This window comes from Sebastes fasciatus, chromosome 1 (genome assembly GCF_043250625.1).
Source record: "Sebastes fasciatus isolate fSebFas1 chromosome 1, fSebFas1.pri, whole genome shotgun sequence".
NCBI lineage: Eukaryota > Metazoa > Chordata > Actinopteri > Perciformes > Sebastidae > Sebastes > Sebastes fasciatus.
Window position 1 is genome coordinate 29,240,390 of NC_133795.1, and position 115,304 is coordinate 29,355,693.

The 115,304-nt window shown below is 41.9% G+C and overlaps 2 protein-coding genes across 6 annotated transcripts; one reads left to right on the plus strand and one right to left on the minus strand.

The window, feature by feature from the left end:
• Nucleotides 1-8,351: 8,351 nt before the first annotated feature.
• Nucleotides 8,352-51,226, minus strand: cbfa2t2 (CBFA2/RUNX1 partner transcriptional co-repressor 2). 5 transcript variants are annotated; one of them, XM_074641884.1, is made up of 11 exons: nucleotides 50,950-51,226; nucleotides 20,056-20,217; nucleotides 19,663-19,904; nucleotides 19,479-19,568; nucleotides 17,312-17,499; nucleotides 16,963-17,216; nucleotides 14,678-14,763; nucleotides 14,190-14,382; nucleotides 12,271-12,342; nucleotides 11,879-12,069; nucleotides 8,352-10,170 (listed from the first exon to the last, which is right to left on the minus strand). In XM_074641884.1, the coding sequence occupies exons 1-11, from the start codon at nucleotides 50,975-50,977 to the stop codon at nucleotides 9,823-9,825; spliced, it is 1,854 nt and encodes a 617-aa protein (XP_074497985.1). In that variant the 5' UTR covers nucleotides 50,978-51,226; the 3' UTR covers nucleotides 8,352-9,822. The 5 variants fall into 5 exon arrangements, with proteins under 5 accessions (XP_074497985.1, XP_074497994.1, XP_074498002.1 ...); XM_074641893.1 differs by lacking the exon at nucleotides 50,950-51,226 and adding an exon at nucleotides 41,382-41,524; XM_074641901.1 differs by lacking the exon at nucleotides 50,950-51,226 and adding an exon at nucleotides 32,779-33,206.
• Nucleotides 51,227-64,395: 13,169 nt separating this feature from the next.
• snta1 (syntrophin, alpha 1) lies at nucleotides 64,396-106,855 on the plus strand. The gene is made up of 8 exons (XM_074641912.1): nucleotides 64,396-64,808; nucleotides 77,791-77,976; nucleotides 99,721-99,916; nucleotides 100,216-100,405; nucleotides 101,392-101,522; nucleotides 101,945-102,141; nucleotides 103,891-104,078; nucleotides 105,258-106,855. The coding sequence occupies exons 1-8, from the start codon at nucleotides 64,517-64,519 to the stop codon at nucleotides 105,348-105,350; spliced, it is 1,473 nt and encodes a 490-aa protein (XP_074498013.1). The 5' UTR covers nucleotides 64,396-64,516; the 3' UTR covers nucleotides 105,351-106,855.
• The last annotated feature ends 8,449 nt before the right edge of the window (nucleotides 106,856-115,304 follow it).

The window sequence follows — 115,304 nt, forward strand, 5'->3', positions numbered from 1 at the left end:
TAGAGACTCCTCACACTGACTTGGGGTTTGCCACAAACTAAAGATTTATTATCCAAATTTATATTCTTAAAGGGCCAGTGTGTAGCATTTAGGGGGATCTATTGGCAGAAATGGAATATAATATTAATAAGTATGTTTTCTGTAGTGTATAATCACCTCAAAATAAGAATCGTTGTGTTTGTGTTACCTTAGAATGAGCCGTTTATATCTTCATACCAGCCCTGTCTCATAAAAAAAATTTAATTTCATTCAAAATTTTGGTGAGGAAAACCGGGCATGGCCGTTTCCACAGGGAACCTTGACCTCTGACCTCAAGATATGTGAATGAAAATGGGTTCTATGGGTACCCACGAGTCTCCCCTTTACAGACATGCCCACTTTATGATAATCACATGCAGTTTGGGGCAAGTCATAGTCAAGTCAGCACACTGACACACTGACAGCTGTTGTTGCCTGTTGGGCTGCAGTTTGACATGTTATGATTTGAGCATATTTTGTATGCTAAATGCAGTACCTGTGAGGGTTTCTGGACAATATTTGTCACTGTTTTTTTGTTAGTAATTTTATTTCCAATACATTTGCATAAAGCAAGCATATATTTGCCATGTTGATAAGAGTATTAGACACTTGACAAATCTCCCTTTAAGGTACATTTTGAACAGATACAAAATTTTAGATTTATTTGCGATTAACTATGGACAATCAAGCGATTATTCACGATTAAATATTTTAATCGATTGACAGCCCGTTTACACACAAACTGCTTTTGCAAATGTTTCTGAATTGATAGTTTAATAAAATTGTAATGTAAGTGCTGTGCAGAACATACAAAAGCTACATTTCATGCAGTATCTTTGTTTCGATGTAGGTCCAGCACAGTAGCAGTACAAAGACTTTACTGTGTCACTCCTGGCCTTGAAGAACATCAAGTGTTCATAATAGCATTCTGTGAAACACCATATGCAAATTTTAGGGTGTGAGATAGAGAAGGGAAAGACAAAAGTCTGTAAGGAGAGATGTGAAGATGTGAAAAAGACAGATGGGGACAGAGACTTTTATTATCATCAAAATTGATTTTTTTGGTGTAATGTGCTCCAGCATGGGAGTAAGAAACAGCTCCAATGTCCTCTTTGCCTCTCTGTGATGATTAACTGTGACGGATCCTTCAGCGCCATCATGTAATTTAAGCATCAAGCTGAGCAGAGGTGACAGACACACGAGTTTGTTTACTGGATTTAGACTGGTAATGTTGTGAACTTTATATTCTTGCTTTGCTGTTCTCTCATCACTGGGGCTCTGTGATTGTGTTAAGCTTACGATTGAATATTGTTTTATACTGGTGTGGTCATGGTGTTTCTATTTTTGTTAATAGTCTCATCAATATATTAAATTTTTTTTTAGCCATGCGGTGATGCTGTAAGGATGCAATTATCAGCTCGGTGGCACGAAAATGTGTATGAATGACACGATAATGTGCAGGGCATTTAGCATGCAATAAGAATGCTGTTCTTGCTTTAAGCATATCATTTGTATATCATGTAGTCTGTAGCCGACTGCGATGTAAATGCATCCGCATGAATATGCTACACTCAGAGCTAGTGATGTAGAATAAAAAGTGATAAAGTCCACTTATGGTGGATGGTTAGGTGGATGGGTCCAACAAACACAGGACTTTCAACCAAGAGACAGACGTTTTGTTTTGTAAGTTACGTTAGTTACGTGTTTTTTAGTTGTTTTGCGTACACATTTTACTTAGTTTATGTACTTATGTTTTATCCCAACCAAGACGTTTTTCCTAAAACTAACAAAGTGGTTTTATTTGCCTAAACCTAAGTTAGTGTTTTTGTTGCCTAAACCTTACCGCATAACAGTAGTTTTGTTGTGTGGCATACAAATGACATGCAAAAAGCCTAAAATGCATCCTCATGGCACGCAGAATGCCCTTGTAATGTTATTTTTATGCCTTCCCGTGAGATTGGGTTGGAACTATGGTCTTTTGGTTGGTGGGTCAAGTTCACCATTTTAGTCCAGACTAAAATATATCAGAAATTCATTCTCCCCAGATGATGAATTGACATTGTTGGCTTTTAGTGAGATGTCAACTGTCAACAACTATTGGACTTTTTATTACTGTCACCCTCAGGTGTAAATATTAAATTGTCCAGTACTTTGGTTTATGACCAAATACCTACAAAACTAATGACCTTCCCATTCATCCTCAGCTCTACTTTGTGTTGAGTGATAATTCGCAAATGGTAGCATGCTAACATGCTAACTAGGTTGGTGAACGTGGTAAACGTTACCCTATACTTAAAATCTCTTTTTTTTTAACCCTTTTAGATCACATTCCCAGTCATATTGTGCACCTATTATGTGTTCAAATTGATTTCCAGAGCAATAATAAAGCAGCAAACAACTATTTGCTGTGTAAAGATATAGAGACGTAATGTCTACCTGAGCAGAGAATGAAGTCACTCTCCCTTTGTGTGTTGTAATTCGGAAGTGTAGCACCCACCCACCGGTTCCCCCTCAGGTAAACACGGTTGTCTCTGTCAGCACTTGTTGTTTTCACTGTTAGCACTGTTAGTACCGTTAGCTCCGTTGAGAGACAATAGAAATGCTCCCAATTACTTTATATTTTTATATAATCTTTTCTTCCTCTACAACTAAATATGACGTGTCCTAACGTAAGCAAGTGCAAACCAATTTCAACCAATAATATCATGACATCCATACATTAATCTTTTAGCCACAAGGGCAGTCTTCTGTAGCTCTATATCCCGCTACTTTCTAAGCTCAACCACTTTTTTTCAAAAGGATTTGACTTAAATCCTTCTTGTAACTGTACACCGCTCAAATATTCTGTTTCACTGGGGAATACTCACAATACAGACGCTAAAGATGTTCTAACTTCTGTTTCTTGACTGTAGACTCTTAACCTTGTATCTATTGTGTATGTTTCTCATCTTGTCTCCTCATGATGCAGGGAGCTTATCTTGGTTTTATGCTTTTCTGTAAACCTTTTGATCTCTCAGATTTATAGGATGACTGCTATACAGTAGGCCTACCCTACATTAAATGTATTATTAACAAGAAATCCGCTGGGTACTAATACTGTTTTCCATTGCAGCTATCATCTGGTTCTGCACAGTTCCCATCGCTCTGCTGCAACCCAGTTATCTGTATCTCATTAAGTATCTACGACAAATAGCTATTGTTTGATACATATGTATGATGCATATATTTAGATTACTTTGGGAAAAATGGTTTGCATGACCTCCCTTTGGTTGCCAAGCTTTTGTGAGTAACTCAAACTGACGAAGTTGAATATATACATACAGTATATTCATCAATGGCCCTGTAAATATATATATATATATATATATATATATATATATATATATATATATATGTTTCTATCCATCATGCAAGATTAACATATGGACCAGATAGTGTGAAGTACAGCAAGGAGTTGAAAATGTATTTTTGAAAGTTGACATACAATAATTAACCTGCTAAACGTTCAGTGTACTTCTGTTGTTGTGACATAACTGCCACATCTCCAAAGGTCATTGCAGAAAGTGTTAAATGTAGGTCATTGTCTGTGTGGGAGACTGATGATTCATAAAGTAAAAACATTAAAGGTTATCACATAATAAACCACACTGATTAACATGCAAAGTTTGAGATGACAATGTCAGAAAGTAGTTTTCAGTGTTTGTTACAGGAATGATTAATTATTTAGGAGTTGTTATCACAGTTGATGATATAGGAAACTACAGAAGTGAGGAAAGATGAAGGGGAGGGAAGAAAGAGGGAAATATGTTTTCTATATCACTGCTCTGCATACTGTAGCTTGTTTTCCGGGCATCATGAGTGGAGCTTTGAAAACAAAACAAGGACAGAATCTAAAGTGACTTCCATTATTCTGCCTCCAGCAAGAAGTTGGGACATAAACTAGGCACATAATTAAACCAGTCTCTCTCCGCAATCATTACACTATATACCACACACTGTCCCTGATAAACACAGCTAGACAACTCATACACACAAACACAACTGTGTGTGTTTGCTGACAACTTTTTCTCTTCTTTCAGCAGATAGATTTGTGGTCACAAGAGCCACCAACTCATAAAAATGTCAACAAAAATAACTTATTCAATGCAAAACAGAACAAAAGATGAAAGACTATCGCAGAAGGAAAATAACTCCAAATGTAAACAGAAGAAGTCCCCAATTCTCACATAGGCCTATATGTAGGCTACTGTATACCGTATATATATATATATCTTATATACACTGGCCACTTTATCTGCCATCAGCAAAGCACTTTCATCCAGAGAACTGTCGCTCTCTGGATATTTTCTCTTTTTTAAGCATGTATTATGCAAACAGAAGCAAAATTGGCAGTATGTCAAAAATACCAGGATGTTGTACTGATTCGGAAAAAGATCTCCGGTGTGCATCGGACAAGTCTACCTTGCCTACCGTGTCCCACAATGCAAAGCGCTGGAACCATACAGTCTATAGTCACAACAACTGTGGCCAAAATGACAAGTTTTTTTTTGTTTTTTTTTACAATTTCCTTGCGCTATTTCATCACTAAATTCACTTCTGAGAATTTTGAGTTAAGAAATCAGCTCTGTAGATTTGGAATATTGGCACTTTTAAAAATGATATCGAATCAAAAATTTGCTTCTACTTTTTCATTGTTGAGAAGCCCACAAACTGGCGCAACACTTTTTTACAATAGTTTAAACTGACTAAAATGAATACACGCTCTAATAATAATTGTTGGGATATCCTTCCACTGTTTTGTTGCTGTAACTGAGAAAGCAATTTGAGCAAATATTCTTGAGAAATGTTTTATTTAACTCCCCTCGTTGATGATCCTGTTTGTCTTATTTCTCCTTGAACTGTTAGAATAAACCATTGAAGGGGTGGAGGGAGCTAAACGATGCAGTATCTTCAATTAAAATCTAAAAATTCAAAGTTCAAGAAGTTGTATTTTTTGATAATCTTGCAATAGTGTAAAGTGAATGTGTGTTGCCGTGGGCGTGGCTTCTCCACTCACTCTCCGGACTCCCCCCGATCGCTGCCAAGCTGTTTCACCTGCTCCCATCCACACACACACCTGTGATACAATCAACTCATCAACCCTGCAGTATATCAGCCCTGACTTTCCTCCTGCTGGCTGCTTTGCATTTACTGGTTCCTCCCAACCAGCAAATAAACCTTCCTTATCACTTCACCTACCTCTCGTCAGTGTCCTGCTTTGGCTCTACCTAACTACACAGTAAAAGGTGCCTCCTGTGATTCAGTTGATTGGACATGGAAGAAGCACACATCTGTCTACATAAGATCTCACAGTTGACTGCTTATCAGAGCGAAAACCAAGCCATGAGGTTGAAGGAACTGAGCTCAGAGACAATATTGTGTTGAGGCCAAGATCTGTGGAAGGCTACAGAAAACTCCTGCTGTGTTTAAGGTTCCCAAGAGCACAGTGGTCTCCGTAGATCTGAAAATGAAGAAGTTTGGAACAAGCAGAACGCTTCAGCTGGCCACCCAGCCAAACTGAGTAATCGGGGGGCAAGGGCATAGGTTTGAATATGGACAAAAGAGACATGTCCCTAACAATATTTTGGGAGGACATAATTGTCTTTACTAATATTTGAGCAAACTCGTTTGCATTATTTTTGGAGTAAAGTCATAATTCCGATGTGCCCTGCATTATATGAAATGAAACCTACACCCTCGGTAAGAGAGGTGACCAAGGACCTGGTGGTCACTCTGGTGGGGCTCCAGAGATCCTGTGTGGAGATGGGGAGAACATTTGAAGCCTATCCTCAGTGACAGACACATGAAAGCCTGCTTGGAGAAACATGTCCCAAAGCCACTCCTAACTTCAAGTCTGGACTCTCAAGGACATTCAATCGAATATCTCTGGAGAGACCTGAAAGTGTCTGTCCACCGACTGTCCACCGACTGTCCCTATCCAACCTGACAGAGCTTGAGAGGATCTGCAGAGAAGACTGGCAGAAAATCAAGGCTGTATCGCTGCTGAAGGTGATTCAACTAAGTACTGAGTTAAGGGTGTGAATAAATATGTCAATGTGATATTTCATTTTTCTTTTCTTTTTAATAAATTTGCAAAAAAATTAAAATCCTATTTTAGCTTTGTCATTATGGTGTGTTGAGTCTGAACACTTTCTGAATGCACTGTGTGTATAAAACCAGCATATACAGATCCATGTTAATAACTAGATAGAAACCTACAACCTTAATTGTTTTGCTGTGTTCATGTGACATCCGAGCCACAGCATGAACCCACTCAATATCTCATCTTCAGCATAAAGCAGACGTCATGATGCTGCTACTACACCGAAATAAACAACAACACGTGCTGACACACACAACGGATGAATACATGTTTCATTTTTAGATCAGCTAATGATCAGTCAATACACTTTATAATCACGTTTTTATAGATTTGTGCTTAAAAATACAACAACAATGCTTCAATAGCAGATGATTTTTTTAAACTGTATTATCAGCAACTTTGCCTACAGCGGTGGAATGTAACCGAGTACATTTACTGTACTTAAGTACAAATTTTAGGTTATTGTACTTGAGTATTTCCATTTTATGCTGTATGTATATACTTCTACTCCACATTTTGGAGGGAAACATTGTACTTTTTATCCACTACATGTATTTGACGGCTGCAGGGAACTACTTTTCAGATTAAGAATATTCTTACATTTGATGCATTGTTATACATAAAACTACCAAACAGTGTATATATAGTAGGTCAAATTGGCTCCACCTCGACTACAACAGTAAAATGTGACTTAATCCTATAATATAATTGTATAACACTCACAAAGGGGCATTTTTTTGCATTATGTACTTTTACTTTTGATAATTTTAGTACATTTTGCCAATAAAACTTCTATTTTCAGTGCATGCCTTTTACTTGTAAAGGAGTCTTTTTTACAGTGTGCGTGGTACTTACAGCTGGTGTTTGTCCTCTTTATGAGACAAAAAGGATTTTTTTTTTTTTTATATATATATATTTTGTTGAATTTATTATATCATAGATGAGGAATTGTGGACTGTGATCCAAGTTACAATGACCACCTATACTTCTTTTCATCACAGACCTTTGCAACAAGTCACCCACATGGCCTAAAGGATTTTCTATCTTTGAGAAGCAATGACACTTTACTAAAATATATCTTATACTGCCACCTCGTGGTTACATACGATATTACACATTCCCTCTGCCTGTTGGCCTCTTGTTTGAATTCACATTTGGCTTCTTTGATGTAAAACACAATGATGACTAAAGTAACTGTTGAAGTAAGGTTATTTTTTTTCTACAGACCTTCAGTATGAACTGACTTGAATATGAATTACCTTCAGAGATGGAAAACATTATACATTATACATGACTGAATTTCTTCCCACCTCAGAATAACTCAATCTCTATTGAGAGCCTCCTCATTATTTCATACCTGCATCCAAAAATGCCTCTTGCATATTTCATCAGCAGTCACTGAATGATTCACAACATTAGGGAGACAAAGAGGACGCACAAACAAATAGACTTCTGTGGCTTTTGAGAAGAAACGTTGTGCAGGAATAACGAGTTTATTGTAGAAGCAATTGTCTATAATTTGATTTATTATAATACATTTTTTAATGATGTTTAATGATGTTATATAATAAGTAAAATAAATTTTTTTTTAAATTCTGAAGCTCTGTTATTCACTTCTTTTGGAAGGACATTTTCTGGTTCCATATAATGCTGGTTTGTAATGAAAATGACTTTATTATCAAAGTGATATTTATTCAGCTCTGCACTCGATAAATCCAACAAAACCTAAACCTAATATCTAAAATACTAAATGCACTGTGTTCTTTATACTACAGTAATAAAACATGTTGTAGAAATAATATTACCCCAATAAATGCTGTGCTATCTAAACAACCTTAAAGACTAGACTGTATAATTAATTATGTTAAGTTTCAAAAATAAATATGTGGCCTTTTCTATGTATGGAGTTTCTGATACACTGATTATGTCTATAGTGATTGATGATTATATTTCTTATTAATATTGATCAAGTAAAGTTGGTTCTAAGATCTACTGACTATGGCAGTATATAAGACATTATAATTCGATGTCAGAGATGATGATTTGTCACTTTATATGCATGGACAGATGTTTTATTTCATACTTTAACTCCTAATATTTATGATTTGGATTCATAATTGCAGAGTTGACCTTTTATATTTCATCACATATTCCTGATATAAGGTCAATCATGAAAAGACAAAAAAAACAATTTTGAAGTAATTCTATTTCTTTATTTCATACTTCATGTCAAGATATCTTTTTTTCATATGAAGTGATGCCTCATAACAAAAGAATGTGTTAAAGGAACAAAGAAAGTCGTGGCTCACAAAATAAAGGCATTCTCTCATGATATTCTTTACAAAGTCATCTTACAACGAACAAAAAAACAAGAACAATGTCTCAGTTGTAACAGCAGAGTACGATAAATCTTGAACCTAACTGCGACAAAAGAAAAAAAGAACAGAACAATCTGTACATAGAAATACAGTTTAGCTGCCTCCTGAGATTCTCTGTGGGACGGAGTCGCTGCTCTAAACCTGCACCACGGTAACGAGAGCACCGTTCAGGATTAGCTCCCTTTATGATAATTCCAAAGATTTTATCGTCATAAATCTCCTTTTTTGTGGAAAAACTGTTTTTGAAAAGCTGTATTACAAACTACCTGACGCAAATATTGCAGTGGTGGAAGATTTGGAGCAACATCCGACCCCGCCTCACGCAACCGGTGACGCGAACAAGTGCCAAAAAAGAAACCGCAACCAGAATAAAGTCTTTTAACTTCATCTTCCTGCGCTGACTTGATCCAATCACCATCAACTCTCTCTGTTCTTTTGAAGATGTCTGACGATCAGAAATGAAAAATAGCGACCAGAGTTTTATAAAAGTAGATATGATGTAAGGTTAATGTATAATTATCTCTTGTTCACGAGAACATTTACAGGCGACGACTCTCTCATCTTTAGCGACTTTGGTGATGCAGAAACGGCTTGAGATACCTGAACACTTCACTTTTAATATTGCTTCGACAAAAGTTTATCATTATGCTGTACAATATTCACTGACGGCACGACCGTTTGACACACATTCACACGTATGAAAACCTGACGAGAAGTTGGCGAGCAAAATATTTATATGTACAGGAAGGAACTGCAGAGACGACTCTTTTCCTACAGGACGAAGACGGATGCTTTATGGCTGGTACTATTACACTGTTTACATTTTCCACCACCCCCTCCTTATCATCTTAATTCTATACACAACAAAGTGAGAATATTGGTTTGAGAGGGGGAGGCGTCTTCAATCTTCTCTGTCTTTTCTCATATGCCTTCCTTTCATAACTTCCAGAGATAAACTGGCAGTTTTTTTTCCGCCCCTCGCAGATCCAAGATTTTGGGGTTTTTTGGACGAAGACAAACACGTTTCCATCTGTTAGGGAGATCTGTTCATCCAATAGATGCTTTCGAGACGAGTCCTTCTGTTCTTTGCCAAAGCCAAAGTCCCAGTTGACATATCACTCAAACAGTCATCCATAATCTGTCCTTTTTTCCTGCCAAAAAGAGTATGATGAAAAATCTGTTATCCTAACTTAACCCACAAATAGTTCCCTCTTGCTGCTGATTCTTCCCCAGTAAGGAAAAAAAGGATAGACGACACGTTCACCGCTGATGTCCTTCGCCTCCTCAGTGTCCGTTGGTCTCGGGGGCCGAGGCGGGGGTGGAAGGGGTGGAGGAGCGAGAGGCGACCGATGCTTTCTCTCCACCAGGACTGGACGCTGAAGGAATGCTGTCGGGGGCCTTGACCCCAGCCAGACCGACGGGAGACACCCCGGCTGCTGCTGCTGCCGCCGCCGTGGCAGCCGCCCTGCTCGCAGTGATGGCGGAAACTGGTTTGGGTTGAGCCTGAAGTCCTGGGCTGCAGATGAGGTGATGCCTCTCCCAGTCTTTGTGCTGGCAGAAGGAGCCACAGTAGCGAGCGGCGTTGCAGCCGCTGCACGTCTCGCTGGCTTTGCGGCCACAATTCCAGCAACACTGAGGAAGGAAGGAGAGACGACTTTTAGTTTTTTACAGGAATGTCGCACATGCAGGCAGATTTGTGTCTTTATTCAGGCCATTCATAGCTATACCTACGAAAAGTAATGCACTGTAATTTGTATATATATCCCACAAAATCAATTTGTATGTAATCCATATAACCGTGAAACAGGAAGTATAAAGAGTGACAAACGCCATGTACAAAGGAAGAAAAAATGACAGACTTTCACCCAGGAGACCGGTGTTTATATCCCGTGTGAAACCAGAAGTCAATGATGATTTGTCACATAACTTCTGAACTTAACTTACGCCACTTCCATAGTTATTTTAACCCAAACCACAACCTTTTCATAAACTAAGTACTTTTGTTGCCCAAACCAAACCAAGTATTTCAAGCATAGTTGTTTTTTTTAACCCAAACCACAACCTTTTTGTAATCCTAACCTTTGAAGATGGAAGTTTATTTTGAAAAGACTGTATGTATGTAACGAGAGGAAATTGGCAGGTTCATTCGTAGGAAAACCCAAGAAAAATGAGGAATAACTTCTCATAAGATGTCATACGAAATGTTGTACGAGGATACGTTGCTTTATTTGAGTAAGCCTCTTCCAAAATAAAAGCAAAATCTTAACATCGACATATTATCACACTGATAATCGTGTTTCTGGCAAATTTAAGTTGTCGCTCTCCTTTTAACTTCTGTTCTGCTCTCTACCAGTCCCTGAAGGAAATATCTAGCTTTTTAGCTGCTGAATGCAATTTCACTGAAAACCGCTGCCTGCATCACGACAATGATGAGATCAACAAGAGTGAACCAAAACCGCAAAGTTGGCTGAAAACAAAAACAGTGAGCTGAAAGATGCTGTGAAGCTGCATAGCACTGAGTGGAACAGCAGAGTCTGATGATAATTATGTGGATTCAACCTCTGTCACTTTGATTCAGTCATTTGATCCAATTTTAATGTTAGAATAATTTTGATTATAGTAGCTTTAAGTATGACTGTCTACATTTAACTGAAAGTGCTAATTTGAAGTGCTTCTATGAACATAGTCTGTATATAAGCAGTTGACATGAGTCACCGTGACGTCGCCCATTGGTTTGTGGTCGCCGTCTTGTTTTTTTGCAACCAGAAGTGACACGAGAAGATGCAGCTCAGTACAACTGGACACTGAATAAGACATTTTTAGGCGACCAAAAAAGTTCTAATTATCTTTCATGAACTGAAAACACACTGTGAAAGAAAGTTCGAAGACAAAAACACTTCCACAACAACACTGACAACTCCCAACACTGACAACTCCCAAACCGGACAACGCTGTGGTAGCGACCTGTCAATCACAAGGTAGCCACGCCCTAAAGCATCCCCTGCTTTATGGTCTATTTGACTCTAAATGGGACCATAATTTACTAAATGAACATCATGCTGTATTGAAGAAGACTTGAAACTAGCGATTGAGACCATAAACTCATGTTTACAATGTTTACTGAGGTAATAAATCAAGTGAGAAGTAGGGTCATTTTCTTATAGACTTCTATACAATCAGACCAGAAGAGTCGCCCCCTGCTGGCTATTAGAAAGAATGCAAGTTTAAGGCACTTCAGCATTGGCTTCATTTCTCAGACCCCGGAGTTGCCCGCTGATGCAGAATCACTATTTATAATCCAGGACTTCATAGAGTCTCCACAATCTATATCCGTGCTCACCTCGCTGGAATCTTCCTGTTCGTTGATGACCAGGATGGCGTCCTCTTTAGCCTTCTTCTTCGCATCGACCAGAGTCTTCTCCATCTTGGCCCTCTCAGAAGCGATCATTTCAAAAGCCTTCTGTTCGGCCTCCGCCACGGCCTTCTGGACCTCATCCATGGCCTGACGTTTGACCTCATTCACCGCTTCTTCTATACATCAGGGGAGACGAGTGTTTTAAGTTTAAACTCTTGCACAATCGCATCAGTAAAAAAAGAGACCACAGAGTTTCATGTTGTGTATTGTGTAAGCATCATGATTATACCTTTTGTATCAAACTAATTATATTAGCATGTTTTTTTTTTCAATAACACATCAGTAATTTAAATTTCAAAATGCGACGGTGTTCTTACCAGCTTTCCTCCAGATCTCATCTGTAACGTATGCTGAGCCTGGCCGCGGAGCAAAGTCGCGCTGGGAGTCTGCTGGAAAGCAGAGACAGAAGGGATTAGCACCTGCCAAGGCTTATAAAAGATATTAAGATGATTAATTGTTGAAATAATGGCTTGACTTTGTGACTGACGGCTCAATCAAGGTAACAGGTGCTCACAAAGAGAAAGGTCTTTTTTTTATTTAGTCCTCGACGCAAACAAGTCTGCATATCTATCTAGGCCACACGACCAACGTAATTGTTGTTTATCGGAGTCTTGGACTGATCTGAGATCTGACAGCTTTAGAAAGGAATGTGTTTGGCTTGGAGGGAATTGCGGACCAACAAGCTGTGTCAACATTCTGTCTGTTCTCTCAAATCTCTCTCCCTGCTTCTCTATTCATTTCTGTGTCGCTACTGGGCTCTGCCTCTCCGCCGCCGCCACCTGGCTCATCTCCCCCCATCTCTTATATCCTCTATCTCACCATTGCTTTCCTCTCTTTATCTTCATTTACATCCTCTCCCAGCCTGCACGCACACCCTCCCCGCCGCCATTTCCACCCCCACTACAGTCTTCCTCAGCCCGAGCCCAGGCAGGCAGGCTTCCCGGCTGGGGGCCCAGATGGTGCTCAGGCGAGTCAGCCAGCTCTGGGTCTCTGAGCCTGCAGGACGGCAGGACGGCCCTTCTGTGGCCGATATGGCCGAGGCCAGTCCTGGCACCTGTCTGTGACTATGGACCAGCAGGGGGGGAGGCAAGGCTGGCGCTCGGAAAGAACCGTGCCAGTACACAGCAGACTGGGGGGACTAACTCACCAACACTGTGACTTATAGCTGCATTTCTATTAATGACCACTAGACGGCGTAAAGAGTATGAATATAGAGGAAAGGTTGTCCTGGTTTGGTGCTCAGACCTTTCAGTATCATGTCCATTAAGTGCACCTCGGGATGTTCAAATCATTATATCTTATTATTAAGAATACGCTTCGGCGTTTAAGTTCAGGTTTTGTAACAGGCTTGAGACTTAAAGGAAGACACTACAGGTGAATAGAGTAAACAAATTGAACTAATAGATATCACCATGAAACTTCTGCAGTTGTTTACTTACATTAAGGCAATTCATTTTTCGTATCACAAGTTTTCTGAAATATGCAAATTAGGCATTATCTTATCAAATGTGTTAATTTGTTTACATTTCCTGAACAGAAAAAACTAATAGATACCAACATGAAACTTCCCCAGTTGATAACTTATATTAACAAAATTACTTTTTGTATTACAAGTTTTCTGAAATTGTATGTTTAAATATGTAGGCATTATCTAATGCTAACTTTGGGTGAATTTAGGAGAAATCTACAGAAGCAAATAGACAAAGTAGTAAAATAAACACCTAACTGTGTATTTTGGATGTTTTCTTTCCACTAGTCTAAAGAAGACATACATTAAGGGGAGACATTTGGGCCATTTTGCTTCAATAACATGTCTAACATCCAATTGTCAACAGTTACACTTTCCTGCCAGGACTGTTTTTCCAGGATCTGAGACTGATGCTCATCTATGATGCTTATTCACATGCAGCATAAAGGATCAGTTCACCCATGCATCCAAAACTCAGATTATGGAGCACACGTACAAAGTTCTCTTCATTCTCATGTTCCTGTGTGGCAGATGTTCTCAGGTTCAAATAAAACCATCTGCATGGTAGATACCTCTATCTGGCTTTAATTACTTTTTTTTGTAGTTTGGGTGACCTTTTTTAAGCGTAATTAACTAACTGCTTTCCATTGGTTTGGCTTCGTTCATGAAGAATTCTTCTTTTTATGGAGAACAATAGGCACCAATCACAGAAACGACAGCAGAATCATCGGTTTCTGTGGCATACCAACGTAATTGAATTGTACCCACCAGGCTCTGCAGAGTGGGGGCTGTGTGTCTTGGAGAACGGAGCGGAGCCTGAGCCTCCTTTGCGTGGGTCCTCCTGCTCGCTCGAACGCCGTCTCCAGTAGTTGAGCTCTTCGCGATCTGACTCCTGGCATCGCCTGAGCACGCTCACCGACCTCCGTGTCTTTTCCACCATGTCCACAATGCAGTTCAACACCTAGAGGACGAGGATGGACACACAACATTGTACTGACTTGAGATTTGCTTTTAGCTATTTATGAAACCACTACTCTTTAAACATAACATAATTTGAAGCCACTATGTTTTGGGAGAATTCCTCGTGTCAATGCATGACATCCAGATGTGCTGTAGATGTATCATTGCTTTCATGCTGTGAGAAGTTAAAACTCTTTAAGTGTACAGGACCCCAGTAAGACAAATTACATTTTTACATTCTTTCTCTATCGCAAGCCATTAGCAGCAGTAGTAGTGGTGCCTGTGTGCAGACTTACATGGTCCAGATGCCTCCATTCATCAGCCCACTCTCTGTCTGTCAGTCTGTGGTCCACCGGCTCCTCGCGGTAGCCCCCGTTAGTGCCTGATTAAAACACCCAAGACAGACCACAGGCAAATGTGATTAACATAGCTTTTTAATGGAAGAGAAGCCACAAGTGACAGTGAGTGAGTGAAAGGTGTGTGTGTGTGTGTGAATGTCTGTGGCAAATCTGTGCTTGAATATGACAACAACAAAAAAAAACTTGACTTGACTTTAAAATTGAATGAATAATGTTGTGGGTTTATTCCTCATTTCATGGGTTATTTGGGGATTTATATATTATCATTACATACTTGTATATAACAAATAAAAATGAAGCATTCAAATACTGATTTGGAGGTCGAAAACAATGGCAATGGTCGAAGCTTCAAAGCATTCAGGCCAACCCTAATTATGTCACTACAAGATCTCTTGTGATGGTCATAAATTGGAATTAAATATGTTCCTCTCATAGCAAAAGAGAGTAGAGCTGCAACGATTAATCGATTAGTTGGCAACTATTAAATTAATTGTCAACTATTTTGATAATCGATTAATCGGTTTAAGTAATTTTAAGAAAAAAAGAAAATCTAAATTCTCTGATTGCAGCTTTAGAAATGTGAATATTTTCTGGTTTCTTTACTCCTCTGTGACAGTGAACTGAATGTCTTTGAGTTGTGGACAAAACAAGGCATTTGAGGACGTCATATTGGGCTATGGGAAACACCGATTCACATTTTTCATTACTTGCAGCCCTATAGAAGAGACATGAGGCAGCACCTTCTTACACCCAGAATTAAGAGTGACGGCAACGAGGTAAAGTAAAAACAAATAACAAAAAATAAGAAACAAAACATGTAAGATGGACTGAGAAAGTTGAGGGGTGAAAGAGAAAAAAAAGAGAAGCTTGTGATGCAAAACAGACTTCCAGCACCCAGAGCCTGCGCACATCTGGAAGTCAGCTGTCAACCGCACACACACACACACACACATATATAGACACACTGGAGCTCACAGCATTCCAGTAGGGAGACACTCAGGCTGAGTGGAGTGGCTCCACTTCTAAACACAACCAGCCGCTCTGACACTCACTGTGGACCATTACAACCATGAACACATACACACATAACATCCAAACTCATTTACTGAACTATCTGATTCCAATTTCGTTGTTGCACAATACTATAACTTAAGCAATATCTTAATTGTACATTTAACAGTAATGATAATAGTTTGTACACACACACAAGCTCGTGCTCGTACAGAGCCCAGAAACGTCTTGATACATGCTCGTACGCAGAGACGCACACCGACTACAAAGACAAACCACCATCTCTTAAAATTGAGGAACAAACAGCCAACAAGAGGCCACTGCTGAAAAGAATAATGATTCCCTCATGCACACACACACACACACACACACACACACACCGCTCGCTCACTAGCCTTCCCCTCGACCTCTTCTCTACTCCTGGTTCTCATCAGCGTTCATCAGTTCAAAGCCACGAGTGTGTGCACCGGTGTGTTTATGTGTGTGTGTCTATGAGTTAAGTGGCGGCAGGCGGGCGGGAGGCTGTCAGACAAGGGACTAAGGCCTCGTAAACACAGCACCTCTACCATGAACATATCAAGGTATGTTTCTGTACGTGTGTGTGTGTGTGTGTGTGTGTGTGTGTGTGTGAGCTACTGCTGTTTCCACTGCGTGCTGACAAGCCCCAAATGGAGGGTAGATATACACCAGAGTAGATCTAACCCTCCATGCCTGGACAGTACGGCTCTGTTTATACACCCATGTGGATTCCAGAGATATATATACGTTCGGGGGACGGCTACCCAAACACACAGACCACCCGTTATCGGTCTCATAATATATGTCTGTCATCATGCAAATGGGTTCATTTCTAAATTCCACTTGCATTCACTCCACTGTGGAGAACTAGATTAAAGTAAAAGTCTTTGGTATTTGCAGGTTTTTGAATAATTTGAGTTTAGTTGATTGGATAACTGGTTTAATGTCCAGAAGCGTGTACAGTAGCCTCTTAACTATTATTTATTACTGCCACAAAATGAAAAGGAAATAATGTCTGATGCTGTTTGTTTTTCATGAAACTGAACTTTTCCACCACCAGCGTGAGACTGAGAATTAAACTTCTCTTGAGGAATAAATAAAATGTCAGTAGTCATTAACTTTAAAATCTTAAGAAACAAAATGACTCTAAGAAACCGGGGGCCAAAAACATAACTTAATAAAGCATCACGTACCAGGGAGCCTGGGCCTGTCTTTGAGCTCGCGGATCTCCAACATGCGCTGGCTGTGCTCGCGGTGCAGGATGTGCGGCGCTGCGATGTCGTCCAGGGCGTAGTGCTGCAGGGGCGGAGGGGTCGGGTGGAGCTGGGCGCTGAGGGGCAGCGGGTGCGCGGGGCTGTGTCGGGGGGCCGGGCTGATGGTGCAGATTCGTTTGGCGGCGGGCTCCAGGGCCGCGGGTGGACGTTCGTGGAAACCGTTTTCTTTAGCTCTGGAGATTAGAGAAAATCAGTGGGGCGGTTAAAAATATGAGCAGAGGAGATGAAGGCTGTGTACTTCCACTAATACAGTATACTTTTATCTAACCTGTTGGGGCTGTGTCTCTTGGTGGCGACGGACTCCGGAGGCTCCATCAGCAGCTCGGAGGAGTCTGGAGAGGAGGCCATGGTGGTGCTCAGCAGGAGATGCTCATGCTGGGACAAGTACTGGGCTGGGGTCTGTTTGGCTGCCCGTGCGCAGTGGAGGAGCTCCCTCTGCAGAAGGGGAAGGTTTGCCTGGCAAAGAAGAAAAGAAATGGGTGAGGGTTCATTTCTAATTTGCAGAAGAGTTCATTAAATTAAGAAATCTTCCTGTTTTTTTTATATGATTGAGCATTGTTGTACCAGGCCGTCTGTCATACCTCACATACTCATTCAGAGGCAGATAGAGACCAACAGAAAAGAGAAGCACTAGTCAGCTTGTCATTAAAATACGAGATCTGACACAAACAGACCACCAGCACTGTAACAGAGCTAAGCGAGGACGGCGTAGTGGGAGTATAAGAGGGGGTTTTAAGGGGGGGCACTGACTCCTTGAGGTCTGGCTGTAAGACTCAATTTGGGTCTGGGTGTTGTTCTGTGGCTGCCTCCATGGTGGCTGTGGTGGGAGTTTTCTACGCTGCTGCTGAAGTTGGTTACCAAGCACAACACACGGCGGTTGGTCGCAGCATCGATACGCACGATGATACAGGAGGCTTATGAACTTGTACACATTTCATAACAAATGATACACAGACTCCGCTTCTCCTTCTCATTCCTTACCTTCTTTCTCTTTTTAATATTTATCTGTGACCGTCTATCTGTGTCCTATCTTTTCCATCTCGCTTTTTCTTCCTCTGCATTTCCCTAATTAGGAACAGACTCCGGTGTGTTTGCAATTACGCCGCTTCCTCGCTCCCCTCGGTCTCCCTCTTCTTGAGCAACCAACTAAACAACCATGCCGTTCTCATTTCGTGACCTCCCGCTTTTTTAGCCATTACCTAGCAGATTCTGTAAAACCGTTTCTTCTCTAATCTGACCTTTTTACTGTCTCACAGCATCTCTCTCTATATCGGTGCACCTTTCGTCACAAAGATGCTGATACCTCTTGCGTTATCTCTGTACCTCCCCCCCTGTGTTCTCGGTCTCCCATGCTCCTCTGCCTGCCTCCCTTCCTTCCCTGGGGGCCCCCAGCTAGCGGACACATGTGCTGTGTGTCAGTTGAGCAGAGGGCTCTCTGGGGTTCAGCGGGGCGGATGCTGGATCGGCGGCGCCTTGGCAGCTGAATGCTTTTTTAACGGGACAGCGGCTCCATATGGCACGCTGACGCCCATAAAAAGGGAAGGGAACACTTTATAGGCATGTTTCACACTTCCGAGTTTCCCTCTCTCCTCTCTCTCTCTCTCTTTTCCACTTCCTCACCCCCTGACTTTGTCCCATCTGTCTATTTCTCCCCCCCCCCCGTCTCTCTCTCTCTCTCTTTCTTAAGACTCTCAAGGAGTTGGAATCAAGTCGTGGGGACCCCACCCCCCTCGTGATAAATTAGTAGAAGGAGGGGAACAGAGGTTTCTTGTCTCGGCGCTTTCAGGCAGACAGATGGAGGGGCTCCAAAGGTGAGTAAGAGGTAAGTGTGGAAAAAGAGAGCAGATTTTCGGACGCTTGAAAGTTACAGCGGCACAACTGACTGAAGATTTACGGGCCGCTTTACCGAGGGGAGCTCTTAAAAAGTATACTCTCGCTGGTTACAAAGGGGCTCGAGAGGCTGTTTAACACGCACGCTCATCTGTTGCTTGTCAAGTCAACACGCAGATCTCGATAGCTACTTTGAAATGAAGCTGTTTATTCAATTAGAAAACACTGCACAGATGCCTATTTATAGACCACAGCATTGTATGCTGGAGACAACGTGTCACACATCTATTACTCTTCAATCACGACGCACATGTTCTTTATGTGATCGGGCCATAGATTATTCAGATCATCCTGAATGAGGGTGATGTCAAGGACCTTCTCTTTATCACTTTTTATTCTGCGATTAATAATGTGGTTGACAGCCCCAGGAGAAGGGAGGGTGATGCTTTCAGCAGGGATAGATGACTCTGACTGTGGAAGGTTTAAAACTTAAACTGAGAGGGGGAAGAAAAATACTGCTGCAAAGAAAAAAAGGAAGTAGTCCAACGGAATAATGCAAAGCAAATACGGGTAGATGGAGTAGGGGATGTTGGAGATGTGTTTACCTTGAGAAAAGGAATAACAAAGGGCCGTAAGGGGAAGTTGGTGGCCTCCTGAAGCCGTGAATGGAACTCCTCGATGGTAACTGTCGAATTCTGGGGAGACAGGGGGAAAGTGACGTTCAAGAAACCAAGTCAATCTAAGTCATGAAGAGAAGACGAAAAAGCCAGATACAAGAAGTTATCTTACCACGAGGGCCAGGACCAGGCTTCGGACGCTGTCTCCGATCTCGGGAGAGATGTCGTTGCCAAACTGCTGCAGCGTGGTCAGGAAACGCTTCAGCTTGCTCAGCTGGCGAGCCCCACAGGTGGCCGGCAGCTGCTGGTTCGCCAGCGACGAGGAAGAGGAGGAGGACGGCCCGTTGCTGTAGCGCTGCGGCGGAGACGGCACTGCGTTCAGGGTCGGTGGGGAATGGTGATTCCCATTGGTCACTGGGGAGGTAAAGGGGAAAGGGGAGAAATTAAGATGATGCGCTTTAAGGATGCCATTACAAATTCAATTTATGAATACAAATGCAATCTTTGAGGGTGGAAACGACAAGTAAACGTCACAGGCTTTGCTCTGCACAAGAATGATCCTTACATGCTGTGGTGGAGAAGGAGGCCGGGCGAGGGCCGCTGGAGTTGACGGAGGGCAGGGGTGGCATGGTGGAGCTGGCGCTGCTGCTGCTGGGGGCTGATCTGGAATGAGTCTTAGCATCCACAGGAGAACCGGGCATGGCAGGGCTCTTCTTCTCTCTACTGTCTGCAGAGGAAGGAGAGAGGAGAGGAGAGAGAGAGGTCAGCTGTAGGTCAAAAACCAGAACGCTTTTAAAGATGTTGTCACATCGTATCATTCCCTCTATATTAGATGAACAGCACACACACACACCAATGTACAAAATGCGTTTAAAAAGATATTGAAAACCACAAAAAGAAAAATGAAGGACTTTAACTCACTAAAGCATCCACTTGACAAATAAACCAGCAAATAAAAAGACAGCTTTAACCCTCCATAGTTTAAATCAATGCAAAAGCTTCAGGTCTATAGCCACAAAAGAAAACAAAAATGCCCATCACCTCCCCCCCCCCACCACCAACCCACTTCACATCACACAACACATACTGCCAGGGCATCAACCACCCTGCACCCCCTCCATCAAAGAGCCAGATGTCTAAAGTTTAGCCCCTCACTCCCAACTATTCAGATCAATAACAGAAGAAATGCTGAAGAAGCCTATTGTGTGGGAGAAGAATGCCCCCTCATTGAGCTCCCCGGCAAACGGGGGGGGAGACAGGGAGAGAAAGGGACGGGGTTATTTCACGCTTTACTAACAAGATCGGCAGAGCTTTTGAATGTTAAACGCAACTTCTCAATATGCTATTGCCGCTGAATGAGACCACCAGATAAGGGGCGCGGAGAGAGTGAAAACGGGGGGTGTGGCGGCGGGATCAGAAGGCGTCTTTGTCTCCTGGAGATCCGTGAAGGCCGGGGTCCCGTCTCCATTTAGGAGTGGATCAGACTTTTCTAACCGCTCCAAGAATGGACGATTAATAGACAAGCATTGGTCTCGCGGGTCATGGGTCAGCAGAGAGCAGCTTTTTAAATGTGGTTTCATGGTTTTAGGGCTTTGGCTTCAATGGCACCCATTATATCTTTTTCACAGCTATGAACTCTGCGTGGCCTTCAGCCACAGGCTCCCAGTTTATAAAGGCTTTGAGTTGGAGGGGTTTAAGCCGTCAGTAGGTAACTCATGAGAACTCTAAAGGGGGAATTACACCCGTTGAATAAATAAAAAGCATTTTTGTGAAATATGTAAAAACATACAGAAATCAATGTGTTAAGAATTCAGAGAAAATATACAAAAAGTGCATATAAGCATGCACACATAAAAAAGAAACTTTGACAACAGCCCTGCTTTCCTTTCCTTGAGTCAATCCCTCTGCACACTTTCTCAATCTGCCCTATGCAACTCATCTGTCATGCCTGCAACTCATTATACAGCGTTGACTGTTTTTCCTTCTGTTTTGCAGTCCTCTATACACCCACTCTCTTCTTTCTCAGCCCCGTGGCCTGCCTGCCATCGCTCCACCTGTTCACCAACATAGGGGGGCAGGAAGGAGGGATCTACGCAGACATTTGGACTGTCGTGTACCCACCACCGCACACACACACATGCTGCTCTGCCAGTGCACCGCAGGAAGCAGCCTGCAGCACGCACACACACCGGCTCCAAAGCTCTGCACACTCCGTCCGTATGGCCAGGAAATTAGACTGACATCTCAATAACAGAATCGACGGGGCATATGGCCTTAGTGTCAAGACTGTTACCATGTAAACAACTTCATATATACACAAGTGAGCTGAGCATTTGGCTTGTGCTATACAGTAGTGCTGCATGGAGATGTATTCACAAGTTGACAGTGGCAGTGAATGGTATTTGTGTGTCATCCTTGTAAAGCTTCCTCTAGGCCTATTGTGTTTTGACTGACAGGTCCACATGATGCCATGGAACGTAAACATGAATACAAACTAGGGCTGTCAATTGATTCTAATATTGATTTACGATTAATCGCGTGATTGTCCATAGTTAATCAGGATTAATCCCACATTTTGTTATCTGTTCAAAATGTACCTTAAGGGTAGATTTGTCAAGTATTTAATACTCTTATCAACATGGGAGTGGGAAGATTTTGCTTGCTTTATGCAAATGCGTGTATATATTTATTATTGGAAATCAATTACCAACATAAAACAATTACAAATATTGTACAGAAACCCTCACAGGTACTGCATTTAGCATTAAAAATATACTCAAATCATAACATGGCAAACTGCAGCCCAACAGGCAACAACAGCTGTCAGTGTGTCAGTGTGCTGACTTGACTATGACTTGCCCCAAACTGCATGTGATTATCATAAAGTGGGCATGTCTGTAAAGGGGAGACTCGTGGGTACCCGTAGAACCCATTTTCATTCATATATGTTGAGGTCAGAGGTCAAGGGACCCCGTTCAAAATGGCAATGCCAGTTTTTCCTTGCCAAAATGTTGCGTAAGTTTGGAGTGTTATTTAGCCTCCTTTGCGACAAGTTAGTATGACATGGTTGATACCAATGGATTCCTTAGGTTTTATAGTTTAATTTGATACCATCACTCTCGCTTTAAAACTGAGCCCGCTACAAACTAAAAATCGCAAGATGCGTTAATGCGTAAAAGAAATTAGTGGCGTTAAAACAAATTTGCGTTGACACGTCATTATTGCGTTAACTTTGACGGCCCTAGTTCAAACATAATCGTACATGTGTCTCATTGTGCATCCCGTGTCACTATAGAACTGAGAAATTAGGTTGCAGCTGCGCTTGTGCAATCTTAAGATGTGGCCGCGGTGTGTGACGTTAGCCGCAAGCCAGAGGTAATGGGACCAAAAACAGGAGACATCAGGTGTGCGTGCATGTAGTGCTGACAGCCCATAGAGAATTGCCTCTGCTTGTCAATTAGACAGCGTACATAGCTGGATGACTTCATCTGGCTCGGGAGCACCTGAGTCCGTCGTATATAGTCAGGGGAGGCAGCTGTTACGGCCGCCACAAAACACACATACACACATTATAAGTGTACAAAGTGGTCTAATGTTAACTCAGGTGACTGTTGGCTTAGAGGAGGATGTGGGGTGTTTGTCTGGTCTAAATGCCACCTGTCATCTTTGCTCTAATGGAACAAAGGCTCCTCACTGCACATCCACAGGATTACATGGAAACGACGTGATGCACAGACAGCACTTTGTGAGGATACAACACTGTGAGCAGACTAATAATGCAATATAAAGCTGAAAACCAGAAGAGTTCATTCACACTCTTTTTAAAAAAAATAATAATAATTATAATTCTGCTCACCGTTCTGTGCTGCTGTTCTCCTATTGTCTTCTCTCATCTTTTCTCAAACACATGATATACATATATAACGTTGTATAATCTTGTCAGTTACTCAAGCTTATACTTATTCGCTTCCTACAACAGTTGTTATTGCACGGATGGAAAAGCATCTGTGGTGATGGCTGTCGTTGCTAGCCAGGTGTTCCTTGTTTGTTCAGCTTCAGGTGACGCTCGTCTGCATTAAAACATTCAATCGGCTTTAATTGCCTCTGCCTCTGCAGGTGATGATTCAGAATGAGGCTCAGGAAGAGACAGAGAGAGAGAGAAGAGGGCTATTCCCACTGAGCCACTACTGCGACTGAAGGCAATCCATTAAATAATGAAATCAGAAACAACAGCACAAATAAAGTGCCAAGAACATTTGTTACCTCTTCACGTGAAGTGAGGATGGATAACCTACTCTGAGTCACTACAAATCAATTACACCTGATGCGATGTATAAATAAATGTGTTCGGTGTTAGGGTGTATTAAGCTCATGGTTTAACTCTGAAGTTTAAACTCTCTGGCAGCGGCTGTGAGTCACGAGGCGTGTGTGTGTGTGGAAGGGTGTGTGGTGATGTTGGATCGTGTGCCGTGCTGCTATCTCTCTCCTGTCATTGTAGAGGAGGTGAGAGAAGACGTAACACAGGCCTGACTAATTTATCACGGAGCGAAAAGACAATTCAGAGCATGTGCAATGCTACAACTATGTGGGCCGTGAAGATGTGTTAACACCCACAGACACCCACAGCTAACCGAATCAAACCTTAAAACAGCTTGTAAAGGGAATACTAATGAATGATAAAAAAATGCCTTACACCAAATTAAAGCTCTCATAAATACGTGTTGTGTGTTAAATGTATAATAAAAGAAAAGAAAACACAAGGGTTTAGTGAGTTAGCCCTGCACTGTAGCTTTCTAACCAACAACAACAACAACCAGTGGGCAACCTCCGGGTCTGAAAAGTGAAGTCAATGTGGAAGTACCATACACTTGCATTCTTTCTAACAGCCAGCAGGGGGCGACTCCTCTGGTTGCAAAAAGAAGTCTGATTGTATAGAAGTCTATGAGAAAATGAGCCTACTTCTCACTTGATTTATTACCTCAGTAAACATTGTAAACATGAGTTTATGGTCTCAACCGCTAGTTTCAAGTCTTCTTCAATGCAGCGTGATTAATTAGAACTTTTTTGGTTGTCTAAAAATGTCTTATTCAGCGTTAGGTTGTACTTAACTCCACCCTCTCGTGTCACTTCTGGTTGGAAATCAAGGCTTCAAAACGGCAGTCCACAAACCGAGGGATATCTATAATAACAACGCAGCAACTCAGAAGTAATGTCCTCACTGAACAACACCATGGGTGGCTATAGCTTGAGAGCTAACAAGCCTTCACATGCAAATAAGGGAGATTTAGCATTGCTTTAGGATTATCTTTTCATCTTTTTTGGGAGGTGGTTAGCTTTCTCCATCCGATTCTACTCTCTGTGTCAAGCTATAGGCTAAACATGTACCGGACCATCAGTGCACAGGAATTAAACTTAACTTTCTAACTCTCTAAGAAACAGAAAAGCATAAAAAAAATGTTGGTGTATTCCTTGGACGTATAAAAGCATTATCCTGACTACTAACTCCACGATTGCACCAAACAAAAAAATAATCCGAAATTTTGAACAGAGGCCGCCACATTATCATCAATGAGGACAAAATCTCAAATAAAACAGCAGAGCGCAGACCAACAGCAATAGATATGAAAATGAACTATAGGGGGAATAACATTAAAACAAACCCCAGAGTAAACGGAAAAAAATATGGTGAGACATACAAGGAATTGTCTTGAAGCTCAGGGCAAAAAAGGGGACAAGCTAACAGCTCCCTTAGCACCCATGCAACTGATGGGCACTTCTCTCTCTTCTTCCTCCTCCTCCTCCTCCTCCTGTACCATATGGATCTAATCGGCCAAGAGCTGGCCAGCTGGGACCTCCAACAGTCACCTGTGAGGGAGGAGGAGAGGGGGTGCAGAAGGGACTGCTGGAGCCCCCTCCGCTAAGCCAAGGCAGCCCCTCCTCCACGCACGCACATACACACACATTTCTGCTGTCCCTCCAAGGAGTGGAGGAGGAGGACGTGGAGGGGAGGGGTGGGGAGGCACGAGGCGGCTGAATGCAAGCGAGTGGACTTAAATGCCGGGGAGACAAAGGCTGCACCTGGTCCCCGTCCGTCCACGCACACCACCACAATACAGCACACATCTGTTCCTCTATCCTGCTCTCTCCCTCCTGACCTCCACCCACACACACATGCACACACTGCAAAGACAAGGGCACATGCACCAACACTCACACGTCCACTTATAAAAGCAGATAAGTCGACAGTGCGTGGTGCCTCCCAGTGTCAGGTTGTCGTTATAACCTCATAGCAAAACGACAGGTTCAAGGACTTCAGTATTTAGAGGGTTTTTTCCGGTGTGTGTGTGGTGTCAGATGTCTGAAAATCAGGAGACACGTGTCCCCTCTGCTTATTTCAATTAACTTAATTCATACTATTGCTCTCTTGGGACTGACACCCCCTCAACTGTTGCCACGATACAGTTGTCTCACTCCCACGTTAAGCGCTCACCAGATACTTTTTACAACATTCTGGTTTACGACGCGCTACGTTACAAATCTACGCTTATACGGGTCATTTAAAAACTACATCCATACTTGCATTATTTTCAAATTATGTTCCTTATTAAATCCCCTACTGAAGTTAAAAGTTTCCTATCACAGTAACACTTTTACTGACCGCGCGAGAGTGTTAAACAAGCGCTGGCTTTAATAAGAAATTAGTCTGCAAATTAGAGGCGCCAGGGGTGGAGAAGGAGGGATGCACGTAGGGAGAGGAGGAGGAGGATGGGAGGGAGGGAATAACAAGGACAGAAAATACTGTTTTCATTTGGTTTCATCAGAAAGACAAGCCTGGTTGTCAAGACTCAGAGCCGGGCTGTTTTTCTTGGCTCTCATTACCACCTTCCAGCCCCGTAGACTACATATTTGGACAAAACCCAATGTCAACACTCGGCTCCTCGCTCTGCTAGGGAGGGTGGGAGAGATGGGGAGGTAGCAACGTTAGTAAGCGAGGGGGGGGAAGCAAGAAAAAGATGTATACATAGGAGGGATACCTTTGGAGGAATTAAAAAGAGAAATGACTTTCATGCACACGTGTGAAGAGGCACAGATGTGTTCCTGAAGTCACATTTCACCCGTGGCGGCGAGAGAAGCCCTGGAATGACTTTGTCACTCAGTGAGATAAGTACAATAACACTGCTGTAATCCAGCATATGCCACATGGTGAAAAAAAAAGGGACCCGGGGATGGAAATGTACTTAGTGGCACTAGAGCTAAGGAGAAAAACGAAAAAGAGGGGACGGCAAGGCAGACAGACGTCTTCCATAAAAGCTAAGAATGAGCCGTAAAAGAGGCAAAGTTATGTGATGTGATGCTGGAAGCAGAGGAGGTTTGGCAGAGGCCGGACAGCGAGAACGGACAGCGAGTACTGTCAGCGTCCACGTGTACATGAGGTCAGACCGCTGGGAGAATATACTGGATGGGATTTTAAGTTAGTGACTTTACACTCCAAAACATTACAGTAAAAGATATTTCATTTTAGAGTCGGGAACAAACCGTATCAGTAAGAGCAACTGGATTCAAATATATCTGGTTCTTTGATGAAGAACTGTAACCATAAACCTATAGTGTTAAATTATCCCGCTCCCTTGTCCTTATCTTAGACTGTATATAAGAAGTGGACGTAGTCATCGTGACGTCACTCGCTTGTGGACTACGGTTTTTAATAAATTAACGGATTAAAGGAAGAAAACTGATGGCAGTCGACAGCAGTTCTCAACTCTATTACTGTTATTATCACTTCTAGATCCTGTCTATGTCCCAGAATAAAATTACAAGCAGCCAAGAAGGCTCCTATTATGTAGAGTAAATGTAGTAAAATTGTATGTGTTTGACACAGACTCAGTCGCGTAGTCGCATTCGGCCTCTGTTATAAGCTCCTCCGTCACTGGGTCAAATGTGTGTTATTCAGAGTGACACAAACTTTAAACACAGACGCGCACCTGCGTCACACACAGCTGAGCCACGGGGGATAGAGCTGGAAGTGGATGTGTGTCATCATGTGTGTGTGTGTGTGTGTGTGTGTTGGCCCCGTTCACCAGGTGTTGGGTTTGTCATCGGCTTAGTGGAGACTTAAGTAACACACACACACACCTGTGAAATGGCCAGCCTGAGGGCACGTGTACACACACCCACGCAACTGTGACAAAACAAGAACAATTCCAATCTGTCAATCATGACCTGGAAGCGCAAAAGCTGCGACACACGTACGCAGGACATCTCTCACACCAGCTTCCCTTCTCCGAGGGCCAGTAGATTATCTGCCTATCTGGTTACAACCCTTCTCACCTCTCCGTAACTAATTGGTTAGCCTGCCCATCAATCACCGTGAGCCTGGAGAGTCTTTAAAACCCAAGACTGCAAAAAGAGAAAAACAATCAGCTACAGTAAATGGAAGCATGACCGTATTAAAATGAAGTTGTGTTATCTTCTTTTTTTCCCAGGGTGAAACGAAATGATGTGATGTCAGAAAAGACTTTTAGAGCTCCCCGAAGATGTATATCATCATGTGTGTCTGGAGGATTTAAGACTGGGTAGCCACCTATATATATATATAATGTATTATAAACCCAGACAATCAACTTAACCTGCAGACAGGCAAAACACTGTTCTTCCTCAGCTCAGCACTTTGGTAGACATACATAATACGCAGACGCACACTCTGAACTAGTAAGTTACGGTAGTCCATAAAACAAAATACGAGCTCTGGACATGAGAAAACAAAGCACGCATTAAGACCGGCCTGTTTCAGACCAGGTGTCAGAGGCCTCGACAGCCAAATGGCCCGGGCTCAGGTCCAACCAGATGTTGCTATCACCACGGGGCCATGCGGAAGACATTTACACAGCCTGGCCTGACCCAGACTGAGAGCGCTGGTGCAATGACTCAGTAGGTTTCAAGTTTAGGTTCACCTCAAGACCTTTAATTTGACATTTTAGGCATTCCACTGACATTTATCCAGAGAGACTCGCAATGAAGATGTAGGTAGAAGGTCCTTGACAGGAAATATGACGGTTGATGGATGTTGTTCACACGTTGTTTTGGAGATCTTCCCTTTCAAAACAGTATTTTGCCATACACAGCTTGATGTTTTCTGTCATGTCATAAGGTATATCAGGGTGTGCAATGTTGGCATTTCTTGAATTTTGTGAGACACACTTAAAGTGAGGCACACTGAGCTCATACTGTAAGCAAAGCTCATGAAAAAATACAAACAATTCCATACAGTTGACTAATCTGTCCCCCCTCAGGTTTCGGGGATGCAGTGAATCAGAGCTGAGTAGTAGGTATACGGTCCATAGAGTCTGTGTGTAAGCTTTAGCCCAGCTGTATGAAAGAGCCAGCGCTCAGCAACCGCTGAGAGAGACAGATAAGTAAAACAAAGAGGCCAGCTGTGCTCAAAAACAATGAGGAGAATATGGGACAGAGAGAGCTGCAGAGGATGAGTTTGTGAATGTGTGGGCAGAAGAAGAGTGTTATAAGGGTGTGCATATTGTATAGGTTTGAGCGTGCATATGTTTAAGAACACTTTTTTTTTTTGTAGTAGGCCTTGGTAACTAATAATAGTCTTCTTGATAGTGAAGTAGGGATTGTTGTTCCTCCATAAACTTGTCTGCTACAAAGAGTCAATGTGTGTCCTTTTTAAGTTTTTTTTGTCTCAGCCAAGCAAATTATAACAGTTTTCTTTTAAAATAAATACACCCATTTTTGTCCACACTTTCCATGAAGGAGAAAGAGGGAAAGGAAGAGAGAGAAAATAATGACTATGACAGACAAATCATAGAGAGAGGCTGCACCACCCATTTCTTGTCCACCCACGCACCTAACAACATAAGCACATATAATTTTGTTTGCTCTTTTGCACGTCCTCTTGTGTATCAACTCCTTTGCCTTTTGGGTTTTACATTGGAAAAGTAATGCTGTCTTTCCAGGGAAAGTCACACAAGTTTAAACGCATCCTGTTGCGAGGCTCAGAAGACGCCAATTCAATTCTGTTTATCTGCGCCTCCTTGGTTAAATACTGGAAAAATTTGCTTAAAGGCATCCTTACATAATATTTGGGATATTAACATTCAAATGACTAAATGTCAAAGAGTAGCTATTACTGCTGAGCACACAATCTATACCTCTGCGTAAACCCAATTTACATCTGAAATACAAAAGTGTAAGCAGCCATTTTGAGCCAACAAGCTCCGACAAACCAAGTATATATGCTACCAATAATTGAAGAAAGTGGAAGTAGCTCGCAAGCTAAATATGTTTCTCTGGAATCTGTGGACTAAATGACATAGCTGAAATGCTAATATTTGGTAGAAAGACGCAAAAAAAAAACAACCAGTGGGATGCTCATGTTGATCTGTATCTGCTGGATGAGCAAGTAGGCAACTGTTGGCTAACATGTCAGCAGCTGTGTTCTGGTTAGATAGCTTTGGACTATAATATCCGTAACTATGTTTTCTTAGTGTATAATCACCTGAAAATAAGGATTGTTGTGTTTCTGTTAGCTTAGAATGAGCCCTTCATATCTACACAGGGAGCAGGTCCTCTTCACAGAGTCCACCATGTTACTCTGCCATGTTTCTACAGTAGTAGACCAGAATGGACAATCCAAACACTGGCTCTAGAGAGAGGGCCTTTCACGATTTTACGTTACCTGAAGGCCACTGTAGTTCTCTGACACGCTTGTGAAACTGTGGTAACATGAGCCACATAGTGCAAAATCGTTGTACCGCCAGCCGCCGTCTGACTTCCGTTGCTCTAAAAGTAGTGTTATTATGGTAAGGATGGCCTCGAGGCCTCTGAGGGGTTCTCAGTTAGTTGCAATCTGCAACCACACTACTAGATACCACCAAATCCTACACACTGCACCTTTAAACCTTTTAATTTCCCCATCTTTTTTGCACCTACGAAAAGCCCCTCAGTACTTTATCACAGATACCAATTTTTCTGTACCAATGATGTATTATTATTGTATTTACGTAGACTCTTCATTTCAGTTCAGACCTTGAATTGATTCGTTTGAAGAATTCAATTGAGGTCACTTCAGAGACTTTTAAGCATGTGCCGACGCTCTCTCCTCTCAGACCACACCAGCCGACTAAATAGAGCTCTTGTCTTGGGTCACTGAGCGGGTCTCTCACGCCTGCGAAGGGGTCACTAGACCCCTGACTCATACACTTAGCACAAGGAGAAGGGCTCCCATACAATGTCAATGGGGTTGCCAAAAAGCGAGCGCAGGTGGTTAGATGCTCATTGACACAGATACATGTCTGCACACTCGCTAACACACACACACACACACACACACACACACACACACACACAGCGCCATTTATACTGTCAGGAGATGTTCCCCGTGATGAAACAATCTTTCATTGCGCTACTTGTAGTGACTGAGCTGTTTCTGTTGAGTAAATGACCCAACCTTTTCATGTCCACACACACATAAGCGAACGCACACATTCAAACACACAACCTCTCATTGAACCCCCGGGGCCAGATATCACAGTCCTTGCCACTGGAACTAATAGAGCACTTCCTGCATCAAACTCCTTGAAGCAGCTGCTCTATTCTGTGTGTACGTGCATGTGAAAAAAAGGGGGTATTCTGTGTATGAATTCTTCAGATAATAGCATGGCGAGCGAAGGGGTCACGGTGGTCCGTTTCTCCATTTATTACTACACTTTGAGTAGATAAACTCACAGCTGGGAGGGAAGTAAAAAAAAAAGAGTTATAAGACAAGCAACCTTGTACTTCAGCAGACACAATGTCTACGGGACACCTGGTGCACACATGTCATGCACACATATATACACGCTTCCTTATAGACTCAACCTCGTACATATTGAGTATGCGATCAAAACTTTCAAAAGCCACACGAATCTGTGACCAAAACAGTAACTGCTCGACAGGAGTGAGTAGAGGCAAAATGAAATTTTAAAATAATAATTGCTCTTTGTGCAAACACACACAGATGCAGAACAGCGCCTGCTGTCAAGAGGGTGACAGAGTCCAGCAGACCAGACAGGGGTCTCTGGTTTGAGACTGTGCAGCCGACAGTTAGTCGCTCCTATCTCCCTGATGGACTGGTCTGGCCTGGCCTAACACTAGCCAGGTCTCTCTGGCTCTCCTCACTCACATGCACAAACACATTTATCCTGCAAGGTAGGCTACTGTAGATGGGTAAAAAAAAAAAAATTGTAACTCAAGTTACTTATATCCATAGTGCAACAATGTGACATTTTGCACTCTGCTGGGGATCCACATTCCCACTGATGATGTCTGCGTTGTGTAACATGTAGGCACAGCAGTTCCCCTCCTCTTTCCCCATATGTCTGGGACACTGTACAGCAGATGCACCAAGTCTTCTTTACCTATTTTCTTCTGCTCTGCTTGCCATGTGGAAAAACTGATTACTACCGGAGTAAATGACAGCTGAGCTAAGATAAGCCCCCCCTTTTCACACATGGAGCCAATCACACTGCTGGGTTTATTTATCCAGTTTGAGGTAGCAGTTTTTTGATGTTTACACACAAGTATATGGGAGAGTCTGTTATTTCATTATCATTCCAGGTGGATTAGGCTTTTCCTCTGTTTGCCCTCTGTTTGAAAGCAAATGAAGAGGGAGGATTAGGGGCAAGATGAAAAATAAAGAAGCAACAGAAGGCTCAATGTTTTGGCTGCTATAAGCAGGAATGTATCTGATTTTGTGTTCAGACGTCAGATTGCAACAGCATCCTTTTTCAAAAAAATCTGCTACTGCTACAGATGTTACCACATGATGCCAAACACTGAAAGTTGCCAAAAGTGGCTATATGGCTTGAGAGAAATATAAAAAAAAGGAAAGGGAACATTTTTGACTATATATATAGCAATTCCCCTGAGAAATCATTCCTCAAAACTATAAACAACATCTCAAGAAAATTGACCATAATAAACTTCTTATATAAACCTATAAGCAATCAGTATTTTGTCCATATGGCAACAGACGTTCTTTTTTTGTACACTGGCTACAGGCAGACAAATTCATCCCTCCTACCTCAGAAGATAAGGATGAAGAGATAAGAGGAAAAGGATGAGGCACCATCTGTACAGCAGTACAGAGCAGCTCTGGGAATTAGGATGGCACACACACACAAATTCACCATTTGCAAAAGCAGACACTCACAAATACAGATAAATTCACTGAAAACACACAGAAACAAAAAATACAAATTCCATGTTGAAATCCCCCACAATCCTCTCCTACCTCCACTCTAGTAGAGTCCACTCTTCAGTCCTTTTTAGAGAAAGTCAGCTGTGTCGGCCGGGGTTTTTCGCTTTCTTATCCTTTTCCTTTTTGTCTCTTCTTCTGTGACTCCACGCCTTCATATGTCAGGCATGTGTTTGCATTCCCACATATGTGAGCTCCAGTGTGGCGAAGGCCAGAGCCAGACACACAGATGGCACCCAGATGGAGACAGATTACCGAGTAGACCAGCGCAGCGCTGCACTACTACACACAATCTCTCTCTCTCTATCTGACTTTCTTTCTCTGTCTTTGTTGTCTCTCTCATGTGAAGCTCTCTCTATCTCGCTCCCTCAATCTCCCTCCGATGCTGTATGTATTTCTCTTTAACTCTCTTTCTTTCTCTCATTGGATTTGCTTCCTCTCTTGCGCTCTCTCTCTCAAGCTCTGAGCCTCTCACCCCTCTCAGTCTCTCTCTTTCGGCTCTAGCTCCTCCCCTGTTTTCCCACACACTCTGCTCTCCCCCTGTGATGTCACAACTCCCGCCCCCTCTACCCCCTCACCCCCTCCACACCATGGATCCCGGCCAATCATCCACTGCTGACTGGCTCTATTCAACCTGCATTCACCGGCAATGGCCCCTGCAATTAACATAACTAATTGCTTTGGCACCTAAAGGCTAAACAAGGGGCCGTGCCAAGAGAGACAAAAAGTGTGTGAGCTTGCATCTGCATGTGTGTGTGAGGGAGGGGGTCCAACTCCATCCAACCCCCCTCCTCTACCCCTTCAACAGAAGAGGGGATCTCCCTTTAAAATGTTTTTTATACTAACTACCCCCCTCCTTCCAGGCTCTTCCATTGATGCCCTCTTTTGTCTCAGCTCCTTAATGCGGCGCTGCCTCGCCAACCAGCCCATCGGGGTGGTTGGGGGGTGGGGGGACACTTGAGGAGCATGAATGAGTTATTCTTCCCTCCTCTTCTGCTCTCTCTCATCCTCTCTGTCTCTCCATCTTCACTGAGTTAAACTTAAATCACTGTCTGATTTACGCCCTGGCCCTCGCGCACCAAGTGCCGCCGCAGACACAATGCAGGTTAAGATAATGGAGCCTGCATGCTTTATTCACTCCTCCTCCTCCACCACCATGCAGTTTACTTTTAGACAGTGCAGTTGACGGTGGTGCTAAGCCCGGTGGTAAATAAAGCATTAATCTGTTTTTAATTAGACAAGCGACAATTGAGTGAACATGATCAACGTGTGAGAATCCACAGGCACTTGGCTGCGCAAAACAAACAAGCGAATGCTGTCGGATAAACACAAACAGTTCATTAAGGAGAAGGTGCTGCCCCCTTCTCTTTGCCCCTGAATAACTTAATCCTGTTTTGTTCTGCCCTCAAGGAACAACGGTAAAATCCCACACTAATAGTGATATCTAATTATTTCTAAGCAATCACAAAAAAAGGCTTATTGTGGGTTACTATACTTCTACAGGGTTGTCAAAAGCTAGATGAATAATCTCACCCATAATAACCTCTATATCTCCCCTCCTCTCTCCTTGCAGGCCTGCTGTATTCAGGGTGCATCTGGTCAGCCAGCAGGCTCAGAGGAAGGGCCAGGTGGCTGTGAGAGAGGGAGGGAGGGAGGGAGGGAGGGAGGAGGGAGGGAGAGGATAGATGGAGAAATGAGGAAGGCCTTGCATACTGTAACCCACATGCTATTGTAGCACGTGAGCCGCAACTGACACCACTGATGGACAAAGGCTATACTAGCAGATTTAGATTGAAAGCCAGGTGTAATGACAGGCAGGTGGCAGATCAGTGGGCAAGTTAAATTGTGTCTGACTTGACCTTTATCCTTTTCTAAACAAAGTTACAGTATATGGGAACTTTCAGGAAGTATGTGGTTTCTAAACAACATTGGCAATATATATAAAAACGTCATTAAATTTCTTATTCAGTAGCTCACTAGCGTGCTGCAGGAATGAGTCCTAAAACCCAGAAATGAGTTAGCATCAATCCATCAAGCCGAAATCAATGGGTTTTTAAAAAAAAAATGTATAGCTAAAATAAGGTCTGTGGTTTACACAAGCTTCAGAGATTTAAAAGTTTTGTTCTACGATATAAAATACATCAATAAATACCCCACTCGTGAATTTTGAAGCTTTTATATGTCTTAAAAAGACGTTTGATAACAAAATGAGACTACTAAACGTCCGCCTTCACAGCCTCGTTGTATATACTTGCGCTCATGCGACCGTGGTGTAGTTCATTTATAGCCTAACGTTTGCTTTTTACTAGTGGTGATTGCATTTACGCTTCAAAAAATCATAAAAGTGTTGTTTATTTGTGAAGATTAGCTTGCTGAACAAAACGTGCAATTGTCATAAACAATTTTTAGCCACAGAGCTTATCTTCTGCAATAATCCAAAATCCTCTCGAGGAACCAGGGCGATGCTAACTTCCTGGTTGGCCTACAAAAATACATCATGCCTGCAGCACTCTATAAGTTAAGCAATATCATTTTGATAGACGACAGAATTAATTCACCAACAGTTTCCCCTTAAACCTGCAGTAGGCAGTATGTTTTTGGCATCATTGGACAAAATTCCCATAATAACCTTTCAGCATATTGTAATTCAAGTGTCCTGAGAGAAAACTAGACTTCTGCACCTCCTCATGGCTCTGATTTCAGGCTTTAAAAAATCTAGCCCGTGACGGGAGACTTTGGCCAATCACAGGTCATTTCAGAAAGAGAGCGTTCCTATTGGCTGTGCTCCGGCTGGTGGGCGGTGCTTGGTATTTTCTCAACTGATCTCAACATTGCTGCGGGGTCACAAACTTTCTAATTTTACAGCTAAACAGTACACTACAAGATGCTTCTGAAAACATTTGAGGAGAGAAATAGGCATTACAGTAACAGAATATTGATTAATATTTGATCAGCGCTGCCTAGTTTGACCGTTTGATCGGAGTTTGCGAGTGATTGACAGCTGCTCAGAGACGGCAGGCTCCAGCTCGGCTCTGATTGGTTGTTTTCCTCCGGTCTGTGAAATCTTACAGATGCCATTAGGAGCACCGGAGGACACAGGGGCACATGATTTTTTTCAGATTACCTGTCTCATGCACTACTGTCAGGATATAGTGACCGTTTTATAAAAAATAACTCTTTTTAATCATATTTTCTCAATTTCTACCCACTGTAGCTTTAAGTACCACAATCTCATATCATTTTGTGCCTCCAGCTGTCACATTTGTGTTATATATATTATATATATTTCATATTTTTCATTATCAGTTCATGAAAATCAACAATTCTCTATCTATTGTTTAGTCTAAATGCTGTCAAAAACGAGTAGGCGTCTGCTAAGCCTTTAATCTGTAACTCCAGCTGAACTTCCTGGATCGTATTTCATTGTCTCACTGGTACCTGAAGGCAACGCAGCCCTGCGTTAAATCAGGGCACAGGGCTTTTCTGTCTTCTGTCTGAATCTCTGCTCACCCCTGAAGGAAACGTGAGAAGCTGGTTGTCATTGTGACGGGGAGGGGATTAGGCCTAGAAGTAGTAGAAGTAGTCGCTGTACGAGAGATCAATGAAGAGGCTACAGGAAACACAATATTGGATTTACAGGCAGCACACTAGCAACATGTGTGTTCATCAGAAAGGTTCTTATGACCACTTTGACATATTCAAAGGTCTCTTGCAGCACTTTGACGTATATTGGCCTCAAGTCTGAGCACTGCTCCTTTTCAAGAGGGTCCCGAACAAGGAGAGTAAACAATTCTATGCATACAGTACCATACTGTCTCAGCCTCACACAGCTGTTTGCCATTGTGTGTGTATGTGAGGGAGATAAAGAATGGGAGAGAGAGAGAGGGAGACAGAGAGACAGAGAGAGAGAGAGAGAGAGAGAGAGAGTATGCAGCATCTGTTTCTGTTCACACGCTCCCTCGCCAAACTTCCACTTTTAGAAAAAGTAAACAGCATTTTTTAGAGAAGACTGAAAAAAAATGAGAGGAGGAGAAGGAGGACAAGAAGGAATAGGGCATTTTGATAGTTGGTGATTGACTAAATTAGATAGGAATCACCAAAATCAGAACATGAGTTTTCTCCGTGCATACTTGCCAACCTTAAGACCTCAAAAAATAGGAATTTCGAGGCCAAAGCGTGGGGGGGGGGGGTTCCTCCTCCTCCAGAAAAATGTTAGTTTCACAGACTTTGTTTCCTGCATTCTGGTTATTTTAAAAGAATGAAAATAACAAAATAATAAGTACACTGCAACTGTATTTTTAGGTTAAATAGGCCTACTTTTAATTTTACTTTTAATTCTCTGAAAAGAAAACTGAATAATTCGCCTCTGGTGGGAACTTGTGGGAATCTCTGGCATAAACTAATGTTCGTCAGTTTTTATTCATTCATTCATTTTCGCCCCTGCTTGAGTATTTCTTTATCTTATACTCTCCATCTCTCACTCCTTGAAGGTCCTTTCAGACACAACACAACAATGGTACCACTGCGCTCTGAAACCTGTTATTTCCAATAGCCTGCGCCGTACAATAGAGCTACACTTGGTGTAGCTCTTTTGTCGTCCGGGTGGAAACAGTAAGATTTATACAGGCTGTACAGGGCCAGAAATGAAACACGGGAGTCTCCCGGGAAAATCGCGAGGGTTGGCAAGTATGTCTACGTGTGTGTGTGCATGTAAAAGCACAGAAGAAATGAAGGTTCAATGTATTATGTGTAGATGGATGCCCCCGTTTACGTGCATTTGCATTGCCTTTTTTCAATTATGCATTTTGTAAGATCTATCTTAAAGACATTTTCAAAGCACTGCTCAATGTTATTCAATGTTTTTTCATACACGTAAGTAAAAAGTATTTCATGCACCAAGAAAAACATTTTTTAAATTGACAACAAACTCCATCCATTCACCTACAACACGGTATTTACACTGCTGAACCACAACAAGATGTGTCTCCAGTGAAAACTGTGATTCATTATCATGACAACAGTTGCCGATGCAGCCTGCCTCATGAATGAATGGCGTCGTATATTGCATGCAGTGCTGAGAATGGGAAACTGCATCTGTAATAACAGGGTGAGGTAATGGCTCACCTCCATTTACTAAAAGGCTAATTAACTCTGGATATCTGGGCTTTCACACCAACAATAGCGACACAGCAAAACGAATCACAAGAGCCAAGGAAAGAAGCAAATTAGCAATATGATGGAAGATACAAGGTTTTTAGTATGCTATGTGTTAAGGCTGCACGTTTTATAAAAATATCTAATTGTGATTATTTTGACTGATATTGCAAATGCGATATGATTTGCGATATTAGAGGGAATGATGATTTTTACATCATTATTCTCATTTTCATTGAAAAACATGATTTTTGTTAGGATCTGTATCAAACAAAGATGTTTTCTTAAACCTGTAAAATATGATGTGTAGGCCAGGACATCTCTGCAACATGACAATATTTAATTTAAAACGTTATTTGGACATTTTGCTTTTAATAAATATTGCGATTTTAACAAATACTACGATTTGAAAATAGGCCATATTATGATTTCAATATAACTTTGATTAATTGTGCAGCCCTACTATGTGTGCATACAAATATTAGATTGGATAACATCATACATTTCCGGATGACTGCAGAGATTTCCCACTCTGCCAACTGGTCCGGTGAAAATGAACCCAGCGTTTTTGGCCACAGACCACAGGACTGTCAAGTTTTCACAATCTGCCCCCGCACCCGTTGAATTGCATACCCATGATCCTAGACATCCCAATCCACGCTTAATATTTTCATCAGCAGTCTTCCAGCGTAGCCGACTTCAAGATGGAAATTGGGAAATGTGAGATATCCTCTGACGATGTCTCTTGGGCAACCGGCCACATCAGCGCCGCTAGGTGTTGAAGAAAACAGAAACTCTGCCTCCAACGCACACTGTGCAACTGGAATCCCATTGATGTTCATATACAACTCGCACATGGTGAGAGCATTTTGTTCTCAGCATTCACTGAGGGCTTTGAAAGGCTAATCTGGATTTCACCGGGAGAGTTTCAGTGGGAAACGATGAGACACATTTTCATAAGATAAAAAGAAAAAAAAAAACTTAGTATTCTTTTCCCAGCCACAACTTCCTACAGTCAGAAGCTTTCCCACTTCACACTGTGTTGACTGAGTCAATCTTTGTGAGATTTTGGTTGCATGCGGTGCATGTGTCTGCGATGTGATACAGTCATACAGTGCATGGAAAATGAGCCAGAACAGCTAATTCTGGCCCCGACTCCCAGCGACCTCCATTTCACTGGCCAGAGATCTCTAGAGGATCCACCGAGCTCAGAGAATAGCACAAATAAAGACTGACTCACTTCGTATCGCCTCACAATGTTTTATGTAGGGCTGTCAAAGTTAACACAAATTTGTTTTAACGCCACTAATTTCTTTAACACATTAATGCAACTTGTGATTTGTAGGTTGTAGCGGGCTCAGCTACCATGTCATACTAGCTTGTCGCGAAGGAGGGTAAATAATGCTCCAAACTTCTGCTAAGTTTTGGAGAGGAAGGGGTCCCTTGACCTCTGACCTCAAGATATGTGAATGAAAATGGGTTCTGTGGGTACCCACGAGTCTCCCCTTTACAGACGTGCCCACTTTATGATAATCACATGCAGTTTGGGGCAAGTCATAGTCAAGTCAGCACACTGACACACTGACAGCTGTTGTTGCCTGTTGGGCTGCAGTTTGCCATGTTATGATATGAGCATATTTATTATGCTAAATGCAGTACCTGTGAGGGTTTGTGAGGGTTATTTGTCATTGTTTTGTGTTGTTAATTGATTTCCAATAACAAATATATACATACATTTGCATAAAGCAGCATATTTGCCCACTACCATGTTGATAAGAGTATTAAATACTTGACAAATCTCCCTTTAAGGTACATTTTGAACAGATAAAATATATGCGATTAATTTGCGATTAATTGCAATTACAAATTTTAAACTATTCACAGCCCTAGTTTTATGATAAAGCTGAACACACCAAACAGAAGACAATTAACGGAGAGACGACGGCCACATGTATGCATTAAAGAAAAGCTTAAAAATTAGAAGAAACCACACCAAATGGTTCAAATCACTGGTTTGCTAGCTTTAACAAGCAATTAGATTACTGAATAGGCTAAATGACTGCCAATAAGACCCGACTGGAGTCAACCGTACCAGACACACTGCAAAAAATACCGCTTCCGACTCCTGCAAATGCTCAACAATGGTTGGTTGGTTTAGTGTGTCAGGCAGGGCCTCATTTACCCGGATGCCCCTTTCCCTCTCTCTTCCTGACTATCTGATAAAAATGTCTCTTTTGGTTAATTATCCATGTTGCTGCTATTTTTCCCACCAAGGCTCATCATTGCTGCCCCCCCCCCCATCTGTAACCATCTTACCAGCATGGCTCCCCTCCCTCTCCTTCCCCCTCTTCCCCTCCATCTCCATCTCATCACTGTACAGACTCCTGATGTTCGCTAATCTGATGCAGCCAAAGATTTCCTCGTCTGATCTCGCATGGCCACATTTTCCATTACATCTTCTACAGCATATTTATCTAATAGGGATACGTCATGTTCCAGGTCCATGTCTGTCTGGAGGACCATTTACTGTAAAAAACAACAACAAAAATGTGGTCAAATAAGATGAATTCTCGGTAGTAATGAGGGCTAAAGTGAGGGCTATTTTCTCTCTCTGTCTGCAGGCTCAGATAAATGATGGGCCAGATAAACGAAAAACTGATTTTACTGTATGAGTCGGTTCTGGACAGTGAATGTTAAATGATGAGGTTTCCAGAATATCACCCATCCACACACACACGCTTTCGCTTCTACTTCAACGTTCTCAAATACCAAAGAAAAAACTAAATTTGTATCTGTTCTTCCACTTTTAGTCAAAGGGGCCCGGTGGAGTTTGCCTGTAAACAAACAAAAGTTGTGTTTACATTCAGCGTTACTCACCAAAACTCATTGAGTGTACCCTTGAGTTTTAACAAACCTTACACATGAAAAAATTTATTTTAAATCCAGCATTGTTTTCATCCATGTTTACTAGCTTGCAATCTTCTTCTTGTCTTTGCCTGCACGCTGCTGCATATATTGGCGCATCACTGCCACCTTGACCAGTGGACAGTGATGTGACACCATTGGTAGAACGGTGCATCGTGTTGCCCATGTGTGCACGTCATGCACGAGATAAACAAACGGGCACCCACTCATCGAAAAACAGCTCCATAGAGGTCTAAAGGCCCAGACACACCAAGACGACATCAAAGAACTAGCAGCGATGAAGGCCGACTGTTACGTCGCCTTTTTCTTGGCCGTCATGTTGCATTTGAACACACCGCAAAGACTACAGCCGACGGCCAGTTAGCAAGTACAGTAGCCTATGTTCTGCACCTGCATGAGATGAAATAACTCTCCACACCAGCCAAGTAGCGGTAGTCTGTATTCGTCATTCAAAAAGAGAAACCGGAAGACCGAGGACTGTGAATATACAAGCCGTTGTTATGATACGTGCATGAAAAAAAGCAGCGTCTGCCGAACATTTTCCCACCACTCTCACTCACCACTTAGCTTCATTCCAGATGGCCATGTTGCTGTGAAAATATCCGTGTATTGGAAAGATCAGATGAGATGAAGATGAAAAATGAGAGATGCCTTCTTTTGGTGCCGTCTTGACTTTACTCATTCGCTTGCTTTCCTCACTTAGGTTTCTCTTCTCATGCACTGATTCCCTGAAGCTGAACAGCCAATCAGAGGGATTTTATGTCACCCACGGGGAGACTAGAGCCGACAGTGAGGGACACACTGCAAAACCAAAGCAAATTCCTAGTGTATACCTCATACACTTGGCAATAAACAAGATTCTGAAAAACTAGACCGACAGACGCTCACCGACGGCCCCGAACTGGCCGATGGCCGTCCGTCATCTTGGTGTGTCAGGGCCCTAAAACTCCTCATGGAAGTTGGCAAGCGATTAATTTGCGATTAACTATGGACAATCATGCGATTTATTGCGATTATATTTTAATTGATTGACAGATTGAAAAAAAACATTTAAATCATCTCCATTAGTTTTGGACATGGCCTCACTTCACAACTTTATTGATTCCCTCCAGACTCATTCACAACTCATCCCAAAGACATTAAAAACACATGGGCGGCCGGTCGGGGGGGGGGGGGGGGTCCCACGGTGCTCCAACACAAAACAACCACTGACTGGTACTTTACCCCCTCCTGACATCCCACTAGCCCAAACACGCCTCCCCTCCCCTCCCCTCCTCTCTTTCCCCACAGTCCACCGACCCGCCCTTGCCCCCCCTCTGTCCGTCCATTCTACCACTATTGTGCCCTCCTTTTCAGGCATCCTCATATCACCCAAAACAAATGGGTCCCGTATTTTCCCTTCTCTCCTCCCCCTCCTTTCTCTTATTTTCTCTCTCTCTTTCTCTCCTTCGCTCGGTGCCGATGAAAGGCAGGCATTGAGCCGGCAGTGGCATTCCAAAACCTCAGGCCTCGGCTCCAGTGTGTCTGGCTATTCAACACTGCTGGGAGCCATTAGTTTAAGTAAGGTCTGACCCGCCTACTCACCCACGGAAAACCCTCAGATCTCCTGTTACACTCGGCACACAGAGGGGAGACACACGGCTGCTCTCAGGGTGCAACCAGTGTGTGCATGTGTGTAAACACGGGACAGGGACCAAATAGAGATGAGTAAATATAAGAATTGTGGGTATATGTGGGAGAGAGATGTGCATGCATGAGTGTGTGTTTATGAGCCAGAGGGGAAAAGTGTTTGTGTGTTGGTATGAGAGAGAAGGAACGAGCGAGTGGCTGCATGTGTGCTTAAAATTTATGAGCGGTGGGTCTCATGCTCACTTGGCTGCATCTTCCTAAAGTTTCCACACAGAGAGGCCAAGTGCGCAGCCAGACGCCAAACCCTTCTCACCAATAACTCCCCTTAAACGATATTCAACAACCAACGCACTTTTCGAAAAGTCTCTCCAGCCGCTCTCTTGTTTAACTTATGCACCAGATACGCTGTCAGGGATATCCATCTATGGCACTCACAGTTAAAACCTTAAATACAGCAATTTGGCTAATTGGAAAATGATACAGCGGATCAGAACTTGCCAGCCTCACCCAATTGTTGGCACATAAAAATGAATAGCGCTCATAAACAACTCCGTGTTTGGGAGAGGTTTCTGTGTTAAAAGAACATGCGCTCGCTAAGATGTGGACAAGCCCACACACAGACGTAACACATAGAGTGAGTAACTGGACATTCCTCTCAGTACAAGAGACTTTATTTTACTGACAGTGCTGTGTATTGTTCACAGCTGGCCAGTAAAATATTTGTGACTTTGACACCTTTTTTATAGGGAATTAATCATAGTCCAAATGTGAAATTTCAATTACATCATTTATGGGTTTTACAAGTCTTAGTAGAGGGTGTCACCTTCCCACTGTTCCCACTATCACTACTAATACAAAACATACATTTTACCCCAGTGTTTAGATATTAAAGAAGTTGATTATACAAAAAGCATGACTAAATTACTATATTAAAGGGGACATATCATGAAAAACTCACTTTTTCAGTACTTGTGCACATATATTTGCAACGACAAAGCGTGTAATAGACCCGTCTGTCCACCAAAGGATAGAGTGTTATTGTCACGTGTTGCCTCGCCAAGGAGTGAATATTAGACACGTGTATGAAGGTGTAGTACCAGCAGGGGGCTACAACATAAATCACTTAGGTTTAGACAACAAAACCACTTAGTTAGGTTTAGGAAAAACATCATGGTTGGCCTTAAAATAAGTAAGTAATCTTAAGTAAAATACGTACAGAAACAACGTCACAAAAAACACGCCACTAACGTAGCTTACAAAACAAAACACCGGTCTCCTGGTTGAAAGTCCTGTGACACGCCTACAGCAAGAACGGCGTTCTTAATGCCCGCTATTGCCTTGCATATTATCGTGTCATTCACTCGCCTCTTCGTGTGACGAGGCTGACATTTGGGTATCTGGAGTGCCTACAAACCCACAAACTGTGAAATAAGACAACCCAGTGAGTCTTTGTGGACTGCCCAGATCAGAAAAAAATGTGATTCAACAAGCCAATCAGATTTGGCTCCCCTTCCTATGTCACATGCAGGCTCTTTAGAATATATCGCTCACAGTTTGAGAACTACCTTTGTAAACGGCTGTGTCTAGAAGGGAACCAGCAAATTGGGGAAACTCTCGCAAGATGGTTAAGGTCAAAGAATTGATCTCGAAGAGTTAAGGTTAGGTTAGGTCACAAGACAGCGAGTCTTACAAGTGTTTTTGCAAATTTTTGCAGATCTCAGATCGGATTTTGCAATTTGCAGGTTACCTTCTAGACACAACCTTTGCAAAAGTACAGCATATTTTTCTCGCAAGCCAATCAGAGCAGACTGGGCTTTTTCGGGAGGACGGCTTAAAGAGACAGGCACTAAAACAGAGCGTTAAACACAGAGGGTGAATACAGGTATACTCAGACAGACAGTATGGTGAAAATAATGTGTTTGTTGAACAGTAAAGCATGTAAATATGTTCTAGTGGAAACCTAAAATACAAGTATAAACCTGAAAATTAGCATGTTATGTCCTCTTTAATTAATCACTTTGAGTGTAAGAAACTAAAAAAGCAAACTTCTCAAATTTAGCAGCTGGTTTTGCTGTGTTTCGCACTTCTGGACAAAAAAGTCTAGCCTTAAAAGAGACTGGATATCTTTCTAATTCCAATGTTATTACAATAACATGCTGTGTCAAGGTTCACAACAACTCCCACTCTTGTCAAAGCATCCCACTGAGCTGCTTCAATTAAATGCACATCTCTAGCCGGCTAAGAAAGGGAAAGTCGTCTTTACTGAAAGGCAGACGATGACAACACCACATTCGATGTTACTTTATACCGTGTGTTTTTCCCTGGAGTGTGTGTGTGAATGTGAAGTGTCCTGCTTCCCTACTTGATTCTATATAAACCTTCCATCTCTCTTTCTTCTCTCCCCGAGGCTGTAGGAGCAGCTGTGTTGTTCTCTTCCCTGGCGATAGCCACACCTGTGATCTGCAGGTGGTTCATCTGGCAGCGGAGCCGGGAACACCTGGCCCGGCACAGATACAGCCTCCAGGCTTTACTCTGTGTGTGTGTGCGTAATAGTTTAGGGGATTTCTGAAGGGTTCAATTAAAGCTGAGGGAAGATAACGGCTGGCTTTGCTCACACACACACACACACACACACACACTTTCAGAGGCATGTGTTGGCATTTCCCAAGGTGAAGCCTCAGGGATGTTTGGGCTTGTCAGCGTTGCAATACAATTCTCAATCTGTGTCTCTCTCTGTGTGTGTGTGTGTGTGTGTGTGTGTGTAATGGAGAGGGGGTGTATTTACAGTTTTACTTGCTCTGGTTCTTTTTCACTTCCAAGACATAACAAATCAAACTAAACCTCCTCCTGCCTTTTTTGCGGATCAAAAATGTACAAAATATCTCCAACCAGAACAACACGAGACTGTGGCAGCACCTGCTTTGTTGTTGCTCTGCAGACCCACCGCGGGTATGTATGACATCTCCCTACAGTACTCCGCTAGAACAAACGAGCAAAGACAACAAGCAGAGACACCAGCTGAGGACAAGACACATAAACAACAGCACACCAGAACACATTCCACCCCGGGAGCAAGAGCAGACAGAGTGCAATACGATGTTTATATGTGCGTAGCAACATAGCAGGTCCCGTTCTGTGACAGCACAAGGCCCAGCAGGAGGGAGATCAGAGGAGGGACAGACGAGGTGAACTTGACAAAGTCATAAAACTCATAAAACTGACACTCGGGAGGAGCTCAGGACTGATATTGGCTTATAGGCTAAGATCCTCCTGTCACTTTCACTGTGTGTGTGTGTGTGTGTGTGTGTGTGTGTGTGCCTGATAAAGGGAGACTGGGCCAAGGGCCACTCATCATGTTCATCGTTATCTGTCAGGACGTGAAGCAGTCGTTATCTGGGTCTGACTTTGCCGGATGTGCTTGTTGCATGTGCTTTACAAAAACAATACATGTGTTTCTACTAGGGCTGTGAAAGTTAACGCAATAAGGCGTTGAAACTAGAAAAAACTAAGGAATCCATTGGTACCATGTCATACTAGCTTGTCAGGAAGGACGGTGAATAACGCTCCAAACTGGCATGGCCATTTTCAAAGGGGTCCCTTGACCTCTGACCTCAAGATATGTGAATGAAAATGGGTTCTATGGGTACCCACGAGTCTCCCCTTTACAGACATGCCCACTTTATGATAATCACATGCAGTTTTGGGCAAGTCATAGTCAAGTCAGCACACTGACACACTGACAGCTGTTGTTGCCTGTTGGGCTTCTGTTTGTCATTTTATGATTTGAGCATATTGTTTTATGCTAAATGCAGTACCTGTGAGGGTTACTGGACACTATTTGACATTGTTTTGTGTTGTTAATTGATTTCCAATAGTAAATATATACATACATTTGCAAAAAGCAGCATATTTGTCTACTCCCATGTTGATAAGAGTATTAAATACACGACAAATCTCCCTTTAAGGTGCATTTTGAACAGATAAATGTGCGATTAATTTGTGATTAATCGTGATTAACTATTTAAATCAATTGACAGCCCTAGTTTATGATAATTGATAATAACTTTAAATAGAAAAAACATATATATTCCTTTAATATACATAAATATTACCTACAAAAGAATATGTGAATGGAATTTTATGGAACTTTCTATGAACTAGGAAGAAATGACAAATGGAAAGAGGAAAGAGTAGTTTAAAAAAAAAGTGTGATACTGCCTATATCTTGTTAAACCATGAGCTGAGACTTCTCTCACATAAGAGCTCATACGCAGCTGGATGTAAGCTTTCCTCTGGGCGATGACAGGCCAGCTGCAGTTGGACTCTCTGCGTGGCGGCCAAGACAGACAAGCGGAGGATGGAGAGAGGGATAAATGGAGACGGAATAGGGGACAGAAAGATGGGGTAACAAAGAGGGATGGATGGAGGGAGGCCGGACGTCAGACAGAAACAGGAGGTGAGAAAGAGGCTCTGGAGTAACCCTGGAAGGCGTGGAGAAAAGGGGGAACTCCTCTTTGTCTGAGCCAAGTGGGAAATGATGGAAGGAGGGGGTGAGAGGCATGAGAACAGAGAGATAGGGGGGCATTAAAAAAGCATAATGTGGTGATACGTTTTTTGCCTGACCACTCCGATTCACTCTGAAGTGACTGGGGCCCTTTTGTTCCCAGCCAATGTCCCTCCACTTACCGAATAAATGCCTGCACACAATCCTGGGACCCGCATGCCGCCATCCTGATAAAGAATACATGATTTTTTCTCTCTCTGTGATGATTTAAATGGAACATAGAACAACACACAAAAGACGCTTATATCCCCCTTTGGTTGAATGTTTCAAAAGCAATGTGACAAATATGCAAAACCGCTCTCAAACCGTGCGAGACGCCTGTTTTGGAATAGTCAAATGTGTCAGAGCGATGTTTACGCTACCAACTGACACCTGAATGCAGAGGCCACGGCGGTGGCTGGCTGGCAGTATAACAAAATGACAGTGTTAAAAAACGCTGAGGGGAGACCTGCAATCACGAGTGGAAAGCGCAGAGGTTTATCTTTCAGAGGCGAAGTGATGTTTTGTCAGGAGGTGGGCGAGCAGCACGGACACTCTAATAGCCCCCGTCTCCTGTACGGCTGGTATTTCTGAGGATTGTTATTGGCGGGCGATCCTCGGCGCAAGATCACATCTGGATCCCATCCTCCCCAAGCCGCTCTGCGCAGTGCCGCGCGGCAACAAGAAACAGCTGTGCAAAACTGGCTTCAATTAGCCTCACATTCTCCCTGACAGTTAATCCCTTTCTACTCCCCTTCTCTCGCTGTTTTTTTCCCCCTTTAACTGTTCGGTCGTTCCTCTCTTTTTTTTTTTTTTTTAAGCTCCAGGTTGCCACACTGTCTGAAGTAATAGACAGGGGAACACAGTGTGCTGAATTGGAAACAGACAATGGGACAGAAAGCTCTCACGAAACACGGAACATGACAAATCCGATCTGTTTGAAAGAACTGATGATGCTGTTTGCAGCGGTTTGGGCTTCAACACAAGGGGACTCGATAATAGGGTGCAGAGATGATATATTTTCTCTTCGTCTCGTTGGGTAGTAAACGTTTCATTACGATTAGGGTTCATTTAAATCTTAAGACAGCATGCGATCCTTAACAGTAGATGTTTAAAACAGTCATTTGGTCACATATTATTAGTGCTCAAACAGAAGATGCCAGATTCTTTGTTGTGGTTCTCACATGTGGAGCACTGGGCAACAAAGTGACCCCATTAATCCAGTCTTTAAACATCCCCTTTCCCACTGAAACCACACTTTGCAAAGTGCGATCCAGCAGTGCGGCATGCTGAATAAAATGTTGTCGCTCATGAGTCATTAATCAAACTCGGCTCTGACCCGTTCGACTGCGCACCATCTTGACTCAGCTAAACTGCACCGGGGGAATCCAGCCCAGATCGGTCCTGCGATGGGGAAATGGGAGCCAGGTTTGAGGTAAGGGAGCCGATCTGATGGAGCTTGATGAGCAAATGTGGAAGGTTCTGTAGTCATCGTAGCCCAGGGGCCCAGAGTAAAACACTAACAGGTGGTAGTGCTGGTGGAAAAGACCCACGCAGAGACCAGAGGGAGAGAGAAGGATACTGGGCTAGCAGCCTGACACACACAAACACACGCATATTACAAAAACACAGCCAACCGCAATGCAGGACACATGGCAACAAACAGAAACAAGCTTTCGGAGAAAAACAACTAGAAATGTGCAACATTTGCGCACATTTTCAACCTGAAACGTCACTTCACATGCATACAAACCAGGGCTGTCAAAGTTAACGCGATAATAATGCAAATTTGTTTTAACGAAACTAATTTCTTTGCAACTTGCAATGTTTAGGTTGCAGCAGGCTCAGTTTTAGAGCTAGAGTGAAGATATTGGTATCATATGAAACTAGAAAACCTAATGAATCCATTAGCTAAATTGTGGAGAGGAAAAACTGGCATGGCCATTTTCAAAGGGGTCCCTTGACCTCTGACCCGAATATATGTGAATGAAAATGGGTTCTATGGGTACCCACGAGTCTCCCCTTTTACAGACATGCCCACTTTATGATAATAACATGCAGTTTGGGGCAAGTCATAATCAAGTCAGCACACTGGCACACTGACAGCTGTTGTTGCCTGTTGAGCTTGAGTTGTCCATGTTATGATTTGAGCATATTTATTTGCTAAATGCAGTACCTGTGAGGGTTTCTGGACAATATTTGTCATTGTTTTGTGTTATTAATTGATTTCCAGTAATAAATATATACATACATTTGCATAAAGCAAGCATATATTTGCCCTCTCCCATGTTGATAAGAGTATTAAATACTTGACAAATATCCCTTTAAGGTACACTTTGAACATATAAAAAATGTGCAATTAATCGCGATTAACTATTGACAATCATGCGATATTTTAACAGCCCCAATACAAACACATTCATACACACACATGCACACAAACAGCCCACAAAGCCTGTGCAGGGATGACTCAGAGAAGATCTTGCAGGCACCTCTCTCTCTACCTCCAGCACAGGCAAATTCTCCCACATGGCGAAACACAAAGGGCCCACGTCTGGCAACGCTAACAGCCCACTCAAGCCAAAACCAATTAGGTCTCTAATGCAAACCTGCAGGGCCCCTTTGTCGTTTATTTCCCCTTTTAATGTCAGAGGATTGGAATCCGACTCCGTAACCCACCCCAAAGAAAAGAAGGAAAAAAAGGCAAAAGGGAAAAATTATCGGGGGTTCCAAATGATCCACATGTTTTCGAGTAGAGTTAATTGAATCAACGGTTGAATGGGAATGATTGACTAGTGTGAGCAATGTTGAGCCTGCATGCTCTTCAACACATTTTCTCCTCCCAGTGTGTACACATACAGCATCTCTGCTTCCCAGAGGGCTATTTAGCTTTCTGCAAAACATCAAATTACTCCAGCTAAACAACGATATACACATATTACATCTTTTGTGGGTCATAGTTGGAACCCAATTTTCCAAAACAGCTTTCAAACCCAGAATTCACCATGTTTACAGTGTTATATTACAGTACACACTCTGCTGCTCCCTGGTGGCAACTGTAGCCCCATCATCATCATCATCATCACCAACATCACCATTACAGTCATGTCTTTGTCATGCGATTATTTGTTTTCTCCATGGGGAAAAGGGGTAGTCCTGAGGGGAATCGCAGTGACACACAGGGGCTTACTAGTCATGCCCCCGGGCCACGCTGACCCCACTTGCATTGCAGGACTGTACTATTGACCCCTGATGTAAAGCAGGAAGAAACCGCAGGCAAAAAAGGGGAAAAAACCTCCTCCTGGCATCAAGCAGCAGCTCCAGCCTGGTTTCACACCGCCTGGTGTTTTTGTCTTAAAAAGCTGTAAAGTCCAGATGGTGGAAGGAGAGAGACAGAGAGAAAGAGAGAGAGAGAGAAAAAAACTTTGCCTGGTGGATTAAGGGCTCCAAATCCTCCGCTGAATAGACACATAGACCCGAAAGCTGCTATTCAATCAAATGGGAGCATAATAGCTGTCTTGTGGGGGCTCTATATGAGGGGATAATGCGTCCAATAGAGTGTGTGTTATGCATAGTTTATTCTCACTCTTTAATGGATCCTAATGAGCGTAAGATCTCAGCGGACAAAGGGATGACTGAGGGTTTTTGTTTGGTCATTATAATGATTGGATATGATCTGAAGTAACACATTCAAAAGGTCTTCTCTGAAGGCTGCTCTGGGAAGAAGAATCTGAAAATAATAGAGTGTCCAGATATACAGGCTCATTATTTATTATGAGGCAGAGAGATTAATTATGTAAAACATAAACATGAGATCAAGCACATATGCATGGGCTTAAATATGCACGGTGTATTATTGTGTGCAGGTGCAAAAAAATACATACCTGTGGATAAATGATGTCAGGTCAAAAGTAAGCATTTTATGCAGCATGTTAAGCATAATTTAAAGTACTTACAGTTGAAAGCACTAGGCATTCCGACCATGCTCCTCCTGGTATTTTGGAGTTTTCTTCCTCTTGGCAGAATGATGGCTGATTATGATGCGATCAGTCTCTTTAAAATCCTACAGTCTCTCTCCAACAGGCTGGATGAAAACACTTTTATAAACACTTTTACAGTGAAATAGAGTGGATCTGCAGGAGACGATCGATCCGACAGCTCAATAAGGCATCAGGTATCTCTTCTATTCTCTCTGTGCGCAACAGAGCCTATTGGAGTGGGCGGGTACTAATTGTCAGCATTTTTGCGCAGAAAGCCAATATAACGCTCCGTTTACAGCAGAGGAACGTTGTTGTGTCTGTGATGATTAACTCCGAGCTGCAACAATAGGAACACCAAGAGATCAGCTCGCATAATCCTCCCAGCAGACACACTTCAATCGCCTGGAGCAAAGTCGTTTCATAACCTCGACTTGTTGTTGTTGTTGTTGGTATTGATTTTGTTTTTCATAGCCTAAATCTGAATGCAAATTGTCATTGAAACAAGCAAAGACAGGGACAGCCTGATGAGACTGAAAAATGATGGATTGAACTTGATAATGAGTGATTCTATAATTAGGGGTACATGTCATGTCCATGGGCTGTATTTATTTATCAATTTTACTAAATATTCACTTCAAGTAATGGTCAATTTTATATCAGGGCACATTTGTCTTTCATATAATACAAAAAAGTCAACAGGTCCCATCATTTATTTTGCAGAAAATGCATATTCTATACTGGAATTTGCTGTTTTTGTGCTGTCCGATTTGCTAAATGTCAGGTTTTTTGCTCTTCAGATTAACATTAAAAGACATGTTTTTGTATATAATTTTCATAATTATTTGTTCAAAATAATCATTAAAATATGAAAAAAAGGTCTTTTAAAAACGATTTGGCTCATTCATGTACATTAAAACATCCACTTTGTGTGTGTCCGAGAAATCGCTGTCAACTGTGTTACCCATTGGAAAAGGCCCTAAAGGGATGGATTATAATTTGAAATGTTGCCATGCGTTAAAATTGAATATTTCTGGATTCTCACGCGTTATTCTTCTTCTTTTTACAAGCATAATATTTGCTTTACTGGCTGAGAAGATTGTGAGCTATATACCACCCCCCAACACACACATAAACATCCACCATCATCTTTCCACCCCCCTACAGCCACCCACATATGCCACACGCTCCTGTCCTCCCCTCCAGCACCCCCCCCTCCATCCATCCATCCCCTCCATCCTCCACTCCTGCCAGGCTGCCACCTGCTCTCTGCAGCATGCTGCACAGCTGCTCTGCTACAATAACAAATTAAGGTCCACCGTGGCAGGCAGGCAGGAGTCATTACCTACTGCTCCTGCTACAGGAAGAGCCAAGGAGCCATCAGCTCCTCTGTGTGTGTGAGGAGAACACAGGTCCCCCCCCCCCCCCCCCATCCCCCCTCCCTTTCTTGTGTGTAAAGCTAGGGGCCAAGGGGCCACTAATTGTTTTGATGTGGAGCACAGGATCAGGGGGGTGCTGCTACAGTTTGGGGAGACACAGAAGCTAAGAGTCACCACTTGCTGTGTCAGTGTTGGGAGTGAGTGACGTTGTGCTGCTGACTGTGCTGTTTTTCACAATCAATGAAAGGAGAAGAAAATACATGATCAGATCCCTGCTTAAAATGAATTTATTTATTTACAATATTCTGTTTCTTGACCGATACTTTAAGTACTTAAAAAACACAGTTTCACATCCTCAAATTTTATTTGATTAGCAATAAATGAATCAACAACTGTTAACTCCAATTCAAATATTGGTTAGTTATTTTTTGTCAGATGAAAAGGAACTGGTTTTGAGTGTTGAGCTTATCCTTGCATTAAAATCTTGCAATATATTACACATTTTACAAGCAAGTGTATAGTGAGAGCATTAATTGAAATGCAAAGCATGATACAATGTAGGGCTGCAACTGCAACTATTATTTTCATTGTCGATTAGTTGTTTGGTCTATAAAATGTCAGAAAATGGTGAAAAATGTCGATCAGTGCCAAAGCCCAAGATGACAAATGTCTTGGGTAAAGATATTCAGTTTACTGTCATAGAGGAGTAAAGAAACCAGAAAATATTCACATTTAAGGAGACATTTTTTTTTTTTCTTAGAAAATTACTAAAACTGATTAATCGATTATCAAAATAGTTGGTGATTAATTTAATAGTTGACAACTAATTGATTTATCATTGCAGCTCTAATAAAATGCATCAGAAAAATAAGTTTTGATTCGTTAATGACTAGACGGTATAGTGGGAAGGTACAATCCTCAGATGAGCTCTGGGGATTAACCAGAAGTACTGATAGAAAAAAAAACATTACAGTTTGCTTCGGATAAAATTAAGTAAACTAAATGTTATCAACATTATAGCAATGTTGCCAGTGACACTATACGTTACTGTCTAAATGAAGAGAGGAGACTCTGTAGTTCCACAGATCAACCACCCACATAGTCAGTACATTTACTGCCTGCACCTGCCTGACAACACAAGACACAACAAAGTGAAGAAGGTAATGTTACTGTGACGCCTTGAATAAACCGTAATGACAGCTTAATCTTAAGCGGCACTTTTCTTTATCAAGGTTTTAACTATTTATTCCATTTTATTTTGCAGTTGTGGCTCCAAGAGCTTGGTATGCAAAACAGTAAAATGAACACAACTTATATTGAATGGAAAACATGCTGAAATCACACATATTTAATGCAAGAGAAGGCTGTAGAAGCGGGGAAGCACACAGCAAAGAATCAGCAGGGGTGTATGCATAAAGAATGAACACTATTTATATGGCCTGGTTTTGAGTTACATCGTGGTCGTACATGATTGGACAGCGTATAGATGTGACTTTTCAATGACTTCTGCGCTTGCATGTACCACCGCAAGTCTCCATTGCAGACCCATTTCTTATATCAAATAAACAATTTCTGTATCACAGCATGATTTGTTTTTAATTATTACAACATGTAAATCATCAATGTTAAGTAAGTTAAGTCAGTGTAATTTGAATCTTCATGTGTATTATGCATTTAGTGAATTACTCATACAATGAATCAATCCAGACTAAAACCTTTGATTGTCACAACAATATCCCGTCTAACTCATCTTGTCAACAAGCTCAGTGACAGGTTAACAAAGAGATGACTAGTCAGTTAGCAGGAGGCTGAAGTCAAAGAAGAAACGGGCTCAGACGGTGGTAGGATTTGCCGTGGCCATTATGGTCCCTCTGTGTGACAGCTGGCCGTTTCCCCCTCCTTCATCGCCTTTCAGCGTCTTTGTCACAGCTCCTTTAATCACAGCAGCAGGACTGTTACACAGCAAATCAGCTGACCTGACCTACTGGCTGACTGAGTGACTGACTGTCTGAACGGAGCTATAGCTTACTGAGCTGACAATTTTCACCATGCAAACCAAGCAGTTAACCATTTCAATTCAAATTTGCTGCCAAGATAATGGAAGATGTCCTGCGCAGGCGATGTGGAAAGTCACTGGGTGACAGTATACCTCTTCATAATGACAAATTAAAGCAGCTATAACCCATTGTAAGATAGCTGACCATCACCTAACCATAGACTGTATATGATAAGTGGACATAGTCATCACCCATTGGTTTGTGGACTGCTATTTTGAAGCCTCAAGTTTGGAATTTTGTCCGTCACCAACTTGTTTTTTGGCCGTCGCCACCTTGTTTTTTTAGCAACCAGATATGACACGACAGGGTGGGACATTTTTAGGTGACCAAAATGCTACAATTAACTTTAATAAACTGAAAAAACACTGTGAAAGGATTAAAGTTGAAGAAGAAGACACAGACAACTCCCAGACCGGACAACGCCGTGGTAGCGACCTGTCAATCACAAGGTAGCCACGCCCTAAAGAATATCCTGCTTTATGGTCTATTTGACTCTAAATGGGACCATAATTTACTAAATGAACATCATGCTGTATTGAAAAAGACCTGAAACTAGCGATTGAGATCATAAACTCATGTTTACAATGTTTACTGAGGTAATAAATCCAGTGAGAAGTAGGGTCAGTTTCTCATAGACTTCTATGCAATCAGACTTCTTTTTGCAACCAGAGGAGTCGCCCCCTGCTGGCTATTAGAAAGAATGCAAGTTTAAGGCACTTCAGCATTGGCTTCACTTTTTAGACCCCGAGGTTGCCAACTGCACCTAACACCAGAAGTTAGTGAGAGCATCTAGCAGCTAAAGTGACAGATATTTCCCTCAGGGGTCAGCGAAGACCGAAAAACAGAGCTTAAAAAAGTGGCCAGAAACACAACTCCAAATGAACTTTGATGAACTATAACCAATTGCAAACCACCTTGAGAGTGCTAACCTTTGAGGGAACGAAGATAACTAGAGAGTCGAAAATGGCAATCCGGTCTCACAGAAAGGCGTATAAATAGTACAACATTACACAGACATCTTCTACACCGCTTTTCACGTGTCATTTCAACATGTTCTCATCACTTTTCGGTCGCATGTAAACACATGCTTAATGTTGTGAATTAAACAAAAACACATGCTTAGGATTAGGCAATAAAACCACTTGGTCAGGTTTAGGGAAAAAAACAAACATGATTGGGCTTAAAATGACTACATTTGTACAGTGAAAATGTGACTTGACCTTGTGAACACGGGACACAAACAGCAGTCTCCGGGATGAAAGCCTTGTGTTGTTGGACATCATGGTTGGTCTTAAACCACGTATGTAAACTAAGTAAAATACGCATGGAAACAGTGTCACAAACGTTACTAAAAATCCTGTGACAAACATAACTAAAAAACACTTGACCAACGTCACAAACATAAATAATAATCGGTCTCGATCACCGGTCTCAAGTTTGAAAGTCCTGTGTTTTTTATTCTACGTCACTAGCTCTAAGCGTAGCATACTTACGCGGATGCGTTTGCATCGGACTCAGTACAGACTGCATGGCATACACATAACACTCCTAAAGCAAGAAAGACATTCATATTGCACGCTAAATGCCTTGAGCATTATAGCGGCATTCATACGCCTTTTTGTGCAAAAATGGCTGAAAATGGAGGTAGATCTAATATTAGCTGGGTCTCAAAGCTTCAAGCACCACCTAAAAGAACGCATAAATGGATTTTGCTGTGCTTTTTCCTGGACACTAAAAGACTAAGAATACATAGGAAATCAGAAACGTGTACTTCTCCTTGTGAGCAAAGTCATCATGAACCCCTCCTGTGTTTTTCTTTTCTGTATACAATCACTGTGTTGTTCATGCTGTGGAGAGCCTGCAGGACTCCTCAGCCTCAAGAGGAACTGGCTCCCCCTCCTCTCTGCTCAGCTTGCTGAGGTAATCGCTGCCTTGGAGTGATCCGACGGTGCCAACAACACTGTGAAAAGATGCCATGAATACATGAGCCCACACATTTTACCCTCTGCAACCACTTACCCTCTCCGCTGTACAGCGGTTGACCTGACAGATTCTTAATCCCCGCGAGGGAATATTTTCCCCAATTATTTTGCTCTTTCACTTTCACTGTACTGAGTCAAGAGGGGGCAAGTCATTAGCTGGGACTGTTTACCCTACTTTCTCAGCAGTCGTGCCATCTGCGTGAGCTCTGTAGGTTGCATAAGGCCTGGCAGATATGACACCTCCACAAAACCTGTTCCCTTTTATCCATTGTTTCAGTCTGCTCCATCCAATATTATCTTCTCTGTCCCCATGTGCCTTCTTTCTTATTCCGTCTGTTGGCTTTTCGTGATTACACTTTCCTCAGCAACTATCTTTTCGTGATTTATCTCTCCTCACCTATTGCACTTTCTATTACGTACATCTCTGTTCTGCTCTTGCTCTCCCCCTCCTCTCCTTCTGTCATCCCTAACAGCTGACAGACCAGACCCTGCCTGGTGGTGACACTTCACCCACGCCGACCCGAGCCAGATCACTAGTCCATGTGGGAGCTAGAGCCAGGGCCAAGGCCAGGGTTTCTGCTGGGGGGTAGGAGGGGGTTGAGGCCAGCAAGATGGCCCTAGTCATCATAATCATTCATTGCCTGCTGGTCCTTCTGTCCTCGTCCTCCTCCTACCCCTCCTGCTTTTTTTGTCCTCCTCATGTCAGGGCCACGCGGCACGCGTATCAGCTGAGCCCAGGACGGTCGGAGTCAATGGGGTCAGGTGGCAGACGCCTGGTTAATTCTCCAGAGGCTTCAAAGTGCTTGCGTCAGCTCATACAAATACGGACACTGCAAATGCACAGATAGACATAAACACATGCATTCTCAAAGCTCACAGTATTCAGAATAAGACCGATTGTGCAGACCGTAGTTAGAGCGTGATATTGTTTTGGGGGGTTTGATGAGTGTGTCCGGGTCTGTCAGACAAACAGATAGATCGGCATTAAGAAGGAGGAGGGGGAAGATTATAAACACATGACCAGATGGAGAGAGAGATAGCCCTATTATGTAGATCCTGTCTCCTCTCCTTCGCTTGGATCCCTCATGCATATATACCTTTACATTATTCAGTAGGTTATAATGAGAGTAACCGAACGTGGTGGGGGTTAAAAAAAAGAAAAAAAAAGGTCGCTGGGCGGTTTTAGATGGCAGAAGGTGGGCCACAGGTGTACAAGCCTGAGACTTATTCTTCTGTTTGACCTCTCATTATCACCCCCAAGTTCTCTTTCATTATTATCCCGTGTCCTCGGGTGTTTAGGGAGCAGCATCTATACCGCAGTCTGTTCGCTGCACAGTCTGTCATTCATATTTTGTGAATAAATTACTCCATATTTTTTTTAATCTATTATTGTCTGCTCATCTGTTTTGCGAAGTCTAATCCATCTGCATTTTCTGTCTTCTGACCCCGATCTATTCCTCATTTTTGAATCACATTTCCGGCGACTTTTCTTCATGGCTTGGCAGGTGCTTATCAATAATATGATTTGCAGCCGCTCGTCACTCATCTGACTGTTGCTTTTGATGGGAATTTTTTTTGAAACCCTACTATCACATCTGCATATCTCTCCTCCGCTTCCTCTCAATCTATTTATCTTTTTGTCTGTGATCAGCTCATCTATCTATCTATCCGCCAGCCTGTCCTGTAGTGGAGAGGTCTGGTCTGTTGTTACAGAGGAACAGGTGGGGCAGGCTAACAGTCAGAGCAGGCTTGAATCACACACACACACATGCAAGCTGCAGGGAGGCAGGCAGTCAGGCGCTCAGACACTGGCCCATATGGTAGACCTCTGGAGCTGTTGCCCTTTGCAGAGTAGGAAGGGGAGGGATGGATGGAGGGATGCAGAGATGGTTGGAGGACGGCAGGAGGAGGCAGAAGGGGGAGGTTGAAATTAATCAGCAGGCCACCCCAACTGTCCACTGTCTTTGGGGAGTTGAAACATGCATATATGTGGCTGATTGAACCGGGGGTGAGGATGGCAAGTCAGTGGGGGTTGTAGCGTATTCAGTTGCGTGACAGTGTGTGTGTGTGTACATAAAGTGTTTTATTTGTACTATTTCGCTTGATTTATTTTATTTAATAGTAATATAAACACATTCTTCAACGTTTTTAACTTTTGAAAACCCACTGCATTAGCACATCCCATAAACCCTAAATATTTACACAAATGAAAATTAAAGATATATATTTTGAATGGTAAAATAAAAATAGACATAAATGAATTAAGTATATGTGAAATGTTTTCTAAATCTCCGCTTATCCTTTACATTCTGTTATATTTTATGTTAATTTTCACTCAATTAAATCATAGGTTTTTGGCAGTGCTGGAAGAAGTTTCCAGATCAGAATCAGAATCAGATTTATTTGCCAAGTACATATACAGTACACAAGTAATTTGACTCCGGTTTCATGCATCTCTCTCTCAATGTACTTACACAGATATCGAAATAACAGCGACAAGGACAACAAAGCTGGAAAAATAAAGGTAAAAAACAGACAGGACTATTAAGTACACAAGAAGTGAAAAAATAGGTGTATATATAAATATTATATAAATATATGTAAAAAGCACCAATGACCAACAATAAAATATGTCTATATACAAGTCAAGTGTTCTGTAAGTTGTGAACAATACAAATAGTGCAAAGAAATAAATACTCAATGTATATACGGTACATGGACTGGATGATAATGTACCGTATGTACATGTAAAGATGTCTATATATTGCATGAGTAGGATTTATATTGACAGTGGCAAGTCCTACTTAAGTAAAGTAGCAGTAGCCCACTGCAAAATACAGTTAAGTTACTTAAGAAAAAGTAGAGAAGTACTTGCAACAAAATTGACTCAAAGTACTTGTTATGTAGAATTGTCCCTTTCAGAATATCATATTATAATACATTTTGTATTATTGGATTATTATTATTATTGATGCATTAACTTCATGTAAGAAGTATATTAATGTTGGTGTTGGCTGAGGTGGAGATAATTTCAAATATTTCATATACTGTTGGGTATAATAATGCCTCATTTTATGAGACGAGTATTGTTGTTTTGTATGTAGTGACTATTGTTTACAATACATCAACCCGGCTGGAGTAGAGCCAAAAAACTCACAATATGTCACCGTCCACATACTTATGGAAAGCACTGTACATATGTTTCCATATGACAAGCAACTTTTCAATATGACTACATCAACTCCTATAACTCCAAATGTGTTTTCTATGAAAGGAGATCTTTTCTTTTGTGTGCAAGAGATCCTTACAAATCCCGTTGTCCCATTCATTAGAGCTTTGAAAAAAATATGAAGGCCTGGTGGTACTGTGAAAGATAGGCCGGCCACCTGCCATTCACGTCACAAAGGAATAGACTGACAGATGTATAGACAGGAGGTCAGATGGTCAAACGCTTTGTCATAATGCTAAACATCATTAGGTAGATGCACTGCTTAAGGCGGGCGAGCACCGTCGTTAAATCGTCCCTGCTCATTGTTGCTATATGTGGTGTTCTATACATGTGCTAAATAGTACATCCAAGTGTTTTTGTCTGAACAAAGAATTGTACTACAGTGCAAGTATAGGTGAAAGTTTATGGGGAGTCATATAAAAAACCTGCATATACTGTATATATAATCATCCGTTTCCTCAATTAAATGTATCACGTTCATTATAATTTTACCCCATCTTGAACGTTTAAAAGAGACAGAGAGAGCCTGACTGAATCTTACATTGACCATGCAGTACATCTGTGGGCTATAACCAAAACGATCAGCAGATATAGATAGATTATACATTATATTATGCATTGTATCTTGATTTAAGTATGAACAAAAAAACGTTGTTCTCACTAAAGCTGTGTTTTTTACACGCTATACAATGTTCGCCACAACATTCTCTATAATTTCACTTGAAACTGTTATGTTCATTTTGCACTTATTAAATAACAAAATACTCTGTACTTTTTATTTGTCAAGTATTTAATAATTCACACAGGGAGTATACAAAAATATGCTTTACCATGTAGTTATTTCATATAGACCATTTATTTATTGAATTATCAGAAAACATGCAATATTGTGATATTGTTATCGAGATATGAAATGACCTATATCGGGATGGAACATTTTGGCCATATTGCCAAACCCTAACCATTAATTTATGGCTTTTAAATCAATAAAACCAGCTGTTTAACTATGTACTTGAATCAGCCATCAGGAAGACTCCTTGAGTAATAATATTTTCCTTAATATTTTTCTAAATTCTTTCTTTTTTTCCTTTAAAACCTACAGGACTTCTACGGAGAGCTTTTTGTTTGAAAACGCCTGCATTTTCACTGGACATATGGTTGGATATATAAATTTAATAACGGTGGTGCATTTAATCCTGGGACAGATTACTGTGGTGTAGTGTTAGTTGATGGCACAGTTATTGTATATTTAATCTTATGCTCAAGAGATTAATCTATAAATGACATATATTATTATCAATCTGTGAAATAAAAAATGTTTGCAAGGTCGAATAAACTAAAATCTGTCAGCCTGGTTTTTGGGAAAAAGAGACAAGCAATGCCGATACCTAGCAAAAAGTCTGAAATGTTGCCCTTAAAGCTATTCTTAACTCTGTTTTATTTCTTTGTTATTTCTATTACAATAAAACTGGCATCCCACAATAATTAATCAAACAAAGGAAGGTAGAAAATATTGAATATCCCTTTCCAAATATTTGCCTCATATTCAAAACCCTCGTCTGGCACCATTTAAATGTGTCTGTCTTGAAGTAATGGAGCCATTTGACCACTAGAGTGAGACAGAAGATTGAGAAACAACCTTTAAACAGCCTGTGCTGAGCAGAACATTCAGTGCATTATGTTCAATGCATGAATGAAATTCAGCAAAAGGAAATAAAACTACATCTCAATATGTATCAAAGTAACTACGTATAAATGAATGCAGCAGTTTCTGGTGGAGGGTGGGTTCATCTGCTTAGCTGCTTTCCAGCTATAAGGAGGTTTTTTATTAACAGATGCACATCTTTAAACCACGTGTCAGGGTTCAGAGCACTTTTCAGTCAATGTTCCAAACTTGTTTTCATTAAGGAAGCAATTGCCCCCTCGCCAACCCTACCCAGAAGAGTGTTTTTCTAAAATTGGGGTGGCGGGTGTTGGAACTTCTTTGCTTTTTCACCTGCTGTGAAGCAGATGCAACGCAGGCTGCCACACACACAGCTGAAGGGCTGCCAGATTACTTGCAGATGCAGTGGAGCATGGGAAAACGTGGACTGCTTCATCAGCTTGTTTCAGTGACTCACGCGTGTTGTTAATGTCTACTCTGCGCAATTAAGTGCACCTCTGCTGAGTCACCAAGACAGTGCAATATAGGCCTACTTATTATCCATGTTGAGTTGAGAGTCAGGACCAGGACCAAATGGCTTTGTCATCGCGTATTACTGCTGAAATCAGAGTTTATTATAAATTAGTTTCAAACATATACTGTAGGCCATTAGACAGCATTTTTTTGGTGTTTTCAACATTATTTTAAATATGTATTATTGAAAAAAAAAAAAAAAACTAGGGATTTGCACAAAGTGATTAGCGCATATATGAGGTATTGCAAATCAAAGTGTGGACTGAAAATAAATGGAATTGCTTGATGGATCAGACTGAAAATAAAGGAATTAAATCAGAAAAGAATGGTTCAGAGGAAAGTATTCAAGATGTAAACTTATGGACTGGAATAAATGGAAAATACTCACAAATCTTTATAATACTGTATGCAACCTACATGCATTTCTGGGATGGATAACCCCAGTGTGAATCAAACTATTGACCTAAATGCTCTACCCATTCAAAGACAACTAACAGCAAACTTCTTAGCCAACATTTAAAGGGGTTCTATGTAAAAATCAGAAATTGCTTGTTAACAGTGATACCTGTGGCCATTCATCGTCCTGCTGCTCGCGCTTGTGCTCGCAAATACAAAGATTGGTCAGAACAGTGAGGCCACACATGCAAGACTGAACGTGATCCCAGGCATCATGTTGATTCATGTTAGCAACATTAGCCAGCTAAAACCACAATATATCACTATATATTTCACATGCTTGGCAGTAATGTTAGCTTACCTGTCCAATAGGATTTTTTGCCAGCTCTGGGTTTGTTTTGAAACCCAAAACTAAACGAAGGTCCCTCCGTGAATCGAAGGCCCGGCCGATGTTGATCTACATCGTTGATCTTAGTTTTGGTTGTAGTTGTAGTTGCATTCCTGTTTTGCAAAATGGGCTTCACTAGACATAACTTTGTTATTTTCTGTGGTGGGGGCTAGTCGTTTGTTGGCGTTAGCGGGACTCCATTTCTAACCGAACGTTAGCTATGGTTGCACACTATGAGCCCCGTAGCAGAGCCGAAGAGAGTAAAAGCATGACGTCACATCCATTGGATTTTCCTGGAAAAAACAGCCCACATTCTTAACATGAAAAGCAGTCTATACAGGCGAATAGAGGAAACCCAGAAAGTCGCGGAAGGTCTCATTTTTTAAGTTAGGTTACAACCTGTTCACACATTAGCAATAAAAAAAACCTACATACCGGCTCTTTAACTCTTTCTCTTCACTCTATATATGCAACTCCGTCCGGCGCATCAGGTCTTGGTCTGTGGCCAGTAGCCTATTGATTCGGCTTTTATCAGTGCTCATGCTGTGCTGCCAACTCATTTAGTGCCTACTGGAGGGAAGCTTGGGGGGGCTAAACACCCGTTAGAGAGCACCTCGTCCTGCGTCTACCATTTATTAAGATTTTGGCGTGTATTGATCGGAGGGTTTATTTTCCACAAGCAGTTTAACCAAGGAGCAGTCATTGCCATAGTCATATGTGATTCTGGGTTTGCTCCCACAATACTCAAGTGTTTTTATTACGCAAAAGAATTGTGGACAGTATTCACTGCGCTCACAGGACGTCTTTGTGCTCTCTGTCCCAAAAGCTCAGACAAAAATTGGGGAAAGGGCTTTTGCATATTCTGCACCCTCAGCCTGGAATTTGAAGACTCTGTGGCATGCCAATGTTTTTAGCCCCCTTGTTGTACAGCTGATTCCCAGAAAAGTTCCTTTTTGTCCCCCCATTTGTCTTTAGATAGTTCTCTTTTAATGCAAATTTTAGTGCTTTTAGTGTTTGTGAATTTTATTTTATCTCTATTTGTGTCAATGTGTCTGCAACTTTTTGTTATTGCATCTGACCATCTTGGCCATGCAGGTCTCCCTTGGAAAAGAGGTTATTAATCTCAATGGGACTAACCTGGTTAAATAAAGGTTAAATAAAAATAAATAAAAATAAATAAAAATGAATAAAAATAAAGAGTTTGTGTCATTTTCATTTGATCTCTCACTCACTCAAGGCAAAATCTGAATGTTTTTTTGTGAATTAAGCTGAACGAGAACTAATAAAGCATCCTTATTTCGTTTAAGCTGAGAGATTCATGGAGCAATAACATGGTCAAATTAGGTAGGCTATAAGCATGTTTCCTGTCAGCAGAGTTCACACTGAAGACTAATTTGTGGAGGTCATGCCTGATATGAGCTGTATATCCACTGGAAAGGCAGATCGGTATTATATCTGGCCTTGGAAGAAGCACTATTGATTTCTGTATGTTCCTCATGACAGAACCTCTATATAGATGTGCACACTGTGATGTGCAGTGATTTTGTGTCTGTTAGGCACACTGCAAATTAGATCTGTGATCTGAGCCAGGCCAATTCAATGCACTTTGAAATAAATAAATAATGAAATGAATCAAAAAGTTAATTATGTGTGACTCACAGTTCATTAATGGGGACAAGAAGCTCTTTGAACTCTGAGCGTGTGTGTGTCAACACCGTTGCTAATCGTATCACCCTCAATTAACTTGACTTCTTACTATACTGGATATAAAGCTCTGTGGAGGGGGACAAAGTCTAGAGAGAGGGAGACAGAGAGAGAGAGAGAGGAGGAATGCCCCCTACCATCCCTCCCCTCCTCCACCCCCTCTCTCTCTATCTCTGTACAGGACTGCCTGCCAGCCCGTCTACTAGTCTAGAGTTATTCCAGGAATGCGTTGAACATGGCTGCCGCGATGAAGGCGCAGAAAACGGGACTGCTGGAACTCCGAGTGACCGTGGACCGCTGGATCCGGGTGTTGGCCACTCTCACCGAGGACACGCTCACGGTGAACCCCGGGGAGGGCGCCGAGGAGCCCGCGAAGCCGCAGCCCAACGCCGGTACCGGTGCTCTCAACGGAGACCCCCCAAACCTCAGCAGCTCGTCTTCTCCGGTCCCGGAAACCATCACCAACGTGAAACGCACCGTGAGAGTTACCAAGCAAGATGTTGGAGGACTCGGGATCAGTATTAAGGGTAAGAAACTTCATAAACAGCGAGTAAAATGTCACTTAGCAGCAAGTTTGTGGCTAGTTTGAGAGCAGTTTGTCAACGACGGAGGAAACACAACCGTCGACTAACCGTCAGTTAACTAACTTTCAAAACTGACCGTTATTTCAAACTGACCGTTATTTCAAACTGACCGTTTAGCAACAAAGACAAACTCTTTTAATCGTGTTTTGGACTCAGCCTTTAATACATTTAGAGGCTGTTGTTTGTTTTACACAGAGAAGAACTGACAGCTGTGATTCTCTCACGCTGTGCTTCAGCTCGACGGGGGGAACCATGTTAGTGTCCCAGAGAGAGAGAGAGAGAGTCGCCGCCCGACGGAGAGAGGCTATTAGCTGCTGTCGTGTAACATTAAGCTAAGCTAGGTCTTCTTCTTTTTAGACAGCGTGGCGTTCCTCATGGTAAAACGGTGAAACTAACTTGGTTAAGAGTGTAGCTTCCTGCCTCAAAAACACCCGTTTCTAATACGTACATGTTCTTAGAGAACTCCTAATAGCTACCATATATAATATATCCAAGGGGGTGTTCAGGGGTAGATGCATAGTCAGCAGTATATGTCACATAGAAGTGGTGGTGTACAACATCTGACTGAAAGGGAACCTGAAGATTCATTTAAGGTGCAGCTCACTACTGTGTCAAGTTGTTCTAGTCATTAAAGGGACTATTTGTAACTTTCAGAAATGCTTGTTAACAGCGACACCTGTGGCCGTTAAGTCAACGAAAGTCAGCGTCGGGCTCGCGCTTGTGCTCGCTCTAAGTAGACATGAACGAGCATCGCTCAAAAGAGTGAGGCGACACACGTCAGCTAAAACCACAATATCACTCTATATTTCACCTGCTTGGCAGTAATGTTAGCTGACCAGATGAAGGTCTCTCCATGAATCACTGCTGATCCTAGTGTTGGCTTTTCCTGCTTCAGCCTCCCGACCGCGGTCGGAGGAAGACACCGGCACCCGGTCGGAGACGATAACGTAACTCACTGCGGAGCCCTGTCACTTCACAAGACACGGAAAACCTCTATTGGTCTCGAGGAGCTGCAGCAGTTATTTCTGCACAAACGTCCACTGTACATTCACTATATACACGATATTCTCAGAGCTACGAAGTCTTCTGCAGTGTGTAGTGTGCGCGCATGCATGTGAGGTGGAGCGAGCTGAGTGAAGGCAGGCAGGCAGAGGAGCAGAGTACAGCAGAGACTCCGGCCCTGGAGACCAAAGCTACGGCCTCCCCCTCGTACTACGACCGCGGCCAACACTGTTTAACACACGGGCTTCACTAGATATAACTTTGCGGTTTTGGTGCTTCCGTGTAGTTTGTGTTGGAGTCTTGTCTGAACAGCGTAGCCACACGTGAGTGCGCATATGCAAGCGCGCATGGGACACCGACCCGGGTGATTTATATGTGTAAGAAGTTACAAACAGTCCCTTTAATTAAAATAAATTGTGGAAGTGTATCAGGGCTTAGAACATTATGATAGAAGTAAATGATGGTCATTCCCATGCTCTATTATGTCTCATAAGTTGTTGCAGCAATGTTTGGGTTGATACCATTTGTTACACAGATTTGGTGCTTATTTTAACCATTTTTTTTACCATTTGAGAATTGATAAAAATGATCAATAATCCCTCCAAAATACCACATTAAGACACAAAGGCCTTGAGAAACACCATAGAAAAAGCCATGCTGTGTATGCATTTGGTATCAACAAATTTTGACATATTGGAGATTTCTGCAAGAATTGCATTTTTCGGCAATTAGATGGCGAGCACTTCTGTTCTGTTCAGACACCCTCTTATTGTCAATATGCCTAGGAAAGCCACCCATCCCCTGAATGCCCTAGATCTCTAGTTTGTGGCTGTAAAGTTTCATGAGGCTGTGATTATCCTAGAGGTCACCACAGGTCATTTTATACAATGAGGTCAAATTTAAAAAAAATGGTTTCACTGCAATGAAACGGCTACTATGGGGATTGACATCATCACACATGAATACAGTTGGGCTCATTGGATCCACAATAGTTTCAGCTTTACAGTGATACCCAATTTATGTAATTCCAAGACTGTTTAGGGACCCCAGTATGCAGAAATATTCAAATACACCATTTTAGTATAGGCGAAAATAACACATTTATACTGCATGCAGGAAACTGCATGGTTTTTGCCCAAAACTGCATGTGATTATCATAAAGTGGGCATGTCTGTAAAGGGGAGACTCGTGGCTACCCATATAACCCATTTTCATTCACATATCTTGAGGTCAGAGGTCTACGGACCCCTTTGAATATGGCCATGCCAGTTTATCCTTGACAAAATTTAGCATAACTTTGTAGCGTTATTTAGGGATCTTCCCGACAAGCTAAAATGACATGGCGGGCCGGCGGAGTTTTAAGGGATTCTTTTAATACCAATCTTCCTTTTTATTTTTTAAATTTGAGTTAGCTAGCTACTTTAGGGTCCAGCACACTCACTAAAGTCAGAGGATAACAAGGTCAGAGGACCTCCAACAGGGTCCAACATGAAACCAAGACAAACAAAACTGTTAGCAACTGTGATTTTGCAGTTGTTTTGTGGTATAACACTTATTTTTGTCATCTTTTGAGCCATATTTCTGAAGGGTGCCTACAAATTCAGTACTATATGAAAGTGGTGAAAGTGGAGTCATAGAAAAAAGAGTAAATCCATCACTATTTTTACAGAATATAAACTACTTCGGTTGGCTAAAAGATCGTTTTTGCTGTTTATCTTTGTCTTTGAGTGAGCAAAGATGCATCTGTGCTTCTACATCAGTTACACTAGCATTGCCCCTGTAACCCTTCCAATGGGAAAAGGACGTGACCTCTCCATATCTCACAAGCCAGACTTACATACCTGCGCCGTGTACTGTTCAGCGGCTGATAAAAGCCTTTTCCTTGTCCTGTTTCTTCGACCTGCAGCAACAGGCTACTATCTCAATGAAGATCTCAGTGTAGAGAAGACTAGGATGGCTGAGCATTGGGAAGCTATGTAAATACAAAAGATAAAACAGACAGCACAGTGATAATGCAGTCTGAGCAATAGGCTATATTCAGATTTTTATTTCCTGGAGATGATCAACTTTGTCTTTCAATTTTGTTTAGCCCAAATTTAGTAGGCTGTTTTGACAAGATAGATTCAAGCCTTTTTACTCTACTAAAAAACGTTTTTGCTTTATATCGCTATGCATTTTGGTACCAATTAGTTCACGGTCATTTTAATCTTCCTGTGGCCCACGTTAGGTTTCCATCTCCCTGGCTTAAACTAGACTTGTCTGGGGTTATGATGGTGAAGATTGCACTTGAGTTGTGAGTCAAACACTATCACAACAATAATGGTGAATAATGGACCTGCATTCTGATATGTATGTATATTGTGTTTGATCTTGCATGCGTGTGAGTTAAAGCCTCCACCTCCTAAGAGGTCTGCAGTCTGCATGCATTGACAGGTTATCACTTGGCTTGCACTGGGTCGATTTGATGGACAGCTTTGGACTCGCACCATTGTCATGTTGCAAAGATGGCTCATCATCGTAGCTGCTGGTGACATGTTAATTTGAATCCCCCCCACCACCACCACTGCTGCCGCCACCAACCGCAACAACAACAAAGCCAACCCCCTAATGACATAAATGTAATGTCCATCTTTGTGGAAATGGGTGGCTTTGAAAATCATACAGCATGTTATTAAAACAAAATCATAGCTGGCACCCTGCCGACTTGACATTGTTGTGTGATGCCGGTTGTTCAAAGGCAAGCGATGAAGAGAGGGAGGAAGAAGGGTCTATAGCAGAGGGCTAGAAAGAGAAAGGCATAAAGAGCATGAAACGGGACTTGGAACAAGCCAGCAAGAGGTCAAATGAGTAGAAAGGGAAAAAAAGACAGTAGGAAATAGTACCGTGTGAAAAGGAAACGGGGTGAAGCAAATGAAAGAACAGGGCGAAGTTGTTGTGGGCTAGTTGACACCACATTGTGAACAGCTGAGAGGAGAGGAACCCACAGCAAGCAGTTGTCATTGGCCAAGGATGAAAGCTATGTGGCTGGGATTGGAGTACTCCACTAGTGTTAATTTTAGGGAGCCCACCCTGGCTTGCAGAAAAAGCAATGGAGGCAGTCAACCTTTACTATCACATGTCTAAATTTAAGAGGAGAGGCTAGGAAGTGAGGCTCCAGATCTCTAGACAGGCCCACTGGTCAGAGGGAGAGTGCTTTTGCAGGTCTGGGTGTAACACTCTGGTGTGAGCTTAGTGAGTTTTGCCCGTAGACGGTATAGTTGGATCTCCACTTCTTCCCACTGTACAAAAGTGAAGCCAAAATATCCCTGATACGGGAGCTGCCATATTGATATTTTGACATCATTTGGAGCCAGAATCTGCGCAGTAGTGATCGGGGGGGCTGGAGCCGCAGTATCGAGGTCCCGCCCACACTCCCGCCGAGCCAATCACGAACTGAGCACGGCCGCAGCTTGTTAGTGTGAGCCACCTAGCTGCTACATTAGCACCACAGTAGCTGTTTGGCTAGAAAGACACAACAGCTAACCATAATATCTCTATAAATACATTTATGATCAAATTGACACATGTTCTATTACACAGACTTGTGACGGTTATGGGAAATTAAAGTTATATCTCCTCTCTCGTACAATTCCTGAGCCTCTGGCTGCGACTACTTCACTCAGAGCAGCTGTCATTCACAGCTGTCAATCATGATGTCTCACCCCCTTTTTAGCATCAAATAACTAAAATGACAGAGACCATCTTTGGGAAAAATCAATTTGAGGTGTACTTTGTTTTTTTTAATTTGGCCCATGTCCCATCCGCTAACATAGAGGGGGTGGGATTTATGACCTATACTGCAGCCAGCCACCAGGGGTGATCAAGATGTTTTTGCTTCACTTTTTGGGAGCTTTAATGTCGTCCATCTTTATATACAGTCTCTTGGTGCCTTCAAATGGGGTCGTGTTTACCATGTTCACGAGAAGAGTCCATATAAACGTCCCCCTCTTGTGGTATTCACAACCTCGTAAGTGGAAAGATTCTGAAAGTTCAGAGTTTACGAGTTGTGACGTGTATGTTGACGTTGTCAGAAATGGTGGAGGCCATGGAAGTTCATTTTCAGTGCATAATAAGTTAATATATTGTTGATATTGCCAACGGCTTCATCTTTTTCCTCTGTCATTATGCCTTTGCAAGTTACCCACTTGCTATCTTGCTAAATTGTTAGCCTCTGTGGCTTCTAGACGCAGACAGTAACGTTAATATTGCCGTTGCTTAGCAGCGGTGTTCTCACGACTTAACCACTTGAACGCCAAGCATATTGTGTACACGACTTCCCATGTTGTAAACACAAGCTCACGAGTTTCATTTGAATGCACCATATGGTTTTGCCACAATTTAAGTCACAATAACAGTATCACAACAAACATGATGTGGATTTAATAGCTTCCCTGACATTGTTTATATTGTCCCAGTGGGTTTTATGCCAGTGAGGTGTGTTTTGGTTCATTGCAAGTTCAAAAACAATGCTAGGGATTTTTAGGGTAAACATTATGAAACCATGTTTTGATGCCTCCAACTCTCTAGACCAGTGGTCTCAAACTCAATTTACCTGGGGGCCGCTGGAGGCAGAGTCTGGGTGAGGCTGGGCCGCATCAGGTATTCCACAAAAAAAGCTTTGTTAAAAAAAAAAACAATCTTCTCAAACGTCATTATTAACAGTTCTTTAACTTGAATGGGTTCTTCTGAACATGAACTGTCCTGAACATTAATGGAACATTGAAGAACATGAACGGTTCTTCTGAACATGGCCTCTATTGCGTCTCCCACTTTTCCTGAAATTGTCTGTGCTCGTCACCAACCTTTCTCTTCACTGCAGGCTTTGAAAAAGACATGATTGGGGCTGTGTGACAAGATATATATTCATTCCACTTGGTGTCACTCCGCAATAAAGTTGTGCCTGCTGTGTTTGTGTTGCTCTGCAATTACACCACCAAACCGCTAGTTGGCGGCGGCGTCTCTATGAGTTTCCTTCTTCTTCTTGTACTACAAACAGAAACTGAGCGGAGTTGGAGCTAATAACTGTTGAACCACAGAACTTTTACTGACATTACTGCAACGCCGAAAAGAGAAAATATATCTGAGTGGATTTGTGTGAACAAACATTGAAAAGATGGAGGCAGAGAGAAGTAGAACTTGGTCCTGGCCGCTCAGCATCGCTGAGAGACTGGACCAATCACAGCTGTTGCGGTCTGCGTCGCCGCGACGTGTAGTTACATTTCTGGAGAGGTGCACGTCAGGCTACGGCGTCGATTCAACGCAGAAGTATAAATCAAGCTTTAATCGAGTTTATGCGATGTTACACGGGCGCCGCCACAGTTGTTGTGAAATGTTTCTCTGCTTGCATCAAGCCCGGCCGATTGCCCGTCCCCGGGAGCCATATACCCCACTGTGATTGGTAGGTTCGTTCAGCTCGGGCTCGCGCAACAAAGGGACCTTCCACGGCAAACTGCCATTCACATAAAACTCGCGGGCCGAGGGCGCCTGGTTAGCTCAGTTGGTAGAGCGGGCGCCCATGTAACAAGACTTGGTCCTGACCGCGGCGGCCCGGGTTCGAATCCGGCCTGTGGCCCTTTCCGCATCCACTCTCTCTCTCCCCCCTTTCCAAGACTCTATCCACTGTCCTGTCAATAAAAATGAAAAAATGCCCCCAAAAAAAACTTTATAAAAAAAAAAAAATTTGCGGGCCGCACTAACATTAAACTTTCATATCAAGGTGGGGGCCACAAAATATCGTCTTGCGGGCCGCAATTGGCCCGCGGGCCGCGAGTTTGAGACCCCTGCTCTAGACACAGATATTTTTTGTCAGCTAACAAGGCTCAGGTGCAGCACTGTTATGTAACATATCTATTATTAAAAAGCTAGTCTCTCCTTATGTGGCTCTGCAAGTTCATCAGGAATATGCAACCACATTGTTTTGAAGGTTTGTGTTCCTGTTGTTTGTTCCAGCGCTCATTAGCACTGCGTGCAACTCTGCAGCTGATGAAGTTTGATGAAGTTAAATGCTGATCACGCCGAATCCTTTGAAAGGAGCATTATCGCAACAAAACACATTGTTAGCACAAAATTGCCTAATTAGGTACATGTCAGTGTTGTATAAACCGGTACCATTCATTTACCTATCATAGTGGCTCCACCCCACCTCCTCCACCCGCCACCCACCTGTCAGCTGAGTGACAGGCTGCCAGCTGGCAGGGTGCTGAACTGTGTTTGACATGAAAAGTTGGAGGAAAAAAAAGGTAGGGATGGGAAGGGAATATGGGAGGATTAAGGGTTGTGTAGGAGTGGCAGACATACAGTATTGACGGTATTTTTCCTACAATATGTCAGCGATGTTGATTCAGCAGTCATGTCAGCGAGAGGTATTTCAGATTGGAAGCAAACTTGAAGAGAGGAAGAGAAATAGAAATTCCATATAAAGGTGGAAAAGGGGCACTGTGTGCAGTACTTGGGTACCCTCACCTCCTTCGACTGCTTCATAGTTTAACTTAATAGTTTGTCAAAGCAGGGGGTGAAAAGAATCTTCGCCACCTTCACTTACATCAAGTCATTTTGTCTCCTTATCGATTCAAATATCTACCATCTGCAGAGTCAAGTGCCAAGTCATTTGGACACCAATATCATCCTCTCATCACTTTGACACCGATGTCACTGCCATCCTCTCGAACGACCAGGTCTTTTTTGCCTACTTGTCCAACCATTTACTTAAAATAGATCCTTCACATCAATTTCCGCCATTCATCAAGTAAAAGGAGATAGCACTGCTGTTGGTTAAGTGGGAAATGCTGTGGCGAGAAGCACTCTATTAGCATGGGTTTGTGTCACGTTTTAATGAAGCTGAAAGGTCACTGGCCATATCCTGCACTGGCAATAATCGTTCCCTACATCTACCCTGCATTTGAGACTTTCAATTCATTTTGTAGCTGCATCAGCAGCCAGCAGTAATGTTTTCTGTCAACATTTTTCAATTTTAACTGCTTTACTCTTCAGTTTAGTGCACTTCAGGGTACACTTTATAAGTACTTTTTAAATGTAAATTCTATAAATACTTGAATAGTCCCTGTAGTCAATAATTGCTGGATGTCTAGTGGCTTTAAATCCTTCATGTAGGCGATACATACAGTCTGCGGTATGTGTATTGCTGCTAATAGTACTATGGAGTTGTCATGCGCTGAAAGGAGAATATAGAGCAATGTAATTCACTACAGTTTCTATGGTAGTTCAAATTGGGGGCAAAGGTAAGCTGAAGGTCAGAGAAGCAACTTGTGACCGAGAGGTATTCAAATTTAATCCTCAAACCAGCTGGGGAAGGTTTGGATGGGGGCAGTGAGCAGGACACTGGCCTCTCACAGGGCAGCAGACCATTTAACTTGACATTCAGAACCACAAATATCGTATTTTTCCATCTTAATTGTGTTAGATATTGATCAGGGAATAAGTGTCAGCAGGACTGTAAACTGCTGAGAAACAAGCAATGGCATTACTTAAAGGAACAGTATCTAACATTTAGGGGGATCTATTGGCATAAATGGAATATAATATTAATAAGTATGTTTTCTTTAGTGAATAATCAGCTGAAAATACTAATATTTAGACTTGGCTGACTCACCTTCTATCAGGATTTTGGGGTTGTATTAGCACAGGGTACCAGAGGACCGAGTGAGTGTCAGAGTATCAGAGAGCACTGATCAGACCAACAGTTCCTCAGCAATACAATCCCACAGAAAGTCAATAGTAGTAGAGTTGCAACTCCTCCTCCTCTACCACTTCTTCCTACAGAGCTAAATAGATTGTCTCTCCTTACAAACAGACCACAATAATCTCCCTTTGTTACAAAGAATAGTATAAGTGTTTAGTTTTTTTTTTTATGTTTCCTAAAAGGTAACCCAAGGCAACTTTATCTGTACAGCACATTTCATATACACTGATCAGCCATAACATTAAGACCAATGGCACCTGGCAGTGGGTGGGATATATTAGACAGCAAGTGAACATTTTGAACTTTGAACTTTGTGTTGGAAGCAGAAAAAATGGGCAAGCGTAAGGATGATTGACAAGGGCAACATTGTGATGGCTAGACGACTGGGTCAGAGCATCTCCAAAAACTGCAGCTCTTGTGGGATGTTCCCGGTCTGCAGTGGTCAAGACTTACCAAAAGTGGTCCGAGGAAGGAAAACTGGTGAACCGGCGACAGGGTCAGACCCAAGGCTCATTGATGCACGTGGCGAGCGAAGGCTGGCCCGTGTTGTCCGATCCAATAGAAGAGCTATTGTAGCTCAAATTGCTGAAAAAGCTAATACTGGTTCTGATAGAAAGGTGTCAGAACACACAGTGCATCGCAGTTTGTTGCGTATGGAGCTGAGTAGCCGCAGACTGGTCAGGGTCCCCATGCTGACCTAATGTTATGGCTGATCGGTGTATAGAATAATTCAAAGTGCTTTACTGAAGACATAGTGACAACAACAACAGAAAGAAAATAAAAGTATAAAAAACAATTATTCTACAGATCTGAAATTAGCCTTAAACTCAAATGAAAAACAATGGTAAGCAGATATTGTTTTAGCTGTGGCCTACAATGAGTGAGGTAGAATAACATAACGTAATAATAATACTAATAATAACATGGCATCCAGTAACTTGAGCCCTTGAGTGGGAATTGTCACACCCAAGTTGAAGCATACCATACCGAGTTGGTTATGCCTCACAATATAAAGGGCATTAAAGTCCATAGTATTGGCTTAGCGGTGTTGTGCTCATATCTTTTTGGTCCTTCTGCAGTTTCATCCATGCCGAGCAGTCAGAATAGAAACCATGTCTCTCTGGCGGGTTACAGTGTTACTGTTAGGCATGGCTAGACCTGTATATGATGGTCTGCTGTCTCCCCCACTGATTAGCAGTGTTCAGTATGTTCATTTCTGACATGCTCAGGTGTCTCTAGGGCATTTAACAGTTGCCAAAAACTGCTCTTTTTTTATTAATTCAGTTCTTGTCTGACAGTCACAGCTCCACTTACACTTCCAGTTAACTGTATGCTACATTATTTGAACAGAGACTGAATATTGGTGTTTGAAAGATTGCAGTTAAGTATGCAGTGTGTGGACTACTGTCGATTGCAAGAGGTGCTCTTTTTCTTTGCGCTATGCAGAACTTTATATGGTTGTATTTATCATGGGAAATTCTGCAAATCGTCTCTATGTCCTTGTGGCAAATTCTTGTACATTTACTGTATTTAAAGTTTCAGTAGGCAGTATATTTTTGCCATCATTGGGCAAAAATTCCATAATAACAGCATATAGCATATTTTAATTCAAGTGTTCTGAGAGATAACTAGACTTCTGCTCCTCCTCATGGCTCTGTTTTCAGGCTTTAGAAAATCTAGCCCGTGACGGGAGACTTTGACCAATCACAGGTCATTTCATTGAGAGAGTGTTCCTATTGGCTGTGCTCCGGTCATGTGACCGGAACTTGGTGTTCCTTCACCAAATTTCACATTGGCGGCGGCGTCACAAACTTTTTCATTTTACAGCTAAACCGTGCACTACAAGATGATTCTGAAAACATTTGAGGCGAGAAATAGGCATTGACATAACAATATTGATTCATATTTGATCAGCGCTGCCTAGTTTGGCCGTTTGGTCGGAGTTTGCGAGTGATTGACAGCTGGCTCTCATAGACAGCAGCTGGACAGCGGACCTCAGATCAGCTCTTACTGCTTGGCTTCCTCCGGTCTGTAAAATCTAGCAGATTCCGTTAGGAGCACCGGAGGACATCGGAGGATACAGATGCACATGATTTTTTTCAGGTTACCTGTTTCATGAACTACTGTCACGATATAGCGACCGTTTTATAAAAAATCTTTTTTAATCATATTTGCTCCAATCTCGCCTACTTCAGCTTTAAAGATTCAAAACTGTTATTCAAGTTAATGATTTTTATGCCTGCGCGTTTTCCGATTGTTAGTCCGTCTGTCTGTTCGTACCATTCTGATGAATGCTATATCTCAGGAACACCAGGAGGGAATTTCTTCAAATTTGGCACAAGCGTCTACTTGGACTCAAGGATGAACTGATTTTGGAGGTCAAAGGTCAAGATCACTGTGAACTCAAAAAACACGTTTTTGACCACAACTCAATAATTTATATGCCAAACATGACAATGTCAGACAAATGTCAAATGTCAGATAAAATTGCTGAAAGTCCCCTTCACGTCATCTCCACTTTAAAATCTCTATCAACACATCATGATTCAGTCAGCACAGGGCATCACCTCACTTCTAATACTCAGTCATGCAGGTAAACAACAATCTGATTTCACGAGGCGGTCAAGTAGAATCCCTCTTCCTCAAACCTGAACAGCACAGTGACTGACATGCATAGTAGGAGTGTGTCAGCTTAGCACCCCGGTGTGTGTCTGTTTTTTTTTTTTTAAATTAAGATCACCATGCAGCTGCCTCCAAAGGAAGATACATGAGTTAAATCCAAAGGAATCACCCACAGGAAGCAACCTGTGGAAGATGTATTTAAAATGAATTAAATGTAATCCTCCTTCAGATCATTTCTCACTAGCCCGAAGGCCAGAGTCCAACTGCCAGCTGACATTAATGACCATATTTCTCAAGGAGAGTGGGAGCCCACAGCAAGAGGCGGATCCATCAGTCTACTAGCTGACCTTCATTTAACGAGAGAAAGAGAGAGAGAGATAGGGAGAGATAGCGAGGGAGAGGGAGGGATGGGAAACTGGGGAAGTTAGTACAGGAGGGTAATCGCTACTGTCTGTGTCTGTCCTCATATGCTCTCTGTAATTTAGGTGACTGAAGTCAATTTACAAGTTTACATGATCAGATATGGGGATTGCAATGGTTGGACTCAAAATAGGTGTGTGTGAGTTTAAATTGTGTATTTATGACATGCAGTTAATGGACAACATACTGATAATGCACTGTATCTTTATATTAAACTAAGTTGCTATCTTTGTCTTGGGTTCCACTAGGGGAAGGAGCTTGGGTAAAAAAAATTATACAGGATAGTATCGCAGTATTTTGCATGGCGATATATCAATACCGATACACGAACGTCAAGTATTGATCCTTTATTATATAAACTATTAACCTCTTAACAATCCGACGGTCTACTGGGGCCCGGCCACTATACTGACTTACAGAGGTTGTAGCAGGCTCAGTCTTGGAATAATGCTCCAAAGTCCAACATTTTGGTGAGGAAAAACTGGCATGGTCATTTTCAAAGGGGTTCCTTGACCTCTGACCTCAAAACGTGTGAATGAAAACTCTCAGATGAACAGAGTGAAAACTGTATCTTATTAGATAAAACAGATGTCAACAAACTGCATTATCTGCAGTTGAAAAAAGGTAATAAATCGCAATACATCGCAATATATCTTATCGTATTACTCAGCATATCGCAAAATGTTTAAAATCACAATAGGATTGTATTGTGACTTAAGTATCGTGATAATGTCGTATTCGCCTCTGGTGATTCACACCCCTAGGTTCCACTGTCAGTTATTATTTCTGCTGTCATCTCCTTCAATGTGACTTGCAAACTCTACCTTCCAGTGTGAAGTTGGCATTTTGCTTCCAGCGTCATATTCCACAGCCTTTAACAACATGCCATATCCGATTTTGTCAGAGTACTGGAGCTCTTAGCATAAGCACTTGCACTTTGCATGGATTGTATAAGTAGAAAATAGCTTAATTCCCAGCTGCTCCGGCGATAAAGCTGATTAGGGGTCAGAAGCTGAGTGTTAGGGTTGCAATGTGCAAGTGTGAATGTATGTATAATGTGCAACTACTGTATGTAAAGCCAGCTGGTTCCTGAAAAGAAATTCCAAGATGAATCAGCAATATTTTCCCCTTCTTGTCACGCAGGTGGGAAGGAGAACAAGATGCCAATCCTCATCTCCAAGATTTTTAAGGGCCTGGCTGCTGACCAGACGGAGGCGCTTTATGTCGGTGACGCCATATTGTCTGTCAATGGCTATGACTTACGGGAGGCCACGCACGATGAGGCTGTGCAAGCGCTGAAGAAAACTGGCAAAGAAGTTATCCTTGAAGGTAAGATAATTTTCATTCAGAAAAAAGAAGTCCTTCTGTCATTGTCGTCTTTCCATTTTGTCTCTGCTTTGCTGTAAGAACATTCTGCAGAGTGACAAGAAACTAGGAGTTAACTATAAGACACACTTGCCAAACATGTCACAATTATCCCAGTTGCATGACTAAGAAGTCCTTCATATTTCTTTAACAATGTAATCCTCAGAGTGGGACAGAACAAAATCCTCATCTTTCACGAAAAAGGAGCACTTCCCCGTCTGCCCTCCAATGCTCCAAATAGATACATTTCATACCTTGATATGTTGTTGCTGCATTTCTCCAGCAACTTTGGTTGATTTCTCCTCAAGGGCCATATATGAGGAGCTGAGACTCAAAGAGACGATGTGTTGAATCAGAACTTTGATCAGACTTCCTCGGGAACATCAAAATAATGAGTTGAACTGAGGAAACCAAAGACTCAAAATTCGCCAATATTGTTGTGGCTCTCACCTCTGAGCGTCTCAGCATGCTAATGAGCAGTCTTCCCGACCATCAAACACTGTTGACACTGATAGAAAGTACTTTGTTGCTGTTTGTGTTGGAACTAAGAAACTAAGAAAACTGGAAGGTAGGAAGGTTTGCAGTGGAGTCAGCAGGCATTTGCAGGTGTTTTTCTTCCCTCTTGCTCTTAACTCATTCACGTGAGCTGCCAGTGCTAATGGACTGTATCTCTCCCCTTTTCTGTTTCAGTCTTACAGTTTAGCCGGATTTCTTTCTATATGCATATCTAACTATAGCGAGGAATCTCTGTCTGTCTGTCTGTGTGCATATCTTGATAACTGCTCATCCGACCTACTTCACACTTGACGGGTGTATTGCTCAGAACTCAAGGGAGTGCAGTGTTGGAGGTGGTGCAATTTGACCAGATGGTGGTGTTATAACGATGAACTTTACGTTTTGGCATGTACCTTTTTAATGTTAAGTCTCAGATATAAAACTTTCCTTTAAAAATGTTTTTGTTGGTCCAGATGAATCTATCCATATAAGCCACGCCCATTTGCATCTAGACTATGCAAAGTGTAAAATAGCCAATATGTCATGTTTGTTCCTTGTTACTGATAGAGAGTTCAATCATCCAATCCACCAAACAACTCAAAACAAGAGTCAACACCAACAGGAGAATACACTGTTTACCATTGACGGAGCATTTTGGCAAATTTTTCTTGGGCGCTACCCACATAATCAGCTGTGCTGCTCATCCCACAAATGCATGATCCTTACAAGTTGGACATCATTGCGAAGGTAAATAAACAGGCTTTCCAACGATGTAAAATACAATGCCAATTAGCATTGTAACAACCGAGAAATAATCCACCAAACACAAGTTTCCGAACTTTGTTTTTCCAGTTTATATATACCCCTCCTCCCCAACCCAACCCAACCTTTCTATCTATCCCTGAGCAGTGCCACCTCAGGTGATAAAGACCTCTATGTGTGCATTGTGTCAGAATTGTCCATTCCTTCTATAGAGGAGATCATCGATCTCTAAATCCTTTCAGATACCTCCAGTTTGTCAATAAGGATATGTCGGATTCTGTAGCAGCATCATCTAACTATACAGGAAGTATTCTCTCTCTGTCTGTCTGTGTATGTATGTATGTATGACTGCCCTTCACATATCTCAAGAACCGTTCATTCAATCAACTTCTCACTTGGCGGGTACAAGCAGCCATACCGCGGTTCTCGACAACGCTGCAAGCAGAACTTCTGGGGGCCAAGCAATCGGCCCGTTCCGGATGGGCACGCGCTCCGAACGGGCACTGCCTAAAAGCATCAGTCCGCCAGCAGTTGTGAAAAACAACATGTCTAATCTGCGACGTGGTCTTTAGCTGTGAGGACAGAAGAAAGGGATTAAAAACAATCTTTGGTCTTGCCAACTGATTGCATCACAGGAATTCTGCGTCTCCCACCATTAAGCTGACTTCAAGTCACTGGGTTGAATTGGAAATTCACTCGCTACAAATGCCCAGCGTCAAAGTTTGAAAGTCAAAGTTTGAGTGATGTTTTATACAGTATGTTGCCATTCAAAAAGAATATGTTTCCATCAGCAACCATAAAACTTGACACTGTTGCTTTGCTTTTATTATTCTTTCCATTGATCTGTATATTCTGTGTGTGTCAAAGTCCGTGTTTTCAGAGCGCGCTCACCCGCAGAGTCTAAACAGTTATGTTCAGTGACGTGAGTCGAACTGACACTTCAGACCCTAGGTGCTTTCGACATATACTTCTAGATGAAAACCCAGTATGTCCAAAAAAGTATCTTTAGGAACTGTGATGAAACAAACCCTAACACTTATTTATTTTAACACTTTAAACAGGTTCAATAAACTTAATGGTAATATACACGGATAAGATTAACTCTTGAGAAAATTAATATTAAGAAAGGATCACCAAAACCAGAGTTACCAGTTTTCTATGTGACAGCATTTTCGTGGGTTAGCTCGCTCGCACAGCGGGCTAGCGTCAGTAACTTCAGTCGGCGGAGCAGATACAGCTCGAGCAACAGCCAGGGGAAATCATTGCAAATCCCCCCGCCTTACTTGTCCACAGTCAGGCAGAAAAGTGTTGATATCAGACGGCTCAACCGGCGCTGCTCTGTGATCCGTCATGTCAGGAATCATTTCATGGGTTTCCCTTCCCCCTGAGGACCTGATAGAGGAGCGAGGAGACGAAAAGAGGCTTGGAGGCTCACTGAGGGGAGAGGGGTTGAGTGTGTGTGTGCGCGTGTTTGTGAGAATTTTTTTGATGTCCTAAGATTCCTTCGCTTGTTTCTGTGCGTGTACGGCTGTCTGACCCGGAGATTGCTGGACCTGCAGTGAGAAGCTTTGGAGTATTTTTAGGGAATAGAGGAAATAAAGAGTGAAAGTTTTTGGTCAACACTTTCCAGCTGCAGTTTTTAAGATTCTGATTTTCTTTCAAGACTATTTGTGCATCTCATAAATACTTGTGAATACAAATGACATGAAGTTCAAGCACAATGTTTATTTCGTTTTTTGGCAATTTATCAAGAAACACAGTCAGAAACAAACTCCTTCTTGGCACCCCGTACAGTGTTAAAGGTCAAGGTAGCAGTCTTTCTTACATGTGTGCACAGCAACAAACAAGCCACCACCACCGCTGCGCTCAAGGCAGTTTGCATCGCTCTGACTGTGAAATTCATAACACAGACGGCCTTGACTGAGATCAAGGAGAAACTGCCTCACATTAAAATATGTGGAATATGTGAAAACAGTACTACTTGAATATGTCAGATAGTAGATAATGTCACAGCATTTAAGGGAGTTACATTCGAAGCCTGGTTGGCATTCTGTGCTCGCGGCAGGATTTTTGTTCCTTTTTGACTCTTTTGGAAGTCAAGTAGAAATATTTTTGATAGCCTGTATCAAAGCTGCTGAGCTCTGCCTCATACCTGAAGCGGTATAATCAAGGTGAAGGATGTTTTCAAGGATGCTTACTATTTCTTTCAGTGAGTGTGTACTGGCTAAAAGTGTTGACTTCAAAATTGTCTATGTGCGTCAAATTAAAACGTTAGAAAACAAAAAACAAGATTGTTTTTGAGAAAGGGTTAAGGGTTTAAAGCTGCGCAGATGTGGCACAGCTGGAAATTGTTTTGCCGTTGTTCACCTTATAGATTTTCAATAAATAATATGATTTTAATTTCCCACACAGTAGCTTAGTAGCCAACAGCAGAAGAAAGGGGCAGCACTAGGCAGCTCCCAGGTGTGTAAAACCTTCTGCCTCCTGTTTTTCCTAAACCTCTAGCACAAATAAGAATGTGAGCACAGTCAATACGTCTGTTTGAAAGAAAAAAATTGCCTTTCTGTGTGTTTACAATAAGATGCCGTCTGCTTCCTCTTCCTCCACCTTACATCAAAATGGTGATGGAATAATCAATGTGCGTCTTCGAGAGAGGAACAGTAAACACCTGAGAGGGTCAGATAAATATAACAGGCCAGATGAAACCATACAACCACTGGTGTCTTCATTTCCGCCCAGCGACATTTACAGCCTGATTGTGTGTGTTTGTGTATGGGCGTATGAGCACACCTGCGTGTGTGCGTGTGTGAGTGTGAGTGTGAGTGTGAAGAGAGAAAGGAAGAGGATGGAGAAGAGAGGTACATGATCTCCTCGACATTTTCCCAGTCACACACACCCTATTATCACACCTGAATGTGCCGTTATAGTGGAGTTACGGATACCTACGGGGTGGCTGCCACAATAAATTGGGAGATTTATATATCAATTTTGCGAAATTGTTAAGTGTGAGAACATCATGAAACAATTACACATGGCTTTATGGAGCAAAAATGAACAAATGCGAAATGAAAAAGAAATTGGGACAGAAATAAAAAAAGATTGCAGACATATGAAGCAGCTCTACAGGGACTGGATGAGCTGGAGTACATAGCCAGCCTGGTCTCACCAAATGGCGTATGAATGACACGGTATTTTGTAAGTCTTTTCACGTGCAGTAACAATGCCTTTGTTGCTTTTGGCGTGTCATGTGTACACCATTAAGTCTTTAGTATTCGGAAAAAAACAACCTGCAACAAGGAAAAGTCATTGAAGTCGGAATTCCAAGTCGTAAACTCGGGCAAGATTTATCTATCAGGAAAGTTGTTAATTTAAAGATGGTTACTTTTTACGCCATTTCCCTTCGCTAATGGCTCTGCGGTAATTGATGAAGGTCCTCTGTAAATGCTCGTGAAGCTTAGAGACTTGCCATACAAACATCAGTTTGCTGCGGGTGTCCATGTTTTCCCAAGCCGATGCACTAGGATGCATTTAGATTTGATGTCGGGAACACTGACTCGGAATTATCAATTTCCGACTTGCAATGGATTGCAGCATGACTGCAATGCAAACACATCCGCGTGAACGCTCAGAGCTAGCGACGTAGAATAAAAAGTGCGAGAGACAGTTTATGGTGGGCGGGACGGGAGGTGAATGGGTCCAACAAACACAGGACTTTCTATCAGGAGACCAGTGTTCGAGACCGGTGTTCGTGCCCCAAAGTGTTGAGTTATTTTGAAGTTAAATTAGTGACGTGTTTTTCATACTTATGTTACTCTGTTTACGTACGTATTTTACTTGGTTAACATACTTTATTAAGCCCAACCATGATGTTTTTTCTAAACCTAACTGAGTGGTTTGTTTGCCTAAACACATAACTGCGACCATTTCACGGTGATGACAAGGCGTTAAATGGCACGCACAAATACTTGTTACGGTGTTAAGCCCGTAGTGTATAAATTACATGCAAAAAGCCTAAAATGTGTCATGACACGCGGAATGTCCTTAAAAACTCATGCTATTAATACGCCTTCCCATGAGATCGGGTTGATGTAGCACTGGTCTCTGAACTGTGTTCACCCTATTTTAATTTGGATTCTACTCTCCCTGAAAATGCATCCATCATTGCCACCAGCTTGCGAGCCAAGGTGAGGCATGTTCCACTATTGTATGAAGCAACCAAGGCCTGACAGAAAAGCACACACACAAAGTAAGTACACAACTACATACTACACGTTCTAACACTCACATGGTGTAAAGCAGAGAGGAAGGATAAATGGTCTACAAAGGACAGGTCAGGACACCGTGAATGTGGGGGGCAGAGAGAGAGAGAGTGTGTGTGTGCATGTGACTTTGTGTTCATGTATCCAAGGAGTCAAAGTGCTGGTACACTATGTTTCGTAGCGCAGGGGAAAAATGTAAGATTGAGCTAGTGAGGCTTGTTGTGAGACCCGTAGTCTGGATATCTGGCTGTGCAGAGCTGCAACTACCTCATTCACATACCAGTTTGGGTTACTGGCAGTACACTTGACCCTTTAGTTTAGTGACTAAAGGCCTCGGTTTATTTGAAACAAACTACTATGTACTAGGGATGTGTCACAATTTTTCGAATAGTCGTTAAATTATAAAAAATCCAACAGTTTATGCTACTATTCGCCCCATCTTAAAAGATAAATATTTCCCTTCTATTAACCGTTGCAGGCGCTGCCTGGTAGTAACGTTACTACTGGTAAAACATGTGTGGCTCGTTCAGTTCGACTCTTTACTGTCAGCGCAGGGGTGTGTGTGAGGCCACCGCGCCGCACTTTGTTTAAGGGTCTGAATGGTGGGCCAGGCCCGTTGGCACCGGACCACCCTTCCTGGACAGACCCCACCACACCGCCGTGAGCGAACCCCAACGTCGTGTCCGCGTGCAAGCGACGCCGCGCCCCTAGTAGTTTCAGCAGGTAGATCAGCTGTTCCAGCAGCGGAGCATATCGTCATTCAACCCGACAGAAACAAAAATAAAACTGACCAAAATCGTCTTGGTTTGTCTTTCCACTTGCTTCTTCCACTGTTCCAACAATATGGTTGAAAAAAAGTCTTAATCCATAGCGTTAGATGGAAAAATGTGCCGCCGCTACATGTCGTTTGCCCCCTGTGTCTGTCTCTCCCTGGTGTTTGTACACACAAAAAGAATTGGAGGCAGCTGTGTGTAAAGATTGGCAGTTTTAAAAGGTTAGAATCAATTCTGACCAAGGGTGGGGGGTAGGAAACTTCTGATGATCTCACAAGCACTTAATTTTTTAGAACGCTGACCCCTTAAAGCTGGGCTCGGCAACATTGGAGAGACCAGTGAGATAGAGCTTGAAAATGATCCAACTGAAAAACCCAGTCCAGTGTTGCCAACTCTTTTCCAATCAAAGTAGCTAGCAGCAATAGCTCCAAATGTCCCTAAATCTAAAAAAGCCGCCAAGTCGGCAACACTGACAGCCCGGCCCTTTAGGCCTCCCTTCAAAGCCACTCCCCCCAAATTATCATAATGAACATAAACAATGAACATGGCTATTGTTAGTACTCACAGCTGTCAAGCTAGCAGCTTGTGGACTCTGGTGACGGCGCAGAGTGCATGGGCAGAATTCATATTTGTTTTTCTTTTCTTTGTCAGAGCATTTGTTGTATTGATTGATTGACGTTTTGGTATTTAACACTCAGTGACTTAACCAAAAATGTCTCATATAAACTGTGTTACAGATAAGTTCAATGGATTAATGGTCTCATACTTGAATACCAGAATGCGAAAAATACTGTGATCTCCCCAGTGTAAGTTAATAAAGAAACACAATGCAGATAGTGTACTGATTTACAATCTGAAATGACTGAAATGGTAGAAGAATCGTATTTGTTTGGTATTATTATTCCGTATGGGGAGTGCTTCCCACTTGGCACCTAAAAAGACTGAAACGTACCATTAAAAAGTAAATTTTTGGCCTCAGTCTGACGAGACAGTTTGACAATCTTATTCCATGTGGTTAGGTCCATTTTTGTACTTGGTGAGGGTATTAGCTTAATGTCAGCCTGAATTTACTTGGATATCCAGAGGGACATAATTTCCCTGAGAGTCTGTGCGCATATGTGTGTGCACAAGAGGGTGAGGGACAGAATGAGGGTTTTCCTCTGCCAAGGCATTTCTGGACACTGCTGCTTCTTTCTGCCCTGTCCTTTTCATTAAGGTAGTAGTGCTCAGGCTGAGTGCACACACACACACACACACACACACACACACACACACACACACACACACACACACACACACACACACACATGGATTAAGTAAGGCTTAGTTATGGAAGCTCTACGGTTGCAGTCTTTCCCTTGTCTAGAACTTCTTTTAGCAGGACATGTCTTGTTAGCTGTATCAAATCTCCTGATTTCTGTAATCCCCACTGGGATGTTGGCCATTGTGTAAGCATGAACTATTGATCAACTTTGTACAAAGTCCAGTGTGTTTGGGAAAACTATGTCACGTTAAAAAAAAAAAAAGGAAAAAAAAGAAGAACAACTAAGATGTAAAATGTTATCCTCTTGCAGTTTGGTAAAGATATGTAAATATCTTTATTGGTGTAAACAAAAGCCCAACCTTTAAAATGTGTATTTAACTATGCAAGAGGAGATTTTTAATTCTATAAATCAACATTTTTTGGTCACATTTTGCCTTCTTCCATAGAAAAAAAACCCACCAGTACGCATGTGTTCCGGAGAACAGGTGATTCAAATCAGAGAGCTCACATGGCAATCACCATGAACATAGATATAAAGTACATAGAAAGGTAATTTAGCAGACAGCTCTCCAGAACATGTTTCTTTATTTGAAATTTTGCTTCCCTTTTTTTTTTTCTACTTTGCTCTTTAATCTGTGATTTTCTACTTTTGTTGATTCCTAGATTATGGACATTGAAGGCCTTTCTTGGCAGTGAATTGCCGCTCTGTGATCTGTTTCTATGTTGATTGCGCGGTGATTTGAAACAACTGTTCTATACCCTATATATGTCACTCAAAAAGGCCTGTCTGGTTTTCTTTCAGTCCTAAAGAAAGCAGCATGTGTTGAAACACAGATGCGTAGAATTCCTTTATGAGTGTGCAGCTCTCTCTCTAAAGGGAGATAAACATTAGAGGCAACCTCTGTTGAACTAGAGTCATGTGTTGTCATGCTGTTTAGATGATGCCCTTTCACGCAGGCTACATTTTGAAGTTTCATCATAGCTATTAATATGAACTCCCAGTGGACACAGTGGTTGTATTCAGTGAATGTGACTACATTACATTGACTGCATCACTCCTCTGGAAGTGCTTTTGAATGGTCAGAATGTGAAAATTCAATATGCACAAGTAGGAATGTGTTTCAGGAGAGCCTGAGGCGAGATTAGATTTGAAGAGGTTCATTTGGGTCTGTGATGAGTATTAGCTGAAGGATGCTTTGTCAGCGTTCTCACCAAGAGCTAACCCCAAACCTAATCTCTCTCTTTCTCTGACACACTCACATGTGCTTCTCTGCATCAAATACTTAAAATTACTGCATTTGTATTGCATACATACAAGTTGTGTGAACAGTAGATTTAACCCACTTATGTATGTAGTCACTTAAGATCTTGTTCATAATGTTACATTAATATAGTCTGGGTTATTAATACAAGGGCATGACAGGCAGCCCTTCAGAAGGCTGAAGACTGCAGACTAGCAGTTGGAGTTACATTTTGCTTTGAGGGCTAAAAATCGTATTTCATATCTACAAATCAAGCTATTCAAGGACGTGTGAATATAGCTTCTCAAATGAAGATACTATATAGTTTTTTTTTAAGCAAGGCCAGCAGAAAGACATATATACTCCAGCCATATCTTCCTGCACCGATTCAAGTCTGGTTAAGTGAGTGATTTATGGAATATAATCACCTTCGGGAGTAAAGTTTAAAGCTCCTCATTGGGACCTAGCGTGCTGCTGGCAAAGACTGTCTATACCATTCATTCTTTGTCTAGAATTCATTCTATACAGGTTCATGTTCTGTTACTGAAGCAACATATGCCTCAGTCGTGTTCACACATGATATATTCTGTAAATAGACGGTGCTCGCGTATGCACTTGCATATGAATTTGCACACACACATACTCCTAGCTGTACTGCTGATTCAGAGGCTGGCCCATGTCTCCTTTTGGGCCGTGCAAGCCAGGGAGGCAAGTGAGATTTTCTTAATTCACAGTTTCCAACTGCAAAGTCTCATGTGGTGTCTTTGGGCCAAGCTGCCTCAGCCCAGTCAGAGATGTGAGAGTTGGTGTTTCTGTGTAGCAGTTAATCTGTTCCTCTGGTGGGTGGCAGCAGCATCTCCCTGTGGTATAGAGTGTTTTTTTTCCAGTAGCCCTTTCGTTTGACTGTCTCGTATCTCTCATTTCTCTAGGAGTTCTTCCCCCCCACCCCCTCTGAGCACCCATTTCCAATGTTATCAGCCGATTTGAATGGGCGTATCAGTGGTTATCACTACCATTCTAAAGGCCAAAACACACCACCTCTGAACAGCGGGCATCAAAAACAGCTGCCACTATTGTTTTCTATGTACACCCCCTACACTGGCGTTGGCTAGGTGTGCGCCGGTGCTTGTTGACGTGCCCCTTAACTCTTCACGCAACTGTCCTATTTCCAGCCTCGCCGCCACTGAAAACACACATTTTTTTTTCCACTCGCTCCCTGCTCGCTAGCATCTCTCACTTCTTGCTGTTGCTGTCTCTCATGTGTGACGATGAATGGACAAGGAGAGACTTGTTGTTGAGGTTGAAAAATATCCCGAGCTATACAACCCACAAAGGCAAAAATGATATTGCCTGGTAAGCCATAGCTCTGGAGATTGTCTCTTAAGCTGACAAATCAAGTTTAAGTAGTGGGTGTCCACACATGATTCAAAGCTAATGCAGAGGTTGAAATAACATTACTCAGATCTTTTACTTTAGTGCTTCAGATGGGCGTCTGACTTCCTCCTTTGCTCCTGTCATAATTACTATGGCAACTAGAGGTCGGTGTCATCATCTTGTATTCATATCCGTGATCAACCATGTGAATATATGATAACGGCCTTCTACACCTACTAGTAGGTGTAGCAGACCCCTTCTAACTCATATCTATGAGGCTGATAACTGCTGATATCACCCATTCAATCGGCTGATAACCTTCGAAGCGGGTGTTCTGAGAATATCCAGCAAAAAAATAAAGGTGCTCTAAATTCTAAAGGTCCCTTCACACTGTGCGAGAAACGTGGTCAAATCTTGAGTCATCAATCAAAAACAGTGGTCCTCGAATCGAATTGTGGGACATGCCGGGACTCCAAAAAATTCGGAATGTCCGCAAACTAGGACTTTTTTTCCAAGACATATTGTAGCACTACAATTCACCATTCAGTCATCACATAATTGGACATTCTTCAAATTGATATCCCACCAAGATTTTTTTAGGCCCATCTCTCACACTGTGACATGACCACTGTTGTTGCACAGTCTAAATAAGTCACTTTAAGAGATTGTAAGATCTATCGTTATTCTTGGTTCTACTTAATCAGTAGCTCTTGTTTTGGTCGCTGTCTTCTGCAGCACAAGAATCCTGTCCTTTTTCTCTTCTGAGTCAGACCTGCAGGATTAATACATTTCTCAGACTGTCCCCAAACATTGCCTGGATAGCTTGTCATGCTGGATTGCCACAGCCACTGGTGTGACCTTTCAATTGTCATCTAATGAAATATGTCTCAAAAAAACAAGTGAACGATAGTGTCCATTAGACAATGTTGCCGTGACATCTGTTGCGGATAAAACTTCTCTCATAACTGGAAGTCCAATTTAAAGTTGTGGTTTGGACATGCACCATTTTTTGCTTTTAATTTTTGTCCCCTTAATTTGACCTGTCTGTCAAATTTAATTGCTAGTTGAGAAGTAAATCTGCATGTTCCAACATTCCAGTGTGCGGACCATGTGAAATCAAACGATCAAATGATTTACTGGGGAGCCTGTGCACAATTAATAAACACATGGTAAACTTGACTGTGTGATCAGATTCTCAACTAGCATATGGCTGCTCAAAATTCATACTTTTGTCAGTGAAGACATAAATGTATGAACCCAACCAGTGTTGGTGCTGGAGCTGTAAAGTTACGCCAATGACATGCATGTACTTTATCACCTAATTAAAACTTTCTGGCTCTCGCTCCTGTGACAGTATAATTATTACTTTGAAAATAAACCTTCCCCTTGTAGCCTGACTGAATCCCTCAGCCACATCCCCCCCCCCCAAGTTTCTTACTACCTATTGGATCTTTGTTCTCAAGGCTCACTTTGCTCTCCTCTGTTCAGCTCTGATAGATAGAAATGAATTATTTAACAGTAAAAAGAGATGAAGGCTTTCTCTTAATTTCAGATGTATCATTATCTAGATGTAGAATTGTTTTGTAGAGCAGTTCAGTGCAGAGCGCAGGTCCACAGTCTGATTTAATTGGTGACTAAATGGAATTCTATTCAATTTGGTATTTCAGTTAACCTTGACTGATCCAGGGTAGTCTCGTTTGGAGATAAAAACTTATTTTTTGCTGTTATTTTTTCTTTTCATGTGAGATGAAATGTCTTTGAAACTGAGGAATGGGAGTGAAGAATGTCTCCGTACATTTTCCAGTGTGCGGCTGGCCAGTTCTCTCCTGCTTCCATTTCACCACCGCCCGTTTGACGCCAACGCACACAAGCAGACTTAAAAACACACACACAGAGCTCACTTATTGTATCTCCACCAGTAGAATATGTGGTTCCATATGCTTTCTTTACACCGACCTAGATAAGTTGATTTCTTGCCCCTTTCTTACCTGGTTGAAAAAACCTTCAATTTCGGATTCATACAACATATCTACGTGATCTGGGTCTCCTTAGGACACAAGAAGACGTGTGCTGTTACTGAATGTTTTTGGCACTTTCAGAGAAATAAATCCCACCCAGCTGGTGCTCCAATTCTTTCAGGTAAACAATCACAAATATAGCCATCGCTCTGAAAAGTCAAACTTTTTTTGTACTTTCTTGCTGCAGGTTATCTGGAAAAATCCACAGGAGTGCCACATATATTGAAATTTGTTGTATCATGCCAGGATAGTTCTTTCTGTCATCTAGCTTCTTTCTTTGTTTGTGTATTGTAAAAGTGACAGACATACTTGCCAACCATCAGACCTCAAGAATAGGGAGGATTTTGAAGTGAAAGCGGGGGGTCCTCTCTCTTTGGACTTTGTTTCCTACATTCTGGTGACTTTTAGAGAATGAAAATAGCATAAGTAGGCCTAAACTGCAACAGCATTTTTATCTTAAATACTTTTTTATTTTACTTTTAATTCTCAGGAAAGAATACGGAATAATTTGCCCCTCTGGCATAAACTTATATTCATCACTTTTCACTCATTCATTCATTAATTTTTTGCTGCTGCTTGAGTATTTAATTCTCTGAGTACTCCATTTCTTTCTCCGTCTCTCACTCACTGAAGGCCCTTTCATATACAACGCGACAACGGCACCACTGCGCTCTAAAACACATTATTTCCAACGCTTTGCGCCGCGCCACAACAGCTTTTCGCTGCGTCGAGCAAAGCCCGACTTTGGGCGCTGTGATGTGCGGCGAGCTCAGCTCAAACCGAGTTGTGTTGCTAACAGCTCTTTTCTACAAGGAAACAGTGTTAGGTGTAGCTGTATTGTTGTCCGGGTGGAAAAAGTAGGGCTTATACACGCTGTACAGTGCCCAGAAATAGATTGTGATAACAAAAAGGGGGAAAAAAGGTGTGAAAATAATCACAAATCTGGAGAAATACAGGAGAAATGTGGCAATTATGGTGACAGAGTGTTAGCACAGTAATATAACTGCTTTGTTTTCAAGAAAAGCAAATAAATATAAAGCTTTTTTACAGTGCTAAAAACTTGTTGCCACTACACATTACTCTCATAAAAACATCAGATAGAAATCACCAAGAAGGAGCAATAAAGTCAATTACAGTGTGTGTATTTAAATCAAAATGTCATGAGACATAATGACGGAACAATTCCTGTCCACACCACTCATCTTCTCCTGCAGTCTGCGTTGTACTGTATTTACTGGGTTTCTGTCCTGTATGTCTCTGTGCATCCCCGCTGTGAAACCTCTAACCCTGCGGACACAAAGCCTGGTTCCTCTTCCTTCAGAGCCGCTGGCCCGTGAGGACATTGCGCTTAGACTTGGCGAGGGAATGGATTAACCCCCAAAATAACATAGCTTTATTAAATCACAACTCTCCCTCAGTCCCTCTCTCCCTCTGTGGCGTCAAGTTTGCTTAACGGGCCCCCTCTGAACCCCGCTGCCCTGGTTCGGGGCCCCTGATAAATTGGTGGCCCAGTCTTTGTGCCACTCTCTCACTTCATTACAGGCTTAGGCTCCACTGAACCATCTCACAGCATTGTGCAGCATGTGCATGTTGGGGATGGAGGAAGGGGAGTAATAGGCAGGCATGGGAGGGTGTACCATTCAGAATCATTTTTTTTTATTAAATTGTTAAACAAATTAACAAAAAATAGTACGGCTAATTGACTTTTTCAGCATTTCTAAAAACTGCCGATGTACCAGCCAACCTAAATTTATTAAACCTAACCCAACGTAGCAGGTTCAGTTTTAGAGTTATCTGAAGGTACTGATAGCATATAAAACTAGAAAAACCTAACGAGGCCATTGGTACCAACCGTATCATGCTAGCTTGTCGGGAAAGAGGCTAAATAACACTTCAAAGTTGGGCTAAATTTTGGCGAGGAAAAACTTTAATTTTCAAAGGGGTCCCTTGACCTCTGACCTCAAGATGTGACTGAAAATGGGTTCTATGGGTACCCACAAGTCTCCCCTTTACAGACATGCCCACTTTATGATAATCACATGCTGTGTTGGGCAAAAACTATGCAGTTTTTTGCATGCCGTATAAGTGTGTTATTTTGCCCATTCTAAAATGGTGTATTTGGAATATGTCTGCATACTGGGGTCCCTAAACAGTCTTGTAATTACTTAATTTGGGTATGACTGTAAAGATGAGACTCGTGTGGATCCAATGAGCCCAACTGTATTTATGTTTCATGATGTTAGTCCCCAAAGTAGCCATTTCATTGTAGCGAGACCATTTTTTTAAACTTGACCTCACTGTATAAAGTGACCTGTTGTGACCTCTAGGATAATCACAGCCTCATAAAACTTTACAACACCAAACTAGAGACCTAGGGCATTCGGAGGATGGATGGCTTTCCTAGATATATTGACAAAAAGGGGGTTTCTTTGATCCCAAATCACAGCATTGCTGTTTCTATGGTGCTCCTCAAGGTCTTGTTGTGTTTTGGAGGGATTATTGATCATTTTTATCAATTCTTGATTGGTAAAAAAAGTGTTAAATTCAGCACCAAAACTGTGTAACAAATGGTATCAACCATTATTATTATCAGTAATACTGCTGAGCGACATCTCAAATTAATCTTCAGGTTCCCAGCTTTCAGGTGATGTACACCACTTCTACGTGACATCTACTGTTGACCTGCTATCTCCCTCTAAAAAGACAAAAATGGGCCTATTGTTGATCTCAGAGGGTTAAGGATTTCATATACACTTGCACATAATAACCCACTAGTATTATGCATCATTCTACAGTACATCACGTAACATTTCAGAGACATTTCTAAACTATTTAAATTTTCCTCCAAAGCCCCATCGCTATTTAAAATTGAGAATCACATGTTAACATCACTTTCATTTGCCTCATTAGGGAAGAAACCAAACTGCTAATGAGGTTCATAAGTCACACAGCAACTTACCGCTTTAAATCACACCGAGCAAATATACACAAACCTATAAATGGAAAACTGAGTTTCTTAGCGTTGCAGACAGATCTCCAGACGGGAAATAAAAAATACAAAAATTTGGAAAGTAAAGTGGAAATGTCTGCCGCTCAACCTCCCTTTCACTCTGTTCTTGTCCTCTGCCAGATCCTGCTCAAGTTTCCTTCACTTTCACTTTGTTGAATTAGGATAATTAACTCTCCTGACACACTATGCAAAGTAATCAAATCTGTGCTCTGGCAGTATGTGAATTAGTTTAAAAGTCTGCCATCTCTCTCTCTCTCTCTCTCTCTCTCTCTCTCTCTCCCTCTCGGCCTCTCTCATGCCATACCTTACACCCTCTCCCACCCCCAGGTTGGCATTTATCCATGATTTTAATGAGATGGGCTATAGGAACAATGAACTTATCTAAATCATTCAGAACAGGGGAAATCTTGGGCTGACTGACGCTGCCAGAAAGAGACACACATTAATCAGCGAACACACAAACCTGACATTTATTAACTGTACGTGATCTCACAGAGATCACTGAAAGGAGACACTGATGTACACTTTCTTTTTGCACATGTACACACATGCCTCAAAACAGACATAAACACCACCTGAGGGTTTGGTAAGTCGGAGTAGAAAACCATGCATTTATCTGCTGAGCCTGACTGATAATACATTGTTGTGTACACTGATGTGGATAAGGTGCTACTGATAACATTGATACCACTAGACGTCGCGTTCTCCCTCCCCCGTTCTGTTGCATTTACTTCACAACAAGTCATTGCCAGGCACTTACTGTCAATCTCAGCCATTTATCCATTTTTTCACTAACTGATGACCCAGAGATACCACGTGATACCAACGTTGTTTTACTATTGTTTTTACTATCTCAGAAGGAGGCGGGGGTCACGACATAAGCAATATCTTTCTAATATTTAGTTGCATCCTCTTTGGCACAATCACCATCTTGTCTCAAAATATAAAAAATCCAAATTTTCTACACCATCTAATTTATGATTAGCAGACTTTTAAAGTGGGCCCGGTCATGATTTTAATTATCTTTTACCTCGATTGACCTCAATGTACTGAATGTTATTTATGATGTTGTTTTGGCCCAAGAAATCTCTGTTCGTTGGTGGCGTAACATTGGGACATTCTTTGTCTGACATGGTTTACAGAGCCAACAGCATGCTTCTGAGGTCGCTGACTGGCCAATGACATTCCAGCTGCTCCCACGGTAACCAGTGGCGGCGGCGGGGGGGGGGGAGGAAGTTCAGCTTGTGTTCAGCTTTAGAGCATTGTTTCGCCACTTACAAGCCAATGGCACTTTTTGACCGCACGTTTTAAAGCATGTCAAACTACATGAACTTACTGTTTTTTCTGATTAGATACCTGTAGAAGCAACTCTCAGAATCCTTAAACCATCAGAGTGTGTGGATGCAGGCTGAGGGTTGGGTTGATGTTGGTTTGTCTCGGTGTCTATATGTATATAAGGCAATCGACACAATTGGTTAAGCAAAGTTTGAAAATTTAAACTTGTGCTTTGGCAATTTGGACCGTCATCCTGGGAACTGGAAAAGAAAAAAAGCTTTTTTCCAACCACAGTTAAGTGAATTGTGTCAAAACTGAATTGGCTGAAAATGTCCGGTCAGGATTTGTGAGGTTCAATGTAAAGACTTAAGCAGGAAAAGCTTAGTGGCAGATTCTGCAGAAGAAGCAAAGAAACTCCTCATACACACACGCACGCGCACACACACAGTACAAAAGTAGTTTCGCTGGCTGCCAGATAAGCTAAAGTAATAACAGTGCCATCTCAGCTAATTTTAGCTCTGTATTGAATGTGCCGCCACTGGTATTCATGGCAACATTTCTGGCTGAGCTTAACTGTATGTTCGGCCTCTGTATCGCCTGTCTCACTCTTTTTTTATTCTCTCAATCGTTCTCTCTCTATGTTGTTCATTCCTTTCCCCCATCCCTCTCTCCTTTTCATTCACCACTCTGTTTGAAAGCTATCTCGTCCCATTTGTTATGCGGGGCCACAGCTAATGCCTGACATTTCTAATCTGGGAAACACCAATGCGATCATTTCCACATTGGAGACAAGTAAAGCCTCTTTACAAAAGTAAATATCTCCTTATACTTGATATGATTGTTGTTTTTTCCCCCAGCCTATTCTGTTCTGCAGTTTGTGCAGCATGAAACACAAACATAAACTCACGCTTACATAATAAAGAATAATGACCACTGAGAATAGAACACTGTTTACGTGCCAGATATTAAGCACCTGCAGCCATGCTTTCTTCTCACTCCTGACTTTCTCCAACAAAGTTTTTAAGAAACTTTTATTTAAAGTGTAGGGCCATCAGCATGACATCCTTTTACAGATAGCCATCTCTGACTGAAGTGCCAGTCTTTACCTGTACCTTTACCCACAAGAGGAAACCCTGCGGCTCTTTCTTATTCCGTATAGTTGCAGGGTTTAGGAGATCCTCTATGATGGCTTCCACTTGAAACAACAATCCCATTTCCATTGCCAGTTCTGTGGCCAGCCTGCCATATTGAGAGTGACCACATCAATTTTGAATGGCCTTGGTCCAGCAACAAGGAAGCAGTTGGCTTCCCCGTGGTACAAACATCAATGGGTTGGCACAGGAACAAGTGGACAGAAGCTCATTTCCATGAAACATTACGTATGCAAGTTGACAGCCACTTCAAAGCTGGAGCTGGTACATATTGGTTGCTCACTGCTTCCCAGTCTACAAATCCCCGATGGATCTGGTTTTGTCTGCAAATGCACAAATCTTTTATGGTACATTTAGCTGATTCTGCATAGTGTAAATTAGGCAAGTAGTCAAGTGAAATAAACTTTTATAGGCCCTTCTAATGCATTAGGGTCATGTAAGGTGGGTGTGAGTGCGTATGCCAACAAGTCCATACACAAAAGTGTAACGTTAGGGGGGCATAGAGCAAAAACCACAGTGGTAACGAAGGAGTGATTTTACATTTAGGTCCTGAGATACCTGAGTTTAGGTACCAATACACAACAAAACTTTTTTCCCCTGTAAGAATACAAACTACGCCCTAAATCATCCCCTGCTTTATGGTCTATTTGACTCTAAATGGGACCATAATTTACTAAATGAACATCACGCTGTATTGAAGAAGACTTGAAACTAGCGATTGAGACCATAAACTCATGTTTACAATGTTTACTGAGGTAATAAATCAAATGAGAAGTAGGGTCATTTTCTCATAGACTTCTATATGATCAGACTTCTTTTTGCAACCAGAGGAGTCGCCCCCTGCTGGCTGTTAGAAAGAATGCAAGTTTAAGGCACTTTTGCATTGGCTTCACATTTGAGACCTGGAGGTTGCCCACTGATAAAAACACTTTTCTTCATCCAACCAAAAGCTGAGGATTCTTAAATGCTATTTAAACACCAGTAGTCATAATAGAAACGTGTCTGAATAAAATACAGCTTATATTTGTCAAAACTAGGATTTAAATCAGAAACTATGTGTCAAAGAACAAGTAAAAAAAAAAAAAAAAGAGTACAAATAAGCGTTCAATGCCAGCCTTCTGTGCTGCAGACACCAAGTCTGTATCAAGAACACTGAGGCTCGATACACAGCTGTGGGGATTCCACACCATCAATATATATTTTGGATATGCGTTACTTTGTGTGTGTTTGCATGTGTGCTTACTTAGCCATGTGAGTGTGTGAGCAAGTGTTGGCATTAAACCCAGACTGTGTCATAAATGTTTGTCCTATACTGGTAAACCAGAGAGAGTGAATGATACAGGGAGAGAGTATATGAGGCAGGCATTTTCAATACTCTTAATCCAAAGTGGGGAAAAAGTCTTTCTTCTCAGTGATTCTTCATAGATTTGAGTGAAAAACCTTTAATGGCAAGATTTTTTATCTTTCAGATATGGAAACAATCCACATCCCAATCAGAACTGAAAAGGGAACTGGCCTCATCTCTGAATAGAGGGAAAGATTAAAGAAGTATTAGAGATCCATGACAATATTATTGAGAAAGAATATGATTCCAAAGAAGAGGTGCAGATGGGAAGACGGCGAACATTGTGCTGACTCAGAGGAGCTACTGTATGTTTATAGTGTTCATAATTTAGGTCATGCCCTTTCCGCAGCAACTTAAGTCCCCTCTGACATACATGCTCTGCCAGTTTTAAATATTTGGCATCACGTTTGAAAAGGAACCAGAGTAATTTTTTCCATAAACGTTGTTCTGGCAGTTTTCCTACTTAGGGCCACGTAACCTTTCTGTGCTCACGTGTGAGTACATGCAGTTACTTTTAAATGCACACACAGTTTTATGACGTTCTTGCATTTGACATGTCTCCATATGGCATTAGAACCAATTTTGGGAGACAAGAAAGTGACACTTTATTGTAAATCCTGGGCTTTTGATCATACTAAGGATTTTAAAGTGGCAGATTAGACTGAAATGAGGGACTGCTTTTATAAGAATGGCTGGAGATTGACACTGAAATTTGATAACTGTTTTATCCACCGTGCCAAGGACAAGATAACAAGTGAACAATCTCTCGCCTTGTTCGTCGTATAGAACTTCCAAGCGATGCCTCTCCTCGCGGGCTGGATGCCAATCGTGTGAGCTTTACATCCGTAGCGGTCGTGTCCTTTTTAAACAACCTGACACTTTTCCCCTGTCTATAATTCTTTACCCTCTATTTAATCACTGAGTCACCTCCTGATAGAAGAGAAGAATCTGAATTACTAGTGTGCTCTCTATTTGTAGTGAAATAACACCATAAAAGGGAAGGAGCCACTACCCAGTCCTGGATATGATGTACTGTGTGATGTTTTAACTAAATAACTGTATGGCTGCCTGCCTGCCTGATTGCCGGGCTCTATTCTGGGATTGGTGGGACCCCCCCCTGTCTCTCTCTGCGCTGTTGTCCTGCGCTGTGACTCTTCTACTTGCCCTCTGGCCACATGCCTCTTGCACTGTGCAAGAAGAGCACTTCATACTTCCCCAGTGAAACCAGAGCGCTGCCTTCAGCCTTCAGCCTCATGCCTTGCCATGTCCTCTGGGCTATTTTTACTCCAGCAGTGGCCACTTCTGCCAAACCCATACCACAGCCTACTGGACTGGAGCTGAGGCCGTGTGTGTGTGTGTGTGTGTGTGTGTGTTTGCAAGGTTGTGTGTGTAGGTGTATGTAGGTTTGTGAGTGGTAAAACTGTGCATTTAAAAACAGATGTGAGCAAAATAGAGCTGGGCAATGTGCCAAAGAAAGACAATATAATTCTAATAATTATGTGCCGCAATATTGTAGTTATTGGAAAACGACACAAAAGGCTCTAATTTTGAGGGCATAACATTTTAGTTTTTTTATTAAAAGATAAATAGCGGTGTGTGTGTGTATCAACTCGTTGTCAGAGAGAAGAGAGAGCAGAAAGGGCAGCTGGTGTATCAATATTGTAGAAAATTAATAATGAAACCATTTCAAATGTTCATATGTATCTATACTTCGATCTTTTTAACAACACTTTTGTAAATACTTATATAAAAGAACAGGGGCCTGTTTCAAAAAAGCAGAATAAAGAAATCCAGGATAAGAGAGAAAGCGAGGCTAGACCTAGTCTAGTCAGTTTATCCTGGCCTGACGCGTTTCATGAAGGCCAAGCCAGGCTGAGGAGACTAGGTTGTGCCAGGTGTAAGTAATTCAGATAGATGCGCGTTCACTGCTTTCCTCAATAGACCACGAGGTCGATCACAGATTTACGGACGCTGCAATGGAGTAAACGCGTTCCGCGTACTTTAAACCCAGTGAGAAACATCTACTAATGAAAGATTACGAGGAAATTAAGCGTATAATATGTGAGAAGGAGACACGGCTGTCGGCTGCTGTGATAAAACAGCGAGAAAATAATGTGGCAGACAATAGCGGAAATCTTTGCAGCTCTACAATGAATCACTATTTGTCCCCAAAGGGTTATTGGTTGTGCAGTGATAAAACACAAAACACAAGATCAAATAAAAGCAAATGAATTTTAACAATTCAGTTAGATTATAAATGACCTTAAGCTATTTAGAATTTGCATTCCCCAACACCTCAGCCATGCCACACAGTGTCAGTACACAGCTGGAGGAAACTACATCCCCTCTCTGCCTCCAGCTGGTGCCCAACACAGACCCACTCATGCCAGAATCAGCCACATACAACAAAAGTACAACATTAAAGAAACATATAGTCCAGTAAATCATACTATATGTGTGTCTACTCTTTTAGGATAGAAGCATAGACTTGCTTCCTGAAAGAGCGTGATAAGCACAATGTAAAAAGCTGAGAAATCTGAAGTGGCAGAGAATTCTTTCCAGATGAGTTTATTTTTAAAGCTGTTAAGTGCTGCTCCAGCTTTCAACTCATCTCCGAACCTGGAGGCTCCATATTCACATCCCAAATTCCTTTTTTCTCTCCCTCCTCTGTCCTCTTGTACATCTTCTGGCTGTCCCGCTTTATCTAATTCTCTCTCTCTCACGCTCTCGCTCTGCCTCAGTGAAGTACATCAAGGAGATGTCGGCCTTCTTTAAAAACTCGGGGTCCCCTGGGGCAGCCCTCCCCTGGGACTCTCCCCCCTCCACGCCTCAGAGGGGCTCTGAACTCTCACCTGCCGAGGTGAAGGAGCCCCGCAGCATCCCGCTGAAGATGTGCCAGGTGTCACGGAAACAGTGCCCCCCGGACACAGAAAACAGGTACAGCACACAGCTGTTAGAAGTTTTACGTCATATTTTTTGATTTTCAGTTCATACGTTCTTTAATAAAAAAATAATCTGACGGATCTCAACCTGGAAATAGCAAATTGGCTCAGAGAGAATACTGTAAAAGGGACTCCTTACCCCATCTCCTTCACATATTCTCTTTGTTAATATCTGAAACTTTCTTTTTCACCCTTGAGCTTTCGTCTTTTATTTCTCTAACTGCCCCTTTTCTCCTTTTGTTTTTTTGTCTCCCTGCTTGCTTCCCTCTCTCCTCCTCTCATCTCATCTGCTAGGTATTTCGAGGTGATTTCGTTCAGCAGAAAGAACTCCGTGTTCCTGCGGGCGAAAGACCCAGCCATGGCTCAGTCTTGGTACAACGCCATCCAGGCCGGCGCTGCCAACCTTTTACCACGGGTGAAGGAGGAGATGAAGAGCATGCAACTTGGCACGGAGGTCAAACATCTGGGTTGGATTACAGAGCAGGTATGCAAGAATGCAGATATGCATGGTCCATACTGCAAGACCTGCACTATAGTATTTAGCTCTTTTTTATATGTTTGGTAATGTTGTTTTTAGCATGTTTTTTTCTATATGTTATATGATTTTGTGCTATTTTACATGTCTTTCTGGGGTAAAGACACTTTCTAACATAATAAAGTGTAATCCAATCCTAAAGTGCATGCAGCGACACAGAACTACAGGAAGCACATAATAGCTAGTTCACACTACACGACTTTAGCCCTTATTTTCTGCTCCCCGACAAAAGCCCCAGATCAGAGGCAAATCCGTGTTGGCTTGCCGCTCACACATCGGTGCTCGGGCGTCATGTGTAAGATGCTCAAAGACGCAAGCCGAGAGGCTCGCCGATGCCTCGCAGACACGTTCCAGATGCCTAACATGCTAAATATCTGGACCTATCGGAAAGCCACAAGCTACAACCAATGAGAGTGTGAGACACGGGTTGAGGGAAAACCTGGGGGACGAGGGGTACTGTATGTGTTGCGATTGCAACACGGAGCAAAGTTGTTGTTGCAGGCTATTTTGTAAACCCGTGCCTACAAAAACATCAGCAATGTGTATCCCGAATGGTATCACGTCATTTACCGTGTATTTCTCGCATGTTTTTGTGACAAAATGTAGTTAGGAGACCTCACCAGGGATTCCTCACAGTGAAAAATCTTGTAGTGTGTGACCCCCTGTCGCCGCTCAGTCATGTAGTGTGAAAACCACAACGACTCAAAGACTCCCGATTACAAGACAGCAAGTCGTGTAGTGTGAACAGTACTGCGATCTGACGACTTGTGAAAGTCATGTAGTGTGAACTCAAGTTAATTTATGGTCACGTAACATCCTTTATTCATAACTGCAACCTACTGATGTCTCTGGGCATTACTGTCATAAATGTCAGGTAACCGTAAAGCACCATATGAGTTTAAATGATTTCTTTTAACTCTGTTACAAATGTGCAGGTGACCCAGGGTCCAGAGAAACCAATACTGGCCATGTTGACTGACAGAGACCTGCTCCTCTATCCCTCCTTGCCTGAAAGCAAAGAGAGCCTCAGCAGCCCCACCAAGAGTCACCCGCTCATTGCTACCAGGTTCAAACACACAAATGCCTTCATATATACACATACACCTCAATATTTCTTAACACGCACAAGCACACGTAGCACATTTGGCATTTAATAAACTTCTATCCTCCACCCTGTACAGACCCAGTCTAGAGAGCACAAGCTCACTCTTTCCATAACTGGACTGTTGGACATTTTGCCTCATGATGTCACATTCATTTGGAAAACATTAGTGGAACCAGAACCTATGACTCATGTGTTTTTCCTCCCTTCTTTCTCTCCTGTGCACTCTCACTTTTTTTTTTTTTTTTTTTTTTTTTACACATCTGTATCACTTTCTGTGTAACGCATAAACACGCATACCCCTTCATTTGCTCTTCTGGCTAATCCTTTTCCATGAATCTTTAATTACCCTCTCATTTTGTCATACTTTCTCCCCTCCTCTTTAGACTGGTCCACTCCGGCCCAGGGAAAAGCTCTCCTCTCCTGGACTCCGACCTCTCGTTTGGCCTGCGTTCAGGCACTAAGCAGGGCGTGGAGACCCATGTGTTCAGGGTGGATTCTGCCAAGGAGCTGTCCACCTGGACTCATCTGCTGGTGGAGGGCTGCCATAACGCCGCTGAGCTCATCAAGGAGGTCACCACGGGTAAGGATGCAGAGATTTGTTTTTTGACTCCCAGTTCTGTCTTCGTTCTTGCTACACAGCTCCTCCACCTACGAGTAGAAAAATTCAAATTTTTGTTCTGAGTGATGCAACCGAGGTTCAAGGTTTGACTCCCACTGGGGTCGCCCTGTTCTCATGGCACTGCAAGTTCCTTGTGATGAATTCACTAAATGTTACATGCCACAAGATGAGAGGCATATTAGGTCTATAATATGATGCCAAAAGAAAGAATTGTGTTGAGGTGCTACTTCAGGTTGCAGTGGCTGCCTCTATTAGTAGGTCAAAGTGAAGGCCTGCTAGTTTATGATGAGTATCAACTATTAAATTAATCACCAACTATTTTGATAATCTATTAATCTGCTTGAGTAATTAAAAAAAAAAAAAGTCTAAATTCTCTGATTCCAGCTTCTTAAATGTGAATATTTTCTGGTTTCTTTACTCCTCTATCACAGTAAACTAAATATCTTTGAGTTGTGGACAAAACAAGACATTTGATGACGTCATCTTGGGCTTTGGGAAACACTGATCGACATTTTTTACCATTTTTTTACATTTTATAGACCAAACAACTAATCGATCAATCGAGAAATTAATCGACAATGAAAATAATTGTCGCTAGTTGCAGCCCTACTACACACTTTTATTTTACATCAACGAAAAAGTGCTATCCTTTAAGGCACAATCGATCTAAAAGCGAATAAAAGAGGAGTCTTTCTACCACAACTCCATACAAAACACTGCTGTCACTCTAAAAGTGATTGACATGTCTTTTACACTGACTGATGCAAGTCAAGATGTGAATGTCACGCAGTTAAATATGCCTATATTTTCAATTCCGATCTGCTGACCATCAAAAACGCTGATTATATCGATCAAACTGCTCAATCATACATTTGATGATGCCTCAAATCTATTTAATGCAAACAATCACTGCTTGGACATGGTTTCTATTGAACAGAGACACACAAACATCTCACTACATAATAGAGACCCGTCTCACAAAGCAGGATTAGGAGTTAGCATTTATTGTTTCTATAGCACAACGATTTAGGGGCTGTAGTCTTCAACAAAAATGTCCTCAATCTCTTTTGGCTGCATGTTTATAACATACTTGAAATGGGTTTTTAGAAAGGAAAGCTTTTGGTAATAGATGAAGAGCTTGAGAGGAGACAAAGCATGTTTTGTTTCAAGTACAGCTGTATATACGGTGTCTTATACAGTAAGCCCATGTCTGCACTGAGTGCAGCTCTTTTCATTTCCATGATCCAGATTCTGTATATTAGTCATCAAAGTTTCTACTGGAAACTTGGTAATCCTACTCTGTGAGACAGGCACCAGGTCGGTGCAGTGGAGTAATGCGGTTACATCGCCCTCTGCTGGTAGCATGAAGTGGTGCAAAAACTTCCAGCCTAAAAACCTAAAATGGTCTAATTTTAGCATCAGAATTAGGACAAGTGTTCCGTTTAACTAAGACCTATTATCTCCACTGAACAATAACCATTATTTGAGTCTCACTGTTATCCTTTCAGTGTCACATTCATAGGATACAGCCAAGAATTCTGGGCTCTGTATCAACACCGTAACACTGAGCTCACAACAAAATGAGAGAAATATGTAATATAAATCCAGATTTATTTGACAACAACTTCGGCTGTGTGCTGTAAAACCATTACATTACCTTCCCTTTGTCCGCCTCTGTGTAAGCCATGTTTTTCTTCTCTCCCCTGGCAGCCTGTAGTTGGAACGGGAAGGAGTGTACCCTGGGAGTGCACATTGACGAGGGTTTCACACTATTCACAGAAGAGATGGGTGTCAGGAAAAGTATTCTGCTTCAGCAGCCCTTCGAGCGCCTAAGAATGTCCTCAGATGATGGAGTTCGCATGATGTTCCTCGACTTTGGAGGCCCGGAGGCCGATATTGTAAGAATCCTTTTTCCCATTAGCATTTTTAATATCATTATAAAGCCACCATGAATTTGAGCTGTTATATTGAATATGTCTGAGTTAGCTTTAATTGTTGTTATCAAACATGACAGTATGGTGAGATAATCTATAACCACATTATATGTCTTAACTTAAAGGAACAGTGTGTAGTGTTTAAGGGACTCTATTGGCAGAAATATAATATATTTTATTTAGTGTATAATCTCCTGAAAATAAGAATTGTTGTGTTTTTATAACCTTAGAATGAGCCGTTTATATCTACATAGGGAGCGGGTCCTCTATATGGAGCTGGTCGCCATGTTTCTTCAGTAGCCCAGAACAGGCAAACCAAACACTGGCTCTAGAGAGGGCCATTCGCACTTTCACGTTTTTGCATCAGCCAAAGTAGTTCTCTACATGCTTAGCACACTGGAGAAGTTTCAGTTGGTTGCAATCTGCAACCTCACCGCTAGATACCGCCAGATTCTTCACACTGTACCTTTTAAAAGCGCCATCACAAAACTGTCAAAACTGAGTATATGGCTGGACCATGTGTGGTCAGTCTGTGAATTTGTGGCTAAACTGTTATACAAATAGTCAGTGGTCATGTCTATAATGTTAAATCCAGCGGTACATGTCCACCAGGACGGTGGGGACGCAGTGCTCCACTTACCTGGCCGTTCAAGCGTAATGCACCTGATTGGTCTCTGGTTTTCTGCTTGCTGTTTCAAACTAGAAACAACATGGCGGCCTGCTCTTAATCTTTCTGTTATTCCATCCAAACAATCCACCAAAATCTACTTCTCAAAGCATGTTAAGTGAGAAATAGGCGATGCCACTGCTGAATCTTGTTTCATTTTAGGACTAGATCACCTAGTTTGACAGCTTCGTCCAAGTTTTGTGAGCCGGACGTGTCGCGCTCGACAGGTTCATTTGCATAAAGGACTGTTCCCCACCTTTTCATTTTGAAAGAGCAACGGCCAATGAGGAAACTCCGACACTCGGCCGACCAATCGTGTAACTTCATCACTCAGTCACTCACTCAGTCAGTGACAGACTTTTGCGTTCGCTGCAAAAAATATAATCTTGCAACATGCAAAAATGTTGATCATTAAATGAATGAACTCTCTTTCTCTTTCACATTTCCTGCTCTCCAAACTCTGTCTCTTCTTTCAGCAACTGGACCTCCACTCTTGCCCCAAGACCATAGTCTTCATCATCCACTCTTTCCTGTCTGCTAAGGTCAAGCGACTCGGCCTCCTGGCATGATAATGGCCGACCATCCAGAACATCAACGATAGGAATATTCAATAAAACACACAGCAGCCAGAAGCCTCTGAAACACCAGAGGATGTGGTCCCGGGAAAAGATGCCGACTAACCCCCTTCTTTTCAGCCCTCCTGGGCCTCTAAATAGATTGTCTCTCTCTGGTCAGGCACCTGCTGGTCTTTCTAGGAGAATGAAGAGAAAACTGCGACATTGATGGACCTTTTGTTGAACTTTTAGTTGCAAGGTAAAGAGAGGTTTTTACAGACGGCGTAAGTCAGCAGCCATTTAGACGATCTGACGTGTCAAATCTGTTAACGGTGGGTCATCACACTTTACGATGGCAAACTGTGTGAAATGACAGCCTGCATCTTAATGTCTCTAAGCTTGAAGTCCCAGACATTTTTCTGTTTTTTTGCCCCATTGTTCAGTTTTGTTTTGTTTCATGAGTCACGGAAGGCCTTTGTCACGAGCATCCTTTCATCTTTCAATCGTTGCTTTATGCGCCGTGAGCAGTCATAACAAAAGTTATTTCACAAATGTCCTGATTGATGTTGGACAAACATGTTTTTTTTATATAAAGGCAGCTTCAGTGGAGTGACAGAATGACATGACTGATCACTACATGATCAATAGTCAGACAACTATAACTATATGCTTTTTATGTGGATGCTTAAGTTGCCTTTACCCTGGATTTTCATGAAAAAGCTACTTTTTGTTGAAGACAAATGCCAAATCAAATATATTTTTTTCATAGCAGCTGAGCAACTTCTTATTATAATTTCCTCTCCGTCTCTCTTCTTCTGTTTTAAGCGTGCTCAACCACGGGCCTAACAAAGAGAAATGACTAACGGAGTATATTATAAGAGGCTTTTTTTTTTGTAATTTGTGTTTTAGCTTAACCAATAAATTAGATAAAAACTTTTTTTTTCCCAACGAAAACAGACACCTTCCTTGAATCTAGATGGCCTCAGCAGTTTCATTTAATATCAAGTACAAAATAAGAGCTCTTGTGTTTTTGGAGTCCTACCGACAAAGGCTGTTCCGTAATCATGTATTGATGGATGACAAACAGTTGGCTGAAAGAGTTTCCAGTCCAGCTGAGCTTCTTCTCCTGTGTGGTTAAGCTTTCACGTTTAAACTGATTTTATAATACAGTGTTTTTCACAATTTAATCATGAGAGGACAAACGGTCTTCATTAGAAAGCACCATTTTCTACACAATTTGTCCAACATTTAAAGATGTTAATTTACCATATAGAAGATGTTGAGTTGTTTACACCATAAAGTTTTTTTTTTTTTCTTTCATCATTTGTGTCGACTGAACATCCACAACTTGGGGCCTTCTCTCTGTGTCCAACACTAAACAGACTTGTATTAATATATATTTCAAAACTAAAACCTGTTTGCTTTCAAGAATAAAATGTATTGTATATTCTTATTTAAACAAAGGTGTGCCTTGCAGGGTTGTTTGTATATAAACATGTAATAAACTTTGTTAACTTTTATTGTTTACGTTGCATGTGCTTTATTGATAACATATTAATGTCACTCTTGATTATTTTATTTCTCTCGTTGGCTTCCCTGAAGACCGAGGCTCAATTGAAAACAGAATATCTACACTTGATCATTTGTTTTCTGCAGCGTAGTTTCAATATGAAACCCAAAATCATATTGAATTTCAATCTGGTTCACAGATTGATAGCTTACTAGTTAAAGCTGCACTGATAAATATCTTTATATTAGCAAAAGATAAACTATGTAACGTGAAAAGTGTTGTTTGAAGTGACAAACACACTTAACTCTGCAATGCCCCTCAGCTCCACAGAGCATTTTAGCATCTTTCAGCTTTTTGTTTTTGTTTTCCAGGCTGACACTTTACTGTTTTGGTTCATTCTCACTGCCTAATGAAACCCTTTACAACCGAGCGGCAACCTCTGATGCTGAGAAATGAAGCCAACGCGGAAGTGCCAAGAACTGCGGTTTCTCAAATGGCCACTTGAGGCTCAGTCCCCATAAACCCCATGTTAAAATGCCCCTCTTTGTTTACAGTCTGGTACAAAAAACAGTTGTGGTCTCTATAGCTAATATAGCAGTTTTTGACAACTTGTACAGGGAATGTATATAACTCACCCGTTTACATTATATTAACGTTTAAAGTAAGGCGTAATCGAGGGTGTTTGAGTGACAGGTGGATGCCGTACCAGGTCGCTTAACTGCTAGCTGTCTGCATCACCCCATCCTGCCTCAGCTCCACCGACAATCCACCTCTTTGCCCATTTTTGGATTAGCCAGGAGTTCAGCTGTGTCACCACTGGCAAGTTGGCGATGGCCAGAGCCACCATGGATGTATAAAGAGAACTGGATACAGTGTCGGAGGCAAGACCCCATTCATTTCTATGAAAGTTGCTAAGTGGTGCATGAAGCAAAAAAAAACTTGACTTGTGAGTATAAAATTCCATAAAATCACCCGGATCTTCTGGCAATCTTCCGCATCCATTGGGCCCATAGAGGAAGCGCTGTGGCGTTTTCTTTAACCCCGCCTCCCAGCCCTCAGTTCAGCCTTGGTCTCCTGGTCCTTAGCATGAAAGGACGAAGGAAAATAACTCTGGATTCGGCTATTAGTGCATTTTACAACTTTTAGGACCTAATCATTTAAATAAGGGCTATTATGGGCCCAATGGCATCACGTGATGGACCCGAAAGTTGTAATTCCACTGTTTGGCCACTATGTAAAATTTGCTTCAAAGCCTGGGAGCCACCCACTTTGAGCTTCACAACAGCTTTTCAGAAACCTATGGGTGGCGTCACGGAGACTACGTCCATATTTATACAGTCTATGTACTAAACCCATTGTACGCTACCTGCCCAGTACCAAAACGGCAGACAGACAAAGTAAAGGACTAGCTGATGGAGCATTTGGCAAGTTTAAGAGACAGATTTTCCCTTAGGAGGTGGTAGAGACCAAAAGCAGAGCTAAAAGGACAGTGAATAGGATTCAAATTCATGACAGGCAGAAACACGACTCCAAGCCAATGCCTAACATTCTGTGTCTGTTTGATATGTTTGCTAACATGTGAGCCACAACAAGGTCAGTGTTGTGTTTTCAGCTTGTCCTGCACTGCCCCATGGCCAAAAAAAAAATCTATTAAATCAGCTTTAAAAGCCTTTGGTGTGAAACCATGCACAGAAACATGCATAGTATTGTGTTGGTTGCATCAGCCACTGTATCCTGAAGGATTCATTTGAAGCTTAATTTGGATTTAGTGCTCGCCATCATCAAAGAAAACCCAAATTTGGTCAAAGAGGATGAAGTCTTGGCGGAGTTGACACCTGTCACTCAAGCACAAACACTCTCAAATCACATTTCTACTTCTTTATCTTCTTAATTGCTTGATGATTCTCAAAATGGAAACGGAGACATGCATTAGGAGTGAAATTAGCTATTGTGACCCTGACTAGGAATGAATAAAAATGTCTGTCTACCCACCTATCCATCTATCGCCCTGCTCTAATAGCTCTCTCTCAAACAGTCTTGTAAAGTCCTTACAAGTCAGTCCTAATGCACTTTCCATATCCATCTGCAAGTTTTTAATGTCATATCTCATGGTCTTTAACGATCCGTTCCACTGAGCGGCTTCAGACAGCAGATCTAGCCTTCACGCGGTCTTTATTTAACAGTCCCAGTTGGTGGTCTGACAGTTTTATTAAGTCCAGACAGATGTGTAGAATGGGAAGAGCAAAGAAGAAGATGATGATGAGATGCTTAAGTCAGCGGGGAGTGTGATGGAGACAGTTAGGCCTGCTGCTAGCCATTGTAAACGGAGCAAGCAAACAGTCCCCTCTTATATGCTTTTACTGTCGTGTTATCAGTGAAGCGCAGATGCTGTTTGTAAAGTGTGTGTGTGTGTGTGTGTGTGTGCGTGCATATGCTTTTCAAACACACGTGTGCATAACAACAAATGGAAGCGGGAGAGTCTAGCAATAACAAACTGTGACTTGTATATCAGCCATTCAAATCAGAATAGAGTGTTCACATTTGATCATATCTTCTCTCCCCTTTCAGCCCCCCGCTCCTCTTGTTGAGGAGGTTACCATGGTAACGGCAGGGAGCTCTCAGATTGGCTCCGTCCATCTCTTCCCCCCCCACCACCCCCACCTGAACTATGGTTTCGCTGCTGAAATTGCCAATCAGCCTCTCAGATCCGCTGGAGAGGAGGGAGGAGATTGTGTGAATATATTTTGATTAACAAAAATGGAAGGGCACTTAGGAGGGAGAGGAAGGGGGAGAGGATTGTCAGAAAATATGATGTTAGTAAGGGAAAGGGGCTAAGAGAAAATGTTGCACTGGATAGAATGCACTCTGCAATCCCTCCCTTTGTGTTTGAAGCCTGGAGAGCAAACACTGTTACACACAAAGAGAGGGAATATTGACTCTAAATGAGATCGCTGTAACACATTTGCCAATCGGGCGTTATGGTCTTTGTTTGAATTTCCACAATAACAAGGGATATTGTGTAAATGTAGACAAGAAAGAATGAAAAGACTGGAGATGAGACAAGTCCAGGCTGATCAACATACGCTCCTGTTTAAAGGAGCATACTGTTTTGTTTTGGTTTGTGATGTTTTTAGCCCAGATTTTATTGTCAAATACAAATTTTGAAGCATGATAATGCAGAGCAGACATTCCAGATCAATCCTCCAGCTGCATTATCAGCCTACAATAAGGCATTTTTAGCAACTGTGACGAATGTCTCCACTAAAACCTGCAGTAGGCAGTATGTTTTAGGCATCATTGGGCGAAAAATCCATAATAACCTTTCAGCATATTGTAATTCAAGTGCTCTGAGAGATAACTAGACTTCTGCACCTCCTCATGGCTCTGTTTTCAGGCTTTAAAAAAAACTAGCCCGTAACGGAAGACTTTGGCCAATCACAGGTCATTTCAGAGAAAGAGAGCGTTCCTATTGGCTGTGCTCCGGCTGGTGGGCGGTGCTTGGTATTTCCTCAACTGATCTCAACATGGCTGCCGAGTGATAAACTTTCTCATTTTACAGCTAAACAGTACACTACAAGATGTTTCTGAAAACATTTGAGGCGAGAAATAGTCATTACAGTAACAGAATATTGATGCATATTTGATCAGCGCTGCCTAGTTTGACCGTTTGATCGGAGTTCGCGAGTGATTGACAGTTGCTCAGAGATAGCAAAGCTCCGGCTCGGCTCTGATTGCTTGTCTTCCTCCGGTCTGTGAAATCTTGCAGATGACATTAGGAGCACTGGAGGACACAGAGGCACATGATTTTTTTCAAATGTCTCATGCACTACTGTCAGGATATAGTGAACGTTTTATAAAAATAACTTTTTTTTAATCATATTTCTACCCACTGCAGCTTTAAAACATATTTTTCCTTACCACCGTGATAACATTGGAAAGCTATTGTTCTTTGGAAGATAGAGGAAAGCATTCACAAATGCAGAAAACATACACACATATGGTTGGCATAAATAGAAATGGGCTAAAATGGGCCAACATCTGATATGATCTAACTGTAACCAATGTGAGGAGTAAATAAACCAAACATAATTGAGTACTACAAGAAGTACATTCATCGTGTTCGCTGCACTACAATCAAATAAACCTGATTATTATTGCACTCCAGCTCCTGCATGTAGTCAATAAAATGTTTCCATAACTGTGGCTTTGCGCTCTCTCTCTCTCTCTCTCTCTGTGTGTTCCTATTCCAGACTAATGACAAGTTTAATGTCCTAAATGCTTTATGGCTTTGGTAAAAATAGTCCTGCGTGAGGTTCCACGCTCAGTATTTTTTAAAAGTTTAACAAATTACAATCTGACATTTTTACAAGTTCTCTTTTCATTTGTCAAGCCCTTCGTAAAACTAATAAATTAGACAATGATGAGGCAGTCTTTATTTAAATGGCGAGCAATCAAAGTGGATTATGTCTTTTTTAAATGACAAAATTAAAGTGTCCTCCTTAAATAATTGCCCAGGAAGCATTCTGAGATGGCACAGACCCAGCGTGTCCATTTGGCGTCATTTTGACACTTTATTAGTCTCAATTAGAGATTCATCAAGTGCAGCAACACTTTTGCTAAATGAACAACAACTATTGGTAGAGGTGTTGATCAGAGTCACCAGTACAGCTACTAGTGCTTATTGTGTTCACTGTCTCCATCACTTCCTTTGTAAAGCCATCATCACACTTGTCAACATATAATCACTATTATCATCGTCGCCATTATGAAAGCTGTGCATCTTGTCCTGAGTATTGTACTTGTACTGAATCATCTCACTGTATACAGATCAGCAGGCGTTCTTATCAAAAGACAGAACATTTAAATCTCATAAAACTTGAATTGTTAAATATATTTTTGCCTCCAAAGCATCCATTTGATGCTACTTCAGACTTCTACTTCAATACATTTTAGAGACAAATATTGTTTGTTTTACTCCATTACATTTTACTCTGTTACATTTATTTTACATTTATAGTCTAGTAAATAATTACTTTGCTGTTTCAGATTTTACATTTGATGACCTTAACATGTGAATTTCCATTGATTAAACTAACCAACAGTGTCTTACCAATAGGCTACCGTAGTTAAAATTAACTCCACCTCGACCAGCTACACTATAAAATGCTGTTTACACATACAGCATATGTATTAATGATAGCGATACAATAGTATAAAATGTAATATTATACAACACTGACAGGGGATGTCCTGTTTAGCAGGCTACTTTTTTTAGTACTTTTATTTCCATAACAGTTTAAATGCATGACTTTGTATTTTTACAGTGCTATGTTTTTACTTTTACTCACGTAAGCTTTTTGTGACCAAATTTTATTATTTTTTTACAGCACAAACGTGTTTTAATACAACTGTCAAACTGGTAATTGCAAGTAAAAACATAAAGGAAAAAGAATGAAAAAAAACAACAACAACAACAAACAAACAAAACATACAATTCACCCAGTCCAACCCTTTGATGCTTTGCAGTTCATATATCTTTCAGATGCATGTGACATATAGGGTTTAATAGCAGCTCTTGCCTTATTCTGTAAGATCATTTTTGACTTATTTTTCCATTATTGCGACAACAATAAATTACAGAAAATACAAAAGGTTGACGATTACATTTTGATCATTTAACCCAGCGAACCCTCAACCCCCACCTACCCCTCTATCCAACCCTCCACCACAGGGATAGTGATACCTTCACAGCCAGAGCATCCTTATTTAGACAGAAGATCTTTTAAGTTTGATATCAAGTTTGTCCAAATTTAAAATAGGTTTGGTCGTGCATCATTGACTCTTGCTGACAGGTCAGAAATGTCCAAGAAGCTCCGAAGCCGGTGAATACTTGAAATATCATGAGGAGGTTTCCAACGCTGGACCACCATCTTCTCAGTTGCAGTCAGGCCTGCCAGCCAGACCGTAAGGGAAAGACGAGAATCATCATTTAGAAAATGTACAGCATGCAAGATCCATTGGTAATTGTAACCCCGTTATTTCCTTAAGTGTACTAATAACTTTCCCCACAAAAAAAAATCAAAAACCCCCGGACATTCCCATACAACATGTAGAAAAGAGCCAGCGGTTCTATGAGAGCAAAATGAGCAATATAGGTCAGGTACCAGTCCCATCTGATGTCTAATTCTCGGTGTTAGATGTGCTTCATGACAAAATTTCAAATGTAAGAACATTTATAAAAGCAATCGCTATTTCTGAAAACTAAAAGACTGTAACAATAGGAAGCCTGCTGTATAATATATAAACTCTGCAGGGTTTTCTATCTTTATAACAACTGTCTTATAGCTGCTGTCTTGGCAGCTTACGTATAAGGATCTAAATCCTTCTCCCACTACTGCAACTAGAAGAGCAGAAGAGGAGTATAGCCTATGTACAATTGTGTCATTTCTACACACAGGTTGTATATTACATGGCTGTATGTATACTACATGTACATGCAGCAGCAAGCTGTATTGTGGCCCCTGGTTCCATGATATTCTGCAGTGTGTATGACAGCAGACAGATGGCAGTAGATTATTGAGGGAGGAGAGGTCTGACTGGTTTTAATGTCCTGTCAGAAACAGTAGGGGTCTCTGTCTCTCCATACAGAGGAATCACAAAGAGAGGGGGGAGAGACAGAGAGAGAGAGAGAGAGAGAGAGAGAGAGAGAGAGAGAGAGAGAGAGAGAGAGAGAGAGCATTTAAGCTTTGATTGGTCCTGACCTAATTCAGAACAGGACATCCCACAATATTCAATACTCTATTTCTTGTTTTCTCTCTCTCTCTCTCTCTCCGTCTCTTTTTTTCTCCCTCTTAACACAAAAGGACTAAAGAGAGGAAAGAGGGCAAGAGATTAATACTAAGGCTCGAGCTGAGCAATTCATATTCCAATTGGAGGAGCATGTTATCTATTTTCTCACACTCGTTCATTGTGCTGCTCTTCCTGAGAGGCATTCGAATCAAAGCGGGATTCAACAGGAATCAAACGGGGACTGTCAAGGAACCCGAACAATGGCGACAACGACGACAACGTTTGGTCTAGGTAGAACGTTCCAACCTTGCACAGAACCCAAAAAGGAAACAAACTACGCAATCACTTTCACATCAACTCCTCAATAACCATGTCAAATATGTACAGAGGGGACAGGAGGGGGGTGAGGCTAAAGCTGAGTCCTGTGTCATTGGAAAGTCATTCATCCGAGCTTAATCAATCTGGGTTGTTTGATTCAATTCAAACCGCCTCCCGGGCAGAAGAAGAGAGGGAGAGAAAGGCAGAAAATGAGAGTTGAGCTGAGCTGACTCTTTCTAACTTTGACAAGGCTTCTCTCCATCTCTTGTCTCCTTCATTTTTCTTTCATTCTCTCTCTCTCTATCGTTCCCTCATCCAACTCCTAGAGGCGGGAATTATAGGTGCTCATTTCATGCTAAGGCATTGCTTTTTTCAGTCACCCAATATATATATATTTTTTTAAATATTGTTATTACTACTGTATGTCTTAAAGACCAGGTTAGGGTTATTAAATATGCCAAAGCGAATTGTATTTTCGCTCAAGTAAGCTCCTTGGAAATATTCCATCAGGGCACCCTTTTATTCTTTCCAAATGTAGTTATGAATTTTAAAGTAGACTTGTATTACTGGAGGAGAGAGGTGTGTGATCAGAATACTGAGCAAAAGCCCAGATTGGAATTTCTTGTTCTTGGAGCATTGAAAGGGAGACTGTAGCCGTCAACAGGAGGGGTAAAAGAAAATAGAGGTTAATATTGGCAGCTGGTGCTGATGAGCACACTTAAGTTATTTTTTGTCTTTGTTTGAGGCGATGGAAAATGGCCAGATTGCTTTCAGAAAGGTGGCACATCAAAACATTGCACAAAATGAGTGCATAAAACAAGAGACTTACAATAAAAAATGCACATTTTCATTGCTTTTTAAGGGTTAAAATGCTTTCCCCCCCCCCATAGCAACACCATCATATAGACATTCAGATCCACCACCACAACCGCCCCATCCTGCCTTCATTTTTTGGTATTCATGAGCATATGCTCCTGTGTGAAGTCCCCTGTCAATAAATATGCACAGTCTTAATTGTTCCCATCGTAATTAGACTACAGTTCTGTTCTTTTTGGCTCAGGTGTGTGTTAAAGCTCTTTCTTTTGTTTGTGCTTTGGCACCTCTGATGATTTCCATGACAATCATTTGAGCGAGCGAGGAAGCGAGAAAAAGGGGAGAGAGAGGAGGTGAGAAACAGTTGCTGGAATAAAGCCCCATCTCAATCTGAATAGCTTATTAATAGAGCTGGTCCCAGGCAAACAGATGGCAGCTGCCAAAAACAAACACAGAAATCACAGAAATGAAAAAACCCTAATTCAATTAGGTGGGAAGCATTCCTCACTGCAGCAGTTATTGAGCAGTTTCCATTAATT

Excerpts from the sequence above, each read along its gene's own strand:
- cbfa2t2 (XM_074641866.1), bottom strand. The coding sequence starts at position 23,383 with ATGAGAGAAGACAATAGGAGAACAGCAGCACAGAACG. Across the intron at positions 17,217-17,311 it reads AAGAGACACAGCCCCAACAG|AGCTAAAGAAAACGGTTTCC; the intron begins GTTAGATAAAAG and ends TCTAATCTCCAG. Across the intron at positions 10,171-11,878 it reads AACAGGAAGATTCCAGCGAG|TGTTGCTGGAATTGTGGCCG; the intron begins GTGAGCACGGAT and ends TTCCTTCCTCAG.
- snta1 (XM_074641912.1), top strand. The coding sequence starts at position 64,517 with ATGGCTGCCGCGATGAAGGCGCAGAAAACGGGACTGCTGGAACTCCGA. Across the intron at positions 64,809-77,790 it reads ACTCGGGATCAGTATTAAGG|GTGGGAAGGAGAACAAGATG; the intron begins GTAAGAAACTTC and ends CTTGTCACGCAG. Across the intron at positions 101,523-101,944 it reads CACCCGCTCATTGCTACCAG|ACTGGTCCACTCCGGCCCAG; the intron begins GTTCAAACACAC and ends CCTCCTCTTTAG.